We start from the raw sequence: 144,179 nt of genomic DNA, 5'->3' as shown, positions 1-144,179 counted from the left end.
GGCCACTTTATTAGGTACACCTGTCCAACTGCTCGTTAACACTTAATTTCTAAGCAGCCAATCACATGGCGGCAACTCAGTGCATTTAGGCATGTAGACATGGTCAAGACAATCTCCTGCAGTTCAAACCGAGCATCAGTATGGGGAAGAAAGGTGATTTGAGTGACTTTGAACGTGGCATGATTGTTGGTGCCAGAAGGGCTGGTCTGAGTATTTCAGAAACTGCTAATCTACTGGGATTTTCACGCACAACCATCTCTAGGGTTTACAGAGAATGGTCCGAAAAAGAAAAAACATCCAGTGAGCGGCAGTTCTGTGGGCGGAAATGCCTTGTTGATGCCAGAGGTCAGAGGAGAATGGCCAGACTGGTTCGAGCTGATAGAAGGGCAACAGTGACTGAAATAACCACTCGTTACAACCGAGGTATGCAGCAAAGCATTTGTGAAGCCACAACACGCACAACCTTGAGGCGGATGGGCTACAACAGCAGAAGACTCCACCGAGTACCACTCATCTCCACTACAAATAGGAAAAAGAGGCTACAATTTGCAAGAGCTCACCAAAATTGAACAGTTGAAGACTGGAAAAATGTTGCCTGGTCTGATGAGTCTCGATTTCTGTTGAGACATTCAGATGTTAGAGTCAGAATTTGGCGTAAACAGAATGAGAACATGGAACCATCATGCCTTGTTACCACTGTGCAGGCTGGTGGTGGTGGTGTAATGGTGTGGGGGATGTTTTCCTGGCACACTTTAGGCCCCTTAGTGCCAATTGGGCATCGTTTAAATGCCACGGCCTACCTGAGCATTGTTTCTGACCATGTCCATCCCTTTATGGCCACCATGTACCCATCCTCTGATGGCTACTTCCACCATGTCACAAAGCTCTAATCATTTCAAATTGGTTTCTTGAACATGACAATGAGTTCACTGTACTAAAATGGCCTCCACAGTCACCAGATCTCAACCCAATAGAGCATCTTTGGGATGTGGTGGAACGGGAGATTCGCATCATGGATGTGCAGCCGACAAATCTGCGGCAACTGTGTGATGCCATCATGTCAATATGGACCAAACTCCCTGAGGAATGCTTCCAGCACCCTGTTGAATCTATGCCACGAAGAATTGAGGCAGTTCTGAAGGCAAAAGGGGGTCCAACCCGTTACTAGCATGGGGTACCTAATAAAGTGGCCGGTGAGTGTATACACGCACACATACACAGTTTATGAATATATCAAACAGAGAAAATATAAAATTACATGCTCACGCACATTATCATCATCATCATCTTTTTGACTTAAGACTTGATAATTCCTGCTACATTTTGTCATTTAGTTGACTGTCCATTGTTTAACTTCCTCTTGATCGCTCTATATTCATGCTTAGATTCTCACACCTCCAGCTCAGCGTTGATATCTGTTCAGAGAGAGACAGAGGGAATGGAAGAATGGAAGGAGGAGGTGCAAAGAAGAGGAGGAGGTAAAAATAAATTGCATTCCCCTCCTAACAGGGAGCCTTCACTAATTATGCTGTTTGAGTCCTCACAGAAGCCAAGTCTTCTAAATAGACCTGTGCTCGCTGAACCCTGAGTCGGGGGGTTCCTGGCGGTGCCCAGCCGGGCTCGGCTGCCCTACTTCCTGTCGTTAATTATCTTTTGTTTGCCCTTGATAATCCGCGGCCCGCCGTGCCCGTAATGAAAGCTCTGAATCACCGCTAAGTGTAAAAAACAATGGCATTGTCATTACCACATCATCAGCGCATTATAAATAATGAATGAAACGTGCATTAGGCAGACAGAGGGAGAGTTTATGAAAATGACTTGTGAGAATAGATTAAATTACAACTATTATTACTTTTCCTTTTGATGTAGTGCATCAGAGTAATTACAAAATTTTATAAAAAGGGATTCCATTCTCCGCGAGCGATATAAAAATCAAATTTATGTTACGAGGGAATTGTGTCTTGAGTTGACAGTGCTTAATGTATTATTTTAAATAACATTTTCTTAAAAACATCCCTTTCACATTCAGAAGGACATCATTAGGACGAGAATAAAGCATTCATTTTCCACTTGGCCAAACGTGAATGCGATCCGTGTGCGTGGGCCGGTGTGTGTGTGTGTGTATACATGCGTGCTGACGAATAAAACCCTTCGTGTGATAAGCAGCCATTAAACGTCGGCCTGCTACATCCTCGTCCCTGATTTTGCTTTACGAGCCTCATAAATCTGTCGGCAAAACTTATCAAGTCACAACGATAGACTGCGTTGGACCATTAGTTTGCAGTAGCACCTTGTCCTTTTTGGTGGGAATTACACACGGATTGGCATCGGTTAAAGATTAGGGTTTCATAAATCTGATGCGCAGATGCCAAATGAAAAAAGTCAACTGTTTCCCGATCAACCGGGATTATTTGTTGGTAATAGAGATCAGTTTCCTAACGAGAACATCTCTATGTTTCGAATAGGTACGTACGCCTGTGTGCGGCGAATGAGATGACATGTACACCGACAATTCGTCATTTGTTCATGGAAGTTTTCAAACTGTGGAAATGATGTTATTACTGGCCGGCTGCATTGTGCGGGTGTAATGTGCTATTTGCCATGCCAGGCCTGGGTTTTGCAGATGGAAATTAAAGGGAGAAAATTGCTACTAACTACTCAATTACAGCGCTTGATGGTTATGCTGACCTCGGTTGGCAGCAATGGCAACACCGGGCCAATCATGTGGCCCAGATGGCATTAAATTAGAATAGGAAAAGAGAACGATTGCACATATTCATCGTGCAAAAGACATTTGAATTACCTCGGACGCTTCGGCTTGATATCGAACAATTAAGTGCAGTGATAGGATTTTATGGGACAGTTTAGAGGCAACGTGCATACAGGAATCACAGTGCAGTGGAGAGAATTGGCCTTAGATTTCAAATCTGTCATTTAAAGGGCTTCTTGTTATTCCCCAACAGGCCACTCTGGTGTTTACCGTTTATTTAATAGCTTTATTTGCAGTTTCTATGTACTTGAAGCACCTAGGCAAGATATATGAAATTATATGAAACCCGCAGCAGTCGTGACTCATACAAAGCAGATTACCCAGGAGATGGTCGCCAAACTTATTTTCACATAAATCAATTATAGATCTTGGCATTGAGTCTCTTTCTGGGGCTGACAGTTGTTTGTATTCCACCTTTAGTGTTGATTACATCATGATGTGTGTACATAGCATATATTATTTATATCGAAATTTTGCACGGAAGAATTTACAATTACCGAAGGCACTGGACTGATTAATTCCATTGAGTTTTGCTGTCGTGTTCCTGCCGTGTGAAAGCCATCATTTGAAGTCATTTTCTCTGAAGTCTCATCTCTTTAGGTTGATGAAGTGATTTGATATGATAAGTGTTATGATTTTGGAATTGTTCTTTACCTGTGTGCCTCTTCTTATCTCTCTAGTTTGTTCATATACACATAAAAGCATATCAGCGATCATGAACAATACTTTATCATTAAGATCAAATTTGGCACACATCACTTTAGAAAACTTATTGTGACACACCATCTTCATTGAAATCTTCTCTGACTCTACATGACCTCTAGCGTCTAGACACTGTTATCAACCCTCTATATCAACCTTGTTGGCATTACTCGTACAAAATTTCTTATGATTGATAGCTTGTGGAGTATACATCACATCTGTAATAAATCCTGACTGGTGTAACCTGGCTTAGTCAGACAATCTCTTTAAACCTGTACAATGCCGCTGGGTCATTACAGGCCTCTGGCCTCCCTGAAAAGCCTCGACTCTTTGTTTGTCCAGTGGTCTCACTGAGATGTTCTATGGATTGCATTCAGCTGTAATTCTAGGCAGACACTAAACCCGGCCGTAGTCAATAGCCCATAAGTCTCTTGTTTATCACCAGATCAATTGCTCCACTTCACAAGGGAAGGAGAAGACTAATTGTTTTAGGAATAATCTCTCTTTGTGCGTGCGGATATTGCATCGACTTGCAGAAATGGAAAACGATTTTCGCGCCTCATCCTAGATGAGAAGACGCACTTCTGTTTGTGCGCGCGAACGTGTTTATAAGTCATGAGAGCACCCGCGAGTTTTGTGAGTTTGATATGATTGCGGCAAACAAACACCCTTCATTTAGCCACACATCTTGCTTCATTTAGTACCACTTTTTGACTCAATCCTGCTCTTTCTTGACCTTGAATCTCCCCAAATGCCAGGTTTCGTTCCAACACATTAGTTTCTAAACTCTTGTTTTGGTGTAACCAGCAGTAGCTTCAGGATGTTTTCATTCATGCACTCTGTCTATCCTGTGAAAAAGAGCGGTGTGGCTGAACTTTAATGCACAGAGTGCTGTTCCCCTGGTCTGCGGGTGAAAGCCCTTCCTTTTGGGATCAATTACTTGGCATTGGGATCTTTAAAAAAAGAAACCTGCCTTATTAAAAGTCCACACGGCACCCTGAGATCCCATGTTTGGGGATCCTGGCCTCAGCACAGCTATTTATTAGCATATAATATTTAAAGGTCAGTGGCTGTTTTACATTGGTGCTCTACTAGACGGAGGTCAGTTAGGCCATGTGTGTTGTTTCATTGCAAGCATAAAATGCGTTTTTGCTCTTCGCTTTCAAAACATTTAGATTGCATGGCCGCCCTCTCAGGGGAAAATGCGTGAGGCACTGTTGGTTTTGCCTCGTGTAGCATTAGATGTACACTAATACTCTCGTATTGTAATGCATTTAGTTCATCATTGTGGCTAAGGGAGTCTTTTTTTTTTTTGAAGCACCGCACGGAGAATACCCACAACTCCTTGGGAAGTGGTCTCTATTGGCAAACGTGCACAAAGCGAAGGTACCGTGTTCGACATAGCCGCTGATCAAAGAGGCCGGAGGCTGGTAGAGATGGAACGGCTCTCCTCCATGGATAAAACTGTATTATAGTGTATTAAACAAAACCAGTGAAGGAGCAGAGGAATCCCGCCAGTGCTTTCAGAAGTGCTAAATGCTGGGTCCCAGTAGAGTCTATTAGACCCCCATCCTGCACTGGTACTGCATTGTAGAGAGCGAGTGAGAGAGAAAGAGATATCTCACTTTGTGTCTTCCTAGAACAATATTGAAGCTAGAAACTCAATATAGAAGGACTAAGGTGTTTTTTTTTTTGTCAGAGACTGCTGGTGGTAATGAAAGGTTTTAATAATAGGAATAATGTCAGCCTTACCATTGCCGTCTGATTTCAGAATTTTCTTTTTTCTCTTGTAGGATCAGTTGATTTAGCAATTAATTGTTTTACCACTTTTATTGCTTTTGTTTTGAAGTCCTCTTATTTAAATCATAGTTGCTTGCATGGTTTCATGCTGTAACATACAGTGTCCTCCAAAAATGTGGAAACATCCTAGGCGTAGAAGTGGGGTTTTATAAATGTTAATGCATTTCTAGGCGGTTTCTTTTTTGAAGACTAATGAATCAGCAAAACTTTATTGATTTCCAATAAAGATTATATTTTATTATTCTATGTTCTGAATTCTTTACATTTATGAGGAATAATACAAACAACGTAAACATTTTATTAAATAAAAAATAAAGGAAAAACCTTTCCTAAAAATTGAACGTTCAAGGGTTCTTTATGTAAATGGCAGTAGTGTTAACGTGCAAGTATGCATGCATGGGGCAGTCACAAACAAGAGTTAAGTCCTTATTTTCAAGATTTAAATGAAGTCTTCAATATACACAAAGTCATAAAAAGACACGATATGTCAAGTTCTGTACCGAATCAAATCACTGTACCAAACCAGTAGAATTATGCAACTTCCAACTTGCAATCATCCACTTTTGGTAAATGACATTAATGTTGTTTGTCTAACCAGCACGTACTAGCACACTTCGCACAGCAGTTAGTCAGGGCAGGTCAGTGTGTTTATGGTTATGATGTCAAATACCATATTTTGAACAGCCTGTTTTAGCAGTGTAGTGTTCAGAAATGCTTTAGATGGACTGAAAAGAGAGTTTTGTATTGTGAATGTTAGAGTATGTCTACTTTAGTACATCAAACTCTTAAAAGGCGTCGAAATCCTGTTTTCCGTGATATGCTCCCTTTAATAATCAGTGAATATCTTCACAATATGCTGCATTTATTTATAGACTTGCATTTTTTAAGTAGATCGCTCAGAATCAGAATAATTGGAGCTCTTGGTCAAGCAGTAAGAAAATGTACGGCACTGTGTTATTAGATCTGACAGCAGAGAGGCTTGATTAGATAGTTGCAGTGTAAGATAATCAAGAGTCAAATCACATACATTTTCATTTTTGGTGCTGTATGATCTCTCTTTCTCTCTCTCTCTCTCTCTCTGTTCTTGTTTCTGCGACATGTTCTCGCTCAGAAGCATGTAATTACGGCTTGCCCTGGCTGATAAACAGCTCCTAAGCCGCACTCCACCTCGTACAACAACACATGCAACATACTCCAGATCATACGTGTAATCATGTTGTTGAGTCTGATGGATGCAAGTGCAATTACAAGAGAGGCGGTCAGGTGGGCAAAATTAGAGCTGCCATGCTGCTGTTTGGTCATGGACACAGTAATGACTACTTAAAGCTGTTTCTGACTAGGGCTGTTTACTCGGAAAAAAAACCAAAATCGTCCGATTAGAGCATTCAGGGCCAATAAATGTATCCTGTTTTTCTCTCTCTCTTTCCAAGGCTCTTTTCTGTTCCTGTATACTGGATTAAGTGAGGATGTACAGTGCTATTTTAAACCCCCTTTCCCAGCGGAGCCGTGAATAACTGGTGTGATTAAACAAGGTGATAAGCTTCCGTTTTTCTTCCTGAATGTCATTCCAGGTTTGCTTTATCGACCTCGCTCTAATTGGCAAACCATTTCCTTGTCGAGTTCAAAAATAATGAATTGATTTGGGCCTCTTTTCTTTGTTAGTTATGTTCGGTTTACCAAGAGGTTTCTGTGTATCTGCTTATTCTCCTATTTAATGAGCACATTGCGTGTGTTTGTGTGCGCATATGGTGGCGGATGTAAACTTTAATTTATTGATGCTTCCACTGAAGATGAAAACTGAGATTCAGTTTCAGTTTTCCTCCCTTAAAGATCTTAAGTCTTCACGCAAAACACTAGGCCTAGATATAGTGTTTCAGGCTGTTTGTGCAATGTTTTATTTGGTTCTGTGTTGACTTGAGAGGAGAAAACACTAGCTTTATTGTTTTCCTTTTGATTTTGTTCCTTTGATTTAGGCACGGCAGGTGTATTTATATAGCACATTTTCTACACTATGGGAATTAAAAGTGAGTTTATATGGGCATAGAATAGAGGAGAAAAAAAAACATGTCAGTCCATTTTTAAACCAATAATTAAGTATATAAAAATGATACTAAGTGTATAAAAAGCACAATGAAATATGCTGCTATATAGATGAACAGTACCCAATAACCACCAAAAACTTTTTTTTTTTGTAAAATATGAGAATAAATCAAACTAATTTGTTGTGCTTTACTCTATTTATTTATTTATTTTTTAAGCTGCTCTGCTGGATTTGGAGTACATTCAGTAAAGGATTCTTCGAGTCATGTCTTTGTGAACAATTCATTGAAAGAACTGTCTCATAAAACTCATTTGTTCATGAATCAGAAAACACTTTCCAAAGAAAGTTGCACTGTATGTTATGACCACCAACAAACTTGTTAATTTATTTTAAAAACGTATCTTATTCCTAACGTGAACGCGGCACCAATCGCACAGTTTGCCCACCGTTTGAAAGCTCATGCACTAGCTTTCATGGCAACTGAACAAACCAAACATTGACATCAGACTGGACCAAAGCCTCTAGTATGAAAGCGCGCTCCGATAGACAGAGAGATTGTGACAGACCGGAAAAGAAAAAAAGGTTTCCAGGACAGGTATCTACTGCATGGCCAGGCGCTCAGCCACACCTGACTTTGATTAATTACAACCTCTCCATCCCCCTCATCCTAGTACCTGACAGGGAAAATCCAGCCCCGTACAAGCACAACAGACCAGGAAGCTCCGCCACTTCACTTCACACCGCACTCGTTTTCTCCCTCAGGATGTGCTTTTCAGAACACACTTGCTGAGAGATACAGGGCTGCGCTCTTCTGTCCGTGAGGATGTGGAGCTCTGCCCTAAACAGATCATGCTGCATTAATCAGAGCTGGAAAGTACACAGTTGCCTGGCGGCCCTTCCATCGGATTAGTCGTGCAAGGCTTTAAGCGTTCGCATCGCAGGCCTTTTATCAGCCATAAGCGTCTAATTTATGAAGCGCTCCAGCCTTTGCCTTCAGTCAGCGTGAAACCACTAAAAGTGAGAAAGGACAGACCACGAGCCGCATCGTTTTATTTAATGCAGATAATTTTGCGGCATTAACTCCCGAAGAGCTTTTTGCAGCCACTGTGTGGGAGAAAGCAGTGTTAATGCAAGAACTTAAAGTCTGTAATAGGGCTGGAATTAGCCCTTATTAGAGTTTCTGAATGAAGTTTCTGGACTTTTCGTTTGTTAAACCCATAGCATACCTCTTTGTCTTTGGGTTCCCGTCTAGACACATCCAGAGCAGATGATTTGCAGGGTTTTAGAAGCGCGTGGGTGAAATTAGCCAGACGTGAAAGCATATCGTTAATCAGAGGCGGCCACGTCACTTTTATATTCTTCTGCCGTAAGGTCGGAGACATTTGTTTAAGGAAGACGGTCAAGTGTTAGTGAAGGACATGTCTAAATTCACCCAGAGTGATGACTTCCTAATAAACTAATGCAGAACGAGAGGGAAAGGGGTTGAGGGACGCTCTTGGTGGGTGTTAATTAATAACGCGGCCCGTAGCATAAAGGTTAAGATTCAGTCCGATCCAAATATCAGGCGGATAAAAGCCACCATCTAGATTGTTGTTAATAAGATCTCAAACTACAGCAGAACTAAGTGCCCGGCCACCTTCCACTGAGCGATTTGTTCAAATATAAAATTGACCTTCAGCTAAGCTGCGGGCGCATTATTGTAATAGCTCGGCGAAAGAATGGCCACGCGGTGCTCGCATGCCTTGAATTTGTGACCGTTCCTTAAGACCGGCTGGGTTCCTGGGTGGGAATAAATGAAAAAGCACCACAGAAACAGGGCTTGCCGTTCCACTCTCTGGGTGTTTAACCAAGCACAATTTGCAGCTTCAATGAGACAAAGCTTGTGATCAATGCATAATAGCTCCTTATTAACCTCAATTACCACAATTAAGCCCGACTGCCACTGGGCTGCTTTGATGACTTAATTAATCTGATTCAGTGAAGAGGCCACAGTGTCCCCCCATAGTTCCAAGCCTTGACCGACCATGTGGCCCCTGTTAAAAGCACATCTGGTGGAACAAAACATCTCCTCAGTGGCAGACAAATGCCTCCACTCTGTGAATGAAAGGCAACCCTCTGCTCTGTGATGTTCATAATGAATGGTACAAGCCCCTTGGCACAGTGCCTTATTGGGTGGCTTGGATAGCTGCCCAGTTTGTTCGCGGCTAATTGCTTAATTGATGCATTGTTTTTAGCGGCGATATGAATTGCTCTCATTTCGACAACAAAAGGCATTACACGCCATTAGCGAGTCACGGCTCTCTACGTGTGCTTGTTTTAAAGATTTAAGGCGCCTTTTTTAGATTTTTCACATCAATGCGATTAGGAAACACCCTCTTGGAAGACGTCACGCTCTGTGAAGAACGCCTGCGGCAGGGTTGTGTAAAATTCGCAATGGAAGAATTGGCTCCTTTTCAATTCATGAGTTAGAATGTGAATTGAATTGGCCTCAAAACACAAGAAGTTGAACATCTATCTATCCATCAATCTGTCTGTCCGTCTATTTATCTGTCTGTTCATACAACCGTTCATGCAAGACTTTGACAACCCAACAAGTTTGTCTTAACAACTTTGCATTTTTAGTTCAAATATAACAAGCATTTCTATTGGAATTCTGCGGCTTGTTTGCAACCACAATTCAAAATTAAGAATTTGGAATTTCAAAAGGCATTTTCAACTCTATTCTAAATGGTGCACAACCATGGCCTGCAACTCCTTCTGGCAACAGCTCCTTCTATGATTATTTTGAGAGCCAAATATACATGAACTCCCCCTGCCCACGTGAACACAAAAACACTGTTAGTATTTACAGTCCCCTCTTCGCAGTTAAAGGAAATGAAATGGCATTTGACTTAGTGTTGGAGCTGTTTAATTAGCAGGCTAAGGGTTAATAAGTTCCTCCTCCGGCGCTGGAGTGTCTCCTCAGGAGAGTTGACACTTCTATAATGCATTCCCTTTCCTGCTAGAGTGTAGCACTTCCACCCCCTCCTCCGTCTCTACATATTCCCACTGATGTCTGGGATAAAGAGCTGTTTTTCCCCTCTCTCTCTGCTGCATGTTTGTCCCCAGACCCTCAGAGAGCATTCCGGAAAGCCGGCAGCCTCTGCGGAGCGTCTTCTGCTGCCAGGGGAGCTCGTGGAACTCGCAGGGATGAAGAGAGGGCCGGCCACATGGAGACACACTGTTACTTATTCATCAGTTCGCAGTTCTCTGAGGGAGGAAACAAGGCCTGTGTGCTGTAAACACACTGCCGCACAACACAAAGACTGAAATAACAAGAGCTCAGCCCTGCATCCGAACTGACAGAGATGGGTGCCAGGCGAGTTGTGGATTTTTGTGTATGTTTTGGAAGGGATGACTGAGTGGTGGCTCCCTTGATCATATAGTGCTTTGGGTGCACCTGACTGTTGTGGGAGGAGATGTTGATGCGCGTTGCATACACAACACCAAAGCCATCTCTCTTGTGACCGGACAAATGCCGGTTTTGAACAATTTAATACGAACTGATTGGGGCCAAATGCACAAGCATCCGCCGAGAACGTATGTAAGGGGCTCTGTTTTGGCGAGATTTGGGATTTCACGGGTATAAAAATAGCTTAGTTGCCGCCTATTATCTCAACAAGACAGCGCCATACGTGCCTTTCCCCCTGTGGTACGAGACACCGGCATTTACATCAGTCTTGCACGGCAGATAGGAAATTACCTGCTTTGTGATTTGCTTGTCTGCTGCGATTAAAGCATTATCATAATGTTACGGTGGGAGAATCGTACCTACGAGAGCGTCTGGCCTTCTCTCCACCCCCCTTTCTCTCCAAGCAGAGGGGTGCAGGCCCCCTCCGGAGAAGAACCGAGGGCCCACACAGACGCGTGTCGTGCCGGGCAGGTGGAGGATGCGGTCGGAGGCGTCCCCCAGGGGAGCTGGCGGGTGCAGATGCTTGACAAAGCCCCCGTGTAGGCATTCTGATTCAATCAGTGCTTTCTGCTGCAGCAGCACACAGTGGCTCATCCTACTGTTACCACTGCAGCTGCTGCGTGCGGAGAAAGTCCGTCATAAGACCGGAGTTGCAAAGAGTAATACATTAGGCGTTTATTTTTACTTATGTATTAAGTTCATGAAGTCCAACGTCAGTTAGGTTGCTCGTTTATGTCACAATTAAAGCCTTTGAGACTCTTTTTCATTTGTGATGGACACCACTGGACAGGTTCTAGATGCAAAAGTGCTCAAAGGTCATGTTTTGTTGTGAAATTCACTACAGTGTTCACTTTGAGTGATGGATCTCTGCCAGTGTGTCAATGTTAGGCCCTCAACAAGAGGTATCACATTCGTTTTTGTTGTTCTTGAGCCTCTAACAGCATGCAGGGAACCAACTGCAAAGCCATGCTATAAAGAATACACTGCTACTGTACGCATCTAGTGGGCAAAAAAGCAAGTTCTGGCATTGGAACCGAACCTTAAATTTTTGTAAGATGAAAGTCAAAAGCTCCTCTTTACGTTGTTCAGAGCAATGCGGTTTGGCAACTATTATATGGTTTGGCAACTATAATAAGGCAAAGTGTGGTATTTTAATGAAAATAGCACTGTAAAAAGCTTTAGAAACTGTATCAGTGTTGTATTTTCTTTCTCCCCTCATACATTTTTAGCATGTATCTACAATGTTTCTGACAAAATACCACAGTTAGAGTAAAATCTTCCTTTTTGTGTGAAGAGAGTCAATTATCTATGATGATAACCTATAATCTTGTTCATTTTCTATGGTTTAACAGTATCTGCAGTTACTATGGTATTTTGCCAGATACTGTGGTAAATATGTGTAACAGTAAACTGCTACAGGCCTTAGTTTGCAAGAGATAGATCCTTCTAAAGTCAGCGAGCTGAGAGCAGACTATCATCTGCTTTTGCCGTTTCGTGCTGTCGGAGCGGAGCGCATTGCATTTGAGTGTGTTTAGCAAGCCGTCACAATCAATTAGCTAACAAGATGTTACAGGTTACATTTAGTTGTGGATTCAGCGTTTAGAGCATCAGAGGGAAAATCTTATGAATAGTGAAATATTCATGATGTTTGTTTAAATGCTTAGCGCACAGCGTTAAACTGTTTATAAATTCTAATAGGCTGCTTTGGAGTCCTCGCACTCGAGTTTTCTAGCGTTTAGCAGTGATAGGCGGGGAGTCTATGAAACATAAGCAAAGGCCTGCCAAGCCTGTTATGTTGCACCTCTGAAGTGCAAATGAGCGTTTTTCTCCCCAACCAATGCTAGATTATGTTTTTATGAAACCGCAACATCAGCAGAAGCTTGTTTATTTCACTTCAGATTAGCATAGCGCTAAGAGTGAGCATGACAACATAAACAAACTGATGTTAGTGCTTTCTTACTGAATTTAGTTCGTTTTTTCTCATACATCTGATCTCCCGCTATTTTTTTCTCTCAAGAGTGCCCTGTTTTTTATTAGTCGATGAGATCTAAAGCTTCAGAGAACATTAAGTGTGTGCAAAAGTACAGGTAAGTCACAGAAACTGGCAGCTTTCATCTCGCTAAAGTTACCCTGATTGTTTATAGAAGCTCGTATTGACCACAAAATGAACATGAACGTGTTTTCGCACCAAAGAGGCCCCAAAAAGTGCGTGGGTGTGTTTTTCTGGGCTTGTTTGGGTTTTTGGGGGTTGTTATGTTTCACCAAAGAGTCGTCTTTTTCTTTCTCTCTGCAAAAGCCTCAGCGTGGTGTATTTCTGCCTCTGTCTTATTGAAATAGCTCGAATCAGACTTTGATTAAAGGACGGGGAGCTCGTCGTCTTTCTGCCTGGGTGGCTGAAGCTGCAGCCTGGGGAAATTTGATTTGGATCTAACTGATGTGACTAGATTAAGATCATAATTAGTGCCGTGCGGGATGGCGGTGATAGCGGCTCGGTCCGGCATGGGAAGAGAAGAGGATTAAAACATTTCCAGGATGGCAGTCGTGTGTGTGTGTGTGTGTGTGCGCGTGTGTTTGAGGGCGCTGTCAGCTGACAGGGTGGGCAGTCCATGTGTCAGTAAGACAAGAGTGTGACTGCTAAACATTTCACATCATGTCAGAATGAATACCCGGCACCACGTGTAATGGGCGGGTTAGATTTAGGAACCTGCGCTTGACGCAGGCCCTGGCTGATTAATAAAATGAAGTTCTGTTGGCCCAAACTGTCACCCGAGTGGAATATATATCATCCGGACGATTTTGCCTTGCTTGGAATTGCTTCCTCGTCAATGCGATGCGCAGAATGAGAGAGTGAAAAAAAAACATGAGTGCATTATTACGAAATTTGCGACGTTGGGATGCGGGTGATGTGGTAATATCCTGTGACAAAAGCTAATATGATGGGGGGTGATATTAGCCGGGGCCTTGTTAGGACAGGCAGTTTTTTTTTCCTGGGCTGTGTTTTAGGAGAAAATAACTCCCCTCCATGACATTTTTGACTGGAGCCCCCGGGGCACAAGGGGGAATCGGACAGGGTAATTACGCTAGGGTTTCTCCTTACTAAATTAACCTCTACTTGGAAATTTATCGGCCTGCTGTTTTTGAAAATTATTTAAACTTGCACTTTTTTTTTCTGATTCAAAGCTTTTGGTGTCAGACCTTTTTTTTTTCCAATAGAGGGCTGATTATACCAGAGAGGATGTTTTGAAAGGAGAGACGGCCTGGATAATTCATTCTGGACAGGATTTGGCCCATCCATGTTTTTAACTGCTCACCTGTGGAAATATACATAGAGCGGGGTAGCTATGACGACTGGGTTAAGTCAATACGCGTTCCCGGGTCATTGGAGGCACAGCCACTACTCTGCATTAGGATGATTCACTCTTTACGGGACGTCGTCCAAAAAGAGTATGTCTTTTACATTGCCATCTGGCAGCACTGTAAAGACATTACATCATGATCCAATACTAGCAATAAATGGAAAATTGCTTAATTTGGTATCTCATGTGAGATATGGTCATTACAAGAGGTCTCATTTCCTGTTGTTTGAAGTTCTCTTACGAGAGGTTCTCTCGTATTGCGTAAGCTAGCTTACGCTACGGGAAAGATTCATCTTTGCTGAGATATTGAAGCCAAAAAATTATTTCATAATTTGTATCCATTGAACAACGCAGTTCCTCTGCGGCAGACCTAGAGCAGGCTAGCTAGCAGCTCATTGGTTCGCTCAGAGAGAACTGCTTAAGCCTATGGGAGAGCGGGGCTGAACCCGCTTCCAATGAGAGGCGCCCGCGCGCTCATTGCGTCATGGCCCGCCAGAATGGGCGTGGCTATGGTGTATATAACAGTCTCTCCCAGGCTTATATGTTGATTCATTTCATCTTCAGCGAGCTACACGCTTCTGCTGTCCTGAGAGAAGCCGCCGTCGTGGGAAAAGGCACCTTCTAGCGAGCATCTGGGAGTCTGAGGAAGCCGGCCGTCTTCGCCACCTTCAGCCGCCCTGCAAGCTAGCGCCATCCGACGGATTCATATCCTTTACCAAAAAGCTTCTTGTATTGTGTGTGTGTATCTAAAAGAGCAGCGAGCGTCTTTTTTAAGATGCCTCGCACACCTGCGGCTCATGCCGCGTCCCTCTCAGCGCCAGAGCCCGCCTTCTTCTGCGCTCTCTGCCTGGGACTGGGACACGCAGAGCTTTCTCTCGCCAACGGCGGATGTTTCCTCTGCGATTGGGCTTCTGTTGTTGACCCTGCGGGCTCGACTCGAAGCGTTAAGCCGCCTCCCCCTCTCACCGCCTACGAGCGCTGAATGGGGGACGAGCCGCTTACAGCTGTGCCAACCGCGGCTAGCTTTCTTTACTTTACAAGAGAGCTAGCCCGGCCCCATGCATACGCGTCACCGGCAAGTGGGTTTATAGTGCGTTAAGTTCCGTCGAGGCCGAACTAGTCGCTGCTATCACACCCTCTTATCTGCTCGCGCTATTAAGCCTGTGTCTTCCCCCTAGCTCAGTGGTGGAACACAAAGCTTTTCGCGCCAGAGACCCGTGTTCGATTCCGGCTCTCGCAGATAATTTTTTATGCAGCTCTGAGCTCTCGGCTAGCTTTCTTACGTTACAGAAAGCGGCCGCGCTCTCCCGCCTGCATATGACGCCGCTACATAAAGCGTTTATAGTGTACCAGTTCCGCTGAGGCCGAACCTGTTTCTGCTATCACGCCCTCTTATCTGCTCGCGCTGTTATGTTTGTGTCTTTACCCCTGGCTCAGTGGTGGAACACAAAGCTTTTCGCGCCAGAGATCCGTGTTCGATTCCGGCTCTCGCAGATAATCTTTATGCAGCTCTGAGCTCGCGCCCAGCTCTCTTACGTGACAGAAAGCGGCCGCGCTCTCCCGCGCTCATGAGAAACGTTCTCATTTCCGAGCATAAAGATGGACAAATGGGTTATAGTGTGTTAGTTCCGCTGAGGCCGAACCTGTTACTGCTATCACGCCCTCTTATCTGCTCGCGGTACTGTGCTTGTGTCATTACCCCTGTGGCTCAGTGGTGTATCACAAAGCTTTTCGCGCCAGAGACCCGCGTTCGATTCCGGCTCTCGCAGATAATTTTTATGCCGTCACAAGTCCAGCCTCTGCAGGCTAAAAATAGTCTCGTGCCCGCTTGCAGCGCTCACGTTTCTAACACGCACTTGCACGCGACGCGCGTCACAAGTGCAGCCGATTTCAGGCTATATATATATCCCGCTGCAGGCCGCTCACGTGACCAGCCTCAGCTGAGAAAAGGACGGCTATTTCTCACCATGGCTGAACCACCATCAAGGTTTCGCCCTCTGTCAGTCCCCGTTCACACGGCTACTGCAGCAGTGTACACCGCCATCAACAAGCCGGTCTCTTTTCCCGCTTGCATGTGCACAAACGCCGTTTTCACCGCGTCCCAGAGAAATCAAAAAAAAAAAAAAAAAAAAAGTGCATAAAAGCCTCTTGTGTAGAAAATGTGCCCACAACACTGTGTTCACTCATACACAAAACACTGCAGGTGCACAAACACCGTTTTCACGGCGACCCAGAGATATCTCAAAAAGAGCATAAAAACCTATTGTGTAGAAAATGTGCCCACAACACTGTGTTCACTCATACACAAAGCACTGCATGTGCACAAACACCGTTTTCACGGCGTCCCAGAGATAGCTCAAAAAGAGCATAAAAGCCTCACGTGTAGAAAATGTGCCCACAACACTGTGTTCACTCATACAAAAAAGCTTTTCAGTTCCCGTGTGTCTCACAGAGCCCACTCTCATAAAGCGGTTCCAACCCGCTCGAGTTTCAGAGTGCATAAGCGCGCCCACGAGCCCGTGTGCGCGTCCCACCTCTGCTCTCTCTGTTACACGGCCCTTAAACTCCTCTCTGAGTGTAAGTCCCGCTGTCATAAACACTATGAGCGCGCCCGCGCGGCCCGCTGTGTGCAGCAACGGGGACCATGTAGCCATTCACCCCTTAGCGTTACGCTTCAAGCGTGGGAAGCTATTCCGGGAATTTCCCAGTGGGTGCTAAACACAATAAGGCTAGGCTATCGCTTACAGTTCCACCGCCGCCCTCCAGGTTTCCGAGCGCGGCTAGAAACTATTGTGAACCCAGAAGCAGTGACTCTGCTCCGTTCAGAGATAGCAAAACTATTGTGCAAAAGGGCTATAGAGAGAGTTCCTCTATCTATGAGCGAGTCGGGGTTTTACGGCCGTTATTTTCTGGTTCCCAAGAAAGACGGCGGCCTCAGACCGATTTTAGATCTCAGGTCTTTGAACAAAGTGCTCATGAAGAGACCGTTCAAGATGCTCACTACCAGGAAACTCCTCGCGCAGGTGCGCCAGGGGGACTGGTTCATCTCTCTAGACCTGAAAGACGCCTATTTTCAGATCCAGATAAATCCCCGTCACAGGCCATTCTTACGTTTCGCCTTCGAGGGTCATGTTTATCAATACGCCGTTCTCCCGTTCGGCTTATCTCTGGCGCCCCGCACATTTACGAAGTGCATGGATACGGCGCTCGCCCCCCTGCGGAGCCAGGGGCTGCGCATATTGAATTATCTGGACGACTGGCTGATTTTGGCCCATTCACGGACGGAGTTTCTGTCGCACCGCGCAGTTCTCCTCGACCATCTGAAAACGCTGGGCCTCTCTGTCAACTGGACAAAGAGCTCCCTTCAACCCAGTCAATCGATTTCCTTTCTAGGAATAGATTTGAACTCGGTCACGATGACGGCTCGCCTGTCTACACAGCGCGCGCGCAGTGTACAGCGACTGACCGCCTCGTTTCAGATGGGCACCCGCTCACCTCTGAAAACTTCAGCTGGGCCTTCTGCACATGCGTCCGCTTCAGCTTTGGTTAAACAGCCGTGTACCCCACCGCGCGTGGAACACGGGCCGCCAGCTGATCAGAGTTACGCAGACATGTCTCACGGCGCTGCAGCCATGGACAGTAGCAGAATGGTTTCGACAGGGCGTCACGATGGGGACCTTTCTCGCCGAAAAGTCATCTCGACAGATTCATCCAACACGGGTTGGGGTGCAGTCTGCGAGGGCTCACCGGCCTTCGGCCATTGGTCGACACAGGAAAGCCCCTTACACATAAACTGTCTGGAAATGCTTGCGGTCGAGAACGCGCTTTCGCGCTTCCTCCCGCTCATTCGGGGACACCACATCCTGATCCGTTCGGACAACATGGCTGTGGTCTCCTATCTCAACCGTCAGGGCGGTGTCAGGTCCAGGAATCTCTTCCTACTGACACACCGCATTTTAGTTTGGTCTCAGAGCCGCCTGCTCTCGCTCAGAGCGACGCATGTGCCGGGCCATCTGAACGACGGTCCAGACATACTGTCCAGGAACCTCATCTCCTCAGGAGAATGGTCCCTGAACACACAAACGGTCCAAATACTGTGGCGGCTATTCGGCAGAGCAGAGGTGGACCTCTTCGCGTCAGAAGAGAACGCTTACTGCCCAATATTTTTCTCAAGGAGCGAGGACGCGCTAGCCCAGGAATGGCCTCGCCGCCCGCTCTATGCATTCCCTCCGATCGCTCTGCTACCACAGGTAATTCAGAGGATCAGGGACACACGCCACTCGGTGCTCCTCATAGCCCCGCGTTGGGAGAGTCAGAATTGGGTTCCGGAGCTCACTCAGCTGTCACAGACAGCCCCGTGGCCCATCCCAGTCAGAGCAGATCTCCTCTCTCAGGCTCGCGGCACGATCTGGTATCCCCATCCACGGCGCTGGGCGCTACATGCATGGGTGATCAACGACTATTCGTCGATTTGCCAGAAGGAGTAAGAAACACTATCATAAAGGCTAGAGCACCTTCCACGAGAAGGCTCTATGCGTCTAAATGGTCTGTGTTCTCAAAATGGTGCACCGACAAACATCTGGACCCACGGTCATGCGAGGTGCCGTCTTTGCTTGTTTTCCTTCAAGAGATGCTGGACAAGGGCAGGTCCCCCTCCACTCTCAAGGTTTACGTGGCAGCCGTCGCGGCGTTCTCTGAACCCCGACGCGCTCAGTCCCTGGGCAAAGACGAGTTAGTCATCCGCTTCCTCAGGGGAGCTAAGAGGATGAACCCTCCGCGCCCCCCTTCGGTTCCTATCTGGGATCTTTCTATAGTTCTCGAAGCTATGAAAGCACCCCCGTTCGAACCGCTCGAGTCTGTGGACCTAAAATACCTCTCGCTCAAAACCGTTTTTCTGACGGCTCTGTCCTCAGTAAAACGCGTGGGGGATCTTCACGCGCTCTCATCCAGCGCCGCGTGTCTCGAGTTTGGACCGAATGATTCTGTTGTCATTCTCAAACCTAGACATGGCTATGTCCCGAAGGCGATTGGTACCCCGTTCAGGGCTCAGATTATTTCCCTATCGGCTCTGCCTTCATCCGATAGTGAGCGCGACGCCAATCTCCTCTGCCCGGTGCGGGCTCTGAGATTGTACATTACGCGCGCTGCCGCGTTCAGACGCGCTGAGCAGCTTTTCGTGTCGTTTGGGGGGCGCACCAAAGGTCTGGCCGCCTCTAAACAGACACTGTCTAGATGGATAGTAGACGCTATCGCCTCTGCTTACGCATCTAAATGCCTGCCCTGCCCTCTGGGCATCAGGGCGCACTCCACTAGAGGCATGGCCTCATCGTGGGCATGGTCCTGTAGAATTTCCATTCATGACATTTGTGTGGCCGCGGGATGGGCCTCCCCGTCCACTTTTGTCAGATTGTACAACTTGGAAGTTCCCGCCTTGCAGGCAAGATTACTAGCTGTCTAAACGACCAGCTCTCTAAGAAGCTGCATTACTGGAGTCCCTCTCACAACCGGTTCGCCCCTTGTGCTCTCCTTAAATGCTTATACACTTCATGTGCCCGCTCTGCCGGCCTCATACATGCTTATGTATACACTTCATGTGCCCGCTCTGCCGGCCTTATAATACATTCACTCCACGTTAAAATCCCCCGGTATCACCCTGGGATTCATGAGTGGATTCATAGCGCGCACGGCGTTGACCAGGTGTTCCCGTAGCGTAAGCTAGCTTACGCAATACGAGAGAACCTCTCGTAAGAGAACGAATCGGTTACCTAACGTAACCTCGGTTCTCTCTAGAAGAGGGAACGAGTATTGCGTTCCCGGCCGTGCTTGCGCTACTAGCGTTTCGCTTCACGCTGAAATAAATCAACATATAAGCCTGGGAGAGACTGTTATATACACCATAGCCACGCCCATTCTGGCGGGCCATGACGCAATGAGCGCGCGGGCGCCTCTCATTGGAAGCGGGTTCAGCCCCGCTCTCCCATAGGCTTAAGCAGTTCTCTCTGAGCGAACCAATGAGCTGCTAGCTAGCCTGCTCTAGGTCTGCCGCAGAGGAACTGCGTTGTTCAATGGATACAAATTATGAAATAATTTTTTGGCTTCAATATCTCAGCAAAGATGAATCTTTCCCGTAGCGTAAGCTAGCTTACGCAATACTCGTTCCCTCTTCTAGAGAGAACCGAGGTTACGTTAGGTAACCGATTCGTTATTTCCCATTGTCTCAGAAGGAAACAAGACCAGTTGTAATGACTGAATTTCACTTGACAAGAATTAGATTGGGATAAAATAGATTTTTTGTATGTATTTATTTGTTTATTTTTACCTATAGACACCTATTACAGAATTGACTAGTGAATAATTCTTATGCAACATGGAATGTTATTTTGAATAATTACTTTATTATTACCCATTTTTAGTCGCATTTTGGACTTGGCGAGTGTTACATTTGGCCAAAAACTCAAGCTGGCAACAGGCAATGTATGGTTTGATTTTATTCACTTATTTTCATTGTCTGACTGAAATTTTATGCAGTCGTCATTGTTTCGTAATTGTCCTCACTCAAGATGCCCCACTGTTGATGCTCCACCACTGGCAACATAAGGTCTGAGCGATTGCTTTTTATGGCACATTAAAAACAATCATGTGAAAATCCAATGTGGCAAATGCTAACACTTAAAAAAGATATTAAGACATCCTGAGCCATTAGTTCCCTGAACCCGAGCTCACTAAACTTCCCCGACAACCCTTTAAATATGGGTTAGATAAATGATACAATCTCTCAACCTCTTCCGCTCTCTCATCCTCGAGCATATTAAACTCCTCTACACCCAGAATAGGTGGACTAATGATGAGGTGTCCGTTCTGATGGTTCCGTTGCTGAAATATGTTGGCCGGTCCTTGAAGCGAGACGCTTTGAATAAACATCAATCTCAGGCTCTCTCTAAGTCGAAGACAATTGTCCAAACCATGCAGCCGGAGACGGCCGACAGGAAACTGACAAGTAGCCAAGAGAAGCCGGGGAAACGGTCAGCCGATCATGATTTACATGCTATCTGGCATTTTGGCCGGCTGACGGAGAAAACTATCACTCAGCTCTATTTGACTTTTTGCCTCTGACAGGCCCTGAAGTCATCCTTGTGTGTCTATATGTAAAGCGCTCCTTTTTCTTTCCACTTGTGTTCCTCCTTCTCAGGGCTGACCATCTCGACGTAGCGATGCCAATTTGGCGCGTTGGCCGTGACAAGGAGAGAGATGTAGCATGTTGTCTTTTTCCACCCGACAAGCTACGGGGGGTTGTTGTCTGCGCCCCTGATACCACCAACAGCCCTCCAACCCAAATCATAGGCACGTCAATGAACAAACCCTCACCTTCTGCAAAAAAGGTGCCCCACATTTGGCGCCAATTTGTTAATAACCTAAGAGTGCTTGCAGGCTCGTAATGGAGAGCTGATATTAAAACGGAAGCGTGTAGTACCACACTGACCTTTCAACGGGAGAATAACGGCTCCTCATAATCAGCTCTGTTGAGTAAGCAACCTAGAAGGCAAGGTTATAGTCTGGGAAAAATAAAAGGCTGTCCTGAATGCGATTTCACAAGTCAATAAACTTCCCGGGCGTGCGCGTGTGTGGCCGTGGCGGTTATGCTGATGTGCAGGTTTTTAAAGAGTCAGGACAGCGGGATCCCTCCAGACATTTGTAACGCATCAGATAGGAAAGCATCAATCTCTTCCTCCAAAGTGCCCTGAATTTAACACGGCCAGAGGCAACGCAGGAAAGGAGAGCAGTTAAATGTTCTTTATTTATCTCCCTCGGAATTCTCTCGGTAGGCTGGAGGGGTGAAATTGATATGGATGCGTTCCAGGGTTTTTTATTTTGCGTCGTGCTTTGCGGTGTCTTGTTTTGTAACCGCTTATTTATTTATTATCGGTTTTCCTTGCCGGCTTTGTTACCAGGTTTTGTGTCACTGTAAAATGAATTTTCACACATTCCCTTGAACACACACCCAATAACCGGAATGAGATTTCACGGAAATGTGGCACAATGACACTGTAAATGAAATGTTAATATGAAAATATAGTGTAGGTTCTGGTAGAAGAGGAAAAATCCTTGCCTGACAGTCCGTGTGTTTGAGAGAGAGAGAGAGAGAAAGTCAAGACTTTTCTGTTGGAGTGTAACAAGCTTTCCCAAACAGTGGCACTTGTTTTTTTCCCTCTGTCTCGCTGTGACTCCATTGGCAAGTGCATCTTCCTCTGCTTCTCTGCCTTCCTCCACGCACCGCAAACTTCTGCTGACACCAGCAGAGAAACATCTTCTTCCACCCCTTAACAATTTTAGCCACTGGTCCATCACTCTCGTCAAACCTAGTGTTTTGAATTTTTATCCCACTGCAGTTGATAGTTGACTGCTGCACGGGACTTCAGATTAAACAGCTCAGAATTCAAGAAAAATGATGGTTTCAGCTTATTTTACTCACACCTGGGACGAGTTGACTGATTGACTAGTTTTCCTTGAGCCGATGTGTTCCGTGTTATTTTCATTAATTAAAGAAATGTACTGGATTCTGTGCAAGCATTGAATAAATGTTAAAGTAGACACCATTTTCAAAATATATCCACAAGACTTGTGCAAAAACTCAGACTTTATATTTTTTTACTTTATCCCCCGGTTTTACAGGCAAGGCTAAAGCCTAGTCCCAAGACTAACATGCATGTTTGAGCTGTGTTACCTGAAAGCAACTTGCACCGAAATATCTTAAAACATGTGAGTGCCATTATTTTGTCTCAAGATGCACACCAGTAATGTTTTTTCTAAGGCACATTTATAAAAGCTAATTAAATATCCTAATTGAACTAAGGCCTAATCCTAAAGTAAGCCCTGTCTGTGAAACAGGCCTAGTGTACCTCAAAAAATGCTTTTTCTTTTTTACCTGAGGGATGAGTTATTTACTATGATGATCAACATTATGCTATAAATGCTTTCAGTAGAGCTTAACTTTGAACCTATTGAACTCGAAACATTCTTTTAAGGACATTTAAGAGAAAGTACCAACCAGTGAGAACAGCTTGCATGGCAAAATGACAGTGATTTTTGCATCACTCTTCGGTTTTCTCTTACTGTGCGTGTTTCTTTGTGCACACACAGAGGAAACAGACAAGGGATTATCAATCTTCATTTTGTAATTCATGAAGGCCTGCTTGTCAGGTATCCAGCAGTGACTGAAACAACTCATTCTAGCGTGCTGGGGTAGAAACCCGAGGGAACGACAGCCTCCTGTATCTCTCCTCCACCTTACCTCTGTCAGCTCGATGCTCACCGCGCGGGATTAACCCCTCTGTTCCTCGCACAGGTGCGTGGTTACCCGGGCGTCCACGCTCATTAAGACAGAGGGCAGACCGGCGCTGCCTCAACAAACGTGAAAACAAGTGCCGCTAGTGGTGATGGGTCCAGCTCTGCAGATCCACGTTCCCACGAGTCTCTCCACGGGCCTTTTCGCTAGCCTGGGACTCTCAAACACGATTAATTATTCAAGAGCTGACGCAAAATCACCCGAGGCACCATCAAAGAAACATTTAGCACTCCTTTTCTTGTCGGACACTTTTTATAAACAGTTTTTGGGGAATTTGGGTCTTTACATTTATAGAAGCCAATTTTCGACACATTTTCAAAAAGTCAACAATTATAAAAAGTCAACAATTATAAGATAGGCCCCGTTTACACCTGGTGTTAAGATGCGTTTTGGTCGATCGGATCGACTCTAAGGTGTAAACGGGGTCTAAAATGGTTTGAGCTTGTCCACTTTCAACCACCTCCAGAGGTAGTCGAAAAAGCATGTGGTCGAATGCGTTCGAACAGCCACAAAAGGCCGTCTTCTCTCCGCCTACTGACCTAATGCGTAAACATTATGGGAAGCGCGCTAGCCAGACGGGATTTGACCCAAGTTTGGTTTGAAGACGAAAAATTTACCAAGCACAATGTTCTCTCGCACACTCAAGGCATTCGGCGTCGCCTTGTGGCTGTCAATCATTGTTATGAGATAAAGATACAATTATGGCACTCTTTATTAATTCATTATTATGAGATCAAATGTCAAATTATGAGATCAAATTGTGACAATGGCGAAATTATGAGATAAAGTCAATTATGACATTACAATTTTTCATAATTATGACTTAGTATCTCATAATTTCAACTTTTATTGAATTTGAGTCTTTACATTTATGGAAGCCCATTTCCACCACATTTTCAAAAAGTCGACAATTATAAAAAGTCAAAATTATGACACAATAGGTTATAATTGAGATAATGTCAAATTATGAGATAAAAATTGTGCCAATGTTAAAATGATGAGATAGTCAATTTTGATAAATAATTGTGACTTAGTATCTTATAATGTGTCACTTTTTCTGAGAATTTTGGCAGAAGAAATGGATCAGGAAAAGTTTAAAAGTCAGTTTGACCAAGAGGAGCACCACAGCTCTGACATCAATTGTTATATTTTATATTTTACCAATGTATAAACACACTGGTCTTCATCCCCAGCCAGCAGTAGAGTTATAATAGTTTTAACTACAACGCCTTTAAAAGTTCAGTGAGGACCACTAATTTAATTTAAATGAACACGTTTGATTTCCGCCTTTTCGGAATGTGGGTGATCAGAAACCGTTTTAAACTAGTTTACATCATCAAAAGTTCACTTACTGTGGATTTCACCATCAAGGTGGAGAGCAAACTTAATTACCCAGCCAGCGAGGGTGTAGCCGGGGTCCGCTCTTAATAAATCTATCATTAATATTTCGAAGTGCATAAATCTGCAAATTTGAAAATCACTTTGATCGCATCTTGCTCTTACTCTCTCCATTTGCAGTTTTTCCGTGCTTCTTTTCCCCTCCTCTTTCCTCTTCTCTCAAACCATTAAAGATTGAAATGTACTTTTCGAGAAGCGGGCCCAAGAAAGCGCGGGTTCGCTTCATTTCAGAGAAGTTAGTTTGTGGCGACCTTTTTGACTGTGAATAATTCACTCTCTTAAGAAGCTCAGTGGGCCTCCTCTATTTGCTTTGATTGGGGAAAATGTGCTGATTTGCAAGCAATAGCCCCAGGCACCCACCCTAGAGCAGCCTTTTGGGTTGGGAGGCCTTAGTCCTGCCCCCCCACCTCCAATCCCCATCCCGATCAGCCGGTCTGCAGCCCAAAAGTCCGGCCCGAGAACGCTAACTACAGTTCTTTAAGGACTGGATTAGCATAGAGAAGTGAAACTCTGAGTACGTTTGCCTTCGAAACCCCCTCAGGAACGTGGCCTGATCTAGGAGCTGATCCTCTGAGAGATGGCCACTGACAGCTCATCCGCGCTGGCCAAGAACCTTCCATCACCTCAGGCTGCAATTTGTCGCTTGACCTGCCAGGGGCCTTGAGAAAATCCTCACCGGAGGAGAGAAGTGGGTTTCAGCTCCTGCCGGCTCTAAACCATGGAGCCAGTGTCATCCTCGCCTGTTTTTATCCTGGTATTTATGCATGTGGAAAACTTGACCGCCACAAGGCTTTGAAAGAACTTGCAGCGCGCCCATGAGTGTGTTTAGGTGCCGTGTTTGTGTTTCAATTTTAGACTGAGGGATCACCAAAGGATACAGACACTCTTTCATGCTCCATGTCTCTCTTCTTCTGTCCAGGGTTATTAATTGTAAACTAAAACCTAAAACTTTAAAACAAAGTGTGTTTTTGATTTATTTTTGTAAGATTTACATCTCAGACCATTTCCTAAATATTTGCCACAAAAAATCACTGCATCATGTTTTCTCTCGGCTAAAAGTTAACACTAAACTGTAACTATCAAAATCATGGCTGAATCAAACTCAAACTAAAAACGAACTATAACTTTGCTTCTGTTTGTCTTCTGCTTGACATCGATTTGCTGCAATTTATGGAGTGACATGAAACCGCCTCTAATTGCTCTTGAATTTGCTGCTGCATCACAGCGGCATGAATAAAATAGGAAAACATGCTTTTGAAGATACTCAGATACATTTTTTTTCTTTCCATAGAAGTCTCAGATCTTCGTCTGGCTCACAAACTGACCCCAAATAACCATCCACCCAAACCACCACAAGTAACTGGATGTGCAGCCAACGTCTTGTGCAGGGAACATCTCGTTTCTGACACTAGATTCAGCGGTCGTAGCAGAAAACTCTTTCGAGATGCATGAGAACAGATGTCTTGTGTTACTCAGAAGGTAAGAGCAAGGACAAATACACGCACAAGTTATCTCAGTCAAAGAGTCAGGCCTATTTAAATCTCACTGCTCGAATCTAAATACCACCTGTCCGTCTGTCTCGTGAACGTCAGCACTTTTCACATCAAAATTAATTTTCGGTTGGATGTGGCTCCTCCGCTCTGCTTTGTTTGCCTGGAGTCTTTGCATCTTCAGAAAGATGGGAACAGAAGGATAAAAGACACTTTTATAATCAACATTTTGTCCCTAAGCAGTCTTTTTCCTCTCAAACGAGTTTTCATTATTTATAAGTGCTCGGGAGGTGTAACTGGGCTGGGATTTCACGCAAAGGTTTGATAGGAGTTAGATGAAGCTCACAGAATTGATTTGAGAAGCATGGAAATTATTATCTGCTCCCCGCATTGCACCGTTAACACATTTCGCCTTGTATCCCATGAAAAAAGTTGAAATCTCAGCGTGTGGACGCGTGCGTTTAGCCGTGCCTTTGTGTGGAAGTGAGAACGCAAGTGTCCACTTAAACACTGTGTGACTTCAAAGATGAAATGAAGTGCTCAGAAAGTAGATTGTGAGAATTGAGATGAATTTCTTACTTAAAATATCAAAGAAATCGGAACTGGCTAATTTGGCTCTCGCGTGCATCTGTCCGAGTTTCATATCGAGTTACATCCAACATCTTACACAAAGCTTGAATTTTTTTTAAAAAGGGACAAATTCAGGCATAGTTTTTAAAAAGGAAACTCCAGCCAAACGCATACAAAGGCAAGCACACATTTTTCTTTCTCGATATTATGAATATTTCAGTACAAAGAAAAGCAAACTGATTCCAGAGCGAACAGTGAATCTAGTTTTAAAGAAACTTCTCCTTTCTCTCTCTCTCTCCCTCCGTTTTTCCCCCATCTCTATCAGTCCTATATTCTGCTGTCGTTTTCTTCCAAGAATGTTAATGGCAAAGAAAAAAAATGACAAGAATGACTTAGACATACATGTCAGGGAAAGAGGTCATCTCATGGCAGTGGGATGTTAATTCTCTTCTATTAATGAAAATTATCCTCTTCACTGTCTAGTCGCTTCAAAAGCAGGGACCCTCGGAAAAAAAACGTAAGGGGGAGAAATAAAGGGAGCGGGGCTAAAAGACTTCTTTTTTTTTTTTTTGAGGCCACCAGGGGCAGGGCAAAAGGAAGAGACTGACAATCGTCAGGTGATTAAGAGGACTTGGAGGCTAGGTAGACCTACAAAATGAATAACCGTGGACCCAAAACCACGCCATAAGGCTCAATGGTTTGTGATTTGCAAGTTGATAAGACAAGAAGATTAATAATGCTGCCTGATAATGGTTGCTGGCGACTCAGCTGGGGAGATGGTAATGATGTGATCCTGCTGTAGGAGCAGTTCAGCACGCCGCAGCGGTGAAGAGATGGCAAAAAAAACACTCATCCCAATTGGCCCTCAGGATATGGAGAGTTTGAAAAATGAGAATACAGTTATCATTTTAATTAGATATAAAGTTTTTTTTCTTCATATAATTTTGCTGAAATGAGGACTTCAAAGAATGCATTTTGCAGCGTTCAGCCCGCTGTAATTCCTGAGTGACAGTTTTGTTAATTTGTGAGGTATTTTTTTTCCTCCCCTGTTTGAATCAAACTTTTCCTTCAGGCGATTTGAAGGGGGCATTATAAATGAAAATCGTGTGTGTTTGTGTGTGGGAAGGATGGGAAGACTGAAATCTCAGCTGTAGACACATTCGATCTGATGAGTATCGTAAAACTTAAAGCAAGTCTTTTTGCTTGCTTAATAAGCAGGGATAGATATTGATGACTGCATCTATGCCTTTAGTGATTTAAATGTATCTTATTTTATTTTGATTATAACTTGTAACTTTATATGTATATTTGTGGTGAATTGCAAAATTGCCAGTTTTTGCTTTTACAATTAACTGTACAAATGCATATGCTCAAGTACACATGGGTTGACTTCCTTGACAAACCTTCCCAGAATTCTCTAGAAGGAAATTCTTTTAATGCACCTGAAAATTCATATCTAGATGCCTGCTGTGAGGTTTCTTTGACCTTTGACCTTTCAGTTTGTTCATCTTGGAGTGATCACGAACCTAGAATATTCCTAATATATTTGCATTTGACTGCAATTGCGTTGTTTTGTTGCGTCACATGACAGCAGTGGTGTCGGGTAACTCTGATGTGTCAATAAACCACTTAGTGTCTTCGAGCAAACAAATTAAATGTGAAAAGTCGTAATAAGTTTGTTCACAAGATCCCCGAGTGCCGACATGTGATATGGCACGTGTTGAAACTCCACGTTCGAATGTGTGAAACGAGGGTGAGAGTTTGTTTATGGTGTGTGTATGTGTGTGTTTTTTGGAATGAGCAGCGTGTGTGATTCCGCAGAAACTCACACCGAGCGTCACATATCGTCTTAGATAGTCTGATACCTCTCCCATTTGCAAAACAAAGGATGCGGCTTTTGCCAACAGTGCCGAGTTCATTTAAAACAATTCAAACAAATGAAATCTCGTTTTTCCTTTCTTTTTTCATGCCATGGCTGACACACAATCCCTCCATTTATATTTTAATTTGAGGCACTCTAGTTAATTATTGCAGCTGGGTTGTAATGACGAACTCCGCATTTGCATAGGTCACAATTAAATGAATGAATTTTCTGGAAATATTCTACCATTGAAGTGTCAACTTTGCTAGAGGTCACAGTAGCTACGAATGCTCCCCCTATGCCCCGTAATGAGTTAATAACTGCTATTAAACTCTAATTAAAAGGCCAGCGCTGGGTGAGTGAAACAGTTAATAGAGCAATATCTCAGATGTTTCTCTTAATGCATAGCCAAAGCAGAGATTGCCTATTCAAATTAAACCTAGCAGGGTTATTGTCTGCGAGGCCGGCCGCATTCTGACACTTTAATTACGACGGGGGAGGAAGTTGCATTTTTCACCACGACAGTTGCCTCGGTGTGACTTCGTATCGTCTGCGTCGCAGGAAGTGATACCTTACACGTGTGAAGTGGCCGTTTGCGAGCGCTTACTGATAGCCTATAATGCATAATGGAGCTCTCTCAGTGTGTATCTGTATATAGGGCCGCTGTGTTAACATACTGCGTCGGTCACGCTTGCCGCGATGGATATTTGTCCTGTGTTGGGATTGACATCTATTTAAGCGTGGTGGGCTGTCAGTTTGACACAAAGCGAATGAGGCATATTAGACGCACACACGCTCCTCCGGTTTACGGCTTTTAAGTGGCGCGCCGATGCACTGATAGCTACCAGTAAGCAACGATAAGTGCCGAGAGAAGTGACAATGTCAATAGTCATAATCTCGCCCGCCAGGAAATGATGAAACACACGTGCCGTATCTGCTAAACATGCCCCTCAATATCCACTAATAAAACGAAGGGGAACATTTCTTTGAAGAAGCAAGAAAAAAAAAGAAACAATCAATAAGCCATCGGATGATAAATATGAAATTGGAGTGTAGAGTGAATATATTTGCTCCCGTGTGGACGGCCGTCAGATCACTATGAAGAGGGCTAAGAAGCCTATTTGTATGTAAATGTGGGATTGATTATATTTATTTGTAGGCTCACGGTGGAGATGCGCTAGAGGGACAGATCATCTCGCGGCTCTACCTGCAGGGTCTCTGTATAAACCACCAGATACTGTGAGAACCAGTTAAATTAGCCCTTCATCGCCAGAGCTGTGGCTTTGTAGTTGGCACACGGTCCAGACATGTTGAGCTGTGGCACTCACCAGGGAGATGCAGGTTTGAATCTGGCATGCTTTGTGTCCTTATCCTGTTTTCTCTCTTCTGTGTACATAATGATAAAAAGAAAAATAACCCTTAATTTTGATAGGATAGTCGTTTAGGACTTTGTAAAGTTGACCTGTCCTGCAGTTTGACGTGCTTCATCTAAAACTATTTAAATGATAATTAGCTAATTAATTTTTTTTATAAATATTTTGCTTGTAGCTTTTATGACCTTGAGAATTAAGACTTTACGGGGAATTTTTGTATTTCTATTAAAAATCATTTTTCTCACTACAGAACCTTTTCAAATGAACTTTTGAAGGCAAAAATGTGAATAGAAATAGTGAAATCTTGTGAAATAAATAAATGGACAACAGTAACAGCTCAGTAACAGAAGTACACTTTTACTATAAATATATAAGCTATCCAGAGAATTATTATTATATTGCTACTTATATTAATAATTCACAAAAATATTACATTAAATGATAGTGTTAAGACGTATAATACTATAATAAAATGAAATGTTTAATATATGTTTTATTATGTAAATAATAATAAATTATTATTACATAAAATTATATATTAAATGTCATTTTTATTATAGTATTTGTATTGCATTTTATTATATAAACAGCATCGTTTCATTTCTCCTGCACAGAAATATGAATAATAAAATAATTTTCTATATCAGCAGTCTTGTGATCCATACGGGTCTGGTTGGACTCCTGACAGTAACCTCCTGACCTCACTCTAGTTTTCACCTCTCAGCGTCAGAGTAGCCCTGGGTAAGCTCACTATTCCAGCTCTCCAGAACATTCTAATTACCAGTCCACCCTCATTATGTTTGCCATGTCATTGTGTGCGGACGAACGAACGAACGAACAGAGGGAGGCGGGGAGGGGAGGAGGAGAGACAGACAGACAGAGAGAGAGAGAGAGACTGCAAGCGGTTTGGACCAATTTTGTAATTTCTAAATCACTTTTTTGGCAACCTTTGCATGTGCCTGGGTTAATACCATAAATTGAATATTGCTTTGGTTTTCCCCTAAATAGGCTATCATACCATTGCCGTGGCGCTTAGCGAAATCTATTATTGTAATTTGCATAGTCCTTTTTAGTGCAAAGATCCCACAAAGGCTAGAAGAACAAAGAGCTCATGAGGGAGAAAATAGGACAGGAATGATCCGGATCGTGCCTCAAACGTGACGTCAGCCCCCTAATGAAATCCTTTGACTGAGACCATAGCAAATGGTGAAATTCATATCTGACACTTAATGGTTTGCATAGAAATTAGAAAGCTCCCGTGCTTGATGTGCCTGATTAATTTACATCACTTCTGTTATGTCGGGAGCGCTGAAAATAATTTGCCGGGTGGGGATTTTATTTGTAATAATTGCAAAAATAATAATAATAATATAAAAAATAAAATCAAAAATGGATTTTTTAAAAGGAAAGCATTAAATAAAATGGCTAATTGCCAGGAAAAAAAGCAGCAAGCACATTGCATGTGTGCCTTTTGGGAGAGCTGGCCACTTGATTTCCTATGAAAATTAATCGGCTATCAAACAATCTTCGTCTGCCGAGGATGATTATAAAGCCAGGAGAGAGAGAGAGAGAGAGAGAGAGAATGCCCTTTGTGTAGGTGAAATGTGTCGGAGACTGTCATCGTAATATACCTCAGTGAAATGAAGGTTAATTCTGATGTACAGCCTGCATGGCAGTCATTATCAGCGAATCATGAAAATAAATTAAGCCACTGAAATAGATACGTCCTCCTCGCGCACACAGCAGGGATCCTGTGAGCGATGGACGGATGAACTTTACAGATTATTATTGGAAAATACTGCCGAATTCAATTAATGTACCTAAAAGACACCTTTATAGAGGGCAGCCATAATTTAAATGACAGCGGGTGTAATTTTGCTTGTTATAAGTCAAATTTGCAGAGTTTCATGTTCCACATATTTCATTTTTCCCACGTTTTCCTCCAGCTTTTTGTTCTTCCCCCTCCATTACGACACATTCCTCGAAAAGTGTGATCTCTTTTCCCGTACGTTTTCGTGATTCCGTCTTAACGGAGACATCTACAGCATTTACAAAATAAAACCCTCTGAATTTATGCCTCAGTCTGTCCGGGGCGCTCCGTAATCCCTCACGGCAGCATCTCTCCCCTCCCGGCCCCGTTCCAAATGAACTCGTGCGTGTACGTCGCCTGTATGCAGATCGCCTGCCTTCTCGCCTCTCATCGAGGGCCTAAGGATAGGGCTAAACGTTTGACCTCTGACCTCGCGACAACGGGAGGGAGAGAACAGGAAGCTTCGGTGTTAATCCACGCAGGCATCTGACAAGCGGCGGGTAGACTGGGAGTCCATATCAGCCTGACCCCGACGCACAGCACCTTTATCTGTTAATCTACAGCTCTCTTTAACAGCTTGCTGAATTAACACCCAGGCAGGGCAAGAGGGCTGCCGATTAACACACATCAGCCCCTCTGCGCCGAGCACAAAGGAAACGCTACCTCGTCTTCCTGCTTGTGTATGTAAGACGTTGTACCACCCGCCCTCCTCCCTCTGTCTTTCTTGGTGCTCGGGAAGTTAAGGAAAGTTGCGTTAATGTCCTTTGAATGTGATGATGGCAGAATGTTAAAATAGGTTTGTGTGACAAACTGCTGCGTGTGTTAATCGGGAGTGTAATTCTTATCTTTTTAGGTTGTGTATTATTTTTTAAGATTACAGTATGTTAAATGTGCTTAAATGTAGATGATGATTAATGAAATATATTTTAAATAAGAGTTTTTCCTTCAGGATTTTAGGTCAAGCGACGACCCAACACTGTATTAGAATTATTTACCATAAAAATGTCAACAAAAATATACATTAAAATGTATTAATATTACTGTACATCAGACTTGCAGCCCAATTTGTTTTCACAACCCACTAGTTAACAACCACTAATATTTAGCATGATATTTATAAATTGAAATTTTTTTTAAATTATATATAAAACATAATTTAACATGCAAAACATTTTAATTTATTTACTTATTTTATATTTTAAGAAAAAAAAAGAACCATCACTATGATTTTTATTTTCAAATCTGTTTCCCTTTTAAAAAAAAAGATTTTTGTCAAAGTAGATAATGGTGTGACCTTTGTTCTCTCTGAATTTTATATTTATATATCATATTTTCATTTCCTAATGAAATATATTTTCAGCATCCGTATGGATATTGAACTCATCTTTGGGTTGTGGAATTGGACGTGGATGATCACTCATTGCAGCAGATAGTAAAATCAATGTGTGTGTGTGTGTGTGTGGCAATGATATCTTTAGCACAGCAACTGTGTTCGGGAGAGACGCTGCAAGAATAAAATGTGAGGGAGTGGGGCCACCTTTTGACGACATGAACGTACAGACAGCTGTGTTTCCCCCGCACACACACATCCCGTCTCTTTCTCACACACACACTCAGACTGGGCCCTTAGACAAAGCGTGGACGGCTAATTCCAATGAGAGCCAAATCAATCAGCTTTTTTTAATCACAGCACTACTTTTATAGTCTGGCAGTAATGATGAAATCCTACATAGGGGGATCCCCTAAGATACACACACACACACACTGTCGATTTCAGTACTCCAGACACTTACTGTGATGATTTTCATTTTTCAATTACATTATCTAGTCAGCCAATCAATCGTGGGGCTTATCAATAATTAATGCTTCAATGACTATTAAAACTCCTAAATAAAACTGCAACATGGCCCCTGACAACATTTAATGATTTTAGCTCTGTGACATATTGCTGGGGCAAAATAATCTCCATATTTATTTTGAAATTGATCATTTCAGTGATTCATTATATCTGGAATGAGACAAACTGCATATCTTTATTTAAATGATGAATACAATACAAATGATTATTATCCCTCGCCGCGCACATGCAACACACAAACAGCCGTGTTATCCAGTCTAGGCTGTTGAATTGAACAGATTGAGCTTCTAGTAATAGAAAATGTTATTTTTTTGGCCACAGGCTCAGCTTCACTCAGAGGGGTGTTAACGTGTGCGGTTATGGGTCGGTTTCGCTCTGCCACTCTCGCCTGTTGCTGCGGCCTCTCGTGGCGCGTGGATTTGTCCATGATCCAGCTCAACAGCCAAAAACAACTGTTTATAAACAGCTTTAGAGCCCACAGGCCTTGAACCAATTCAGCCTCATAGCAGATGCAGCTTTGATCCGACTAATCGGAGGGCTGAACTCTCTCTCTCGCCGTGTGTGTGTGATGTCTGTTTTTAGGGAAAATTACGGGTTAATTTGTAGCTACAGGAAAAACTTTAAATGAGAGATTTGCTATATTGTTTTGTAGCACACAAAGGAGATCACTTTAAAATCAGAATGAAGTGGCATTCTGATCCCATGTAACTTTTATATTAGATAACACTTTATTGTGATGGTCCACTTTAGACATTTTACTAACTATAAGTAACTTTGCACTACATGTTAACTAACTCTCATTAGAGTATTAGTCTGCTTAATATCTGCTAGCGAACAATCAAAATAAAGTGTAACCTTGTATTTATATGATATCGGATAGTCAGTGAGGAAAAAAATATTTCATTTTATCCATACATTTATGTATTTATTGGCTAATACTTTTATCAAGCTGAAGCATGCATTTTATCAGTTCATGGATTCCCAGAATTAAACCCGTGTCCTTGGTGTTGCTAGCGCTTGTTTGAGCTACAGGAATGCCATCACGAATTGCTAGGATAACAAAAAGGCTACATTCTGTAGCAGACGTTTGCTAAAACCATATCTAAATAGCAATTTGCCTCTCAGTTAACATTATCCAGTAGCCTGCATGTGTTAAGTTAGAACGTCAATACATTTTGGCACAGCTTTTCTTTTCTTTGGAATAATGTGCACTGATGAATTGATCACAAAAAGACCAGGAACGTGTTTCAAGTCAATTTTGACTTTTAAAATGCAAAACTCTCTTAAATTCATAATATAAAAGTCTGACAGTTGCATATGTTGGATGTGTGTGTCATCTGCAAGGAGGGAGGGAGTAAAAAGCGAGGCGAGGCAAGAACATCTGTCAGCACTCAGGCCGGTGTGATGAGGAGTAGTGCTGGTATGCAGCCGCCCAACGCAGAAATCAGCAGGGCCGGTGAACTTGGCACAGCTTTGTTGTTTATTTGGCCTGACCCAGCGTTCGCCGCGAGGCTGAGGCAGCCGCTCGCTGAAAGAAGCTTTTGTCCTGCAGCAAGAAATCTGTTACAAATATTTACCGTGAGGGGGAATGCAAAGGCCTGGCCCTCGGCCAGCCAGACTGCGGCTATAAAATTCACTGCACATTCTTGAATTAGTCGTCCCTTCAAACTGGGCAAAATGTATACCCTCCCTTTATTAATGAGATCACGTTGTCAAAGATTATTGGCCATTTATGCTGTCAATGTATGGATTTCATGATCACACTCAAGCGAGTGCTGTGCTGTAATTTAATATCTTTGAACGGAAATACATATGTGCATTTCTGAAGTCTAGACACGACTAAAATGTGAATGTTTCCTGGGAAATGTTTAATATTTCAAGCCATCTGATTTTTTTTTGCCATATTTAATGTAAAATTATTGATATTTTTTAATCGATGCTTTTTTGCACCTCCTATATATATATATATATATGTATGTATGTATGTATGTATGTGTATATATGTGTGTGTGTATATATATATGTGTGTGTGTGTATGTGTATATATATATATATATATATATATATATGTGTGTGTGTATGTATGTATACACACACACGTATTCAAAATAGATATTTAACATATTAAATGATGGATTTTTTTACCCTCATGATTTTTTTTTCCATCCATATTCAATGTATAAATAATGCATTTTTAGTTTTTACTTTGTTGTTGTTGTTTTGCTCAGCTATATTTTATGCGTTAAATTATTTTTTTCTTTCGTTTTTTGTACATCGATATTCAGTGCAACAAATTATGGCTTTTTTAACCTTTTTTGGACATCAAAATTCAGTGTATGGATAATTTTTCCCTTTATTATTTTTTAGAGGAAGAATCAGAACAAATCCTTCTTTTTATTCTTTTTCTTTTTCTCAGGCTCACACTTGGGTCAATGGTAACAAATGCCATTTCAAACACTGCATAATATCACACAGGGAATGTATGTATTTCTGAGGTAAAAAAAAAAGAAAAAAATCCATAGCGGTCTTGAATACATCTGCCTTAACCTGCGAGCTCGTCTTTTACCCTTGTAGCCGGACCTTGCCAGCAGCTTTCTCCAGCACATTGACATGCAACAAAGCTAATGGTTCCCAATACGGGAGGGTCTAATCTCGACTAACTGACAAGATTTAAATCGAGGAGACATGTTCTTCTGATTAGCTTCCACACCCACAATTATCCAACTGGGGTGTCAAGCAAGGTTTAACATCTCCACTGATTCTTCTCTCTGGAGAGATCCGGCAGGAAACGCAATCGCTTTTAATAACTGCAGCCACCTCCAGCAACACCATCCAGCGACTGCAGCGTTCCCAGCCATTCAAACTCCCTTCAAAATTAACCTTTCCAGCAAAAATATAATTTCGTGCAAAATGAACCACCGAGTCCTTTTTCTCGCCCCTCTCTTTCTCTTTCTATCGCCAGTCGCCCCCCTCCTTCGAATAATTTATTCAAATTGCCCAACTCAGAACAGTGGAGCAATCTGCTGCCCCTGAGAGGACCTGTGAATTCAGATTTTATTCGGGGAAAAAGAAAAAAATAAGTTTATATACCTGGCCGTCTCCTGACAAATAAGGGACTCATTTGAAACGGCCCCTCGGTTGCGTGCGAATGAGCCTCATTTGAATATTCCATGCCAAATATTATTTGATTGCAGGGCGTGTCCCGCTATTTCCACGAACACGAAGCCCCCATCGGGCAGCATATGTCACCGCCGACTTTGAAACCGAGATTGACCCCGTTTGGCGCAGGTGCGGCGCCCGTCACCCGACGTCACGGACAGCTCGGTTCATTCCGCCCCTCCGACGCTCTCGCCGCATCACTTCGGTTTTCATCTCCACTCAATCACTTGCCCGTTTCCTGCACTAACGAACTGTTTTTCTAATGCTGATGAAACCGGGACACAAAGCAATGCGATTAATAATTTACTGTTTAGTTTTACTAATTGATCTGTTTGGGGAGTGAGGATAAAAGTGAAGCTGCATCCTCAGATCACAATGCTTTCATATGGCATTTATACACAAGCCACAGCAGGTTCCCATAAGATGAATAATGAACTAAACAAGATCAAATAATTATCACCAGGGACTTGAAGAGCACGGTGTAGACAACAAAGTTGGCAAATAGCTATGGTTCAGTCCGAAGGAAGTGTAAATTTAGTTTTGTTTTTTTTGCTCTTCATAGTAACATTAAAGTGCGTTCTCTTTGTCTCGTGGTATTATACTAGTCTTGGGTTTACTGAAACATTGTCAAAACCATAATTAAAGGGTTTATATTCAGACATACGAGATGAGCTATTTTTGAAACTGTGAATGCCTGTGAATAAATTAGGCAGATTACTGCACTTTGAGTCAAAGCAAATGCGAGCCATGTTTAAGACTCAATAAATTATCCACAATCTATCGCCCGATCGTTAGTCCGCACATGTAGTTTAGGTTTCCCCAATAAGCAGGATTGTACTCGCCTGTATCTTATGAATATTTGCACGTGCGTGCTTCCACCATTATGAGCTCAAGTTTGTGTCGCGAGTCTGACATCCGTCTCCACAATAGCTTAATATTGTGTCCCAAGGTCAAACGTTAAGCCGTCGTCAGGCTGATCAGAACGGCCCCGCCATCCCGAGGTGCTGTTGTTATTAGCAGCCAACTCGGAGACATTCAATGTGCTAATTTCAGAGGAAGGGGAGGGCGGCACGGAGATATGAGCGCCTTAGTAGCATCGCTGTACAGAGTAGGATTAATATGGAATGGGATACATTTCCCTGGTCTTAAAAAATCTGGATGAGGGAAATTATGTAGCAGATATTCATCTCAGCTCGCTCACAAATGAAAAACTCCAGCTGCATTTCTCCAGATGCGTTCGCTGTGTTTTAAAACATTAATACCTTGATAGATTTAGCCTACTTTGTATTCATTAACTAGTTTACAATCCATAATTGTGTCTGTAATAAGCCCAGGCGGAGCGGCTCGCGTACGAGTGAGAAGTGAATCAAATGTTCCCTACCTAATATTCCAATTCCCTCTTGTATTTCGAAAATATGTATAAATTTGTGTCAGTGTGACTGAATTTTGCGGGTTTTTTCATGTTTACGATCTGTTCATTGGATCGCGACGTCTAATCACTCGTGTCGTTTATTTGCGACAGCTTTCTACGCTGTCTCTTTATCTGCCACAGCGAATGAATGGGCTAAGACGACATGTGTTCACTCCTCCAAATATAGCTTTAGCATACAGTTTGTGCGATATGTAACCACTACGGTGGGCTGTCATAGTTGTACCCGCATCTACATATGAAACCAGACAGATCTATTTCCAAAGGTGAAACTGAGGCTTAAACAAACCCTGATGTCAATCACAGGGGCGATTCTTATTTTAGCAAAGTCAAGCACATCTGAATATGCATTATTTATGATGGAAATAAGCTTCTTAGGCAGTTTAACCCAAGCGTGCTGGCAGATATTAGCAGGAGACATACTTTTCATCATAGCTCGGTGTTTGAAGTCTAAATAACGCACGTGTGATTAGACCCAAGGTAACTGCCGCCCGTCCCGGGAAACTCTTTTCTGAGCTGGAACAAAGAATTCTGTGTGTGTCAGGAATTTTGGGAGTTTTGTTCGGCAACAAACTCTCTTTTTCATGCGCTATTTCCTCTGTTGTTCGGTTGCACACACTAGCTCATTCTCTCTGTTTTCTTTCATATTGCATTACCTACTGACAGTGTGGTTGATATATGGCGAGTTTGTGGAGAAAGCAAAGGGTTGTTGACCCATGTTGTTTTAATGAACAGTTCTTCGTGAAAGGCACTCTCTGTGGCCCTGTCCTGTGTGTGTGTGTGTGTGTGTGTGTGTGTGTGTGTGTGTGTGTGTGTGTGTGTGTGTGTACGATTTCTCTCTTGCCTCTTTGCCAAGATTTATTTCATTCATAATAGATTTGCGGAAACTCTGGCTTGTGTCTTCATCTGACAGTTTTAGAGCCTTTCTTGTTCCTATATCTGTAATATAGCAGAAATGCTCTTTAGTTTTTCCACTTGAGATTGCTGGATTTCATCCAGCTCTATAGAGACAGAAGATGCATGACACAAATTCGAAAATATCTGTTCCAAAACAAGTATTTACCTTGGGTTGTTTTGCTTTATGTGACCCTTTTACCTTTTAAATTTAAACACAAGGAATTGATAGTAAGGAAAGTTAATGGATGCATCTCATTAATATATCCATGGGCGGCTCTAATTTCAGTGGATTTCTGTCGGTGGAGCGCTCAGGCCATACCTTTATTGATGTGTCTGCAGACATGGGCCCATGGGTTTACAGTTTGTGTCAAGTTTAGGCTTACAACCAGGTTTAGGTGCTTCTACATCAGTGTTATTAACCTATCATTTCCCTCTGATTTTAGGGATAAGTTATGGGTAGGGTTAAGTTTAGGGGTATGGATAGGGTTAGGACTACATTTTCGGACAGGAATGCTGTTCGCTGTCCGGTTAGGGTTGTGTGTGTGTGTGACAATTCACAATGCATGAAAACTGCTAAAGACAAGGCAACATTCATCTTAAGCCCTGGAATATCAGTAATGATTGTGGTAAAGAAACAGTAAATGAGGGACAAGTACAAACGCCGCAGCCGCATCAGGTGGGAGGCCCCTGCCGCTACGGCTCTGGCCCTAGTGTTAGCGCTTCCTTTTAGATCTGCTTATTTGGATGCACTTGATGACACAATGGATGTGCATTACTCGCCCTCCAGCCTTCCGGCAGCTGTAATTTCATAGCAGTTACCACATGCATCCTACTTGACATACAATTCACTCTCTCTGGGAAGGGAGCCAAATAATGGGATTTAGCCCGGGCTGCTAGCGCGTTCGTGCCACCGCTCCTCTAATTAGCCTATCCAGACATGCACCCCTTTGCACTGTCAGCCACACATCAGCCCGTGACGTACCACTCCACCACTGAGAGGTCAAATCTGTTTTTCAGAGCAAATGGAATAATGGACTCATACGGGCCCCCTCTCTCCTTTGCCCTGAGCACTCTTAACCACACGCCGAGCAGTACAGATAATGCTTTAGATGGTAGTGATGCACTGGAGCATGAAAATGTTTACTGGAACAGGGAAGTGAATTGTGGGTAAATAGAGCAAATGATGGCCCTTCGTCAAATTATCTGTGCTATAGGTATGTTGAGACTTGTTGTACAATCCTCTGATTGCTACAGGGGTCTATAACCTGCTAATACCACCTATGGTGGGGAATTGAGAAGCGATCTTATTCAGAATAATTGATTTTCTTTTCTTTTTTTTGACTTATATTGTGCATATAGGTTAGTGGCCATGTTGTTTTAATTAGTTTTTTTTATTATCAGTATCTATCAATGCTTTAATGTTGTCCAAATTCTGACCCTACCATCTGAATGTCGCAGCAGAAATTGAGACTCATCAGACCAGGCAACGTTTTTCCAATCTTCTATTGTCCAGTTTGGGTGAGCTGTGTGAACTTTAGCCTCAGTTTTCTGTTCTCAGCTGACAGGAGTGACACCGGTGTGTTTCATCTGCTGCTGTAGCTCTTCTGCTTCAATGTTCGACGTGTTGTGCGTTCAGAGATGCTCTTCTGCAGACCTCGGTTGTAACAAGTGGTTATTTGAGTTACTGTTGCCTTTCTATCAGCTCGAACCATTCTGGTCATTCTCCTCTGACCTCTGGCATCAACAAGGCATTTTCGCTCACAGAACTGCCGCTCACTGGATATTCTCTCTTTTTCGGACCGTTCTCTGTAAACTTAAGTGACTATAAAAGAGATGTTTGTGTGTGAAATACTCAGACCAGTCTGCAGGTCTTCTTGGCCATGTCTAAATAGGTTGCTTCCGTGTGATTGGCTGATTAAATATTTGCGTTAAAGGATAATTCCGGTATTTAACACTTTGAGTCTATTTTCTAGTTTGTTTTGGATGAACTAGAGTGGTGGACTTAGAAATGTTGACGATGGGTCCTGTCTCGACTTTTTGACTATTTTAGAATTGCCTCTGAGCGCTTCAGAGTGTCTATGGGCATGCTCAAACATGTCCTTAAAACAACCCTTAACGTTGGTTTTCAAAACTGTGCAACTCACCGAGTGGTTAGTGGTGTTCGTTGATGATTAAAAACAAATATATCGGCGCAATGTATGCTTTCAATCCGTGTTATTTGCTATAGTGGAACTATTTTTTCAGATACCTCACAACCGCGTATAAACTTCCGCTCGATATTTGAGTCTGAAGCGTTAGCACACTCCCGGCCACTTGATGGCGACAACCACTTTGCCGCAGTTGCTCAGCTCACGCTAGCCTTCTGAGAGACGGAGAACCGAGCGAAAAGACCACAACCAAATGTAAACAGACCCCTTTCCGTTTCCGGTAGCGCAGTAATATCAACGAGCACTGAGACCTCCAGCAGACATCAATACGATTTTAAAAAATGGCAAATAAAACACGACAGAAACTGTATTTCGCTACGCTACTTGTTTTGGAACATCAACGAACACCACTAACCACTCGGTGAGTTGCACAGTTTTGAAAACGAACGTTGAGGGTTGTTTTAAGGACATGTTTGAGCATGCCCATAGACATCCACTCTGAAGCGCTCAGAGGCTATTCTAAAATAGTCAAAAAGTCGAAACAGGACCCATCGTCAAAATTTCTAAGTCCACCACTCTAGTTCATGCAAAACAAACTAGAAAATAGACTCAAAGTGTTAAATACCGGAATTATCCTTTAACAACAGTTGAACGGGTGGACCAAATAAAGTGGCTGGTTAGTGTATATTCTGTTTTTTAATGAATCTGTAATACCAAATCCACAAACTAAAAACCACTCATAAAATATATTAGAATGTATTTGCAGACAATAAAACGAACTGTTGAACTAGGTCTGTGTGAATGAGCGCTGCCGCACGGCTGATCATGTGTGGTTTGTCTGGACATTGTGCAGGACTTTAATTGTTACAAACAGAAGCTTCCATCATAATAGCCCCCGCCACCGTCTGTAGTCGAGCTGTCAAAAACACACTGGAACAATTTCATCTGCTTCTGAGAGGGAGGCTCGCACACGGTCTAATCAGCCGGCAGAGTATTATTGACTTGTTTATTTAATGGTGATGTTGCACGGGGCCTTTGTTCCCTTTTTCTCTGAGACCGTCACGCCGCATCCAAGAAAAAGATAGGGTCAAACAATTAACGAAATTAATGAGTTTATTCAGTGTGCAACCATACACAGGGAGAGATGAAAACGGATACCTCAGCAGAAACACAAGACGCACTTTCTTTGTATTTGTGTTGGGAACGCACAGCTCATTAAGACTGTGAGTTATTGAGAGTTATCTGTTTAATTGTGGAATGTATTAAAAAATGTAACGCCTTAACAATGAGTGCAAGGTTCACTGATCAATAGTGGAAAATGGATCCTTTGTGGTATTATTACAGGTAATTGTATTTCTCTGCCTGCTTGCATCAATAAACAAATAAAAAATAAACCGAATTTGAATAGCATGCTGCTGTATATTAAGCTTTGAAGAGATACTGTTGGCCAAGTTTAGAACAGCATAACAAACTCTTTCTGCAGTAAATATAATCTGTTCTGTCACTGTATTCAATTGCACTTATATACTTAAACAGAAAGATGTGCACTGTAGCTCAAAAAACCCTCTTTAGCTTGATAACTGAAATTGACTACCAAAAGACATTTACATTTATGCATTTGGCAGACAGTTTTATCCAGAGTGACTTGCATTGCATCCAGGATAAACATTTGTTTCAGTTCATGCATTCCCTGGGAATCAAACCCATAACCTTGGCGTTGCTAATATCATTCTCTACTGTATGAGCTACAGGAATACAGAAAAAACTCCCCCCCCCCCGTTTTTTTTAAAATACCAGTATTATTTGCTGAGGTCATGTGACAACAGCATATTATGCGTTGTTTAAAGAGCTATGCTGTCTACTTTTGTTTTTTAAAAATAGTATGCGGTGAAATCTGTGTAGTATTCAGTAATGGTAAGCCAATAATCATTTTCTAACCAGTCTGCCTCCGGCTTGTTTTGTCGAATTTTTCAAAGCAATGGTCCCCAAACACTTTAAATGCATTTAAATACAGGATTCTCCCCCCTGTGGGCCTTCTGTAAAAGTCTGTCCATTTCATGTCGGACTCTAGATTGTCAGCTCTATAATGAGGAGCTGTTTTTAGTCTTTGAGCCTGGTTGCTTTGGGCTTCGTTAGTTTTCCCTGCGTCATGAGAAGTGAGACTCACACGTTCACAGAAAGCAGGGCGGACACTATCTCAGAGTTGACACCCAGAGATTGCGACAGTGTATTTGTGTGCGCTGCCACCACAGGGTGACACCTCGGCCGTCTCTGATCAACGTATAATTACCTCAGCACAGGAAGTGGCGGGTGTTGGCAAGGGGGTTTTGGTCGTGATGGATGTTGACCCCTCCCGGGAAGGATGGCTCCTGTTGTGTCACCCTGGGGGTAGGACAGGAAACAAGAGCTCTTTAGAGGATACCACCGCCATTAGGTCACGGCAGGGGTCCTCTTCATTGCACACGCAAACACACACACATATAAGAAAGAACAAGTGTCATCGAAGAAGAATGACCTCGCCTTTTCTGTCCACAACACTATAGTTCAGTTCATGAGAGTCGTATAGCCCATAAACTCCCCTAATATCTTCCCCCATCTCGCCCGCCCTCTTCCGTCAGGAGCGTGCAATAAATATCATGTCAGACCAAACGGCGATGCTCCTTCATGGAACACTGGCTGTTTATTAGCGGCAGGCTAACTTTAAGAGAAATGCTAACATCATTTATTAATGGGCCGCATCTTGGGTCTGATGAGGCATTTCGGCGGCGCGGGGCCAGGCGTAATGGCGCCCGGTAAACGGGCGCAGTAATTGTACGTCCAAATCGTACAGTGGGGCCTTCTGAGGCCTGACAGTGACAGAGCAATTATGGCGAGCCAAGCGGGCCGTGTCAAATTAGCGGCCCTGAAGATACTCTCATCTCTCCCACCCAGGAAGTGATCGTGACTGATGGGTGAGACATACAGTAGATGCAGCACTAACTCTCTGATTTGTCAATAGCAGGTTTTCGAGAACTGGGTGTCAGGACTCTATTGAGATGTTGAAGGTGGGGGTCCGGTGACCCGAGCAGGGAGTCTTTCACAGGGAAGGTCATCAGTCAATGTTCCTGTCAGGCGGAGATCACACGGATGCCTGCAGCCCTCCGCAGTAATTACACTTGACTGGGGATGAGGAGATGTCTTCTTCTGTGGGCCTACAATGACTGCATAATTTATAATCAACTGCAATCAGGCAAGTCAGACGAGGAGGCTTTTGTTTTTTGGGTTGTCTGCTTAGTTCGCTGCAGGGATAATCTTTATGACGTGACGGAGTAAGCTAGTGCGGAGACAGTTCGCTTATGCATGAATAAATACGTACACAGCTATCTTAGAAGTTGAGTGAAATTTTAATAAAGATGAATTATGAGTTCTTGAGAGAATGTTTTATGTTAAATGTAAGATTCTTCCGTTGGAGTCCTGCACTAAACTCACACCACTGGTTGGGTCAGTTTTGCAGTGTCGGTTTTGAAAGCACCCCAGTGTTTACAGTCTAATTACAGCTGTCTTTGCATATTACTCAAGGAAGAAGCTTTTTAACATAATTCATCTTTTAAGGAAATATGTTTTCTTTTAATTTATGTAATTGTTGTATTGCTGTGTGTGTGTGTGTGTGTGTGTCAATCTCATTTCTACCATTAATGTCACTTTCAGATCATCACTCTCAGATTATGTTTAATTATGAATGCTTTTCAGTCATAAATGTTAATGCATATTTGGATGGAGTTTTATGTCAAAGAAGTGACATCCTCTATCTCACTTAGTGTTTGCACTTGCATCCTGGTGAAAGGATGGAAGAGATCAAAAAAGAGAAAGAAAGAAAGAAAGAAAGAAAGAAAGAAAGAAAGAAAGAAAGAAAGAAAGAAAGAAAGAAAGAAAGAAAGAAAGAAAGAGAAAGAAAGAAAGAAAAAGAAAGAAAGAAAAAAATGATAAAAGCAAACATTAAATAAAAAGAAAGCAAGAAAAAAACAAAAAGGTAAGGAAGGGAAGGAAATAAAGAATGTGAAAAGAGAAAGAAAGAATAAGGAAACATTTAAAAGAATGAAAGAACAGAATGAGAAAAGAAAGAAATAGCAAGAGAGAGTGAGAATAAATGAGAAAAGAATGGAAATAAAGAAAAAGAAGAAAATAAAGAGGATACAAGAACAGGAAAAAGAAAGAAACAGTAAATAAAAGGTGATAAAAAGAATGAATGAGGAAAAGGGTAAAATGTCAAAAAAGAATGAAAAAGGAGAGAAAGAAAAATAAGAATGAATGTAATAATAATTCATTATAATTCATTACATTTATATAGCTCTTTTCTGGGTACTCAAAGCGCTTTACATGGAAGGGGGAATCTCCTCAACCACCACCAATGTGCAGCTCCACCTGGATGATGCGACGGCAGCCATATTGCGCCAGAACGCCCAGCACACACCAGCATGTAGGGAAAGGATTAATGAGGGGAAAAGAGAAAAACAAGAAAGAAAGCAGAAAGAATAAAATGAAGAAAGGGAAGTTAGTCAGTATGATCTACACGTACAGTACTAAGGAGGTTTGAATCCTATTGTACATGAACCAGACGTGTTGCTTTCATTCAATTATAATACATGCGACAAGTTCTGCAGTGATTCTACAAGTGTGAATGTTTTAGGCCATTTTCAATTGTTCATGTTCAAAGATTTAAGTGAAACTTCCAAAAAATAAAGAAATCCATCAGCTTATTTTTGCACTAGACTACGATTTTAGAGAGGAGAGCTGATGATATATTTATACAACCTAGATGTAGGCCCAGTGTTACGCTCTCAAATATTCCTCATCTTTTGGGGAGGATTTCACAGACGGCGTCGATGTTGCAGACTTCCGTTCTACATAGTGTTTCCTTTGTAACAGAAATCCATATGACAAATTCATCATCCATATTTCATCCCTCTTTTCTGTTTTTTCTTATATTGCGTTTGTATGCATTCATTCACACGTTTTAAAGGTGCTTGTGGTTTGTCTGTTGGGTAATGAACCGATAAATGTTTTAGCTTCGTGTTAGTTTATGCACATTTGATATCAGGACACAGTCTTGTTGATTTCTCAGTTTGTCAAGCACTCCTGGCATTGCACGTTTGAAGTCTTTCTGGTTATTCCCATAAAACAAGATGAGTAGGCCGAATCAACGAGGCGTGGTGTTTAATTATTCACTCTGTCCTCCACGCAACCCTGATGAAAGTGTTGTTCGTTATTCACATTCACTATCTGCAGGGCGCTTCTGTTTTATACGTCAGAGTTTTTTTCATGGCTCTTTTTACCCAAAGAGCCATGAAAGTCGTAATCTCGTGGCCCACTTTTGATGTGAACTGTCTGTCTTGAAATGACAGTTTTTTTTCCTTTGCGCCTTCCTTTTCAGTGCACCCCGCTAGCCATGAGGAAAAAACAAGGAACGAGCGGGAAGATCCTTAAAAACTGAAACGCAGAGTTCCGAATGTGCTCTCTGCAGCCAAGACCCCTCGGATCGCGAGATTGACGGAGCTGAATGATGGCGCAGTCTGGTGTAGGACCACGGCTCCTTTAATAAGAAGTAGAAGAGGTCCACTTCCTTGTTTGTCTGCTGAGTTTTGGATGTGCCAAATAAGACTTCCTCTTCTCCTGAGGCACCGAGGCTTGACAGGAACATTTTTTTTTCCTGTGCTCTCTTTCTCCACCCATCCCAGAGTTCCACTTCGAATTTCTGGAATGCTCTCGTCTTTCTCTCTTGCTCCTGACAGGTGCACTGCGGCCAATGGGATTTGTTTCTGTGGCCGGCAGGTTGTCAAGAGAGACAGCCAATAAGCAATCAAAGTGGCATGAGTTGCTGAAACAAAGAACCAGGTTTTTTTTTTTTTTTTTTTCCTTTTTTATGGCGGCACGGTTTGGCGAGTCTTGCATGTATAATTAAGTGAGAGGAAAAAGGAAAGGCCACTTAATCTTCCCCCTAATGGCGATTCCTTCCATCACTGGCTTCCTCTGGGGGGCATACCCCAAAGACCGCTCCCCGGGTCACCAGTGTCCCCCAATTGTCATTGGTGAATCTTTTTTATCAGGCTGAGAGGTGTTTGCTTGCGATGTGGCATTATTCCATTCATCATTGCTTTGTTCCTTTAAAAATTTGTAGGGCAGCGGAAGGGTCCGTCACTGGGGCGATTTATCATCTGAAGGAAAAGAAGAAAGATGTGCGGGGGCCCTAGTTGCATATTTCACATGAGATGTGCACACACACACACACACACTTCTAGTGCTGAAGCCTGTCCTTTCACAGTTTTTATTTGTTTTACCACTTTAGTGGCTGCAGCAGAAGCAGTTTTGAGGGAGCCGCTGGTTGTAATTGTGTTGTTGCGAGGGATCCAAATGTATTCATCTTTCATAATTAACTACCCACTCACTGTCTGCACCTTAGACATTAACGGCACGCACCATTTACTGTAGATTATTCCGACTATACTACCTTTGTCACGTACAGCTCATTACGAGAGGCTCTAAATAGCCAGTGCTTTAATATCTTGCTAAGTTGTAAATACTTAATTTTCAGTCTCTCTTGCATTTGCACGTCATTAGTTCTCCGTTCCCAATATGCAAATCTGCTTATCTCAATATTGAGATCAAAAGATACCAGCAGATATTATTAAAGGCAAATGATGAACTAGAGGTGCTTAGAGTCGCTCCACCCTTGAGTGACCAAACTAGTTGTTATTAGTTTCAAGTGTCGTCCGCATGAGTTCCATCCTCTGCGCAAGTGTCCCTGCGTATGCAGGACAAGGAGTTGCACCGGAGCCTGTGATTTACCCCAAATGGGCCGCACTGCTGCGCTCTATAATATAGACTATTATGTGGTCTCACCACTGACACTAATGGGATGTTACAGCGATTTAAAATGATTTAATGGCTCCCAGGTTGGGACCCTAATGGCCCTCTTTATACTGCAATGCCTATTATGAATGTGAATGACAGTGTTGTGAAGTGCCTCTGTTTTTTCCCCACATCTGCTCAAACAGTGTGACAGGTGCCGCTTTACCGGCCGAGTGGAGGGATCAAGGGAAAAGAGGGGAAAGGCACGTGTTGACTGCTCAGTCCTTTATTTGATTGGTTTCTTCACTTACTGTCAATCCTTTCTGTCTTTCTGAAACAAAAACTACTTGGGGTTATGGTTACTGGCGTTATTTAGTCTGGTGAGAAAGACAGGACATTAACTGTCCGGATTTGTCAAGTACAGGCTTCCTTCCCTCAAAATTTTCAGTACACAGTCCTGCTTATGGATACTACTGTATACTGTCATAAAAAAGTGTGAAAATTGTACCTTTACCCTAGGCAATACCATTACAGTTACACCTTTGTACCTTATCTACCTCTTAAAGGTTCATATTAGTATCTCAAGGGTACTTTAATGTACTAAAATGCACCCTTTAGGGGCACATAAACTATTAAGGTGTACTTTTAAGGGCGCTGTCTCAGTGACCAGCTTACGGTAACATTTTTGCACATTTTGTCTGACAGTGTATCTTCATGATGGTGGTGTGGTATAGTGGTTGAAATCCAGGCCAGAAAACTGAAGGTTAACCTGATCTCCTCAAGGAGGCCTGGGCGTAATCTCCAGACCTTTCTACATTTTCTGCACTGAAATTTCAGCAGATTACCAAATTAGCCAAAATATTTATTTATCAAACATGTACAAACCTTGTGTGCAGCCGGAAGTATGCAGATCCTGTGTGGGCTTGGCTGTGACCCCTCACCATTGTCCTCTTGAGAAAGGCACTTAACCTCGGATTGCTCTAGGGGGTTTGTCCCTCTAATAGGTTCATGGAACCATTCTGTGTGAGGTCTGTGAAAGACCGGTTGCACCAGATATGCATTTAGGTTTTATCTCGTTGAGGTCGAAGTTTCAAACTGATGTTTCATGAAGCTGTCAACAGTAATGACTTCTATTTCCAATGAAATGCGATGCATTAATAATCATGGACAACTTGGCTTACAGTGTCCTTTATAGATGGCAAAGCAAGAACTAGAGGGTGTCTGTGGCGAGCGGGACGAGGCCGAGGGCCGTGAGAGATACGAGACCGGTGCGTCTCACAGGTGTCGCTCATCAGCAATCACACCACCGGCCTCGCGCCGATCTCTCACGGCCCTCGGCCTCGTCCTGCTCGCCACAGTGTCATTAAAGCAAACACTAGCATAGTAGCATTTTGATAAGGCTATGCTGCAGTAGCTAGCTTTTGAGCAGAATTTGACCTATTCAACATGCGAAGCCCCTCCAACACAAACTCCTCACAGTCATCATGGATAGTTCACCGTCTGGGTAAAGCCTATTGATCGGAGCGGTCAGAGGCGGCCGTGGGGTTAAGCTAATTGTGTCACAGTCCCAAACATCTTATATGAACTTTCCTCCCTAAAGTATCTGTCCTGACCTCATTAGCATTAAACAACCACAAGCAGTTTAGCAACAATACCCTGGGCCGCTTATTCCCTCCTGAAAGGTGAAAGCTTGTGTTCAATCAGAGGGTGATGCTGAAGGGTGAGAGGGTTAAAGGAAATTGAAGGCTCGAGGACGATGGCATCGCTGGACACAAGCTGCCACTCATCTTTTCTAGTTTTCCAGCTCCTCTGGTGAAAACCGCACTGTCCACAGGCATTTTAAGAGCTGGGGAATGAGAGAAAGCCGCTGGATTGACATCCCTAGCAGTCATTACATGCTGGGTTGAATTCTAGATTACTCCAAAGTGGCTCAGGGTCAAGCGGTAACGTGTTCGCTTTTGGCACGCGATGACTTTAATACCGGGCGTCGTATCAGACAATTACTGCAAATCCCAGCACTGCTCTAACCAAAAAAAAAAACAGCTTCAAAACTTCAACCGTTCGAACCAGACAACAAGCAGCTCCATTTTGAGACAATAGCGCACACCCTGCTGTCCAAAAAGGCCACTGTGAGAAAGCACATCCCTGTTTGAACCCTTGAACTGCTATCCTTTTTCTTCTGGGTGAGTGATTCGACCTTTAGGTGCTTTTGGTGACAATTACAGAGAGCGAAAAATTGAATTATTAGCTTTTTCTTTGCCTGCCGGTGGCTGTGTAGGCGTAGCTGTAAAACGCGGTAATTATTTAGCTAAATTGGCATATTATAATTTTTTCCCCCTCCTTTTGGAAAATGAGTAATAATGAGATGACATGCTGGTTGTTGAGAGAGGTTTGAATGAAGGCAAGTGATTTAAATAGCTGGTGTAAGCTCGGCTTGATGTTGACTGTCAATAGGAACAATAGACGCACTTTCCAAGAGGTCACTGGGAGACAGTTGGAGTGAAGAGAGGCCATAGTCCTCCATTTTACCTCTCTTTGGCTTTCCTAGGTTCAGACAAGGTGATTTTCTTGATGGTGTGCACCCCTCTGGCCTTCTCTCTCCACTTCCTCTCCTTTTTCCCAGCGTGCCTGATTGTAAGCATGTTCCCGCAGTGGCTGTAATTATTTCCCCCTTGGTATTCGCCCGAGATGAGCGTTTTGCTTAGTGGCTTGTATCCGGCCCTGACAAGCCTCGTTTTGATTATGGTATCCAATGATTTGGCAAACTCTAAAACCTGTGTCGCTAATTAGGTAGCGTTTGAGTGGAATAGATGACTGCGAGGTCGTCTCAAGGTCATTCCTGCCTCTCCAAAGCCTGGCAATAAATTTGAAGTTTGAACGGAAGGGGAGCAACGGGGCCAGTGAATATGAAGATGAAAGTCCCTGGACGATTCGCTTTTGTGCTCACTGGGTTGTGAGCGCTGTCATGTGCACTCACACGTCGGCATTAACCTTTTCTTGCCTTGCCCCTCTCATCCCTACAAAACATATTCCTCCCCCCTTGTCTCCTGTCCTGTCCTGTTTGTTTTTCCCAGATGTATGTTTCGGCGAGTACGTTCGTGCATTTATTGCGCACTCTCATTCCTTCGCACTTATTCCAGTCAGCTCTTGAAGATGTCCTGGGACCAAAATCCTTAATGAAGGCCTGATCAGAGACCCTCTCTATGTCTCTCTGTCCTGGCACCTGGAAAGCCTGTCTAGCGTGAAATAAGATGTACCAACTGTGGCTCTTTTGTTTCCCATTTTGAAGAGTTAGCCCAGTCCATATCATTAGCACAGTCCCTCACGGCAGTAAGCACAGAAAGTTAGACACAAAGGGGCTCTGTGTCGTAAGGTTGGAACATCGCTACTCAATTTAGAGTGACATACCAGAAACAATATATTCTTCTAGAATTGACTGACAAATTATTTTAGTGGTCCTTAAAGGACACTTCTGAGTAGTGTTACACATTACCCATAATTTATAGTCAGAATTGCTTGAATTGTGTTTTGTTTTATTTTTTTTACTTTTCAAAAGAGTATTTTTTGAAAAACAACTACATTGAAAGAGGAGCATTTTTGCATTCAGACTACTACCTAAAGACTTGTGATGGTGGTGACTTTTGCTAATTTTATGTTTGGAACATTTGGTCCCATTCACGAAGCATGCGTACGCACAAATTTGTGTGTGATATGTGCGTACGAATGTCTTACCTGTGTTGAATTTCTTGAACATTTCTTTTTCTTGTCATCCCAAATTCCAATTCAACTTCTTTTGACTTGCAGATACTTCGATTAAAATTCACACCCAAGAATTGACAGGGAGCCTGTTCTTTAATTCTGCAGTTTTTAACAACCCTGGTGTCCAGTTTTAGTTTGGTTGTTGTGCCGTTTAACTGATAATGTTCTTTTATGCTCGTAAATAATTATTTCTCTGCAGAGCTGATGTTTCTTATAGGCAACGACAATGTTGCATATGCATATGTCTTGTCTTTGCGAGTCTGTCTGCAACTGCAGCCGCGGGGAGTGAGTTACCTGTTATTCTGAGGGATTCTTCGTGCAGGGAGGCCAGAGACACATTTATCTGTTTTTCAGATGGTGTTAAATCACACAGACGCAGAAAAATGGAAGGTCACATCCTCTTGCGATGGGAGGCCTGAGACTCACCCCAGTCCAAATATTGACATGGGTATGCTAAACTCAAGGCAATAAAAATCATCAATGACTAGCTTTAACCGCCAGTGTTATTCCAACGCCGTGTGTCCTTGAATTACCGCACAACACAGAGCCATTCTTTAGTTTTTAGTAACTCCGGTGTTCATTTGGGTTGGATGGTTTTCCCGGCCCGTCTTGTAGCACGTCGTCTGTGTGCATCTCTGGACACTTAGTGTAATACGAGCACCAAATCTTGCAATATCAATAAAAACAGTAAGGTAATGTGGTAAAGGGGTCTGCGTTAAATCAGAAGGGGCTCCTACCTCATTCAAGGTCGGATGAAGAATGAGCTATCGCTTGCGTGAGCCGTTGGTCAAACGGCTCTACGCCAGCCCTCTGTGTTTTTAAATATGCAGTGAGGATTGGAGACCTTCCAGCGCTCTCTGTGTAACCCTCTTTATGCAACACGGGGTGAAATCTGCATTCTGTGTTGTGCTGAGAGGCCTTAAATGATCACCTGGGACAGTTTTTGACCTCATCCGTGACCTCTGAGGGAGAATGCCGGAGACAAGGGTTTTACTCCTGCCAATGAATCCGAAGGTGCGTTGCACACACTCGGGCACAATGAAGGACACCCGTGTCAGACAGGATTCTAATGGGCTCACACCTGCCCACTGTAACTCTAAGGGAAGCCATTCTCGTGTGGGAAAACAGGGACTTGTGTTTTCTGTCTGTTATTATCATTCTGGAAATGAATATCATGATTTTTTTATGACTCATTATCTTCCTGGCCCAGGAAGAGGGCTGATATTGATTGCAATGCAGAATTCATAAAGAGTCAGACTCCGGCTTTTGTTCCTCCACTGTTTCCCTAGTCATGAAGTGTCCGGTCGGTCTTCCAAAGGAGAGCACGGTGCAATTGTTTTTTCTTCTGTTGTATCTGTTGTGTCAAGTGCTGTGGAAAGAATAGATCTTCCCCCTTTCAAACTAGTACCTCCTAAGGAATTCATTTATCTTGGTAAGGCCTTGTGTGCAAAGTGACATGGAAACTGAGACGCTTTTGTGGCGGGAGGATTAATGGGACAAACAGAGCAATAAAAACGTCCAGCACTCAGAATCCCACTCAAACGCTGAACACCTTACGTTCAAAACGTCCTGTGTTTAGCATAGAATGTGGTTCAGTTAAGGTGGAAACATTAATTTAGCAGTTTTGCTGGGACGTATATTATAATATATTCAAATATGATGTATATAACATGTAGTAGAAGGAAATCCAAGGCACTCTTCTTAGGAATTAATAAAAAGCCTTTATTTGACTGGCTATTTCATAATAGAAAATTTAAAAGACATGGGAAAAAAACAACCCACGCGTAGCGGCACAAACAGCCTTCTTCAGGGTTATGGAAGAGCACCTTCATACACTTTTTGGAACTCCTTGAGCACCCTGGACACTTTTTCTCCTTTTCCCATAATGTATATAATATTAAAATATGTAAAACAAAATTATAAATTGCTAATTTTAGTGAAAGAAAACTAACAAAAATATATATTTCATATTGTTAATACACAAATTCAACTTTAGACAGTGTACACGAACATATCCAAACTTGGCAAACTTAATCATATTCAAATTGTTTCTTGAAGGTTTCCTTAAAAATGATGCCTGAAAATCATGATATACTTTTAGATTTTTTTTAATTATCAGTAGCTTCTTACAAATACTTCAAAGAAGTAAAATGTATTAATGACAATCACAAAAAACTATTTGTGTACATAATATGCTTAATTAGTCAAACTGTTTTATGTTTACGATTGCCGAGCAGCATTGAAATTTAGCATATTAATGTAGAATTCTGTTTATGTGCAGTTCTGCGTATACGTACTGTCTTTATTACTGTCTTCAGGCATGACTCATCCGGTCCAGATTTTAAAGTAGAACCAATCCAATTTATAAAAAAAAATCAAAATAATTCACACCAAAGTTATGCAATGACCTTAAATGAAGCCCTACACATTTATGAAGGGGAAGATTGTGCTTCGAGCAGATGTAGTTACTGGTCGCCATTTAGCAGAATCTTTATATTTAAAGTGACTTACAGTGCACTAATTGCATGGACCGTCCCAGCGGGTCGACCTGAGGTTAAGTGCCCTGCTCAGGGGCACAACGGTGATACAGCAAAGATTATGATCTCAGTAACTCTCCTTTCTACTTCAGGCTGAACTTGCAATCCATGTTAGCGGCGTAGATCTTTAACCAATAGGCTAACGCCACCCCAGAACAATAAACAAGACAATTAACAATTTACCACATGGAGAACAGCTCATATTTATTCATTAAAGACTGGATTATCTCAGCGGTAGCCCAATAAACGTTGCACGCAGCGTTCGGCATCAGGGTAAACTGTGCATCGAACCTTTGTTTGAAAGCAAGCAGGGCTTATAATTTTTCTACTGAGGTGACATATCCAAATAAAAGAACCAAAGCATGAAGAGTGACATTTTCTTTTTCCCTTTTTTTTTTTTTTTTTAAGATCTCATGACAAATGGTAACCTGACACTACAGAATTACCGAAGTGTGTCTGAGAACTAATGAGAAAAATTTCCCAAGGGAATCTTTATCTATTGCTCCTTGGAGTGCACCTTGGGGACCTGCTCACCCGCTACTCTGTCTGTCACTCCACCCCCTAACACACACACACACACGCACACACGCACGCACGCCACAACTCGCACTTGACACCCTGCTTCCTTTACACTGTCGGGGAGTGAAGCCATTTCACTTTGCACCTTGCAATTAAAATCGGAGAGAGAGAGCGAGGAAGAGAGAGATACTCTTACTGTTGTACGAAGCGCACATACTTGCCACGTTCCCCACCCCTGAAATATGTGGCATACACATGTACGCAGAACGTGTCAAGATTGTGGAGTTGAGAGCAATGACAGGTATGGAATTAATTAACAAAAGAAATCACACAATTCCCCTTTAGCAGGAGCATTTTCTATCAGCTTTTTACATTACGCCTGTATGATTGCACAAGGTATTGCTGTGCTATTTACAGATGTCTCTTACAGTTTTAGCTCCCGCTTTGTTAAAGTATAGGTGTTGCTGAAATTGCTTTGTGTTTCTCTCTCAAGTGCACCTTTAAAAACTGTACTGTGGTGGTACTGTAGTACAGTGATGTTGTCTAATTGAAATACTCTCTTTTGGAGTAAAAAAAAAAAAGCATGTGAAATAACCATCTAGTCCCACCATCATTTTAATTCATGTGATGTTGATTCCCCTCATGTCACACAGTTTGAAAACCTAATAGTGTCCAAATGCGTAAATATGTTTTGTCTTAATTAAAAAAATAAACAAAATCCTTTTTTTCTTCTTTTTTTTTTGTCCCCATGAGGAAAACCATGCTAAGTGATGTTTTTTGAAAATGTGAAAATGGAAAGTTTTCTGTGATGGATAGTTTAGGGGTAGGGTTAGTGTAAAGGGAGAGAATATACAGTTTGTTCAGTATAAAAATCATTATTTCTATGGAAAGTCCCTATAAAACATGAAAAAACAACTTGTGTGTGTTAATTGCCTTGTCATTTAGAACCTAAATAGTCAGACTTTCTTATTTCATGAAGTGACATTCATGCATTTTAAAATGTGGCTTAAGTGTCCTTAAACAGTTCCTTTTGGTTTCCAATTAATTAATACAATTTTAATAGAGGAATCAAACAGGATGCAGAATTGAGGGGGAAATGAATGCGAGGAAGCAGAATTAAAATCACTGGAAATTTAAAGAAATTAATGTATTTTTAACTTTAAAAAAAGCTAGCCAAGACAAACTTTTAATGTTGGCTCAACAAAGTCTTGAAACTTTTGAAAAAACAAAGAAATAGATAGACAGACAGACCGATAGATAGATAGATATGTAGATAGATATAGTGCGTGTGTGTGTGTGAGTGAGCATTTCTAATCTGTGGCGTTACTATACTGACCTCTACAGGAAGTGTATTTGTCTGTGTGTGTGTGTGTGTGTGTGTCGTGATGTGACCCTCTTACATTTTCTGGTAAATAAAGCGAGGTCTCAGGCTGCAGAGGCGTGTGTAATAGCTTCTTGTGGTGTCTCACAGTAATGTTTGAACACAGCACCACAAACAGACCCGGACAGAGGAAGCTGTAGTATAAAACATTAGAATGGCTGAGAACAAACATACACACATGGCCAATGCCACTACACGCCGGTCAAAAGTCACAGCCATGTAAACAAGACGCTTTGATGAGTTTTTCCATAACCGTTCAATTTTTCATTGAGCAACAAATTGGAATTTCATGTGTTATATATGTGGCCTCTTCCAGATATGATATTAAATATGAATTATGAGCATCTCAAGCACCAAAAAAAAAAAAAAAATGAAAGCATGATTCTCTTTGTGCCAAGCCATGTTGGTATGTGTGAAGACATTTGATAGCTATTGTAGAATGTACAAAGTAGAAATGTAGAAAGCGCTATGTGTCACACTAGGGCCTTTGAGTTCTTGAAATACCATCATACTGTTCATATCTACTACCTGCATATCAGTTTCTCAGAGTTTAGATTGTTTAGATTTTATTTTCTGCCATACCTACATGAACTAATAAATTAACTTGGCAAAAAAAAAAAAAAAAAACATTAATACTTACCACCAAACACTGTAGCCTAATCTTAGTGTACTTAGAATCAGTTCCACAATGATATTTTGTTATTACACCGCTCTATTTCTGTAATTTTATACAGTCCTGGACAGTCATTCTTTCTGTTGGATACAACAATACACTGGTAGGTGGCGACAAGTGACTTTCTTTGTGTAAGTCATTAAATCATTCACAAAATCACTGATTCATTCAGGAATGAAACGAGTGGTTGTCTATAGCTGCGTCACGATTCAGAGGCTGCAACTATGACAGAGTGCCAGTAACTTTTCTACTGGACTTTTTTGAAAGTTATGATAGTAAACGATCTGAAAACAAAACCGGGTTCACAACCTGTCTACATAAGTTCACCGTTGTCCATTTTTGTACACAATAACAATTATGAACTATCTATTCAATCACGTGTCAACAAGTTTTTGTTGTTAACTTTTGTATCGTTAGATATTTGAGTAAGTTGAAACCTAATACTTGCATATAAAAGTGTAATCTGCTGTTTTCTCTTCAATTTCTCCAAAGAATCAAAGAAGGGCTAGGCTAGGCTACGAAGGATCCACGTTCTATCCTTTGTGACCCAGGGAAAGGATTCGAAGGAGCCTTCGTATTGGGACAGCCTTTGTCACACCGCTGTGATGCGTTCGGCCTTCGAAGGATGCAGCCTTTCAGCTTGTGTGAGTGAGTCACTGAATCATTCACTCATCAGATTAGTTAAAAAATAAAATAAAAAAAATTCAGGAACAATCAAATGTTAGTCTGTGAATCGTTCGCTCAACCGATTTGTTCAGTGTTGCTCAGAGACGAACAACAATGGATCTGTTTTAAGTAATTTCTTGTCTAAAACATGATTTGCTCAATATTAACTGCTTGATTATTGAACTGTTGTTACACTCACAATCGTGTTATTGCTACGAATATCAGCATGTATATAATTACCTGCAGCCTATCTGTTTTATTTTTGGTATTTAAGTAGCTGTGCAATAAGAGGGGTAATGAACAGTAATAAAACTGTGCCTGGGTCCTGATCTCCCTGTCAGGTTTTTATGTATGTATGTTTTTGTTTATGTATTCTTACCTATAGTGTATCTATCCATTGAAAATGAAAATCTTAAATGAGATATTTTTAAAAATCTTTTAATAATCTCAATTGTTTTTCCTTTTCCATACAGAAATGACATCGGATGGGAATGAAATGTACAGTTTTGCTTGAATCTCTCGCTTCTCAGATGTTTCTCCTGATGAAATCTCCATCGCAGAGTTTTAGAAGAGAATGTGCTCATATTTCTAAAGTCTGCAACCAAAGGTCAGTGATTTCAATATGAATATTTTCCATCAGATTTGTTCAAAGCCAATTTATAGTTTTATGCTTTTCCAGCCCATCATTTGGGCTGGAAATATCTGAAGTTGACATTTGAATGAAGATTTCTATGAAAGTGTAACCTCTAAACAATACCATTTTCCTGTGGGTAAAGAAGAACAGTTCAAATACAAAACTCATAATGTTTAACATTAGTGGTTAACATTCCACTGGAAAAAAAAAATTGTCTTCATCAAAAAGTTTTTTTGCCCATCACCTGTGAACCCCTTTTCATGATCTTATTTTTAATGGATATACTTCGGTATCACCTTGAATTTTTGTCATTGAATATAATGTTTCACTTGGGAAAGTCAGATTACAGAAGTAAAATTTTATATGTTTATGTAATTTTTTGTTTTTTTCAACAATACTTGAACTCGGTCCACTCCTTATATTTCACATTTAATTATGCGTCTCTGCGCACCCTACTACGGGTCTGGGATACACTTGTTTAGCTTCAAACACCTGCAATCAATACGAATGTCATCAAAAATGTATGAGAACACTATTTCCTGTTTATGGATATATTTATTTATTTTAATCCTGATCATAAGCAACTCTATCTCTCATTCTCTCACCCTTTCGCACCTCAGGGGTTTTATAGATTGAGGACAGCGATCTTTGAGATGATTGACAGCTGATTTGTTCAGTGATGATGACGTGCACGTGTCCAAGGAAAACAGACATGATGGAAAATTTGAACAGGGGCCGGTTCTAATTTCAGCTCGGAGTAATTATGATAAATGACGAGCGGGGGGCAATCAGGGGGCCATGCACTTCTCCTAGTCACCTTCAAAACGCGTGTTTGCTCAACAGAGGATCCCAATTAACCCATCGACTGACAGGAGGACGACAATATTACAGCTGCCGCCGCCTCCTGTTGTTATGGTAAACCTTTGATTCATTTGCTTTGATTTTATTTCCAAACTTATGAAGTGTTGCACGGATTTCCGACTCCGAGCCCCTCTGTTGACAACAATGCAATTTCAATCATTTTCAACGAGGTGATTGTGTCGAGCTACGGCTGTCTCAACTTAATTTCAATTACGTCTTTGAAGAGAGTGGTATGTTGTATCCTCTGGACCCAATTAAAGCTGTTTTTAACCTGTGAAAAAGACTTCACGAATAACCCAAAACCCAGATCTTCACACACAGGGCTATAAAAAATGCATCCGCTGGTACTCGCGGGTGTATCCGGCGTCAAATTTGATTTTGGATTCGATTTGGGTGGTTTTCCGCGGTGTTTGCAGTTCCCCCATGGTCAGTCACTTCAGTTCTTCATTGAATTGGATTTAGATTTTACACAAAACCTTAAAAGAGTCTTGATTTAGTGACTGTCCCACCCCATTGTTCAGGAAGTTAACATGTAGATTGGTGATTACTTCTCCAGTTCACTTCTGGATCTTCCATCCCACCATCCGCCCCTCTCTCTGTTCTCCGTGAGCGGTAGGGTCGGCAAACCGAAGTCTCGCTCCACCTCCTGTGGCCTGTGTTGTGTGTGTGTCTCATTAGCTCTCTGCACATCTGCCAAAACGCGCACGTCTGTAGGCCTCTCCTGCGCATCAGCTGCGTTTACCATGGCTTTGAACACCTGGCCCTGCATGTTTTATTGATTGCTTTGTTGGTTAATGCTGGATTCCCCTACAATGTCCAGAGATGGGCTTATGTATTAGGAATGCGGCATGCAATAGGTCAGGCAGGATGAAAGGAGATCCGAGATGGGGCTTTTTTTATGTTACCCTGAAGAACTGGAGGCTGGATCCTTCATCAGATAACTACATTTATGAGCTGTTTTCACGGCTGTCTGCGTTGGTATCAAGTTTTATTATCAGACATTTGTTGTACTTTTTGTAGTCAACCACAAAGTATTACTCACCTCTACTGGGTGTAGTCTAACAAAATATAATTTTGTCATTTATTTTCCATTGTTTTGTCCTTATATTGTCAGAAAAAAATAGCATTGAAATAAGGTTAGATTGTACCACTAGATAAGGTTGCGGTATCCCTAAAGGTGCTCTGGATTGTGTCGCCACATGACAAATAATGTGGCATTGCGGATATCATGCGGTTTCATGTGTCGATGCCGGTTTAGCATTAGCGAAGTACCCAAAATCCTCCTTTACAGGATTAGTTCACTCAAGAATGACAATTGTCATAATTGAATCACCCTTATGGTGTCCAAAACACATTTTACATTGTTTCATCTGTGGGACTCACAATGAGAAGTTTAGCAGCAAGTTCATGCTGCTCTTTTCCATATAATGAAAACATATTGTGACCAGGAGCTGCTCTACAAATGACCAAAAACCACCATAAGAAATGTATGATTTGTTCTCCATATTTCAGGTCTTCTAAAGCAGTGGTTCCCAACCTTTTTGACTCCAAGGCCCCATTTGTAAACAATAATATTTGAAGGACCCGTGATCTTTCCAGTTGCTCATTATTTACTTGATTATTAAAAGACTTTTATAAAAAAAAAAGTCTGATTTTAAATAATTTTAAGTCAAATGGTCTAAACCCTATGATGTGTGGGACAGGATTATATGCAAGTAAATATTTACAGAAAATATTCGGTATATAGCCATATATGACACATGATGATGCATTGTGCAATGTTTGTTTAATATGCATAAGTGTGGATGAGATTTTTAGAGAGCAAGTTAAATTACAGCCTCTTCTTCACATAGGCTTCAGACGAAGAAAATTGCACACAAGGTTTGTGGACTACTTTTAATGTGCATTTTTGGAAATGTAATGCCTATTAGATGGAAAAGGGCGGCATCAACGTTATGCTAAACATTTCCTTTTGTGTTCCAATCAAGATAAGAAAGTCATGTGGGTTTGCAACAACATGATTTTTGGTTTCTTAAGTGTTTTCTGAGTACTTGCTTGTCCTTTGTGACTCAGTATTAGTTGTGCGCTTGCATTAGCTTTCAACAGTTATGGTTCCACATGACATATAGAAACAACTTAAAGTCCCTCGAATGCTGTTAATTACATCACTGATTCGCCCAAGAGAAAGCAAGACAGCACACTGGCCAAAAACAGTCAGAAAATGTCACATTAATTAGAGGAAGAAGGAGAGCGGGAAAGAATGTATCACTGTGAAGTCATTAATTACATGCTTAGTTTAACCTCTTGACTCGGTTTCTATTTGTTCTAGAGGGGGTAAGACAGAAACATGCAGATGTGTCAGGACCTGCATTAACGCTCCATATTTTAGAGCCTCCGCATGCTGCAAACAGTCATCAGATGAAGGGACGCGGCGCCTTGTTGTCAGACAGTCGCTCCACGCAGACTTTTTGTTAGCGCGTGCATCGGCTCATCTCCCTGTGGAACGGCTGTTTTGTTCATTCTCGAAATGCGTTGACTTGCATTTCTCATTGTTTCCCAGCTCTCACCACGACTTTTGTTTGCTTAAATGCTTGTAATTGTTATCACAATGTTTAAGAAAGGGATCAGCACATAGCAGATGGTCGTCGTGACTTTTGGCACTTATACATGTTGGAATATAACAATGGCTACTATTTATGTGAATGAAAAGGCTTGCAGCGGCGCCCGCACGTCAGATTTGAGGCCGTTCTGCTGATACGAGCATTACTTTTCAGTCCGAGATGAATAATCTCCCCTCATGTAGACTAAACACTAAATTAAAAAGCTCTTTTTGATCTATCTCTTTTGCTGTAATAAGACGATGGTGGAAGTGCGCACCGGTGACTTTGAGAGATAAAACGTGGCGGCGGTAGCCAAGGCTTGGGATAAGGAGAAATACATTTTGCGCATATGTAACGGGGCTTGATTAACAGCCTTCCCAAGCAAAAAGCTAATTATTTTATTGAGTCAGGAGACGGAATCTCACCCGGGGGATTTGGCATTAGCTTTGGAATAGAGAAGAACTGTGTCTTTTACCCCGCCTCTCGGACGACCAGCAGTCTGACAGAGGGATGAGCCCCAGGTATGGGTGGTCTCAGCACATGTGTATCAATAAGGAGCTTACCGGAAGAACTGCAAAAAGGAAGGGAGTACAATACTGGAGCAATTTGATTCTAAGCCCCTTAGGTCAATCCGTTGAACCCTTTTTTTCCCCCACAAGGGCTTTTTTTTTATCAGGACTCTTCCCATTTTTTTATAACTCAAGTTCTGAGTTGGCGAGAATAATGTTTGCTGTCTTTCAGCTAGTCCTTGATTCATCTATAGCACGGTTTTCAGGAATGCAGCAACGTTTTCTCTCTGGACTGTGCTAAAAAAAAAGAGAAGTACCATACATTTACGTGCCCGAACAATCCATATCTGAAGTGGTGGCACTCCGACAACAAATCGCCCTCTGCGCGGGTCGGCGTCTCCAAATGCTAAGGTTAGAATTTAATTGTGACGCAAGGGGGAGAACGTGGCGGTTATGGACAAAATAGCAATGTACATGTCACAGGACGTGTTGCGAATAGTTCACTTAATACCACTGTATACACAGCGGACAGAGAGCGGCCACCTTTGCTCCCCGCTCTGCAAATCCCTGAATAAGAATGTGACATAAATTCTGCACATATAAAATTAGTAAATGCCACTGTAGCCATAGTTAAATATCACACAATTCCCCAAGGAGGCCCCTTGCAAGATACCTTGCCCTATTTTGCAATAAAAAAGAAGGGGGGGGGGGGGGGGGGGGAGGGGGTTGTAGGGGGGGTTGTAGGCAAAGAAAAGACGACGGCGAAGAAGAAGTGGTGTTGGCTACAGCTGTGCATAGTTACAATGCAGAGAGAGAGAAGGGTTACGGTCCAGGCTTAGCCAGAGTGGCTTTTGCATTTAGCAAGACCTCCCCTCCTGCCGACTCATATTGAAACTATCAAATAAAACGCAGCATCGAGAAGGCTTTCTCATATGGCTCATTAGGGGTTAAGTGCGGCCTAATCTTTTCTCTAATAAAGTTACTTTGAAGTGAGGAAAGTGGGCGGTACGGGGGCCGTTGAACATTTTGTAAATGAGCTCAGCTAAAAGCCTTGAGTGTGTGTGTGTGTGACTTCTCAATGCAATCTGTCACTTTGAACACGTTTAGAAATGTACTCTCCTGCGAAGTCTCAGATGTGTCTCTGTCCTCTCCGGTTAGGGTTTCCTCACATTCGCTTTGCATGATGGGAGATTTTCCTTTTCTGTTCCGCCGCCTGTTGCTGCGCTGGCGCGGTGCCATGTGCGCAGGGGGAAGCCCCTCATTAATTTAGCCACAGATTGCTGTTAGCTCCTCGCGCTCTGGTGAGAGGTGTTTACAACAGTTTAGCGGCAAACTGTCACAGACTGAAGCCTTAATGTAGTACAGAGTCACACTGCCTGGACGGGGCTTGTTTGTTTTTTTGCGTATGTTGGCATTTTCCGTTAATAGGCAACGTTGGGCCGTCGCCAGCAGCTCTGGCAGAACGCAACAGGTTCTCTGCGAATGCCTGCAGGGTGCCAAGTGCTGTATCTAACACGTTGCAATATGGTTGTGATTCCAATGTAAATGTATTCTACTACAGTGAGTGTGTGCGTGCGTGCATGCGAGCAAGCAAGCATGTGTGTGGGTCGGTGGGTGTATATGTGTGTGTGTGCACACTCCACGGTGTGTTTTCTATCCATCCCACATTTTTTTAATCCTCCCACTCCAATAGGACTGGAGGGGGGTGAGATTCTTTTCTTCGAACAGATCATGTTAAATTACCCAAAGCCATTTAGCATCCAGCACAGAAATGGCCTTTTTAACATATGGAACTCTTTATTTAATGTTTTCCTTGTTGATATACAGAATCTATAACAAATGTTAATGATTCGCAGCTGCTGAAGGGATGTCAGATGTTTGGTCGAGGCTGGAATGATGAAGAGGTGCCTCGTTCTTGCAATAATGCACATTTACTGCTGATTGGACACTTGGGTCAATTGACTCAATACTCACAGGGACAATAAAAGATAAATTGAGAACGATTTTCAAGATGTGCAGCCACATACTATAAATGTCAATCAGTATGCACTTTTTTTCTCTTTTTTTAACTGTATTTACTATTTAATTTTGCATGCAAACTTTCTTGAACTTGCATGCATACTTTTGTGGATTTTTATCTCAAATATATACTTTTCCCATATGAAGTTGACTCTATAAAAAAAGTGAGAGAGCCTGGACAAGTGTGACTGAAATGAGACACGAGAGTACATATGCAGGGATACTATTTGACCTTCTTTGCATTTATGTATGTATAACCTGGAGAAATGTATGTTTCTTATTCACCACCTCTGTGATTGCCATGTTCGCCCCAACTCCGGACCATCACAGGCCTAGTTAACACACCATGCCGTGTTTCAGCCTGTCATCAAATTGACTTGATGTAGCATAGCATGGCAGCGAGAATGTTGATTTTCTGAAACCCCAGGCCTTGATTATACCTAGCCGACTGTGACCAAAGCAAATCATAACAATAATCGCACATTCGCCGGCCTCCAGGGGGGCCCATATATGAATGTGCTGTCAGTAATGTAATAACGGATGTATGGAACTCTGTTTCCAACAGCAGATCTGCTGTGATCGTTATGGACAGATGACTCAATCCCCACGGTAGTACCAGTTCTCTGGGTAAGTTAACATCTTGGAAAATGAGGACAGACAGTTCTGACTTTTGAAACTTTTATAAATTAGTTTTAATGGAATATTTCTATACTAATGTTAATATTTTAAATATCCATTCACTGTGTTGTGCCCAATTGTAAGTGCATTACTGTACACGTTTTTCGAGTCTTGTCGAGTATTGAATCTGGAATATTTCCTTAAGAGAGTTATTTTAAAGTCTATCAGAAGACTAGGAACAAAGGAAGGAACCACAAGGTGAATTTAACTTGGAATTATCCTTCAAGCATTTATGAAATACTGTTTTCAACTCATTTTACCTGTGTAATGTAATGGATTTCTAAATATAACAGGATATTCGATGAGAAAAATGCACAATAAGACTAGTAGAGTGTGTTAAGGAAGTAAAATAGGTTCACTTTTGAATTCATGTTGACTTTAAAGCCTGTCAGAAGACTAGTGCAAAGCTTTACAAACAGCCACATACTTGAATCTAGCCAAGCTGTTGTTGTAACAGCAAACAAGTCGTGCTAGAAGGAAAATACCCAATTCATTACTGCATATCTCTCTTCTGACATAACATGACACAGAAACAGGGCAAAGAGCCTCCCTTAGTCTGAAGTGTTTGTGTTATTTGATTTGAATGACAGTCTTTGGCGCTATAATGAGAGCTTATTGGTTTAAGGTTTTGGCCCTTTGGAAACCCAGCAGATACCGGCTTGGCTTTTAGGGGGAGGTGGATCTTTTTGCTAGATTTGGCCTCTGTCCTTTGTAAAGCTGTGTTGTAGTTTTTTTTGCGCCCTTTAGCAAAATGGCTTTATTGCATTTTTGAGCAACCAGCATAAAGCTCAAGGCTGTCAGCGACTATCCCGCTATTACCTGAACGTGTTTGTTTGACAGCCTCTATCGATAAAGATAATCTTTGATCAAACAGTGCGCATTGAACTACACGCAACTCCAAACCGATGCCTAGATAAACAACGAGCTCAATCACTGCGCTGTCAGACGAGTGTCCTCCGCTAGCTTAACCATCCGGGCCTGTTTTCCTGACAGCTCCAGAAGAGCTTTTTTCCTCTTCTAAAGCATCGTGGAATGATCCATTCTGACAGCGCTGGAGAATAGCATGTTTGGAGTCCACAATGGGCTTGTCACGTCTTTATGTATTCAGATATTTACTTTGTGTTCATCTCATTCGGGCCCGTGGCACTGAATTCTTTCATATCGAGATAAATGTCAGAACACAATGTTATTTTTTTTCCCCAGCTTGTTGTGCTAAATAAATATTTAGGCTCGGATGTCACTACTGCGTAGTTTTTTTCTCGCCTTTATGCATATCTGTTTATCACCCTGCTGAGATAAGAAGCGACCGGGGAGATCGTTTGAATAATACAACAAATTAGCAAACACAACAAGTGCTTTCTATCCTTTGGCAAGCGGTGGCAAATTAAATATCTATTATTTACAGTTACATCTTGTTGCCAGAAGAGAAACAGTTTGTTTACTAAACATGCAGATGCCGAGATGAAAGCGTCGCAGTTGCATAATTCATGCACCACATGTTTGCGCGTGTAAGTCAGGCATCCTAAACTCTTCTCCATGCATAAAAAATACACCACTGTAACCCAGCAAAGCTCCCAGTATTGTTATCATTTATTCAGTCACAGTGGCATTAATATTGCACATGCGCCTCTGCCCTCCCGGTCTGTTTTTCCGAGCTACCGGGGCGCCGTTCGGGAAACCCGTCGTGGCAGCGGCGAGGCCGACCTGGGTTCTGCTCTCCACCGAAAACGAATCCTTATTATAATGACACCTAGATTAGCCCAGGTGAGACAGCCCACCGCCCTTCGGGGCATCTCGGCACGCCGTTTAATCCAAATGCCAATTTGGCGTGGGTTTGTTTGGCGCGAGGGAGGGTTGCATGGAGAGGGGAAGGCGCTCCTCCCAGCTTGGTGCGTCTCTAATTGGAGTGCAGGGAGCGGGTGGAACTGCCTGGCGTCAGTCAGTGTTTAGGATGCCCGGGGGCAGCGCTCTCCTGTGGGTATCAAAGTGCTCTAATTAAATGCAGGGTTCATAACGTGGCCCTCTGCATTACGGGCCGCAAGAAAGCGAGAGCGGCCGGCTGCCTCCTTGCCTTTGACTAGCCTCTGCTAATTACCTATTGTCCAATTGACTTCCCATTCCACTTCATACTAAACAATGAAACCTCGATCTCGTCAGGCCGACCCCCATCTTGCTGTTTTTATTTTTTCCTCTTATTATTCTTCTTCTTTTTCCTCACCTTGTCTTAGCCTGGCCGGCCTAATTAATCTTATGGAGATCTCCCTCCGTCAGGTTCCTGTGCGCCTGGCCTCCTGTTTATAATTTGATTTGGAATGATAAAAGTATGTGTGGCTATAAAAGACGAGTGTCATTTTCCCGAGTGCTGGGACGTGCCGGGGCTATCAATCTTCCCAACGTGCCCGGCAAACTGATTTCCCAGAAAATTAACTTCAATTAATATCACAAATCCCCTCGGCGTGGCCGCGGAGGCAGGCGTCGCTTTGAAGGAGAACCTTCAAAGATGTCTCACAATGGTGTTTCGCTCGCATCCTCACATGCCCTTTTGTTTCCCATAGCATAGGAAATATTTGCTGCATCTACACAAATATTCCCACATCAACATGAAAAATTGATTACGCTTGCAGAGCAGAATGCTAAACGGCATTCAGGACGTTTTTTTTTTTTTTTCAAGCAACTAACAACTTTGTACTTTAAATGGAGAGTGCTGGGGTTTATTAATTTTCTGGTCAAAATGGGATTTTTTTGGTGTAGCCCTTCAGTGTAGGAATTTAGACTGGCAACGAGCCCTCGTCCTTCATTTCTATCCAAAACATCTTTTACATTTTTTTGTTAAAGCATGCATTTCATTAAATCATGCATTTCCTGGGAATTGAACCCATGACCTTGGTGTTGCTAGCGCATGCTGCCACTGTTTGAGCAACAGGAACACTAAAGCATGCTGAAGCTGTGTTTGTGTGCATCTCAAACCAGCCTAAGCTGGTTTTAGTTGGGCTTTGCTGGTCTGCTGGCTGCTTTTAAATGGGTTTGGGTGCTTATCAGCTGGTCAGGCAGAGACCAGCTTAAATTAGCTTAGACTATCTTAAACTCGTTGAGACCTTCAAACTCTCTTAGGCTGGTTTAAAGCAGTTTAAAAAAATATATATATATATTAAATGAGAAAAAATGTAAGGTAGAATTGTTTTGTTTTTTACCCATTTGCAACTGACTGGATTGGGGAAAGTGGTCTCAACATGTGATCTTTTTGGGGGGAAATCGATCTAATTTTTATTTTTTACCATTGGAATAACATGTAGCAATGATTCATTTACTGGGAACGTGTATTATGGAGGGCCATTTTTTATGCCACGTTAACTATGATTGAGTCTCACAAATCAAATTCCACTTGTTAGGACTGTTTATGTGTGGTTTTGTAGTGTTGTATCTGCCGTCTCCCAGCGCTAGCTGTGTAGCATCTGTGGGTCGCGCGGCTGTTTAGCAGCCATTCCTCTTCTTCTGACTGCACTCAAGAAATCACACTACTAAAGCAGTTGGTGTCAACAACCAGAAAAACCACAGGCTACAGCGAGGAGACACAAATACAAATAAAATCTGTATGCTGTGGCGGGCGTTTGAAGGGTCCATTAGAGGGGCCGTTGGAGGCAGTGATGGAGGGAGATGAGTGTCAGACCCCCCGCTGCACTGCGCTGGAGTCCTGCCAGCTGTTTACTGCATCCTGGAGCCGCTGCTTGTTACTGTCTGACACAGTCAAGATCAAATATCTTTCTCTATCTCAGCTTAGAGTAGAGCCTTTCCTCCCAACAAAGCGGCTTCTGCTGACTCACAGGACCTGTGAACGGCCCGAGTGGGACAAAATAGCACAGGCATTATTCTTTAAATATGTTTTTGTTTTGTTTTTTGCACTCAAATCTTTCTTGAAAACCCTATGAAATTGGACTTGTGTCTGTTAGTCCATGACTAATGCTCGATATCTGAAAGAATCTCTTTCTCGGACCTTTACCTTGACCGTTCCCTGCTGGTGGAATGATCTGCCCAACTCAGCCAGAGCTGCTGAGTCCGTAGCCTTTTTCAAGAAACAGCTGAAGATGTTTTTCTTTTTCCTTCTTTTTCCTTTTTTTTTTTAATAGTAATAATTATATGTCCTGCGTTAGACTAAACTGGGAAGGGTCATAGCACTTACATATTGTTGTCCTATTGTTAGTTTAACTGCTTCTATTGTTCTCATTTGTAAGTTGCTTTGGATAAAAGCGTCTGCTAAATGATTAAATGTAAAATGTATTTGAAGGCATCTGAGAGGTTGCAAGAATATATATGAATAATTATGCAAAAGAAAATAAGTAGGAAAATAATAACTTATGAGAAAATATGAAATATTGGTTTTATATTGTCATCGTGCTGTAGGCAAAAGAAAACATATATTGAAGAAATCTACTTTAGAATTTAACTCATTTTTAATCTTTTTCAGTTAACAATAAATATATTTTTTTTTTACAATAAAATGTTCTTGCTATTAATGTCACCTTCAAATCAAAACTGACATTTATTGGGGTTTTTTTAATGGAATATTCCCCTATTTATTATGAATAATTTTTTTATTAACTCTTTCCCCGCCAGCGTTTTTTAAAAAAGTTGCCAGCCACCGCCAGCGTTTTTGACTATTTTCACAAAAATGTCATGGCCCCTAGAATATATTGTTGTATGAATATCTGAACCTGCATTCTATCAAAAGAAATAATTTTTCTATTCTAATGACAACCTATCACTCACATGAAATCGACCAATAGAAAACCACAACCATCCAATCAATACCTGATGGACAAAAATCAACCCCACCCTACATTTTTTCTTGTTTGAGAAGCCGTTTCACTTGGATTTAAATTCAAATTATTGTACTCTCGATTAGATCTAATACAAATAACTAAATTTTCTGTTGTTGGCACTGAATTAGCACTAAGCCTAACAAATGTATTTAAAATATGATTGTAACAGGTTTGTTATTCATTCTCTATATTAAGATGAAACTGCCTCAGAATCAACTCAACAGAGTAAAAGTGAAGGTCTTGCAACTGAGCCAGAGACAGAAAAAGTTCAGAATGAGAAAGAAAGGCAATACAATGAGACAGAGAGGGAAGAGACAGACGCAGAACAGGAAGAAATGGAGTGAGGCAGCCACAGCCATGTACACAAGGGAGAAAAAGCTTTTGAGTTTTTGCTTCAGTTACAAAATCCATCAGATCCTGCTCATGTAAAGAAATACAATATAACGTACAATGTGGCCTTCACAAAATTTTCAAATTCAGTAGGACTCTGTCGTCCAATTTTGCCGTTCCCAAAAAATGAACGACTCTCTGATCTTCTGCTTCTGGCCATTGAAAAAGACATCCCAATCGTAAAAGATGAGGTTATTAAGATCTTTCAGGACATGGTACCAAATAGAAAGGTTTTGCTGTAAAAGTAAAAGGTAAATACCAAAATGTAAAACGGTAAATAGTTTCTGTTATTATCACCAATGTGTAATTGTGAATCATTAAAAATTAGGTTATCAAGATCTTTCAGGGCATGGTACCAAATAAAAAAAGTGTTGCTGTAAATGGAACAGGTAAATATAAAAATGTAAAACAGCAAAGAGTTTCTGTTATTATCAGCAATGTGTAATTGTGATGTTCTATCAAAACATCTACAATAAAGTCTAAAATGTATTTGAATTTTGAGCGTGTGTGGTCTTCTCTTTTAATTGTATATTTTGTAATAACTGGATCATTTGTGTTAACAAGCAACCACCCCCTTAGTACCCCTTTTTTTGGTTTAGGCCACTGCCCCTCAAAATGTCTGTGCATGGCCCTGCCGACTTTATACTGATCACTGCCATTAGAGTAATTAATTCTCTTAATTATTTTTTTTATTTGTATTTTTAAATCCAATTATTCAATGTTCTCCATGTCATCATTCAGTTCATTTCATTTAGTTTTATTTCATACTTTATTTTTTTTATAAAAGTACTTGTCTCATCCCAATGTCCTGTTTCAACAGGAAATGTGTCATCACAGGAAAGTAACTGTGCTTGTCAAGCTATTTTATAGGGTTTTTAAAGAGACATAAAATGCTGCATCCTCACTTCTCTGGTCTTCTTAGGTTTCCCGATAGCCTGGTTAAAACCAGACCATTCTCAGTTGTAACTGAGTTATGGTCTGGCAAAGCGTCATAGACAAATCATTTCCAGAGGGGCGTCACCAACGGACGTCGCGGATAGACCTAAAACCAATCAGAGCGATGGAGAAGATGACGTATGCAGAGCGGTGGAGAAACATCTCCGAGTGTTGTTCTTTGCTCGGTTTTTAACAAAAAGGAAACGTTCAAATCGCTTAAAACAGACGCGATAGCTGATTCGGATGAGTGATGTTCGACGGCGGCATCCATCTTTGTAATGTAGGCCACAAAATCTGCTTCAAAATCCCAGCGCTGTCGTCATCATGTAAAGCCCGCCCCAACGTTTCTGATTGGTGCCTCGATTTCGACGGATTGGAAATGGGCTTGAACGAGCTCTTTGCCAGACTAACTTTCAGAGCAAATCTAAATTTGCCGGAAGTTGTCTGGGTTTTCCCAGGCTAGTTTCCCGATGAATTTAAAACTCTTTTATGCCATATTTTCCCAGCAGCTACTGTTAAAAAGGCCTTTACGTTGAGCCTGGGTTTGCTCCACAGGCGTTTACACCATCTTACCTTCCATTAATAACGCAAGATGACAGTTTCATATAGTCTGACAACAAAATAATGCCTTTATTGAGATGTCTTGAGATGCGTCAGAACCTATCGCACACCTGCTGCTCAGTCAAGAGGAATTCTGAGCGTGTGTGTGTGTGTGTGTGTGTGTGTGTGTGTGAATGAGTGTGAGAGTGAGTGGGCTCCATGTAAAGCCAATGTTTCCTGCCTCTCTACCCTGCCTGAGGCACTGCCTCCATTGGGATGGTTTATATGCAATAGTAGGCTTCTGCTTATTGATCAGTGCTAATGTCTCAATGATCTCACACTCATGAGTCAGTTCTCTCTCTCAGTCGGGGGAAACTGCAACCCCAGCTGCTGCCTTCATGTTTCAGACTGATTTACAACTGCTCATTAATTAGCCACCATTCTAATGAAGAGACCAATCTTGTCTGCTCCTGTCTAGCCTGCTGAAAATAACCGCTTAGTCCCGCCCCAAAGTGGTTTGCTGGTTTTAGCTAGCCACCAAGCTTTTTTTGTGTGCTTTTTTTAACAGGGTGTGCTGAGCGACTGAGTCCGAAATGAGAGACCGATCTCTTGAATGAACGATTCAGTGACAAATAAATTTTTTAACATTCATTTGTCGCCAATGTTGACGATGCATAACAACAGAACGTAGGCGCCAAAACTGTTGTGGATCCACTTACCGCTTATTTGCATACAAGTTTCTGCAGATCATTTTTGCATATAGATTAGCATGATTTTGTTCAGTGCAGTTGGTGGAGAGTGTGCAATCCCGTACGGACGCCTTGCCGCTGACAAAAGAGTTTTTTAATATACGTCAGCATGGCATCAGAGAAAGTTAGTTCGCTCTCTGACGCGTCTAACCGGCATGCATCTCGCGGTGATCACCGGCGATTGGGTCTGTGCAGATTTAGCTCGTCTCAAATGAGACTGTTGTCTGTTTTTATGACTTTGTAGAATGACTAATCTCATTCCGGAAAGCTTTTGACTGGACAAAAATCTTTGTAGTGCAGGATGTCATCAATGTTTTTGATCCATTTCCCAGGAGATAGTGTACATTTTGAGTGTGTGCTAAAGATAAGTGTAGTCAAGTTTTAGGAGTATTTGTGCATATAGATTTGCATCAAAGCTAACGGACTAAAACCCACAAAACTCAAACTTAGATTTTATGGTGTTTTTCAACGCAGTGCCACATCATTCCCTGCTCTTTATTACCCAAACGTCTTTTCAAACCCAAAGCTTCACTGGTTCATGTGCGTTTGTGCATCATTCTGTCTTATTTAAAGATGAGGTCGTAATTCATCTGAGCTTGTAAAGTCTCCAGCCTCTGTGTTTGTGCTGGAGTTATTCTCTCAGTCCCTTTTGTTTCCACGTGCCTTTAAATCTCCCCTGGAGTGGACCTAAACTGGAAACAGTAAATTAAAGAACAATGCTGAGGTACTGACCCTTTAGATCTCTCTCTTTATCTTTCGCTCTCTTTCTGTCAGCTGGTGTGTTTGATTATGGAGAAAGCGAGCAGACTCTCCCTCGTTTGTTTTCATTAGGGTGATTGCCTCAACGTCTGAGCGACCTTCAGCTTTCCTCTCATTCCAAAAGAAATCTACACACACACACACACACACTGTCTGTCTGTGACTAATGGCATGTGTGTACAGATTCAGTGTTAGGGTCAGCACTGGAGCATGATGGGTTTGGTGTAATGAGGGAGGGTTTGACTGACACGGTCGCAGAGTTTCTTTTCTTATTTTCACTTCTGACTCTCTTAAGCTGGACCCCTTTATCTGGGGCTTTGCCATTAGATGCCGCAGTGTTTCTGGGGTGTTTTAAAAGGTTGTGGTGATTTCAGTTTGCGTGAATGATTTTGGAAGTATGCTTGGTTGGCTGTGACAATATCTTGTTTCTGATTGGCTGACGCTTTTTTTTGGTTGTTGTTCCATGCTGCTGTGTCCTGCAGCTCAGTTATGATGCAATGCAATCTGAAAAGCTGTAGTTGAGATAAAATCCCATGTGTAACACCCACACAGTTATGAAGGACTCTCAGAGTCTCCAATTAAATTACACTTTAATGTCTGTACCCAGGACGGGAGCTATATGCGAGTATTAATGTAATTATTACACGGTGTTCTGAAATACTTGATTCTGATTGGTCAATCACAACCTTCTGCTTCAAACTTCTGCAGTTAATTTTATTTATTTATTTGTGCTCGTATACGTGTTTTCAAATCGATGTAGCACCAAAGCAGGTTATGTTCTTCTTTTCTTATATTGTTTCTCAGGTGTGCTGCTGAAGATGATTAATATTAATTAGTGGCAGTAGAAAGCAGGATGCTGTGGGTGGTGGTGTGTTGTGTGATTGAAGGCCTTTGTTCTGCGGAGAGGCCCATGAACTCTCCTGAGTCGGACACCCACGCAATACAAAGAGAGAGAGAGAGAGAGAGAGAGAGAGAGAGAGAGAGAGAGAGAAAGCTGTTATTTTCTATCTACTGTGTTCCTTGACAAAGGTGGTGAAGTATATCATAGTTTTATTGGATAAACCTCATAAAAAACGTCACATTTCAACCCCAAAATCATGAGAAAATAAGACTATAACTTTCATAAAGAAAAATTGATTGTTTTCATGATAATTTGATAACTCATGATAACTGTAAGGTGTCCAGACTTTTTTTTATGCAAGTCATCATGGGGGTGGGGGAACGGATTCTGACAGCTGTACACACACACACACACACACACATTACAAATGTAATTGTTTTTTAACAAAAACTAAAGCTTAGTTAATGCCAGAATTAAAAATATCTTAATGATCCTCAAAAATAGGCTTTTAGCTATTTCTATTTCTTTCTTTTGATTTTGGGATGAACTATGCTTTGCATCACTGTTAATGGAGTGCTGCTTTTTGACGGTTTTGAACCTACACGCAAATTTAAATAAACACATACTGTAAGATCACATAATACACAATTGCTGCCAGTGGTTGACAAGTTACAGTGAGCAGTTAGACAAATTATATTGTGTCGGTGTAACTGGTATCCAGACAACAGACTTTCACGCTTTCCCTTGTGTTTCTGTGTGCCATGGAAACAAAATTGCGGCTAAGTGTGGTTGCGTGTTAACTTTACTGCTGTTTTTAGCACGTTTTGCAACACTAAAGCAAGCGCACACAGCTATGTCCATTGTGAACGCCTTTTATTAACCAGGAAATATTTGGTACTATAATTTAAGACGCTTAATTAGACAGCCGAGAGAGGTAGTGAATTAGTCGTGGGACTGAATTCGAAGACACAGGCGTTCATTGTGCACGTTGCGCAAGCCCTAGGCTGCAACTTGATGAGTTTATAACTGTCAGCAAAATTGAAATTATTATCAGGTTACGTCAGTTAGCAACATTTCTCTTGGCCATACCGAGAGTGTAATTAACTTTTAGACCTCTCCGTTCGAGCCAAGTTTCTCAAAGCAGGTGTGCCAATTGAAACAAGCGCAGAGCCACCTTTTCTCGCCTTCGTGTCTGTCTCACTCTTTTCTGCTCTCTCCAGCTTTGTGTTCATGTTGAAGAACACCCGCTCTGGAGGCCCTTGTTACCGATATGAGCGCCTTTCACTTTTCAGCCATCAACGCAAAAGCCTTTCCTTGCTTTGTAACAATTTAGCGTTCCCAGGAGACCTCCTTGTGTTTCGAGCAAGCTTCAGTCACGCTGGCACTCTGGAATCGCTTAACGCAGCAAATTTCTCATCACCAAAGAACTGTGCTGAACTGAGAGGAAATAAAATCCAGGGCATGTTTTCAGCAAATCCATCCTGACACACTCATCTGGTAGTATATTCAAAAAGCAATTGTGTTATTGACTCACAATTGTTATTTTATTCTTTGGCAGTAAAAGACTGACAGTCCTCACACAATGGGTGTTCTGAGGTAGTTTTCTGTTACTGATGAACAAAATTTAGCACATTATAAAGCACCATTTGGGCTACAGTCTTCGGTGATACATCAGCTTGTTGAGAAGAAGTGTGCTGTTCCTTTTCATTTGCAAACAAACACATAATACTCTGTTTGGTGAAAATTCATACAGATTGATATTAAAGGGATATCTGGAGACCAGGATATCAGAGAGACTTCTGAGGTGGAGACGTCTTTTCACTTGGGCCGGTTCATAACCATTCAGATCATCCTAGCAATGCCCTATGTAACCATTCAAAGCTCTTGTAACTAAATTTAATTTATTTTTCATTTATAGGGTTAACGTTATATACAGGTATCACAAAAATGATCCAAAAATAATGATTTTTGTTTTCTTTAAAATGTACATTACCATTTAAAAGTTTCGTGTCAGTAAGATACTTTTACTTATTAAAGAAATAAATTCTTTCAGCAAGTGTGCATTAAATTGCTGAATAATATGACCATATATTCATCAAAGAATTACAATTTGCACATAAATATTAAGCAGCACAACTGTTTGTACACTGATAAAACTAAGAAATGTTTTTGGAGCAGCAAATCAACATATTACACCATGTCTACACGGGACGTGACAGTCATGTCGCGGCGCAACAGCTTGAGGTTGTCAATGCTGGATGCTACAAAGCGACCGTTGGAAATCCATTGTGGTAGATTGTTCCCCTTTTTTACAGAGCCGCATCCAGTGTAGACAGCATCACTGATTATAATGGGTTCTATTTACTTTTGGCGTGTCGCTCGTATCTGGTGTACACGGTGTTAGAATGATTTCTGAAAGATCATGTGACACTGAAGACTGCTGGAGTAACAATGCTGAAAATTCAGCTTTGCCATCACAGAAATAAATTACATTTTAAAATGTATATAAAAAAATTATTGTAATAATATTACTGTCTTTACTGTATTTAGGATCAGATAAAGGCAGCTTTACTTTTGAACAGTAGTAATCATATAATGAGATCGTTTAATAACTCAATAGTCAATAGACCATTGTCAGGTTAGACGGCATATTGAATTTAACACGAGTGAAAACGAGCCTGTGAGGGATAGACTTACAGTCTTTACTTTGGCACTCACTATATAAAGGTCCTAGATAATGTATTTTTCACAACTTTTAAAACTGTTTCTTGGGAGTTTTTTCGACTAAACGTATCTACCCTGACTAAGCTCTAAATAATGAAATGCAACGGTTTGTTTCTAAAGTGTTTCAGACAGTCAGCTGAAGTGTACTGTAGTTGAGTGAGTGGAAAGCGGCCCCTTTAGTGCAGGTGTGCATCTTTCCGTTCACATTCCAGGGGCCCTCCATCACTAATGAAGGATGATGCCTGGATCTCTGTTTATTTACTAGATTCCAAACCAGATCGGGCCAATTTAAAGGTTCACTCCCCCCCTCTCTCTCTCTCTCTCTCTCATCCATTGATACATGGTTAATGGTTGTCAGATGTGGCAGTGTTAGTGGGGCTTGAGATGTATTTGTTTGCTCTGGCTGAATTCCTCAGACTAAACTGGTATCTGTCCTCTCCAGTTGGTTTATATCAAAACATGAGTGACTGTGGCGGCTCCACCTGGTAAAACAAGATGGGAGCCGGACTGACAGGAGTTTAACATCTTTCTTAACATACGAGCAGTTTACTGAGCGAAGCCACCTGACCGACGCTTGTTATTTTAGTGCTAAATCCTGCAATGTGGATGGGAGATAAGGAACGTGTGAAAATAACATTTCTGTGTTTGTCTGCAAGAGCAGGCCAGACTGAATTATGGGACACGAACACTACATGCCACACTCTATATTTAGTTTAGCGGGTTGTTACGGGAGAAGGAACATATTGGCTTGATTTGAAGTAAAACACTTTTCTGATTAAACCGTTTGGTCTGAGAGGTCCAGTTTCCAAACACTGTTGGGCATTAGATCAAAAAAGTGTTGGGTTTACATCTTCTGAAGCTGTTTAAGGTATCTCAGTTATGGCGTGCTGTCTGTGGCAGACCTCAAGTTTCAGGTCATCGGCAGTCTACTTGAATTAGCTGTTTTCTGTGTGCTCCTTGCTTGATTGTAATGAGTTCAGCGAAAACATATCTGTTTTGGGATGGGATGTAGTTTACGTTTCTCGGTTGCGGATCCACAGGTGTCTCGTGTCAGCCCAGCTCAAGTTCACCCCTGCTGGCCTGGAGAGGCACTGCGGCCTCATTTTCCTCCACTGGTCGGTCGATCTCCAAATTAAATTGATTAGCGGGTCAAGGGGCTGTTCTCCGGAGAACCTCTGGGATTTCTTCATATCCTGTTTGCCTGAGGTTTTTTGGCTAAGAAAGTAACAGGAAATTGGCGAAGAATTCAAAAATCTTTAAAACAGAAACAATACTATTATATTGGAATAGGGCCATAAAAGATATAGAATTTGAGTTGCAGCTATCAGGGCTTTGTTCAGAGAAAGCGGCCTTAAAAAGTATTTTGACACTCAAAGTGCCCCTATCACGGTTTGCTTTTTCGGATATTGCCTTTCATGTAGTCTGTAACTGTTTGTGAATGTAAAAGATCCAGTTTCCAAACACCGTTGGGCATTAGATCAAAAGTAGTCCAAAAAAAGTGCTGGGTTTACATCTTCTGAAGCTGTTTAAGGCATCTCAGTTTTGGAGTCTGTGGAAAACCACAAGTTTCTTTTGCCGTTATGAAGTTTTTATGCACAGGTCATCGGCTGTCTAGTTGAATTGAGTTTCTGCTATCTGTGCGATAGATCAATATCTTTCATGTAGTTTGTAACTGTTTGTGAATGTAAAAGGTCTGACAAGTTTTAAAGATCAAAGTGCATAAATGGATAAATGGAGTTATTGTCTCCCAAAAGAAAGAAGCGATTCTGAACTGCCTGGAACCAGTTGTCAGTAATTGCCGTCTTTCTAACTGCACACACCTACGTAGGTTTGTCACAAACTTGCCTAATGCCAGCCATTGGTCTTCATTGGCCGCCTACGAGCAGCGTCTACTTTCCCCCGCCCTCAAACACTGTAGTTATAGCTAAGACTGGAGGAGTTTTGTTCGTGTTGTCGATGTGTCGAGAAGACGCATTTTTCTTTGCATGCACTTCCAAAGGATTAGGACTCTGACTTTACTGTTTGTATCACTGTGTATCAAGCGCTGAGGAAGCCTCCAGGTCTAAAATTCCGATATGGTAACAGGCGTTTAGTTTCTGACACGTGCTTTAAGTGGTAGACCAATCACAACAGACTGGGCCGTCTGACCAATCAGAGCAGAGTAGACCAATCACAACAGCCTGGGCCATCTGACCAATCAGAGCAGAGTAGACCAATCACAACAGCCTTGGCCGTCTGACCAATCAGAGCAGAGTAGACCAATCACAACAGACTGGGCCGTCTGACCAATCAGAGCAGAGTAGACCAATCACAACAGACTGGGCCGTCTGACCAATCAGAGCAGAGTAGACCAATCACAACAGCCTGGGCCATCTGACCAATCAGAGCAGAGTAGACCAATCACAACAGCCTTGGCCGTCTGACCAATCAGAGCAGAGTAGACCAATCACAACAGACTGGGCCGTCTGACCAATCAGAGCAGAGTAGACCAATCACAACAGCCTGGGACATCTGACCAATCAGAGCAGAGCAGGCTCTTAGAAATGCAGGGTTTAAGGTTACTGAATCCTTGATCGACCCGTTTCAGACTCTGAGAAAAGAGCTGACATTGCAATGTATATTATGAGAAAATTAAAGTGTTTTTGATGCATGTAAACCTATTGTAGGAGACCTCCAAAATTAAATTAGGTAGCTTTAAAATAGCATAATAGGGGCACTTTAAAAATGTTTGACAAATAAAGTGTCCAAATACTTGTCTGAATTTTGAACGGTATGTTTTTATTTGATAATTTAATACCTGAAAAAAATCTCTTTTTTGTCTAATGTGTGCCATATTTCTGTAAAATTACTCTGGGTTTGATATTTTGTAAAATAATTAAATGATATTCAGACATTTTTAGGTGTGCCTTACGTCTTCGAATAGTTATTTGAGCCGCAGTATGTGCTGCATATTAAATCAATTTTAAATGCTTCTCCTCAAGTTACAGATCAGAATGAAATGAAGACGTGCCAATCTGCTTGGATTTCTCTATTCACCATAGTCATCTCATTCATTCTTGTAAGGCTGTTTTTTTTTAATAACAATCCTATCTGACTATGATCAATTCAGAGTGTTCCTCTGGTCTGGAGTTCAGATATCCATCATTCAGTTGTTTTACACTGCCAGGACTGATCCAGGTTACAGTGCCAAGTGAGGGAAGGAGATTGAGAGCCTCATTTATACAAACTCAAATACAGAACAGCCATTTAAAGATGAGCTATTGTCAGAAAGTTTTAAGTAAAAATACAAGCTTGCCACAGAGGAACCATTGTTGGTTCCCCAAAGAACATTCCAGTGAACAGTGCTTTAAAGAACTTTTAATAATCTAAAGAACCTTTTGTGGAATGTAAAGGTTCCATGCATTTTAAAGGTTCTTCATGGAACCATAGATGCCAATAAAGAACCTTTATTTTTAAGAGTGATGTTATTCTCTTAAATAAGATATGAGGTGGTACCACGGTACAGTGAAAGCAATACAATAATACTGAATTATGTACTATGGTATTTGGGTAGATTTTCGAGAAGTTGGCAGTGGAACATGCGAGACTCCTTCCAAAGGCATATTAAACATAGCATTTTGCTAATTATTTTATAATTATTATTCATGCGACTTTATAACCTCGAATTAATCTAGAAACTACATGGAATATTTGTACTTTTTACAAATTCATTCGTCACACAGCAGGACCATTTAAAATGGACCATTTAGTAAAGGCAAAAAGATTAGGGAAATTTAAAATAAATGAAGTTACTGCACTCATATACATTCATGTCATTTAATAACTCAAATCTCGAAGTTCATAAACAAGATTGACCAATTAAAGTACAAACATCCGAAAATTATGACATTGCCATAATACATGTTAAAAAAAACATGGTATTTTTACTGCGTATTGTATTTTAACTGAATTAATTTACTTTTATAGTGGAAGCTACAGAAGAGTTTGAGAAATCAGTAGAAAAACAATTTTTTTCCTGACATAATGCATGCGTTTTTATATGTGTTTGACGTTTCCGAGCTCTTCCGCTGTACAGGAAGCTGGTGGTGTGCAGATGTCCATCATCACGTCCCGTTCGTGCCGAGGTGTGTGTGGAGTCTCACAGGATCTCTCTTCATGGAGCTTTGCAGGGGAACGGGTGGAAAGGGTCAGGGCGAGAGGTGAGGCCACGCTGGAGTGTGTTTATTTGTGTCAGGTGTATGGGGGACAAACAGGCCTTTGTTGTGTGGTGAAAGGGGTCACGCTGTTTTTAAGAGCTCACTGTTATCACCCACACTGAAGGCTGAAGGAGGAATTACGACTCGCTCTCTCACACAATCTTTTTTCTCTCTTTTCTTTCTCTCCGGTGAGCAGTCTGCCATTTTTGGAGTGGTATGTAGATAATAGACGTTGACATATTACGTGAATCTTTTTAGTAGTGCTTTTTGTTTCATATTTTGACTACCTGTTTTTTTGTTTTATATACAATATGCGGTCCCACTTTATATTAACTGTCTTTAACTACTATGTACTAACATTTAAATGAATCATTTTATACAATACACTTATTGTGTAAACACCTGCATAATTGCAGCTGTAATTAATTTCTGTAATTACACTGTTGAAACTTCCCTTAAACCAAACCTGCCTCTGACCTCACCCGTATCCCAACTCAATCGCAGTAAAAGGGTTTTGGATAACACTTTATTTGGTTGTACAGACCAAAAAAAAATTATTCAATTTAACCTGACTAGTTTCTTTGGCATATGCATTTAACTTCTACATGTTATGGTTTCTATTTGTATAAATTTACATTAACTGGACAATCTTGTGACTCTCAGTTGTAAAGGAGGGTTGAATTATAAGAAACTGTTACGGGGAAAAATAGCACCAAAACAAAAGCAGTGCTGCTCATAGGTTTGTGGACGTTGAGCAAGGCATTCTGGGTAGGTGTGCATGGTACTTGACAAAAATAGTTATTTTAGTTAGTTTGAGGCATTCAAATTGTGGTATATGCCCATAGAGAAACACACAAGTATATTCGGGTGCAAATAAATAGAGGCACTAATAAATCTAAATGTTTTCAATGGTTTTCCCTCCTGCGCTCACACTCCGTCAATCCCTACACGTTCAGCATCCTTCAGTGGAGATCATTATTTACTAAACAGGCTTCCTAATAAGTGTGGAGTGATTACTGAGAGGGAAAAAAAGAGAAAAACCTCCACTAGAGGAATATCCATCATAATTGATGTGTTGCAAAGCAGATTACACACATTAGCGCACACAGTTTTGAATATGACAGCTCCAACTGAACATGACAAATTCCATAATGTGGAAAAAAAGGAAGGTATTTGACTCTCAGGGTATTAGGATGCTCGGCATGCAACAACGCAGCATTTGCATGTGAGTGTAACGGTAACCAACCCCCCACCTCTGTTCCTTCGGCCGTAATTATCTCTCATTTGTTCTTTATTTCAGTGGGATCCTGCGCGCTGCGTTTGCTGGACGGCTCCTGCGCTCGCCTCGCCTCGTGACGCGTCTCTCGTTGAGCTGGGCTAATCCTCAACACACACCGTATTAGATGTGTTTGAGCCGCTGCTGTTATTTACTGGAACAGATACACAGAGACGCTTTAAAGCCATTTATAAACGATTTACTAAAGCAGTTCTACACTAAATGTATATTTAAAATATGGGAAATAAAATTACATATCTTATAGTATTTTACTTATAATAATGGATTTTAAAATAGACCGATTTTTAATGGCCTCTATATCTTTTTATTATTATCATTATTATTACTACTACTACTACTATGATCTATATAGATTTGGAGATTGTTTTTCAATATGAATATGGCCTGCAGACATTATTATCATTATACTACTGCTTCTAATTCAATTTGTATATGTACATAGATTTGGAGAATGTCTACATTTAGTGTTTGTTTTTACATTTTGTATATTAATTTTTATAGAGAGAGAGTAATGGCCTGTCAACATTATTATTATTATTTGCAAAAAATACAAGTTTTTTTTATTATACATATACTGTATATTCATTTGGCATGAGAATACATTTTTTTTGGTCATAATTACAGTTCTTATCCTACTTTTCTCAGGCTAAAATGTGAGGGTGTTTATGATTGAAAACGCTGCTCAGAAGTGTCATTACTTCCACACAAATTCTCCACCCCACACATGATTGATAATCACCTTCCAGCTCAACAGAAGGAAAGAAATAATATCCCACCTTCTGATTGTAACACCTACAATATTTTAGTCCTCTTTACCAAATACAAGCTTGAATTGATTTTATCATGCATTATGTGACTCTGCTAATAGCACATCACAAGTCAAGTCGAGTAAATCTGTCGTTCCGAAAGACAAAAAGTAAAGCAATACTCTCTCCCTCCACGCTTGAACACAATTAAACACTTGTGTTCAGATTTCTCTCTGGATCCACATGTGGTTTCTCCCACACAGTCTCTCATGTTTTCTTCAACACGTGTAAATTCTAATAAGGCTGTTTAATTTCTGTCACACTCCTGGGTGTTATTGAAGTCCTTGGCAGATATTTTACTGAACGTACACTGTCACAGATTTATATAAATTGTAAAAGTATGTTTGCTGACTAAGAGGCAAATGGAAAATGTGTTCTCTGCGCCCTTTATGCTATTTATACTGATAAGAATTAAATGATTTTTTTTTTTTTCATATGCTCTCAAGTAGTTCCATCAAATTCCTCCTGGGATATAATCAGTCATTTTCATTTGACAAAGAGTCAAATGACCGTGTTCTTATTTGTAATTATTTGGAGCTTTTAGTGATAGCTTATGGCGCTGGTTTTATCGGTGTAAATGGAAACGATCAGTGAGGTTGTGTGTGTGGCTGCACCAGCTCGAGTTGTTTTGAAATGTTCTGTGTTTTTAGGGAGGATGTGTGTGGTGAATTCTGCTCCAACACTGACCTCTAGTGGCCGGAGTTTCCTGAATCCTCCTGTCCTGACACACACTCACACCATGACCCGTTTGATAAAGACACTTCTGCTTTAATTAGGATGAAACAATTATAGCTGAATGGAATTAAAGTGACCTATACTGTGAACAATTAAAACATATGATTACATTATCATTTTTAAAGTTATAATCATTTACTGCTCAAGAAAACAAAACAACTCCTTTACCCGTGACCACACCTCTGCAGAAATACAGATAAAAGAAATAGATTGATAATAAAACAAGTCACTTGTTACATTCATTGCAGGGATTTATATGCAATGGAAAATGAAAATAATAATAATAATAGCTATATTATAGTAATATAAGTTATTACTATTATCATTATATAATGTAATATATAATAGTAATAATATACAACATTATAAATAATAATAATATTATTATTGTTCAATATTAATATTATCTTATATATTTTTTATAGTCAACTATTTTTTCACTATTTTTGTCAATAATAATACACAAGATATATTATAACAAATAATAACAGTTATTCTTATTATATATATATATTATAAATAGTAATATTAATGATAACAACATTATATCATTTTATATTATTATATTCAATATTATATTATTTTTGTATTAAAGTTCACTATTTTGTGTCAATAATAATGATATGCAAGAAAGATACATAACAATTATTATTAATAGTATATTCAATAGTAATCTTATATTTGTATATTTTATTATTGTATTATTAATGTTTTCACTATTTTGCGAGAACAAGCAAACATTCAGATACGAATGGATTAATCTTTTTTGGGAGAAATAAAAAAAAGTACATTTTTATAATTGAGTGCTTAAACTGGAAACTGGTATCCCAACCTGCCTGCCATCCGAAGTGAAGCACATGACCCACCTTAACTCATAAATATGTAGTCCCGACTCCCTTTTGACCCTGCACCTGTTAGTCTGCTCTTCCTCATTCCTTCTCATCCTCTTCATCCTCATGTCCCTCCTGTCCCGTGCAGCTGTAGGCCCCGTATCACATCTTTAGTATACGGTCAAACGGCCAGTGTCTACTCCACAGGCTGTAATAGGCATAATAGGGTCAAGCCTCTGCATTTAATAAACAATTATCCATTAATAATTAATAAGTCTCCATCTAAAGGGCGTGGCGACGGCCCGCTGCAGGCCTGGAGATGAATAATGCACAAAGTCCTGGTCAAACGGGCCGACCCGCACAGCGCCAATTATCCCGGCATGATAACGAGCCTCCGAAACCCAACACTGCTGGTCTGAGCACACACACGCACACACACCTCAGAGTGATGGTGGCAGTGTTTCTAGGATTAATATCTCCCTCCTGCTTATGTTATTTTCTTGATTTCCCTGCAGTGTTTTATGAAGGAGAGGCTTCTGTTGCGCGGCCCGGGCCTTCAGACCTGTCGCTCTCATTTTGAATTACAAATCAATGACAGGTGCCGTCCGCCGCCCTGCCAAGGTCACTCAGATTATCAGAGGTTACGAGGAGAGACTGATGGACCGCCGGAAGATTAGCATAGTCCAGAGCTGGGTCTCGAATTAAAGAGCCCCCGTGGACCCTTTCAGAATTCCCAGAAATCCCAGCTCGACCTCCCCAAACACACTCTTACTGTTTATAATGGAATGAACGCTTTGCGCTTTGCACTTTGCACTGGTCAATTATAGATATTAAGCATAAAGAAAATATACAGGGCTCCCACAGGGCTCTTACACGGGGCGGTGTAAGATGTTGGGTTAGTCTATTAAATGTGGGACTGTCTATAAAATTGCTGCATATTAATAATCATCTTTTTTTTAACGGTTTACTAGTGACCAATAAATCAACCCATTAATTGGCTAATTTCTGATATTTTAAGTTGTTTAGTATACATTCAGCCAATTGTGTCATTTTACGAAATCTCCAGGCAATTTCAGTTTTTTTTTTTATTATTAATGAATTGATTTGTTTTATTATTATTATTAATTAGGTTCTTTGTGAATTTTGAGTAAATAGTTTATTTTGTTAAAAAAATATAATTTTTTGGCAATTTTATATACTCAATTTGTTGGATTTTTTTTTTTTTTTTGTGTATATATATATATATATATATATATAATTAAATAGTGATTATTTGATACATTCAATATATAAAACACATAGTTGTATATATAATATTTATACTTTAGAGTTGGATAGTTGATAGGTAGATATCTGGAAATCAGGGCAGTGAAAAGCCAATATAATGCTGTTTCTACATCAGACATTGGCAACTCAATATCAGTGGATGGCTATATTTATGGCAGTGCAAAAACGATTCACTGTGGTATACTTGCAAAATGAACATGCGTCAATCAGAGTTTCGCACGTATGCTAGTAAATGTAGGTAAACCTGTGAATTAATATGCACTCATGTATATGCATTAGAAAACCAGAGCAGCAAGTTTTTCCTCCGCCTGTGATTTCATTTCCAGAATGAAGGTTTGGCAGGAGGCAAATTAGCATTTAAGAAATGTCTTTGCTAGATGACTGTTCTCCCAGCACCTCTCCCAAATCTCTCTCTCTCTCTCTCTCTCTCTCTCTCTCTCTCTCTCTCTCTCTCTCTCTCTCTCTCTCTCTCTCTCTCTCTCTCTCTCTCTCTCTCTCTCTCTCTCTCTCTCTCTCTCTCTCTCTCTCTCTCTAAATGGTCTTGTCCATTAATGTCTGTCTGGAACTCTGTCAGTTCACTTTGTCCTAATGACACTCTCGTCTCCACATCCGCACCGGTCGTCTCCACATCCTGCCCTGATCCGAGTGATTTAAAACACACTCGACCGTACCCCATCTTTATTGTGGAATAAAGCACACACGGGCCTGAGATACCTTTGCTCTCCCCGTCTGCATCTGCGGCACATCTGGAAGTGTGCGTCTAAATAATTGGAAGTCAATTTGTTTGAAGTTATGTTTTGGCATCTGGTTCAATTCATTCGATCTCTGGAAATCACATTCAGGGGTTTTATAGCGCCGCCCCGCTGGAGGCTTTTCATCTCTTTGTGCTCCGTCGTTAATTCGGCTCTCCGGCCAGTGATGTGGGAGTTTGGGAAATACTGCTGGGTGTGGTCCCATAAACACAAAATGGAGGCTCTGCCCCAGAGGATTATGGGAAGGCTGGTCAGTGGGGTTCACCTGGGGACGTTACCGTCACCACAGCTCTCATGTGCAGTCTAACCCTGGGTAGTGCTAGTTAGCCTGATTGATCACAATCAAACTTATTAAAGTCACCATGAAATCAACATTGACAATTCTTATGAATATTGCTGTATTTATTATAAATGATTTATTTGTGCACATCATATTTTTTTTTAAACAATGTGCCCTCATAATCTTTAATCATAGTAACTTCCTCTCCCTGATGATGTGTTCACTGGCGAGAGGGCGGAGCAACCTGTCACTCACATCAGATCGACTAATAGCAAACCACAACCATCCAATCAATTCCCCGCAAACTCAAGCCCCGCCCTACATGTTTTCCTGTTTGATAAGCCGTTTCACTCTGATATACGTCACAGTAGGGAAGAAAAGACTGCCGTAACTTCCGTTTCATGCCGACTTTGGTTCTAATGAATTCTCTTTACATGTAAGAGTGTAACATGAACAGTGGAATATAAAGCGTTACCTTTTGATCGGTCAATGTTTGCATAAATTGTTTATTTAAATGATAAAAGTTATTCTTTTTTAAAAATAAATAAAGTTAATCACTTTATTTAATTTGTTGCAGTCCCAAGTAGTTGATCTAATTTATACCATTATTTATGAAATTATTATTTAATCATGTTAATAATGTTTTTTATGTTTATTTTTTAATGCTATAATGTTTTTACGTGCACTTTTTAAATATGGATTTTGTGTATTTTTACACATTGACCTCTCCACCAGGTGAGTGTGAGATGCTTTTTTTCTTTCTTTATTCCTTTCTCAGATTATATGGAGGTTTATCTCTATTATTCCTGCACAAATAAATAACATCTGATGCTTGTACACATCTAAGAAGCAAAGCCACTTATATTTTCCCCCTAAAAATCTCCCAATGACTTGCATCTTCTTTTTTTCCAAGATTTATATAAATCAACATCAGACGGCGGAACAATCCGGAGGTCGCTGTGAAACATGATTTACTGACTATAGATTCTCAGCTCTCATTGTGTGGCACATGTGAGGATCTCAGTCTATTACCACCATCTGCTGGTGACACACAGGACAGCGGGAACTAATTCAGCTGAAAACAGGTAACAACAACCCTCCATTTTCTGCGATTCTACATTAAAGTCATATATTAATTGTAATTTTTCTAAGAAATGAAAATATATTGACCTATGGCTGTGAATGATTGAAATACTATGTAGAATATCTATCTAAGTTTCTGCTGCATAATACATTGTGTGTGTGTGTGCGCGCGTTTTAAATAATGTATGATATATTATTAGTGGTGAGATCTGAACAGACCCCTAAACCTCAGGATGAAATGGTTCTGTTTGCATGTAAATCACCATTTAACATGTGACAAAACTCCATAGAGTTGCTCTGAGGAAGGGACCAGAGTTACTGTATAACTACAGACCACAGTATCACAGAGACTTGAAGGTGGACTCTGATCTGGACCAGTTAGAAAGCACTAGTACTAGCGATACACAAAAGCCCTAGCATTATAGTGGCACGTTTTGCATGCTCAAGTTTCGCTCCGATTGTCTTCAGAATGTAAAAATCTAGTTTCTTTCTCATCTGACTTCAACAATTGTAGATCTCTCCTTCTCTAGTCTTGCATATGTGCGATAGTATGATTGCTTTTTTGCATTGAACATAATATTTGTTCCTTTTTCAATTCTTTATCCATATTGAAATAAATCAAAGGACTGTGTTTGCGGAGGAAAACTGGTTTGGAAGTGGCTGAGAAAAAGGAAATTGCGCCATGAGGCCTCGTCCATGTTTGTAATTTAATGAAAATCCATATTTACTTTGGGTAATTGCTCTGGCCAATTAAGCGTAAACATCACTCAGCACTTTGTAGTTGGAGCATCAGTGCTTGATAATGATGTGGCAGTTCAATTTTATTTTCCGTCTGCGGCGGAGATGCAAGTCGAAGCTTTTTCGATTTCATTACAGAGAAACATATAAGCTAATAACATTCTCAAACATTAATTTAGCCAGGCTTTGATGAACGCGGGCTATCTGCTGAAATGCATTGACGTGTTTTTGTGCTAGTGTTTGTTGTATTATTAATGTGTTATTTCATTTTCGATTTTGGTTAAATAATATCTGCTAATGAAATGCGTCTTTAGAAGGCTGCCTATTCTGGGCAAGTCCAAAATAAAACTTTAAATCAACTCGACTCAGAAGAGGCTCAGAGCAGCTGTGAGATTCGTCTTACATGTTGTTGCTAACTATTTATGATCGTTAGTGTTTGTATATGCAGCAGAACTCAACTCGTTTGGGATTTCTCTCATGACTGTTCTGTGGTAAACTTCTTCTGCGGATGGTTTTTGTGTTAGTAGTTGTTCAGAAGACCGCTGGCACATAATAATTAGTGTTTATTTGAGTGTCAGTAGTGTCCTGCGGGTGAGGGTCATCTTCATCAGTGGTCAATCGAACTGTCAGCCTCCCAGTGGGAGCCGGGTGTCATCATCTCTCCTCAGTCTTGGGCCGGATTCACAAAAAAAATTTTTATGTAAGGTAAATAGAAGTGCAGTTCATAGAGAAAAAATATTTTTTTAAGAACGTCTTAATTGTCAGGCGTCAATAACTTTTTGAATGTAAAGTTTGTAAAATGTGTTAATACATTAACTGTTAGAAGAATTTATTTGATAGATTATAAAAGTATATAGTACTAATAGGTATTGGAATGCTTAATATTTGATTTTTTAAAAATCATTAAAAGTTTTAGCATTGTAGATTTAAGATTCATTTATGGAAGCACGTTTCCACCATGGAATAAAAAAATAAAAAGGTCAATTCAAATTCGAGTTCATATCTTGCCATTCAGACTTTTTTCCCACGCAGAATTGCAATTCTGAGGGGGAAAAAAACTGACTTTTATGAAAAAAATAATAATAATTTTGACAATTACGACTTTTTCCCTCACAATTCTGATGGAAAAAATTGTAATTGCGAGATATAAACTTTATTTCTCAGATTTGTGGCTTTATATTTCGTGGCTATATATATTTTATTCCATGGTGGAAACAAGCTTCCATGCAAATTGGAGATTCATGATGAACATACTTTTCAAGAATTTAAACTTAAATGTAAAGTTTTAACATTCTACAAAATATTCTAAACTGCCATTTTATTATTATTTGATAATAGGGACAGTTCTCTCTCTCTCTCTCTCTCTCTCTCTCTCTCTCACACACACACATAATAATTTATTATACACATGTCATAATTTACTCATCTTCTTTTGTTCCACAGAAGAAAGAAAGTCAGACAGGTTTGGAACAACATGAAGGTATGTCCTTGTGTTGTTTTTATTGGTCACCAACACAGTTTGGTTGCCAACATTCTTCAAACTATCTTCTTTAGCGAATATGCAAGAAATGTGAGACAGTGTGTTGAGTTTATCAAAAAGGGGTTTATTGTGTTTTCCCACACCCCTAGAGTTATATATAAAAAGTAAAAGAATGTTAGAATAAGAAATGTTTTTTAAGAATACAGGGATTAAAACATAAATACTTGAACAGTATGTTTCTGGAAAAATACATTATGTAGTACGATACAGAAAGATGTGTTAGGGTTTTCCTGCCTAGCATAATTACATCTGCATCGCTTCTGGTCTCAGCGGTAATAAAGTTAGCTTGCTTTGGATAAGGCACAAAAAGATTTCTCTCTTTAGTCTGGTCCATCTCAACAATGCCATTAAGTGTCAGACATATACATTTGGTAATCCAGTGATCACTTGTAACCAGTGTTATTGCTGTACAGACAGTCCTTTATCTGCACAGTATGTCAATGTCAGTAGATCAGTCAATCTCCCTTTTTTGATGTGTCTGACTCAACATTGGGTAAGATGTTGGGATGAGTTCCCGTCGTCTTTGTAATCCAATGGAAACGGGAGGTCAGTTACACAGTGTTGCAGGTCGGCGTCGGGACGGTCAGAGATCGTCTGCTTCCTCTGAGCTGAAGCTGCTCCTGCGACTGCTCCCTTTAGACGCCGCGGGCGATCCGGCGGAGAGGAGTGGGTCGGTCCCGAAGGGCGAGAGGGGGTCGTCCATCAGGATCTCGTCCAGCCGATGCTCTTCTTTCAAGGTGCTGCAGAAGAAGTCAGTGAAGTGGGAGAGAGGATCTGAGAAGGTGGTGGAGCCGTCGGTCTGTTCTCCGCCGTTCCCCACGACCATGGCCGCCGGTAAGGGTGTCCGCTGGGTGTAGTCCGGGCTGCTCATGTCCTCCTGAGGGTAGAGGGGGGGCTGTCCTGGCTGCGGGGGGGTCGGGTGCTGCTTCAGGAGATGGGATGAAAGTTCAACTGCTCCCATTGGAGCAGCCATACTGGGCAGACCGTGAGCACGAGCCTGGATTTCCAACTCCTGTCAAAGATACACACAGGAAGGTGGGTTGAGATAAACTGTCCACTTTGCATTCAGGCCGTCCGGGTCAAGTCGGACAGAAATAGATGGCACTCTAATTTGGTCTCTTTCCTTCTTCTTTTTTGCTCTAGGCCCTTATGAACCATAAACACATGAAGGGGTGCATTCAACTTCAAAAACTCATCCATCACAGAGATCAATTCTGAGGTAACGTTACAACAGGACAGCTTAACGGTGTGTGGCGCACAATCATTAACTTGCCCAGACCTTTGGCCTTGAGCTGACACCATTACACAGTTTTTGGTGAAAATATTCTTAAATTGGTCATGTTTATTCATTTGAGTACATTTTACTGAAAAGCAAAATAAACCAAATAATTGACATTTTATACATATTTAAATATCTGATTAATGTTATATGTATAGAATGAGTTTGGGTGATTGGATCATTTAAAACATTATTATTGGATATTACATTAATGTTCTGTATTTTTCTTTGAAAAACATTAATATCAGGCATTTTTTGGGTGTTATGTTTTTTTTAATACTTTTAATTTTGTATTTTTATTATGGAGTAATAGTATTTAACAACACGTATGCACTATATAATTAGCGTTAGGTTTAGGGTTAGTTGCTTGAATTTACTGTAGTCAAAACAGTAAATTATGCATAATTACATGCAAGATGTGTAACATGGACACTGTAAAAAAAAGTGTGACCTCATATTCTTTATTTGTTTACTCATCTTCTTATAAATTAAAATCATTTAAATATAATGATGTGCACGTTTATTACTCCCTTTTGTTATTGTTGATTAAATAATAAAAAAATAAAAATAATGAAAAGATTTGTTCACTCATTTGGTCGATGAGATTAACACTAATTACTAACCTAATACTCCTGCAAGTGTCTACACTAAGCGCTATGGTTTCATATTTCCATTACTCCCACACATCATCTGTAGCGGAGACAGTCTAAATGAGCTATTGCATTGCCTCTCAGCGTGGGTATCTTCAGACACTCAATTGAGGTATTATTAGCATTAGCTTTTGGAAAGGAAGCCTCGGGGTAATTACTTTGAGGGCTAATTGCGATGTCTTCACATGTGTGAAGAAGACTCGCGCCTGGTCCGTGAATATGTCAATACTGTTGGAAACTAATGCATAAATTCAGACAAGGAGCCCAGCTCTTCAAAGTTATTAGCCCTCATAATCTAATTCCGGGGCACATTCCTCTCCTGACGAAGCTGTAGCCGCTATTATTAATCAGATAATCAGCTCAGCTCACCGTGTTTCGAAGCGGGGCCGGAAAGGCGGTTACAAACATGGATAGGAGCAGGTCGCTCAGATGTCAGGCACACGGGGAGGTGTGTTTGAACCTTTGTTTTCAGGCTAAGCTGGTAAAGATGGTCATCAGCGTAAGTGACCAGTTTAGTGTGGACACTATCATGCTGGTTTTAGCTGCTTGTCCATCAATGTTGGGGAGTAACGAACTAAAAGTACTGATACCTACTAGGTTTTTAGTAGAGTGACTTTTTTTTGCTTCCAGTTTCAAGCTAATTTTCCAACGAGAAACAAAACAAAATGCAATATTGCTCAATTTTACTGCATTTTATCATGTCTGTAGATCTGACAAGGAGAGAGTTATTCAGGTTATTCATTGTCAAACAAACAACTCACCAAATCATTTTTGCCCCTTGGTCTGTTATGTACAGTAGGTAATTCTGCTGTTTCTGTTGTAACTCTTTTTGACTTAATTATGAATTATTGTTTTTCCCCATTTTTTTTTAAATAAAATTACGGTTAATTTAATGCTATCAGCCCAATTTAGATGTTATTTCGGATAAATGCTCCAAGTGTAGAATTAAATTGTTTCATCTGATAGTTTATAAAGATGTCATTGTCTTAGCTTGGAATGTAAGCTGATCTTTTGTCATCATTTCATGTTTTACATCACTCGCTTAAAAAAAAAAAAAAAAAAAATCTTGCCTTTCGCTCCTACAACCATCGCTTTCTACCGTCTCTCATGTCTACATCTCATTCTCTGGCCATATTCCCCTCGTTCACTTGTTCTTTTTGTGTCTTTACCTGGATTCGTAGCTGGAGTCTTCTGTTGGCCTGTTCTAGTTTCTTCTGTCGGCTCTCGAGATCACGGGCGTGCTGCTGCTCTTTCTGCAGCCACTTAATGTATTCCACCGAGGCCTTGAGGATCGTCCCTTTGTTCCAGCGCATATCACTGGCAGAGAAACGTAAAAGATAACCTTTCTCAACACCGCCTTTGCATCAGCAGAACTTTCATACACAGAGAAAAGCCTCACAAGGGTCTCCTTTTTTTCCCCAGGACCAAGAAACTGTGATTTACATGGCCAATTATTCATTCTCGGACATTACCTTGCCTTTGAATGGGAATTTTAATGGAATAGTTAAGTACGTCTGCAGAAAGACCATTCTGTGGCCCCTTGTACGGTAAAATTAATCCCTGAGCAAAAATAGGTGTCGGAAGAGGCAGAAAAAAAATTGGACTTTGGAAGCCGAACTAAAGTGCAGTCATTCCCGATACCATTACTTTTTAAAAGGAGGAAAGTGTCGTGAAATTGTCTCTTTCTTTGGAATAAGATGTTGGCCTGATCGGAGCTAATAATCTCCTTTATCTTGTGTTAATGGCAAGGTGACAGCACTAGACTTCCATTTAAATTCGATAAAAAGTTCAATTAAGCCGGGGCAATGGGCTCCCTGTCTGCACCGTACTTCATCTCTGGGTTCAGTTGTGCTTAAACTTTAGTTCAAATGGTCTATACTTTGCCTTGAACCTCATTTTCATCATTCAGATGGTGGTCTGTTCGCGCTGTAGGTATTTCCTTGAGAAATGAGCCCTGTACTGTCATTTTGTCTCTCCTTCAGGGTCATTTTGCCCTGTCTTTAAGAGTCTATCTCTGATGTGAAGACTTTGAGTTCGGCTGTGAATCCAGTAAGACTTGTACTTACGGGTCATTTGATTTCGGTATCAGCGTTCCCAGCTCTTTGATCCTGTAGTTGATGTTGTATCGCCGTCGTCTTTCAACTGGCAATTATGAGAACAAAGTAAGTCATGCAGCAATATTAATATTAAATAGAAATAATTAATCGAATTACAATATTGAATGGCTTATTATTGAATAGAAATAATTACATTAAATATTTAACCATCATATTTTGTTGAAAGTGACTTGAACTGTCTTTTTAGACCCTAAATTACATTTAAGTAATTAATAAATAAAATAACATTTTGAAATTAGCCTCATTATCCCAAAAATCTGAAAGAATATTGGTAACAGTCTGCAATACGTTTCCATTCATTAACATTAGTTAACTGCATTAGTTAACATAACAATGGAAAGTATGCTAAATGTTAATTTCAGCATTTACTAATACATTATTAAAATTAAAAGTATCTGTTAATATAAATGGTCACACTTTAGATTAGGGTCCAATTCCTTCTATTAACTATGACTTTTGCCTCAATAAACTCCTAATTACCGCTTATTAATAGTTCGTAAGGCATTTAAGTTTAGGTATTGGGTGGATTAAGGGATGTAGAATATGGTAATGCAGAATAAGGCATTAATACGCGCTTTATAAGTACTAATAAACAGCTAATATCCTAGTAATATGCATGCTAATAATTTGACTGTTATATGGAATACAGCCACTTTGCTTCAGTTCTGGAGTCAATTTGAGTCCCATAAAAAGCACACCACAAAAAGAAAAGCCATTTTTTGAGCATTTTTGTTAACAACAGATTCCCGGAGGAATTTTCCGGGCCTCTGGGTCTCTAAACAGAACACGAGGGTTAAATAAGCAAGTGCAAATGCCCTCTTACTTAGATTGTGGTTGTCTTTTTTCTGTCTTTCTTTGGCCGTGACTCTGGTGTCGTGTTCTGTAAGAGAAGAAGAAAGGATGGGAGGGTTATTGCAGAAACTAATAAGTGTATATCCAAAGGTAAGTTGAACATCATGCTGATGCAAAAAAAAGAAAAAAATCCATTAGATTAATAACATCATTAGTTTTAACAACTTCCTAGCCAGTCCTCAAGATTCCTGCCTAGTCCCAAAACAACAGCCATCTCATGCAGCCTTTTTGTGTCTGAATAAGTGTCATTCTCACCAGACTAGTCAACACCAGATCTCTGTCTTAATGTAGAAAAGCTGTGTATCTTCTTTTAATCCTTCCGGACCTTCCGATTAATCTGCTGCTGACATCCCGGAGCGGGTGAAGAGGAGGGAGGCCTAATGCTTCTGCATTCATATTCACATTCTTCCAAATTATATAATTGGGAGCAGTGATTGGATTTCTCAATTCATTTCTGCTGATTCAATAAGGTCATTTGAGCCGTGCGTAACCAAACAAGAGCGCCGTGCAGCACGCTTATGTGAAAAAGATAGTAATGCACTTATTTTCCTGCCGGAGTGAAGAGTTCTCCAGGCATCCTTTCTATTTCCTGAATCAATTAGCTTTACTTGATGCATGACATTCATAAGAAAAAAGGCACCCACAAAGGAGGAATTGTGCCATGTCTATCATGCTAAGAATACATGCTACCATATCCCGCTCACTGAAGCATTGATAATGAAGAATGAGAGCAACACAATGGCGAGCTAAACACGGAGCACGCGGACTCTTAGAATAAGACAGCTGGATAATAACATGAAACATACAGTTGTGTTTGGCTTTCACAGCCTGGGCCTTCTGGAATAACACATGTGGAATGAGCCCGTCTGGGTTTGCTTTGCTAGGTCTATTTACAGTATGCCCTTGATTTATTTGTATTTTTTTCTGAATTTCCAGAAGGAAAGATTATGTTGTGTTGTTTTGTTTTTAATAGCTCGGTTGAATAGGACTTTTCTTCCCTACATGCACGTATAAAATACATTATATTTATGTGTATGCATCTGACATACTTTTATCCAAAGCAACTTACAGTGGATTCAGGATATCTATATTTTTTAGCATATTTTTATATTGACTAATTATATTTCGTCATATTATACTGCAATTAGAGTGATGGATTGTAGACTTTTTACACTAATTTTGAGGATTAAAACGTGTTGATGAGAGGCAGATGAAAGCATAATCAAATGAACTAAATATTTTTTATTTTCATATTGACTTTAATTATATTTGATTATATTATACTACAATAAAAGTGTTCCCAAGAAACACACAAAAATAATATTTACTATTATTATTATTTTTTGTGTGTTTATTGGGAACACTTATCACAGTATAATATAATGAAATATAGCAGAAGTCAATTTAAAAAATATATAATTTAGAAAATAATGAAGTATGCCAAATGCATAAACGTTAATGTAATTTTGAGACGGCTAATTTATCATTCATAATTCAAGTATGGAGCTAGTTGTGACAAGGTCACAAGTTTAAGTATTTAAATATTTCTTTGTTTATAGGTCCATTCATTCATTTTATTTTTGTGTTCTTAGGTCACAAGTTAAGTCCCAAGAAACACACAAAAAAAATGTTTTGTCCCAACACATTTTTTGTGTTCTTCGGTCACAAAATAAGTCCCAAGAAACACAAAAAACCTTATTCTTTATATATTTATTTGTGTTTTCTTACACTCTTAGAAGAAAAGGTTCTATATGGACAGGTGACAGGTGTTTCATATATAAAACCTTTTCGGGATTCCTATTATGGCATCATTTTAAGCATTCAGCTTTAATTAATTAATTTTCTTTTAATTAATTTGACATTTTAAGAATTAAACAGCTCGAAAACACTTCATCGCTAGAAACAAATCGTGAAAGTATTATGCAATCATTTAAGACATTTGCGTTCTTTAAAATGAAGTCAAGAACCCGCCTAGAGCTCTATATAGAACCCCACTGAAACTTTTTTTTTTCTAAGAGTGTCGGGACTTACACTCATGACCTTGTCATGGCTATTGCAATGCTCTACCAGATGAGAAACAGAAAATGAACCGTTTCAAAACTGCAGTCGCATCTTTGCGGTTTTTAATCTGAAACGAAACTGCTCCTGTAAGTGTTTCTTTCTGAAATGCCTTTGCCAACAGCAACAGCACAGGTCCTGCTCGGACAGGCGTCTGTGCCCTTCTGTGCTCCGTACCGGTGACTTCCATTTTAACTGAGAGCTTTGTGGGCAATGAGGGTGAGCGGCAGTCTTACCTTGTTCACCGCCGTACATCTCCAGCATGCTGTTGTTCAGTGACACCTTCAGAGGAAAGAGAGAGCAAGTCTAGATTCACACAGGGACATTAAATGTTCATCTATCTATGTGATCTTTTATCCAGTCTATTTTGCGTAATATGTTTGGTGTTACATGCATGATTTATGACACTGACATTCTCTATGTTAAGAGTAAACAGGCCTAGATGAAGTTTTCCTGCTTTTTTACACTTATTTTGAGGATCAATATTACAGCCAGATGATGCATACAGATTACAGATTATTACAGCCAGATGATGCATAATCAAATGAACTCAAATATATAAAATGAGGATGTTATGAATGACGGATGATCAAATTCTGAATTTCTGCAGAGCTAAGTCAGTCTATGAGTCTTAAATGAGCAGATAAACTCAGCAAAACTCCAGGAGACAAAAGAGAGCGCTGTAGAGCTTTTTTTTTATTTTTTATTCTCGGTTTCTATTATTCTGGAGGAGTTTTGCTATGGCATAATCGGTCAGCACCATTTACATCTACATGTACGTTTTTCGCCATCTACCATTCCAGCTAGAGCAGTGAAAAGCCCACTTCTGTCAGCGTTTAGGTGAAATGTAAATGTAGTCCAGGATTAAAGAGGAGGTCAGAGTGTTACAGGAAGACAGAAGTGGCAGGCGCTATAGTGTTTCCTCCGCTCGTACGCGCTCTCCATTATCTCAGTAGGGGAAAGAGTGCGCTTATCAACATGAAAGATTGCCACAGCCCCTTGACTGTTGGCGTCGTAATCGCTTCAATCCATTCCCATCATGTTAGCAGATATGTTGACACGGGGAAGCGGCTTGATGCGTCGTGCTGTATGACTAATTAGAACGAATTGATCCGTTTAAGCATGGTATCATTTCTGAACAAGTCCACTGGGAGAGAAGATATTAGCTCAATCTGATGCTTGACTGCTTACTCAAATACAAAACTCTCGCTTGCTCATTCTCTCTCTCTCTCTCTCTGCACACTCTGCCTTATTCGTTCCCATCATGCTCTTAGTATCACATACCTCTCTAGTGAGTTCAGGTGTTGTGGTCATCACAACTCAAGCGATGCATTGTCCATCTACGGACGTCAGTATGACAGTAGCAATTTTATGCTGGTCTCACACATAGTTGGGCCACTTGTGTGCCCAGATGCTTACCTAAGGGTTTTCATTGGCTCTAGCTGAATTGCAATGCCTTCGCAGAATGCGCTTTTGGCATTTAGCAGAGTTGAGGTATTTTTCTAGCTTGCTCCCTCTTTCTGTTTTGGAGAAGTGATCACTCATTAACATAGTCTGGCTCTTCTAAGGCATACCTCTCTGCATGCCGACAACATTAACAGACTAATCTGTATTGTTCCACTGTTTAAAGCCTGAGATTTAAGTCTGTTCCCCCTTTTTTTCACTGCAGAGACTGAACTTTGACTCTCAGCTGGACCTCACGCAAAGACAAACCCCTTTTCACAAGCACACCAAAGACTGGCACGTGTTTGTGTTATTAATGTGTTTAATTCATTTTTAAACCTACAAATGTAGCTTATATTTCAGATTCAGACCTGTTTTATTCCTCTATGCACAGGCAGAAGCACTTTGTCATTTTCATTTCATTACACGGTAACACTTTACTTAAGGTCTTTATATAATGCATCAAATAGCTATTTCTACTTTTTTATAATTATAGTTTTTATTTATTTACTACTTGCTGGTATTATAGTTATAGTTAATACTTTGTTTAATTTTAAAATATTTCTAAAACATTTATAATTATATAAAATAGTATTTGATCTAATTATTGATCATTATTTTGTTCATTATTGATATTCTGCAAATATTCTGGTTATGGTTAAACTATTTTGTTTTCAATTAAATTGATTATAAGGCAATAAGTCTGCATTGTAATGCATAATATATTAATTTACTTTCAAGTATGATTTTTACTAGATATTTTGACTGTTAGTTATTTTGACATACTGCACAAGCCATTTATTAACTTGAGTATAATTTCCCAGTACTTTTTACACCTCTATACACCGGTCATTATTAATTGCATGGTACGTAACAGTTCGACAAAGTGAGGAGATTAACTTGGTATATACTTACATTATTTTGCATTATGATTCCCGGCTCCATACAATCCAAACCCCCATCTTTGAACCCGGTTTCAAGACTAATAAGATCATCAATAACTTCATCCATTGGAAACTAAAAGAAAACGGTGATTATAGCGCATTCTTCCATCAACAGAGGTTGAATATGTCAATCTGAGATGTTTGTTTGCTTGTTTTGAGTTTAATTTTCACTGTCGTCAATGCAGAGTAAAAGTGAGAGACGTGTGAATAAACTGGGCCACTAATCCAATAACAGATGATTCATCATCTCTGAAAGACGACTGTGAGGATAAAGCAGCTCTTATCCTTTCATTGTCAACGTGATCAGAGCTGAATGTTTAAAGTTATTGATGAGTACAAACACTCAGAGAGATGAGATCACAAGAAGTACTCACCTCGCTGTCGTGATTGTTGGCCAGCGTGAGCAAGGTGACGGGGCTTCCTGGCGTGCTGCTGTCGCTCATGGGTGGCATGTGTCCGTTGCGCATGACGGGCACCGTGCCCAGGGCCTGGCCCGGGTGAGGATGGGCGACCGGGTGGGCCTGGCTAGCAAGTTTGCTGCCCAAAGTTAGGTATTGTTTGACCTGCTGGGCCTGGGTCTGGTGGAGGTGGTACTTGGAGTTCTCCAGATGACTTTGGACCTTCAAAAAGAAGAGAAAAATTAGCTTTTTGTTTAGCTTAGTAAGTCTCATTTGTCCACAAATGATGTCATTGTACTTCTATCTCTTTCATTTAACTTGTTTTCCAACATTAAGCATCTGCACAACCAAAACCACCTAACCGTATTCAAGATATCCCAAAAAACGTGCACTTATTTCCTTCAATTAAGCCTATATTAAGCCCAACATCGCATTTTAACCATGTCTCAATCTCAGTTACCTGCTTAAAACGTCCCCAAAAGTGACTTAATCACTGCAAATCCACAGCAAAAAAACCAAACCACAATTCTGAAAGGGATAGTTCACATAAAAATGTAAATGCTGTCATCACCCTTACATTGTCATGTTTGACTTGTTTCTTCTGTGGAAGACCCCACTGAGTTTCATCATATGGACAAAAACATTTTTTTCAGTTGTTCCACAGAAGAAAGAAACTTTCATTTCTGGGTGAACTACCCTTTAACCAAGCACCAAAACGGCCCTTATCTTGCGCAAAACAAGTCAAAGCAGAACATAGCAAGTCCTTACGTTGGAAACTCGAGCTCCGTCTCTCATCTTGTAGAAACTACAGTCAGTTAAATGTGGCATTCTCAATCCCTGTACTTCCACACGGAGGAACGCTAAGGTAGGATCCCAGGCTGCGGAGAGGAAACCAAGTGACTGTCCCCTCTTGTTCCTGTCCGGGCTTTATAACCAAGCAGGAGGAACTCCGTGACCTAATTGGTTTTAAGACCAGGCCTTTCCTTTCTATCGCAGGTCGTAGTAGTCACCTCAAGTGGAGAGATTACTGATCTGACAGGTTTGATCACTGCAGGGTCGAGGTCTTTTGCCTATATGGCTAATTCGGTGGGACCGCCCAGTTTTGTTTGCGTGAAGCAGCCAATCCCAGACTTCCCCCTTCTACCACTTCTGCTTCAGGGGGTCCGAGACAATTACTGCTTGTTGTGTGTGGTTTCCAAATGACCCAGAGGCCCATCTCTGGACCAGACCCACTAGACAACATTGTCTTATCTGTTTTCAAAAACTAACTGTCTTGAACCCAGCGACTCCACTAATTTTAGTCTATAACATATCGTAAGGCTAAATATAGGAGGGAGTCATTCATTCGGGGTGACGGAGGCGACCCCTAGCAGTCATTATTATGTTGTCTACGCTCACAAAAGCACAACTGTTGAGTTACTTTTATGGCGGTCAAAGTATTTTCGGAAAAATGCAAAACTGAACTTTTACTGACCGTTGACTAAAGATACTCAATTGTGTGAGCGAAAGTTATGTTTAATTTGATCAAAACATCTGTTTGCGATAACAAAAGAGGCATTTAATACTCAAGCTAGTTGAGTCAGAAACATTTTTTGGAAGTTATTGCCCTTCAATGGAAATCTTAAATGGAAAATATTATCCCATACGCACTGAAATGGTTATTTAAGCCCTTGAAGGATGAATCCGAGGACCAAATCGGATCTTCTATGCCCCTCTGACTGCATATTCAACAGTTCACCAGAGGTCTGTCTCTGTTTATCAGCCATTGCAAAGCTCTTTTCATTACACACACTAGATTTGGCTTCAAAAAGACCTAAGAGTGTAACTTCTCTCTTATCCCAGGCAAAGGTGAAAGAAGCCATTGTGTGTGTCTGAGAGCTCATCTCTGCAGTGGGGAAGGGAAGGGTTATAGTTGTGTTAGAGGGCCATGTCCTTGACTTACATCTCCCCTTTCTGTTGTGAATGCAGGATACACGACTATTAACTAATCAAAGCCTGTAATGTGTTTGAAGCTGTAGTGATTTCGTTCACAAATAAAGTGTTGACAATGGAAGCCCTATATGTGAAGATGTATTAGATGGCATATTTAAAACAACATTACACATTCATTAACTAAACATTCAGCATGCAGATTATGAGCTGATCTTACACTAAATTATCAATGATACAGTTGAGATTTGCATGCTTCATAAAGTTCATAAACTTATTTTTTTTTTTTACAATTTTGATGTATATCATAAAAGTTTATATTGTCTACAATAGTAATGTGTACTCCTTTAAATAACTTATATTTAAATAACTAATATATATATATATATATATATCACACACTCACAAACTTTAAGCTAGCAGAATAGCAGTTTATATCAACATATTAGTTTAATTAATAATTGTATATATATATTGTAAATTATATTTATTTGTTATAGTAGAATTAAAAAAATAATGACAGTATGGAAGAACAGAAACACTGACACATTAATGTAATATAACATATAATAACAAAAACATTTCCTTTACCTTGATTTGGTCTTTAAGTGTGCATCTTGCCTAGAAAACCTGTAAGTGTGTCTGGAATGACGAGGTATAATCTACTGTGCTAGCGTTGATGTTGCTTAATTTTGTTTCAGCATTAGTCAAGTTCTGGTTTCACTTCAGAAAAATCTGTGTTTTGAAACACTGGGGAGGGGGGCAATTTTTACCGGCTTTAGAAATCATGGACAAAACCTTTCATGGCCAAAAGGTCATTATTATTATATTGAATTGGAATGGGTAAAGAAGTTCAATCACTTTAATATAAATCTATAGGATATGCCTTTATTTTGACAGATGTGAGTCAGAGATACTCTTTTGTTTTGTTTCTGAAGACATCAGTTGTGCTATGCTGAATATTCCTCTTAAGAATCAATGCTGTTAGACCACAAAAGTTTCTGAGGGGAAGAGAAAGTAAAACTTCTTACACACACACACACACACAACACACCAAAAGAACGGAATCACATTCACATCAGGTGTTGTTCCTTCTCTTGAATTTGACAGCATGTTCTTGATATTTCTTTGCACAGCAGCAATACACATATTTAAACAATTTAGCCACACTCAAAAATGCAAAATGTCAAAAGGCAAAAATGAAAACTTCAAACTAAGCATCATTTATTGTATAGAAATATAGGTTTCGAATATGAAAATATATTTGTGTATTATTTTTACTATTAAAATATTAAATGCTATACATGCTTATAATATTTAATATTTGACATTTAGTCATTTTTGAGGGTGACTTAAGTGTCCAAATACTTTTGGGGAACAATGTGTGCTTTACAGCCACTTAGTGTGTGTGTGTGTGTGTTTGTTTGTTTTAATCCTACTTCCGTCATTCAACTATCTTCAGAAGTATTACAGATATTAATTTTTTTTGCTGGAGCCATAAATCTGTTTGATTGTATCATCTCTGTCCATTTAACCAAGGGTCCAGCCCAAATAGATATTCAATGTATATTTATGCATTTGACAAACACTTTTATTCTAAGTGACTTATGGTGCATCCAAGGTATACATTTTTTTCATCGTGTTTTCCCTGGGAATCGAACCCATAACCTCGAGTGCCATAGTGTACTCTACCAGCTGAGCAACAAGAAGCAATCTCTTCAAAACAGCACTTTTATAGACTCAGAGTAACTGAAGCTCAATCTAAACTCAGTTTTCCATTAAACAATTCCAAGCAACCATTAAAGAACATTGCACTCAAAGACTCACAAACAGCATTTGAGCTCAAACTCTCATGCAGCTCTCATCCCTATTTCTCTCGCTTGTGCAGCTACATACCGGCAGCAGTTGGATCTCAGTGAGAGAGATGACTTGAACCACACAGCAGCGGCTCATGGTCCACAAGAAGGCCCTCGCAGTAGGTCAGACTCAGCAGGTGTCACGCAAACAACATGCACAAGCCGCCTGCAGTCTTTGCCCTTAAACCGCAAGCCAAGAGGAGCTGCAATCTCTGTCCAGTGTAAATGCAACAAGGCTAGGAAAGCAGAAGGATAACTGAGCATATGTGTGTGTGTGTGTGGCTTTCCTGAGCTGTGTGTGCAGAAACACAGGCCTGGAGAGGAAGGCATGACACATCAGCTTTCTCAGCTTCCTCTGTACGGGATCTAGTGGTCACCCAAAGGCCTGACAGAGGCAGAATTTCAGGTGCTAGAGACTCGGAGCGTTATTTTGTTCTTGGTCCTTCCTGTCTGACCCTCTTTACAGCCTTACTCAGCACATTCCCCTGATAGGTCATCTCTTTAACACACACACACAACGTACATAAAAATTAATCAAACGAAATGCTACTGCAGACACACATGCTGGTGTAGTGCACACACATTCACTTTGAGAACCAACAAGTACACTCTAGGCCAAAAAGTGCATAGTGCTGCTTACTGAGGCCTCAGATTGAAATTACTACATTGTTTTGACTGTTTTCCATTCAATTTTGTCTTCCAGGGCAGTTTTTATATTGCACTATGGAGATTTTTTCCCCCACAGTCTACAGTGTTGTTTGTGTTTCTCAGTAGAAACTGTACAAGTCTGATTTACTGCTAGTTTGAACCACCAAGTCAAACAGATGAGGAATTTATGGAAGTCTGTTTCCACCTCAGAGTAAAAAAAAAAAAAAAAATGTAATTGTAAGATCATGTCTAAAATGAGAAATAAAGTCAGTTGTGATTGTGAGAGATGAAGTCACAAATTTGCAATTGGGAGACGTAAATTTTGCAATTTCGAGAAATTCACAGGTGAGAGATATAAATTTGCAGTTGTGAGATATGGAATCGTGATATAAAGTCACAATTATGAAAAATGAAGTCGCAATTGTGAGATCTCAAGTGATATTGTTAAATATAAAATCGCAATTTAGCAATATAAAGTCGCATTTACTAGGAATAGTCGCTTTTTTCAGTGCTGCATAATATAAACTAAGCAAGAAAATTGAGGTCATTATAAAACTAGTATCTCAAGTGATGATTTATGGCATTGGAACAGTGAGAAGATGCTTTGGAAATGGTTGAAATCATTGCAGAGCTCTAAAGTAGACAGGATGTGTGTATCAGCATCCTTTTGTTGCCTTGTTTCCTGTTTTAAAGGAAATGCAAAGGAAAGTTTCTAGTAATTGACTACAGTGCCATTGAACCTGTGTGTGTGCCTGGTATTCCCTATGTTATGGGGACCTCAATTTGACCTCATGGGGAAATTTTTGGGCCCCATGAGGAAAACTCCCCATAAAACATGGAAACCTGTGTGTGTGTTTTCTAGAGTTTCTGTATGTGTTTGTATATTTACCTCTAACCGAAAATCCTGGTTGGCCATTTCTCCATGTTTTCCTCTGGGCCCGGTCTGAATTCTCACCTTTGTTAGTCCCACATACAGTATGTATAAAACATGAGCTACTTCCTGTAAGAGTTGAGCCGCTTCTGAGACAAGACTTCAAAGTCCAGCTCACACATCTGAGAGCTGTTTTATCCAAGTAGAAAAGGAATGCATAATAACCAGAAGACTTTAATGATTCATATATAAATTAAATATTACACTCATTTTAACTGTATGATAGGAGTGCCAAACTGTCCTCCCTGAGCTCAGTGCTTCAACCCATTTTATCAACAAGAAATATGGTATGTGAAAATAGTACAACATTTATATACGACATTTACCTGGATTCTCTTTCATTGTCTGATTAAGTGACCCCAAAAATGTAAGTGTTTTATTTTATTCTATTTCATTTCAAATGTACCTGTGCGATTCTTCTTTATTATTATTATTTAAAATCAATACCAAATTGTTTGTTATTTTGTTACCTATGGAAGCTAGTTTCTGCCACGGAATAGAAAAATAAAAAAGGTAACTGAGAATATTTGTTTCTCTGAATTGGGTGTTTATATCTTACAGTTCTGGAAAAAAAAGTCAGAATTGCAAGATAATATAAGAGTTTATATCTTGCAATTCTGACTTTTTTCCTCACAATTCCAAGTTTATAAATTCACAATTCACACTTTTTCATGCAATTACAAGCTTATACCTTGGAATTCTGAGTTTATATCTAAATTGCAAGAACCGCATGAAAAAAGTCAGAATTGTGAAATATAAACTTGCAATTCTGACTTTTTTCTCACAATTCCAAGTTTATATCTTATAATAAACTCAAGATATAAACTTGGAATTGTGAGAAAAAAAATCTGAATTTTTAACTTTTCATGGCAAACGTAACGTGTCTTAAGTATGCGGGGCCTTGTAAAGATGCTTACAATAGTTTTCATTTTTATATTCAAAACTGCCTATTGACCATACAGTAAAAACTATTTGGACTGGTAAGTCTTGCTTAAAAATGTTTGAATGCCATTGCATTTGGTAACTCTGAAAGCTTGTCAATTCTGAGTTTTAGATATAAATTCAGATTTGCAAGATATAAACTTGGAATTGTGAGATATAAACTCTATTCCGTGGAAGAAACAAGCTTTCATAGTTAACAAATGTTAATCGTCTGCAATGTTACATAAACAGCTTCATAGGTTGCTAATAGGTTTGTGCGTTTAAAGAGTGGGCTGAATAGAAACTTGGTTTGCCCAGAAAAGATGTGATTACGTCTAATGCGATTTTCGATGTAAATCAATTAGCCTCCACTCCATCAGGGCCGACAAGGCAAGCCGTTCACAGGCACACCTGAGAGGAATTCACTCAACCCCGTCCCATTCAGACCCACAGTTCCTGTGCGGACAGATTTAATTGCAGAGCCAAAACAAACAGCAACTGTAAAACACAAAGTGGTTGTAGTGAATCTGATCAATAAACTGCTTTCATTGGGAAATTCATCCACAATAGTTGGAGGGGCAAACAACTTTTCAGAAGCATCTAACCGTTTCCCGTGATCTTCTAACTTGGCACCCCGCTTTGCACTGATCCCCTTAAAATCACAAAATGACCAAACCGCATCACATGACTTCCCTCCACACACCAGACTCACAAAAAGGACCCAGCACTCTCAGAGCAAGGGCTTATGGGTAAGCTGTGGTTTTGAAAGGCCTTCTTTATCTGGGTTTGGGCTAATCACTGGTTTGAATCACCTACAAGGATTTCTTTTTGGCAGCGCAGTTTTGTGTTGTAACGACAGATCGTAAGTTAATTTCATGGTTTGTCTTAGTGAGGTGAGCTGGGGTAAAGAACATTTGAGGATATTTCTGTTGTACACAAACGTAGCAAACATAAAAAAGAAGTTACAGAAGCACAAATGTACACTACTGTTCAAAAGATTGGAGTCAGTAAGATTAAGGAAATTCGTAATTTAAAAAAGAAAAATCAAAAAGTCACAGTAAAGACTTTTATAATGTTACAAAAGATTTGGCTAACACTTTTTTTGAAGGTGACACTCTAGTAATAACTAACCCTAAACGTAACTCTATATTAAGTACATGTAGTTACTTGTAAGCACCATACGTCACCTTAAAATCAAGAGTAACCAAGATTTCTATTTCAAATAAATGCTGTACTTTTGAACTTTGTTCATCAAAGAATCCTAGAATTTTTTTTTTTTTGTGGTTTCCAAAAAAATATCAAGCAGCACAAATGTTTTCAACATTGATTGATAATAAAAAATGTTTTTAAAAATCTTACTGACCCCAAACCTTTGGACAGTTGTGTAGTGCAGTTCTGAAGAAAATGTATCACAGTCACAATGCGTTTTGAGACCGTTTCTATGTGTTTGCTATGGTCTTCTGGATAGTTGCTAGGTGGTTTCTTACTGACCCAAGTTAAAAGAGCCCATTCTCAAATCTATCGGGTCCCTTTTTCAATTTAAGCCTACGAGATATTTTCTCACCTGTTTCAAGTTTGATTGCTTTGAAAAGCACACCTTTACCCAACAAACTGACTAGATATCATTCATGGTTGAGGGATGAGTTACATGCTAAAGTTTAGGCTTATGGGTTTGTTCAAATCACTCAGTATGAGCAATAGTAATAACAAGCACCACTGTCTATATTAATGTATAGTCATATAACATGGCTGAAAACTGTATTACAGACTCCTTAATTTTAGACTATACTGTTTTATTTTGAGTACTCAAGCCCTCATGTCATTGTCTCAGCTTTCTGTTGTAAAATAGCTGAACACAATCAATCCACTTTACTTCAAATGTCATGAAAGATTGAAACAGGGAATTCAATTTGGCCTTTAAACACAGACTCTAGTCTTATCTGATTGGAAGAATGTACTTTAAGCATCTAAACTCTTTATTTATGAGTGCAAGTTTAAAGGAGTATCAAAAGTTGAACGGGTTGTCGCTCCAAATATCTGCACAATTGCTGCCTTTATCCTGAAAATTTGAGTTTATAATGTGAGTGAGAGTATGGCCTATGGTCCAGAGTAAAATATATTTAACTTTACAACCTTTTTTTTTCTTCCAAGTGCACATAAAGTGCATTTGTGAGCTAAATTTGCAAAACTCGGTTCAAAAGCTTTAGCTTGAGATATATTCATTATGGACTAAATCTAATTGTGTAAAATGAAATAATGCAATAGCTGTTTAATGAAGACTAAGCAGAAAATTAGATCAACTTTGACCTTACCCGAACTAATAATACGCAGTTTGAAGGATGACAAAGAAACGTTTGTGTCCACGTTCTCTTCAAGTCAGTGTAATTTATGTGTGTGAGTGTGGAGAATCTACACAGCGTCCATGTGCATTTGTGGACATACACAGAGGCACAAGTGTGTCTGATTGTGCGGTAACATGCGTGACACGTTAAAGCAGTCATGGTCGTCTCAAATACAGTGTAAAAGCCTTCAGTCATTACACTGACACAGAGAGACACACAAATCTTATACTCGCACACACAAAGATTGTTTATATCCAAATGTTTTAGCATTCATGTTTGATTTCAGTGTCATTTCTCAAGAGACATCATTGAACTTTTCTCAAACTTTGTTATATTGAGTGAAATGCATGTTATCACACAAAACAAAGGTTTATTCACAAGCCCTATAAATATCAGCTCATCAACAGTGCTATAAAAGAGGGGGTGAACTTTTCATATTTCAGACCTCTTCTCTATTACGACTTAATCTAATGAATTGTAATATCCAGACATTTCTTTTAAGATGAATACACTGATTTTGTGATTTAAATTGGATCATTGTAATTTCCTTCCACAGAACGAACTCTCCACACTCTCCCGGCCCAAATTGATTAATCAGCACAGCCTGAGTTGAATTTGATCGTGGAGTAGAAGAACAGACGCTAGTACAAAGTGACCAGTGTGGCGGCCTCTCATGTTCAGGATTGAATGAAAGGCCTTGTCCGTCTGGCTGAAACAGAGGCTGATCTTCTGGACGGACCCTTCTACTCTCACCTCTGATTTGTGGCATATCAGATGAGGTATTTTTGGGGCATGTTGGGAAATTGATTACGTACAACATGTCTGACAACGCAAGGAGGAGGTTTATTACTACATACACAACAGGTGCATAATGTGGCCACTTCAAAATGCCATTGCATTAGATAACAAAACATCAAACCAAGTGGCATCTGTAAATAAATATTGGTATGTCTTTACTCAGAATAACCAACTTGTCTTTGTTTAATTTAGCAATCAAAAACACTAGTTTTGATATTTTGTTTTCTAAAGCAATGAAATTCATACACATTTATGTGGAAGTCAATTTCTGCTTCAACAGTAAAAAAAAAAGTGACTTTTTCTAGTGATTACGTTTCTAGTGAATACTTTGTATGTCACATTATGACTTAAAGTGCCCCTATTATGCTTTTTCGAAAATTACCATCAGGCATTGTGAAATATAGCTGTTTGTTAGTGTAAAAGGTCTGCAAAGTTTTAAAGATCAAAGTGCACAACAAATAAAATAATCGATTCTGAACTGCCCAAAATGAGTCGTCAGCAATTCCAGTCTCACTTCCTGTTATACATACCTATACGTAACAATCTAACACATTTGCATAATGGCAGTTTATGATCTTCATTGGCCGCCCACAAACAACGTTTACTTTGACCTGCCCTCAAACACTGTAGTTGTAGCTGAGACTGGAAGAGTTTGGTTCGTGTGGAGAAGATGCTGTTTTCTGTGCTGCAAACCAATCACAATAGACTGGACCATCTGACCAATCAGAGCAGAGTAGGCTCTTGGAAAGGAGGAGTTTAGAGATTGAATCTTTGAACTAACCATTTTCAGACTTTGAGAAATTAGGTGATGCTGCAATGTATATTATAAGACAATTGTTATGTTTTTTGACCATTGGTGCATGTAAACCTATTGTAGGAGACCTAGACAATATACCATTAAAGGGTCACTTCACCCATTTCAACATTAATCTTTATTGAAAGTGGGTCATATATGTAGTCGAAATGTAAAAGAATTTTTGAATTTGGTGCCCTCTCGACCGAGAAAAGACAGAAAATAACTTTTTGGCGCATTTGTATGTAAGACAACAACTCCCACAATTCACCACATTGCACAGCTCCGCAAGCCACTCCCACTAATCCAGAACAGCGCAAACATCAGAGAAAAGAAACCACTCTTCCGTCTACAAGGCTAGCTGCCAAAAGAGTTTGAAATTCATTTCACACAAAATGTCTAGTTGGTTGGCTGTGGCGAGCAGGACGAGGGCGAGGGACGTAAGAGGACGGCGCGAGGCCGGTGGCGCGAGTGATAATGAACGACACCTGTGAGACGCAGCGGTCTCATATCTCTCACGGAGGAGCGGAGGCATAAAAGGAACAGGCCTGATTTTATGTTATGTTTTGTTTCTGTTGTGTGGCCAGCTGGCTTATACTTTTGTTTTGTATTTGTTTATTTTACTATTAAAATGTTTAAATGTTCGCCGGTTTCCGCCTCCTCCTTCCCACAACAACGAACCCGTTACATTGGCAAACTCATTAGCGAATTACTCCTCATTTGTATTTCTTTCTATATGGTGAATTATTGCATGATACCTGGATGTTCCAGTCAGAACATATGCGGTGCGAAACTAGGATGGTTCACATCACAACACAAACGTCCGTGTGCTCGTCTGATTCAGAGATTTCGTCCAGGAGAAATTGCCATTGTTGAAATTCTCTGCAGCAGACGGACTCTATCTGTGTCCGTAGCGCACAGCGAGAGCACAGGCACCAACAGTCCGCCCAGCTCGAGCCAGTCCGGGCTCCTCGTCCGCCTCCTGTTCCTCCCATCAGCCTCAGCTGCTCTTCACTATATTGCGGCTCGTAAAGATAGCCACGAACATCGGATTCGAGCAGCAGAATTTCAAAATCCTCTTCTTCCATTTCATGTTTAGTTTCTTCCGTCATTGTCATAACTTCCTATCTCCACAGCGCTTTTTAGCTTAGCTTATAAACAAGATGACTGATATTAATTTCAGTATCTATAAGTGAAGTCCCACCCACTGATCTGTGATAGCTCTCTGTAAGCGCATTAGGTCCAACCCCCTATGGGCGGGTTTGAAAGGGTGGGAACTAGTGCTGTAGTCTTTACAGAAATCCCCCCCTCTTACACTTCCTCCTACAATGACGTAAAATGACGATTTTTGCGTCATTGTAGGAGGAAGTGAAAAAGGTAAATAGTGGATTTCTCTCGCCACAGGGGAAAATGAGAGAGTGTTGCACGACCATTCAATAGTATGACTGGGTTTCTAACAATGGAAAGCTTAATGCAAATGGGTGAAGTGTCCCTTTAAAACAGCAAAATATAATTTATGACTCAATTTGAATTCTCTTTTACATAATTGTGGCTTTGTCACAATTGCAACTTAATAGCAACAAAAATGATTTAAACTAATAAATTGCATTAATTATATTTAAAAAAGTGAATTTATTTCTTATATAATTGTGACTATTTGTTATGATTATGACTTTGTAGCTCTCAATTTGAACTATTTCTTATTATACCTTTATATCTTACCATTGCTTGCGATTTTATATTTCATAATTACGACTTTCATATAAATATTTCATATTTAATAGGAATATTTGTAATTTACTACTCTGTTAGGTATATTCAAAATATTTAATTGAATATTGAAGACGGGGACATACTCATCATAACAAAAACAACAAAAGAAATCATTTTAAAACAATCAAATAATATAGCAACTGATTTATAACTATTCCTGTTTTCCATTTCATAATTACTGGATAAGAATTTCACTCACCAAGAACAATGTCTAATGTCTAAAATCAGTTTTGTATCTCAAAATGTTGTTACTAAGTAGAATGTCTAAAGCGGACCAGCAAAATAATGTAACCAACTTTCGACCTTAAAAATGGATTAGTAAATGCTGAGATGAATGTTAACTAAGATTAAAAAAAATGCTGTAGAAGTATTGTTCATTGTTAGTTTGTGATAACTAATGTTAACAAATGTAACCTTTTTGTTAAGTGCTACCAATATATTAAGTGTTTAATTACTTTTTTTGGGCAAAAGTACATATTTCATCAGTTTTCAACCAATAACATTCATATATAATAAGAGTACTGATATCAATCATGATTTATAAATGCTGAGTCATTTGAGCTGAAGAACAGTTCCTTCCTAATTTATTTCTCCTTTTTGAAGTAGTCAGCCAGAATTTTTACATCCCCAGAAGTCTTTTAAATTCCTATAAACCAGTGTAATGGCTGTCAAATGGTGAAAATGAACCTTTCGCACCACGCCACCACATTGACGAACAACAACACACTCCGTTGAACGGAATCCCACATTCTTGTGGAGCTTTCACAGTTTTTTTCTCATCTCGTTTCCCTCTCAGCTGAGTACGTGGGTGACGTTAACGTGAGACGATGCTTCTCTTTTCATCACTGCAGGGTGCTGCTCAAACCAAAAGTCTGACTTTAAGACCTATTAGGTAATTAAGTGCCTGATATGGCACACCCAGGTATGGGAAAACCACCAAAGTCAATCCTCCAGTGGTCCGAACCGTGCTGGGGGTACGAGCTGCTTCAGAGAGGGGAGTGGGGTGGAGGGCATCCGTCTGAGGATGTTAGGTTTGTGATGAACTGTTTTAAGGAATTTTACCTCATCACGTGCTGGTAACTTGAACATTGAGATGGCGGCAATTGAGTGTGTGTGAGCAGAGCTAATTGCATGTGATACGCAAGGACAGATCGCGACATTCTGTGCCACAACAACGCAATGAAAGCACCACTGTAAACGCACATGCTTTTGTTTACACACAAACACGCATTTTAACAAGGGATCTACAGCATGCAAGCTAAAAATAAGTATTCTCTGCTAAAAAATTTTCTCATCTGTAGATGTTGACGGAACCTTTTCATTCATTTAAGATTAGTTAAATGATAAAGAGATGGTGTTCTTTTTTGGACATTTATATCATTTATATTTTATAGATGCATGATTGGAAGTGTTGCATGTCGTTATAAGAGAATGAATAGAAATTCATTTGTTATTGAAGCATTTGTTTATTTGGCCAATATATAAAATTCCATTACCTAAGTAGCCAAATTTGCATTTTTTTCTAAATGTTTTATAAAAATGAAATTCATTTCCATATCTAAACTGTGATCTTATGGCTGGTTTCCAGTCTAAGATGCTTTAGAAGACTGCTAGCTGAAAATATGAAGCGTAAAATGACCCATTATTATAACACACACGCAACACCAATGATACAATTATGTGAATTAAATTAGCCAGATTGAATTTACTTTGACAAATGTAGCATAACATTGACACATTATATGTTTTTCATTATACACCTAGTTTGTATATGCGGTTTTTCACTACAGATTAATTCGATGCAATAGGACAGACTTTAAAGCATTTAAAGTTGTTCCTTGAAGTTTGCATATATTTGCACTTCCTCCAAAATAATACACTTTATATGGCAGGACAAACCAGCATATAAGCACTACAGATGAACTATTTCATGATCTAGTACACAAAAACATGAAATGCTCGACTGACTTACCTGACCGTACCAGTTATATTCCAGCATTTTGATTTTATGGGTGGTATCGCTCTCAAAAGCCAAACTGTCGCTCTCTATGGCACAACAATATCATGCATTTACTTGTGTAGACTCATCTACGGGTTCCACTAAGCCCTCGACACACACCCCAAGCCCGTTTAGCACTCCTAAGCTTACGACCTGTTGATAATGAACCTGAACCCATTATTTTGAGTCAATGAATTGAAAGAAATGGGGCAAGGAATGAAAGCCACAGGGCCAATTACTGATGCTCTTTGATGTATTATTCTCCCTCACTCACTCAAATGGATCTGCACATTTTGTCTTCATCCTCTGTTTTTCATTAATTATTTTGCTTGGGGTCAAAGTTCGACTGGCTAATTGTGCAGACGGTTCAGCTTTGAGAATGGCAGTGATTCTCCAAAAGCTGACACTCTCTCTAGCTGTGCTCAGCCACCTTGCATTATGCCAATTAATCCAATTCTTTGATTTTTTTTTTTGATTTTCCTTTCTTTCTTTCTTGTTCAGCCTCTCTTTCTGTCCCTTCTTTTGTAATTCATCATCTTAAAATCTTAAAAGAGTTGGGGGGTCTTGGACTGGTTGGGAGATTGTTAGGTCAACTAGAGTAACTAATAGTTCAGTGTTGGCGACACATGGAGAGCTTTATTTTACAAACTGTATTCCAACCCATAACCTACTGAGACTGTGTGCATGTGTGTGCATGTGTGTTCGTGTGTGTGTGTGTGTGTGTGTGTGTGTGCGCGCGCGCAGAATGTATGCATGTATGATTTATGTATGTATGTGTATTTTTTTTAATCTTTTTTCCAGCACTATGAAACAGAAAATATTACTAAATATGCATGGCAAAAATTGGGGGCGACATTGTAATAACTACAGTATTAATTTGCCAACATTTAATATTTCTTATTTTGTAGGATCTATATATTGTTAATTTACTTGTCTATTATATTCACAATATTATATTGAATATTGAAGACACTGATACTCTGCTCTGACAATCTCACAGAATTTTTTTAGATGTTTTTTACAAAAAAAATCTTTTAAACAATCAAATAAGATGCATAAAAAGTAATATAACGTACTCGATTACTAACGTAACCTCGGTTCTCTCTAGAGAGGGAACGAGTACTGCGTAATATCTTACGCTACGGGGAAAACCTCTTTTCCACGAGATATTGAAGCCAAAAAATTATCCTTAATTTTGTATTAATGTAAAACGCTGTGCAGCAGCATGCAGACATAGGCAAGGCGGCTTGCGCGCCTATTGGCTGCCCTGCGGCAACAGCAGCAGCCTATCGAGAGAGGCGCTGCGTGACACCACATCCAATGGGGGCAATTCGCATCCCATTTCATCACGTCCCGCCAGAAAAGGCGTGGTCTCGCCCTATAAATCTAGCTCGATTAGGCTGGTACAACTGGTTTTCATCGCCGAAGCGAACCAGAGCTGTGTATGCACGGCAAGATACGCAGTACTCGTTCCCTCTCTAGAGAGAATCGAGGTTACGTTAGTAACCGAGTACTTTCTCTTACGAGAGTACTCTCGTACTGCGTAATATCTTACGCTATGGGGAACACTATGCAAAACGCCGTGCGTACTGGGATCCAACACCAAAGTCCCAAGGGCAGTAGCCCGGGGCTCATATAGTGCATAATCACCATAGACTCACAGAGAGTCGGAGAAGAGAGGCTGCAAGCATCATTCCCCATGAAATAGCATCCCACAGGAGCTAGTTATGTTACAGTGTTCCGCGCAGACAGGGTGAACGTATTCAGCCTGAGCTGGGCAATAGAAAGGGTTATTCAACACCCCTGGGCTGTTCTATCGCTCGGTGAGCGATGCACAGGCAAAACTCAGTATCTGGGCCGACACAGCGGGGCAGATAGCACTGAATTCTATATCGACAGGAGCTTGGCTTGTAAAGCGGGAACCTCCAGGTTATAAAACCTTATAAATGTAGACTGCGAGGCCCAGCCCGCGGCCGTACAGATATCTTGCAAGGTAACCCCACTATACCACGCCCACGATGAGGCCACGCCTCTTGTGGAGTGCGCTCTGACACCTAAAGGACACTGCAGGCCCTTAGAAGTGTAAGCCAGTGCTATGGCGTCGACTATCCATCTGGATAAGCTCTGTTTTGATGCAGCCAGTCCCTTGGAGCGTCCGCCAAACAAAACGAGGAGCTGCTCGGTCTGTCTGAAGACAGACGAGCGGGACACATAAGCTCTCAGTGCCCTGACAGGGCAAAGGAGACTCGCATCCACCTCCTCAGCATGAACCAGGAGGGCGCACAGGGAAATGACCTGGGCCCTGAACGGTGTGTTGAGGGATTTGGGCACGTACATGTGCCTTGGTTTGAGTATGACTCTTGAGTCATTAGGCCCAAACTTCATACATGACGCGCTTACTGAAAGCGCTTGTAAGTCCCCTATGCGCTTCACTGAAGCGAGAGCCAAAAGAAACACCGTTTTGAAAGACAGATGCTTCATGTCTGACAAATGGATTGGCTCGAACGGGGCCCCTTTCATGGCTTCCAGAACCGTAGAAAGGTCCCACACCGGGACTGAAGGAGGTCTAGGAGGGTTCAGCCTCCGAGGTCCCTTGAGGAATCGCACGACCAGGTCTTTTTTCCCCAGTGACTGGCCAGACACAGGTTTTGCAAACGCTGTTATGGCCGCCACGTACACTTTGAGCGTGGATGGGGTCCTGCCCTTATCCAGCAGCTCTTGAAGGAAGGAAAGTACTTCCGTGACCCCGCAGTCTACGGGTGAAAAGCCCTGAGCTTGACACCAGGTAGAGAACACAGACCATTTCGCGGAGTAAAGCCGTCTAGTGGACGGGGCTCTCGCCTGTGTGATCGTGTTTAACACACCCTCCGGGAGGTTAGCGGGTACCCGTTGATGGCCCATGCATGTAGGGACCATAGCTGCGGACAAGGATGCCAAATCGAGCCCTTGGCCTGAGAGAGGAGGTCTCTTCTCAACAGTATTGGCCACGGGGCAGTGCTGGTCAGCCACATCAGGACTGGGAACCAAGCCTGGTTCGGCCAGAGCGGAGCCACAAGCAGCACTGGGTATCTGCTTTCCCTGATTCGTTCCAGCACTTGAGGCAGGAGCGAGACGGGAGGAAAAGCATAGAGGGGACAGCGGGGCCAAACGTGGGCCAGCGCGTCCTCGCTCTTGGAGAAATATTTCGGGCAGTGAGCGTTCTCGTGGGACGCGAACAGGTCCACCTGCGCTTTGCCGAATGTCTCCCACAGCAGTTGGATCGTCTGCGGGTGCAGCGACCATTCCCCTGCTGGGACATTGTTTCTGGACAGTCTGTCTGGTCCCAGATTCAGGTGACCAGGCACATCCGCCGCTCTCAGTGAAAGCAGGTTGTGCTGAGCCCAGACCAGGAGGCGTTCCTTTAGTCTGTAAAGGTTTCGGGACTTGATGCCGCCCTGGTGATTTATGTATGCCACCACTGACATGTTGTCCGAACGGACCAAGATGTGGTGACCCTTTATCTGGGGACAGAAGCGCCGTAGCGCATTGTCGACTGCCATCATTTCCAGACAGTTTACAGTATATGTAGGAGTTTTTCCCGTTCTGACCACTGGCCAAAGAACGGTCTGCCCTCGAGCAGTGCTCCCCATCCCGAGGTGGAGGCGTCCGTGGACACCACCTTCACACTCGAGGGAGTCCCCGGACTCACACCTGACTGATACCAGTCGGTTACTTTCCATGGTTCCAGAGCTGAAACGCATTCCAGATCGACCCGGAGGCGAAACCGGCCAGCGGTCCATGCCCGGGGAGGAACTCGCACTTTCAGCCACAGCTGCAGTGGGCGCATGCGAAGCAGACCCAGCTGGAGCACTGAAGCTGCTGAGGCCATGAGGCCCAGCATTTTCTGAAACCTTTTGAGCCGGACTATCGAGCCACGGCGGAAGGATTTCACGGCGCGCTGAATGTCCAGCTCGCGCTCTGACGACAGGCGCGCTGTCATGGATAGCAAGTCCAGCACTGTTCCCAGAAAAGAGATTTTCTGGCTGGGAGACAGCGAACTTTTCGCCCAATTGACCGTGAGACCCAGATTCTCGAGATGCTCGAGTAATGTGGTCCTGTGTTCTATGAGCTCTGATTGTGATCGAGCTAGAATCAGCCAATCGTCCATGTAGTTCAAAATTCGCATGCCCTGGAGTCTCAGAGGTGCGAGAGCCGCGTCCATGCACTTCGTAAATGTACGGGGTGCCAAGGACAGGCCGAACGGCAGGACTTTGTATTGGTATGCCTGGCCCTCGAAGGCGAATCTCAAGAATCGCCTGTGACGCGACGCTATTTGTATTTGAAAATATGCGTCTTTCAGATCTATTGACATAAACCAGTCGTCCTGGCGAACTTGCGCAAGGATTTTACTGGTTGTAATTAGTGCTGCCGTGATTAGTCGCAAATTAGTCGACACCAATTTTTTTAGTCGACGTGTCATTTTACTATTGACCGCATATTTATTTTTGGTCTCCCATATCAAACGGCTCACTGTAATTCACCTCCACACACCAGTCTGTGCGCTGTGCGCGCCCTGCTCTGCCATCCTCTTCCTTCCCCCTCCCCCGCCTTCACTGCTTTGATATGAAAAATTGCGGATGCGGAGGCAGGTGACGGTGCTTTCACACTGGGCTGGGCTCGTTTGCTGCGGTCCGAGCTCGAGCGCGTTTGTTCCCGGCGCCCCCGCAGTGTTGGTCTGGTTTCACACTCAACTTAAAGGTATTGTAGGTAGAAATTTTATAAAAAAACTTTTTTCCAAATTTGTTTAAACTTTCTATATATATATCAATGCATAATTAAAATGTAAGTACTCTGATAAAAAGAGTATAAAAATCGAGTGACTCTAGACCGTTTAATCTGCACTAAACACAGCTCATTATTTCCTTCCGGGACGAAACAAAGGATTGGCTTAGGCGACTGTCACTCTCTCGCAACCATGGCAACCACCCTTTTGCCACACAGGACCTGCCCACTTGCGCGTACCCGTTTGATTTGAGGAATTCAAGAGGCACGGAACCTAGGAATAGCAAAACAATGGCAGAGAAAGACCAATCAAAATTCACATATGCAGTTCGCGAAGGCAAACCAGCCAAAAAAAGGAAGACAGTAACGTTACTAGAAAAGGTAATGAACAAAAAGTCTTTGGATAAACAACGAGCTGACGATGCGGTAGGCTACTTGTCTCTGGAGAGTGATTATCAGATAGTCCTCATCAGAGTCAACAATGCTTTCATCATGGAAACTCTTACATGCAGAACACCATATACGTTATGAATCTTACACGAAATTCATCTTCATCACAGTGTTAATGATGGCAATGGAAAAACGTGTATCATGCAACCTGTTTTTAGCTTTGCCTTATAGATAACTAGCTCGTTAGCGAATCAATAAATATATTGTAACGTGTTCAAAATGCTGTTCTGTTACAAATAAGGATGCAATTAATGTTAATGTTTTACTTTATTCGTTTTATGTGATTCGATTGATTCGTTGTCAAGTTGAATATGGAAAGAGGCTCCACCCCTTGTGAGAGTGATGAGAAGAGCGCCTCGCTGGTTCAAGTGCGGTTCTCTTATAAGTCGGGTGTGTATGGCGTGGGCTGTGGCCGACAACAGCCTCTAATAAACACCCTTTGTTATCAAAACCGTCTCGTCCTTGCCTGAGAACGTTACAATATATTTTAAACTTTACCGATATCAATATGCTAGCTTGATAGTGAGTACAAAAATACATCTTATTTGTTTATCTTCATAATGATAAAGTTAGAATTTTTTTTATTACATGTGATTCTGACATGATGTCACTACATGCACTGCGCTCCTTCCTCTCCGCTCGTCTCAGGTAAATAATGCGTCTTCAGCTCAGCGGTCGGAGTCGCGAGTTCATGTGTTTTTGGGGCGTGACTTTGGAAGGAGCCCAGAAGGGAGGGGGTGGAGTGAATGGAAATAATGAGCTGTCTTTAAAACAGTCGTGAGAGGTCTACAGACATTAGATTTTTATACTCTTTTTATCAGAGTACTTACATTTTAATTATGCATTGATATATATAGAAAGTTTAAACAAATTTGGAAAAAAAGTTTTTTATAAAATTTCTACCTACAATACCTTTAATTCTACCAAACCCTGGTGTGTTTGCGTGCATCTTACACCATCGCAAACGTGCACGGCGCATATATATATATATATATATATATATTTTTTTTTGTGCTTATGCACAGCCGAGTGAACAACACAGGTGCGTGTGTCGCATAAGGTGGCCTTCTGCTGCTTGCAAACGGACTCTTTTGAGGAGACTCTTTTCCAAATTTGGTGCCCTGATTCCACACGCGCGCGAATAGGCTACACTGCAGACTCGCTCTCGCTCGTATCCAAGGTAAATCATCAACACTATCATCCCTTACATGTGTTTTACTTAACTAAATACATAATCAGCTAAAACGCGCACCCGAGTCCGTGTTGCTTTCACATTCACGCGAACCGCGGCATGGGCCCGGCATGCACGCAAGTGTAAACGTGAGCTGCATAGCTGCGTGCCTACCTGCTTTCAGCGCGATTCATTATAAGGTAGAGCTAATAGGCTAGTCCAGACTCTTTCAATTAAATTCCAATTTATTTGTATAGCGCTTTTCACAATACATATTGTTTCAAAGCAGCTTTACCTAAAACGCATGCATTGCATCTACTTTAGCCTACAATTCAAAGTGATGTTTTCAGTTATGCATTTCAGAAATGTACATATAAAAATGTACATTAAGCTAATGTATTAATTTAAGGCAGAACAAAGAGCTAATTTAAGTAATGAATACATGCATGTTTGTTAATAGAGGATTAGATTAGGACTCTGACTAATATGGTATGGCCTAATGGAAATGCAAATACTTATGCTTAGATTGTTAATACATAATGTTTTTCAACAGGTGACATTTTATATTTTGGCCCTTCAGTTTTGTTTTCAAAATAAAATGGACACAACGAAATGACAAACAATGTTTTTATTTTATTTTTATTAGTCGTTTAGATTAGTCGACTAATCGAAAAATTTGTCGAAAGATTAGTCGTTAGAAAATTAGTCGTTAGTGGCAGCACTAGTTGTAATCATTCTGAACTGGCGCTTCGCGAGCGCTCTGTTCAGCTGTCGCAGATCTAGAATGGGTCTGAGACCCCCGTCTTTTTTCGGTACCAGAAAATACCTGCTGTAACCTGCCCTTTGCTCTGAGCGTGAGATAAAGGTTCTATAGCCCCTTTGCTCAATAGTTTCGCTATCTCGGCTCGAAGTAGATGAGATACTTCGTCTTTTACCGTCGTTTCGACTCGCGCCGCGCAACGGCGGGGCCGACGAGCGAACTGTAGCGAATAGCCTCTTATTATAGTCTTCAGCACCCATTCTGATACCCCGGGAAGCTTTGCCCACACATCTGCATGAATAGCTAGAGGTAGAATGAAATCTGGGCTCTGGCCGCGGCATAACGGCAGCCCGGCCGCGCTCAGCTTCTCTCTGACATGTTGTGGAGAGAATGTGAGCGGGACGAGCCCCGTAGGGTTCGGCATGTCTGTGAGGGAATGTGGGCGCGGGATAGCGGGCACACTCACTGCACTGATAACACTGTCGGCTCGCGCCGACTGAGAATGTGTTGGTTTTGTTTTTACAGAAACCGTGGGACATGCTTTGTGTAGTGTTTGTGGGCACTGTGTTGTGGGCACGTACACTACATTTATTGCACAATCGACATGAGTCGATTTTATTTGTGCTAGCCCTGTATTGTGGCGGGCTGTGTCTGTGTGTGGGAATAGGCACTGAGACGTGGGCATTCTTACAACACTTATAACACCATCGGCCGTGGCCGGAATTCCAGAAAATACACTCTTTTGGGATTTATCTGGGTCGCCGTAAAATTGGCGTTTGTGTGCAGGCAAGCGGGCTGTGGTACCGGCTTGTTTACTGCAAAATACATTGGAACAGTCACATTGTTTGGAATTGAACGAGCGAGAAGTTTCGGTAGAGTCTGGCCGCGGCGAGACTTAAACACCGTGGGCCTTAGCTGACTGTATGTGTGTTGGTTTCTTTTACAGAAAACGTGGCACATGCAGTGTGTAGTGTTTGTGGGCACTGGGTTGTGGGCACATTCACTATATTTAATGCACAATTGACATGAGTCGAACTCATTTGTGCGAGCCCTGCACTGTGGCGGGCTGTGTCTGTGTGTAAAAAAGAACACTGGGCTGTGGCATTTTTAATACACTCATAACACCATCGGCTGTGGCCAGAATACCAGAAAATACACTGCTTATATGATTTTTCTGGGTTGCCATGGAAGCGGCATTTGTGTGCAGGCAAGCGGGCCATGGTACCGGCTTGTTTACTGCAAAATACACTGGAACAGTCGCATTTTCTCGGAACTGAACGAGTGAAAAGTTTGGGTGTAAGTCTGGCTCCGGCGAGACAAAATTTTTATCTGCTGCGAGCGCTGGGATCGAACACGGGTCTCCCGTGCATGGCTTTGGGTTTCGCCACTGAGCCACAGGGGGAAACAACAACAGCTTAAAATAGCCCGAGCAGATAAAGAGCGTCATCACAGTTTTGTGTGTGTCGGCGTTCGTTTGCAGGAGTGCGTGTTATACAACAGGCTCATTGCTGCAATATTTGACATTTCAGCCGCTCAACTAAGAGGAGCTGAGAAAAGTTTGATAAATGGAGATTGGTCCGGCCTCGGCGGGACTAAAACACACTCTTTCCTTATTTCGCCGGTGACGCACGCCCACGGGGGGCGTCGAGCAGATAAGAGAGCGTCATCACAGTTCTGTGTGTGTCGGCGTTTGTTTGCAGGCGTGCGTGTTATACAACAGGCTCACTGCTGCAATATTGACATTTTCAGCCGCTCAAACTAAGAGGAGCTGAGAAATGTTTGAGAAATGGAGATTGGTCCGGCCTCAGCGGGACTAAAACACACTCTTTCCTCATTTCGCCGGTGACGCACGCCCACGGGGGGGCGGGGGCGGGGTAGCTTTCTTATAACGTAAAGAAAGCCAGCCGCGGTTTTGATGCTGGCCCGTTTCCCTGACGACTCCCCATCCTCACTGTCCGACGCCAGGATAGAGCAGCTGGTCTTCTCTACAGATGCAGCTATCTCGTCGTCATAATGGCGGAGACGGCGGCCGTTGTCCGTCAGTGAGCGACTCGACTGAAGCTGGTGAAACTGGCGGGCGAACCGGCGAGCTTTCACGGGCTGGGGAAGGCTCGGGGACCCGCTGAGTACGGCGCGGCACTACAGCGGGCGGGAGTGCAGACTCGGAGAAAAAATGCCAGGCGAGTCCTCAGAGTCACCATGGCAATAGCTCGCTCAGCGAGCGCGAGAGCTGCATGATCCTTACCCAGGCGGGAAACGCAGATGAATGCCGGTCCCCGTCGCTGAGTGCGGCTCGGCACGAGCCACAGGAACGAAGCATCTTTAAAAAGACGCTGCTCTTTTAGATAAAGAGAGAGAGAGTGTGAGTCGCGACGGTGAACACACACTCTCGGCAGAGTAAAAGGATATTGACGCCGGAAAGCGTAGCAGGTACGGCGACTGAAGGCGGCGAGGTGAAGGCCAGCGGCTTCAGGTTCAAGGCTCGTCCCGCAGAAGGCTTGTGTCGACGGCGCGGCTTCTCACTCTGGATCCAGCGATGCATGCAGCTTCGCTGAAGAGATGAAAATCAGTTGTACCAGCCTAATCGAGCTATATTTATAGGGCGAGAACACGCCTTTTCTGGCAGGACGTGACGAAATGGGCGCGAATTGCCCCCATTGGATGAGGTGTCACGCAGCGCCTCTCTCGATAGGCTGCTGCTGTTGCCGCAGGGCAGCCAATAGCCGCCCAAGCCGCCTTGCCTATGTCTCCATGTTGCTGCACAGCGTTTTACATTAATACAAAATTAAGGATAATTTTTTGGCTTCAATATCTCGTGGAAAAGAGGTTTTCCCCGTAGCGTAAGATATTACGCAGTACGAGAGTACTCTCGTAAGAGAACTACCGTTTCCTAACTTTTCCAGTTTTCCATTCATAAATACTGGATAATGATTACACTCAAGAACAATAAAAAAAAAAAAAAAAAAACGTTTTAAAGCTGTACAGAAGTAGAACATGTTTATTTATTCATTTAAATATCCACGATATCTCCAGGGAAATTTACAAGAATCACAAAAATGAATTTCTTAGCACCGGTAGGATTAGATATTCTCACACCTTTCCTCATAAAGGGCACAGGAATAATTTGATCATAAGTATTTACTTTAGTAAAAGTGTTCTTTATGTGGAAAAGTTATATTTTTAAAATCAGTTTTGCGGTCCAAACATTCAAATCGCAGGCCAATAACAATAAACGGCTTTTCACACTATGTTTGACCCTGGATTAGCGTGCTTTTTAACTCTGGGTTAAGGCCACTTTTAACCAGCATCTAAGCCATGTTTCACAATTGTCATTTTGAAAGGTTCTTAGCAAGGGAAGTAAATGGAGGGGTTGACCAGGAAATGCAGTGCAAAATGGAACAAGATAAACTAGGATTACGTTAGCTCAGGGATAAAACGTCCCCACGAGAAAGCACAATAAAAGAGCTGCATATTCATTAATAAAATAGTTCATTCTGACTCATGTGGTAGGGTGCTTATAAGGCCCTTACTTACAGGCTGCCTCCACATTTCGGTTCTCACTGTCTTTTAGCTTAGCCCTGCAACTATTTCACAGTGTGAGCCAGTTGATCACGTATATTAGAAGGTATTCTCACTTATTATTGCTGTAAAAGTCGTCTTTCATCACCTCCAGGATAGTTCCCGCTTAGTGTTTTAGTTTACGTGTATGGCATCTTTCATACCGATCAGTACATCCTATTTTCTATCATCTTATGACCTTTTCAAATTAGATGTAAGCAAACGGATTTATTTACTAAAATAAAAAGCCTGTTGGGGACTAAACCTGTGGGGAAACCCACTCATTGACACCACAGAGGATTTAAGAAACAAAAGAAATATTATTCTAGAGATTAACTTTCCATAATGGGATGGATCGAGTAATCAGAATGAGATTAGGAAATGCTAATGACGTTTTCCCTCTGATCTTGATTGACATTTATCTGAATTCCTACAGGAAGCATTGGCTCCCCTTAATGGCTAATACTTGCCACTTTCCTGCTTTTATTTTTATTTTATTTTTATTTCATTTCAGTTTAGTCTAGTCCCTCACAAGGGACTCGTGCACCCTGACTGGAGAGGAACTTCTGTGTCCTTTTCAGTTATTTTGTCCAAAAGTTGCCAGCGACTAATCAGTGATTCTGAGATGTCGGCCTGAGGGTTTTGCGAGGGCCCCTGGTGATACACCACATTAAGGGCCATAGTGGCCCTGTTTGATACATGTTTCCCCATCAAACGCAGAAATGGACTCACACTAATCAGAGGCCAGAGGTCAGTTGGGACAGACAGATCATATCTTTGTAGACAAGAAGAGTCTAGTTCTCCTGCCTTTTACCGTTTAATCAATACGATCAAAGCAATTCTACGTAGTGGAAAATCACATGCAAGATCTATCACTTAACAACAGACAACTGTGACAATGTTTTATCACCTTTCATAAATGAATCATCAGGTTCAGGTTTGTCCTTTCATAACATTATAAGAGTTAATAATTATAATATCTACTCTTTATTGTTATTAAACTCATATTGTTATTACAATAATTATACAAAACATTTTATTATTTTTATTAAAGCAATAGTACGATTTGTTAAACTGATATAGCCTTTTTTTTCACGCACTCAAGTGCACAAAATGTCTTTTTTCTCCTGTAAAACTAATATATATATATATTTTTAAAGTTTTTAAACAATCTTGTATGTGTCTGAAAAATAGAAATTGCTCCACAGAAGCCTGTTTCTAAAATCAGTGTGAGATTTGTCTCACTGTGAATGCCAGAATATCATACAGTAATCTGAACCAAAATAATTATTAAAAAGCTATTTTATACATCATATTTGTACTTTCTAATTTAAATAATCTTCATTACGGTTTTATTTCTGTAGCACAGTACAGTAGAGCTTGAAATGTGATCTGAATGTTTTTGTCAGATTCACTCATTAAGAAATGTTCTTCTCACTTTCGTGCTCAAGCAGATGAGAGCAGCAGTGTGGATGTACAGATTCTGGAGTTTTAGTATACTGTCAGATTGTATTAAAAAGAAAAAAAGTAAAACCTTTACTGCTTGTAATAATCCCTGTACACCTAAATAGACCCCGTCCTTCCTTCCGTCCCGTCTAGCCCTCTGGCCAGGACTTCTTGTATTAAAAAGTAAAACCTTTACTGCTTGTAATAATCCCTGTACACCTAAATAGACCCCGTCCCTCCTTGCGTCCCGTCTAGCCCTCTGGCCAGATCAGGCCTCACAGGTGCCCTTGGGCACAACGCTCTGCCCCGCTCAAGGCTAAAAGCCCACACTAGCATATACTCCATGCATTGAACCTTTTTCCTTTGAATCCTATTAGTGGCTGAACATGGTTTAACTGAAAAAGACTGCCGACTTCACTCAATTAGGCCTAATAGGATTACAGGGCTGGTATGGGCCGGGCGGTTTAAATAAGACAGGAATTTTGGCAGACACCTGCAACATGTACTGCATTAATCTTATAAAGGAGAGTATGCTTGCTTGTTAATGGGGATTGCACATGCCACGACTTCAGCTGCCATCTTTGTTGAGGCAAGAATCAAGCTTGTGATGAAAGCCAAGGACTGTTCACTTGTTTCAGGCCTATTCAGCACATTTGGTATTCGGCCATTTTATGTGCGCCAAAGCACGTGTGTATCATCAGAACATCATGCAATTAATAAGCTTGAAATTGATTTTATATGATTATGTATTCTATTATTTTCTATAATATAATATGAACAGATTCTTTTGACCTTTTGAATTCCTTTTTCCAGACAGATAAACAGGTTCCCATCCCACATTGTTTTTTTTTTTTACACACAATGTATTGAACTTAAAAGGCCGCTGGTTGAATCCTATTACCAGGGAACAACCCTGACGGATCAAAGAGACACGGAAGGACCAAGCAACATCGCCAAACAGCAGGGCTGTAAAAGTCCCTGGAAATGCTGTACTTGATCAAGAAGTACTTCTGATCAGACTCGGTTGTTTTATAGACAGGGAGAACAGTGACGAGTCCTGGAAAAACCCCATCTTATGTTGCAATTGATGACAGGCCGTTTGTCATAATCCGAGCTGCTAATACGGTTTCCTCTCACTGCTGATTCACAATCATTGGGTGCAAGTAAATTCTGATGTTCATGTTCTCCATCCTTCCTTCCTCATTTGCTTTTATTCCATTTTTCTATCCTTCCACCCATCTTTCATTCTTTTTAGCCATCTCTTTTTTTGTCCTGGACGATTGAGTTGACAAAAATGCCACCGTTTCTCTAGATCCGCGCTCCACCCACCCTGCTTTAGCAATGCTTGTTCATTGAAAATAGAATTCATACTGTGAGTGCGTATCAGTTATATTATCATGTAAAACTATCATGCAAAAATGCAAATATATAAATATACAATTGCCAAGGTAGCTACTTTTTTGTAGTGTAAACATGTACTTAAAATGGCACATGCACATTGAATAAGTTGACGCAACACAGCTAAATGCTTTTATACACATTGCTAAACCTGCTGCAATAAAATTTAGGTCCGTTTAAACTGAAGTTGGGACAGATCTTTTCTTGCATATACGCTCAGTGCAGGGTGGAGGGGTCCACTCGAGCACGATGTTCTCGGCAGCAGCCATCTCAGTGTCCGGCCTATGAATGTACATCCGAGCGAAATGACCAGTATATTTTATTTCAGGGGGCGTTTACAACAAAAAGGTTACAATAATATCATTCATTCAGAATAATGAATTATTTTTTGTTTCATGCCAACTTTAAACCATTTATGATAATTCCACAATCAAAGACAACAGTTTAAGCCATTTACAGGGCCATACATGTTCAGTATCATCAGAGTAAGATTGTGTATGTAACGCTTTCACAATTCTGTTAGCATTCAAGACTGTATTTAGCATATCTGCTCCGTCAAGAGCATTTTAATTGTGCAGTCCAATGTATGGACTGTTATGCACACCCGCGCCAGTGTACGCTACAACTGTCTATCCCTATAAAACGTCTCGACCTGCCCTCCCTCCTGCCAGTCCAGTGGGCCGCAGGATGTCAGACTGAGTTTGGGTCTGAGCCAGACGGGGTGGGTGGTCTCCTCGCAGTTTGCTTTGGTCTTATTAGTCAGCCGGGATCCCCCCCATCTCCGTCTCCCATAATACGTCTTCCCATAACCCCTTGGCTCTACCCGAACTGCCTCATAGGCGGGGAGGCGAGTAGATACACAGTTATAGATCTGTGTCTTCTTGAGTGAAAGTGTGTGTGTATGTCTGCCGTAGCCTCAAGGGACAGCACGCTTCTAAGAGATCAGCCTCTTTCCTCCAAACACAGGTAGTGCTGCAGTGTTTGAAATACACAGACGCACACACACTTTAACACATGAAAGGCCTCTTGTGGACCAGAGCAAACACAAGGCAGCTTTGATGTGCTCCAGCCTCTTCTATTCCCTTTCGCACACCCTAAAACTGACTGTCTGAAAATCTGATTTCTATCTTTCTCCTTCTGACAGGTATTAAAAGTGCAGATGAAGTGAATGTTTTTCTTCTGTCTGGCCAATTTAAGCAGATCATAACTCATTTGAAAGACAAATGATCACAAAGCACAAATGAGATGTGTATTTTTACTATTATTGTTATTAGATTTCCCCATATATATATATAAATAATACATCTGGCTTCATTTTTTAATTAAAGCGACGATTATTGGGTTCCAAGGACAAAAGGCTTGTGTAGACAATACAGTTAAACAATGGCCATGTCTTTTTTCAAATATAATATGAGTTTTTAAGTGTCATATATACATATATACATGTGTGTGGTTCAGGTCTATACCCTTCAGGTTAAGGTATACATAACACATATCAATATGTCTATGGAAAGTCCCCATCAAATTTTTATTTAAAAATGTATATGTAAATATTCTATTTTATTATGTGTGTGTGTGTGTATATATATATATATATATATATATATATATATGTGTGTGTGTGTATATGTATACATATATATACACACACACACACACACGTTGTATAGATTGATTGATAAATAGATAACATTTACTAAAACTGTGCCTAGATTTGATAATGTTAGAGATTTCAATATTAAATCTTAGAGTTAAATCTTTCTCTGTATTTTGCTCTCTTATACAGCATATATTTATATTTAGCCATTTATATTGCTCTCCTAAGCTATTTAAAAGCACCTCTGAGCAATAATTTTTAAGAAAATGCCTAAGAATGAAAAAGAATGAATGATATATAGAAACTCACAGCCCAGTTCAGGAACTTTTACTTTTTACAGTCAAAATAAACACTTGTCGAATGTGACTATTGTGATTAGTGTTCTGTCAGCACATAGTGTGGAATTACGCTCCGAAACAAAACCGCCCGCAAATCCACAGCATTGGAATTCCAGACAAATGAGTCCTGGGACACAAAGGCTGTTTGGGTGGTTTCTGGCTCAAATGTGCGGACATAGGCATGCGTCTATAATCACATTATGGGGTTAAGTATCAATGTGGCAGAAACGAGAAAAAGGCCTCTGATTTTGTACAATGCAATTCACACACATTAATTAATACTAAAACAATTTTTTTTCTAGAATTTTTTCATAAAGACTTTAAACTGCAATTTTCTTTTGTTTTACTTTCTGAAGCACACTGAATGTGACCCTGTCATTGTCCATTTCTTTGAAATATATTCATATACATACTTAAACCTAAAATTAATCAGTCTTATTTTAATCAAATAAAATGAAATTATAAATCTAATGAAAATACTAGTAGAATAATTTACTAATAGTGACATTCACAGACATGCTGACTGACTAACACTTTCTTTCTCTCTCTTTTTCAGATCATGTGCGAGTTTTTGCCCCCCTCCACACCAAGGGGTCATTTTAATTTGTGTTATGATGCATGTAACCAAATTAATACCAGCTCTAATGATACTGCCAGCACTCTTGTGAGTGTGCTAATGACTACCAGTCGCTAAAATAAAGAGTGACTTAGTCAACACAAAGTCAGACTTGATCTTATAAATGTTGTGAATGCATTTAACTCAGTTCCACTTAATGAATAATATCAGTTAAGATACATTTTCCATGAAGACATACTTGTCACCGCAAAAAGTAAAACACGCTGCATTGCATTCGATTTCATTCAACAGGGTTCCTGCACACTTTTGAAAGTCAAATTTAAGGCTTTTTAAGACCTTTTTAAGACCTGAAGAAATCAAAATTAATACCGTACATTAGGGCTGTGCAGTATTGACAAAAATATATATTGATATTTTCAACATTTTGTTGATAATAATTAGATGTTATTTTACTGATTTTTTGTGCTGGTGCCATGGCTGGTTTAGGTCTGTTGTTGACAGCTGACTCACGAAGATATTCATATTTTTCATATTCTATGCAGTGGTCAGTTCACAGCAGTGACAGAAATTAATATTTTAATTAAGGGGCAATATTTGCCACCTTAAATTGATTCTTTCAGGGGCATTTTCACCTATATATGGACATTTTTTCTAAACTTATTTAGAGTTATGCATCACCTTTAATGGCAAATACTATCATTCAAATTAAATTATACAGTAATTATACAATAATACTTAATTATATAATAATCATACAGTACCACTGTTACAGTCAAATTAAATCATTCAATCAAAATCCATCTTTGCAGTACAGAGGTGACAGAAGCGGCATCAGAAGTGGCATTAATTTATTTACACTCCATTTACAACTGCATAAATAAAGCTATGAGATATATATTTTTAAATCAATATTCAATATTTAAATATGAAATGATTTCTAATTTTAACATTTTATTTAAAGGGTACTTTAAATATGAAACCGCAGCGGCAAATCACTGTCTTAATAAGTGAGTTGAGGGAGTCATTCATTCAACCGATTCGTTCAAACGGCTGATTCATTCGGGAAAGAAGCAAGTGATTCGTTCAAAACGCGGATTTCAGTCAAGAAATAATCGCTGTCGGTTGCATTGAGACTCTGCTACGGTTTCATTTTGAAATTATAGTCGGCGAAATAAAGGGAAAACAAACTATATTGACAATGTTGTGTCTAAAAAGTAACTCAATTTTAACTTATTGTTAATTGTACTGTTGTATAACATAAATATCACAATTGGAATTGTGCACGGGAAAACGGCACTCTTTCTGATGTGATATTCTAATTTAAGAACATAATATGATATAAATATAAGACAAAAACTAACTTGGGGACATAACAGTTACACTGCACACATCACGCAGTGAAGGCACGAGAGACAAATGCGATGTCAGCTCGCAGTGCCTCGTACATTGTTAAAACAATGATTACAATATAATTAAAGACAATACACATCGCACACCATACGCATATAAAGAATGAACTTACAACTGAACTGACATTTACGACCTTTCTTCTCCTTCTCTCCTCTCGCGTGCAGGAGACAGTTATGCTGCCGCGACTCGCGAGTGACGCGAAATGTCACGTGAACTAGCAAATCCACAAATTATAATTAGATGGTTTTAATTTGGAAAGCTTTTAGATATGTCTAAGTCAAAGTGTCATCTAAAATTTAAGACCTTTCATAAGTAAAAATAAGACTTTATAAGACTTTTTATGGCCTTAAATTTTAAAAATCTAATTTAAGACTTTTTAAGACTTTTTAAGGATCCGCGGGAACCCTGTTCAATGCAATGTAATATTGTGTTTTTCACAGTTAAATGCTATGAATCAAAAACTAAACGCGTCAGAGATTTTGCATACCTTCCATTGTGTCCAAGGACAGGTTGAAGGCTGATTGCTGTGGTAGGGGCCCGGGTTCGGGTTGGTGTGGTAGGAGTAGGGACAGGTGGAGAACGAGGGCCCCGGGGCCCACTGGTTCTGCTGGCTTGCTACATTAGTTGCAGGGGCCACTTGAATACCAGAGAATGACTGGAACATTGCTGGATTCCTAATGCTGCACGCTGAAAACACAACACGAGAGATGAGAGAGCTGTGAAATGTGGTATCTCACTGCATCTACACAGTTTGTTTACTTTTATGTAGTGTATCATTTTAGAATTTAACATGTATAATTCATATTCTGTTTTGATTTGCATCTTGAATAAATCTGTCTGACGTGTGAAGTCAGAATCAGTAAAAGCCTTCAAATTAATTTACTAAGCCGGTTGAGTGTACTGTACTGTCCCTAGGGTCAATTTGAAATCTTATTTGAGGGATGTTTTCTTTCAGCCTGTGATCCGATGTTGCAATGCGTCTTTGTTTAGACTCATGTCAATGTTACAGGAGGTGACTGAAACGGAGCTGAAATAATAAGGGGCAGCATGCCGCATATATAGTCTCAGTTCAGCTGTCACACACAATCAGTGCTAAAATCAAAAAAGGCTAATTGCCTGTTTCAGTGTTTTCCCATCAGAAAGTAACATGAAAATACTTTAAAAATGTTTTAGTTGCAGTGTGACAGTCCTTTTTGTGATGATTTTTTTGGTTGTATTTAAGGTTTTATATGAATAATTAACATTATCATACTGTTAAGTGTTCTATCTATCTGTTGTCTGCCTATCTATACATATCAATCTGTCTATCTATCTGTCTACTCGTCTGTCTGTCCACTCGTCTGTCTGTCTGTCTGTCTTATGTCTACTCATCTTGTCTGTCTGTTTGTCATGTCTGTCTTATGTCCACTCGTCTGTCTGTCTACTTATGTCTACTCGTCTGTCGGTCTATCCACTCATCTATCTCTGTCTGTCTATATATCAGTCTGTCTGTCCACTCATCCATCCATCCATCCATCCATCTATCGATATATCGATAATTGATTTATGTCTGTCTATCTACTTGTCTATCCATCAATGTATCTATCTGTCTGTCCACTCGTCTGTCTTTCTACTTATGTCTACTCATCTTGTCTATCTATCTACGTATCCATCTATCTATTTATCTATCATCTATCTATCTATCTGTCTGTCCACTCATCCATCCATCCATATATCGATATATTGATTTATGTCTGTCTATCTACTTGTCTATCCATCTATGTATCTATCTGTCTGTCCACTCGTCTGTCTTTCTACTTATGTCTACTCATCTTGTCTATCTATCTACGTATCCATCTATCTATCACCTATCTATCTATCTATCTATCTATCTATCTATCTATCTATCTATCTATCTATCTATCTATCTATCTATCTATCTATCTGTCTGTCCACTCATCCATCCATCTGTCTGTCTGTCCACTCATCCATCCATCCATCCATCCATCCATCCATCGATATATTGATTTATGTCTGTCTATCTACTTGTCTATCCATCTATGTATCTATCTGTCTGTCCACTCGTCTGTCTTTCTACTTATGTCTACTCATCTTGTCTATCTATCTACGTATCCATCTATCTATCACCTATCTATCTATCTATCTATCTATCTATCTATCTATCTATCTATCTATCTATCTATCTATCTATCTATCTGTCTGTCCACTCATCCATCCATCTGTCTGTCTGTCCACTCATCCATCCATCCATCCATCCATCCATCCATCCATCGATATATTGATTTATGTCTGTCTATCTACTTGTCTATCCATCTATGTATCTATGTATCTATCTATCTATCTATCTATGTGTCTATCTATCTAACTACGTATCTACGTATCTATCATCTATCTATCTATCTATCTATCTGTCTATATATCAGTCTGTCTGTCCACTCATCCATCCATCTATCGATATATTGATTTATGTCTGTCTATCTACTTGTCTATCCATCTATGTATCTATCCGTCTGTCCACTCGTCTGTCTTTCTACTTATGTCTACTCATCTTGTCTATCTATCTACGTATCCATCTATCTATCTATCTATGTCCACTCATCCATCCATCCATCTATATCTCTGTCCATCTACTCGTTTGTCTATCCGTCTACTCATATATCTATAGGACAGTCTGTCTTACTCTATCTATCTGTCTCTCACTCTGATGTAGCTACACTACAAAAGCTACAGCTGTTCCTTATCCATGTTTGACCACACTGCATATGCAAGGAATGTTTCTTCCTTATTGTATGACTTCTACATCTTTTAATTTCAGATATCTGATATGTTACAATATGTAGGCATGGTGTAGAGTTCTACAGCATGAGGATCTGATTCTATCAGAGAGAGATCAGTGAGACAGTGACGCCTCACACAATCAGAGGGGCCACGCTGAGAGCCAGACAGCACTGTGAAAGGAAAGAGCTCCATAATGGAGGAGCAGGAGGTTGAGCACAACGTAATTGGCAAGTCTTCCTCCTTTTTTGCCCACACCTCTCTACTTCCATGCATGGTGCAAGTGATTTTAAATTGCCTTCTTTCTCTATATTCGCTCATTATTTCTCTCTTCCTGTCAGCATTGCAGAACAGTAGAATATGCGATCCCAGACACCAGTCAGATTCAGAGATGGACTGAAATGCTGCTAAAAAATGTTTCTGTCCATCTGTCAGCATTCCAGGGACAGAGCTGCTTTTAGCTTCCTTTACTTGAGACAATCGTCCCTGTCTGCACTTCACTTGGGTCTGTGTCCACACTGGGCCACTATTTGTGTGTGAGCCTCTCCATTATGAGGAGAGTAAGTATTTCTCCCAAACAACAGGAGTATTTTATAGAGCTAATGCTATAATGAGGCAAGGTAATGATACCAAACCAGGGCTTTTTGTTTCAGGCTTCCAACTCTGTAGCAATGGCACTATTTGACACATTCAGAGGTCAGAAATCCCAAGCCATTTTCCATTTACTACAATTTACCGAACAGTAAAACACTATATTTGGCGTTCATCGAGATGCAAGGGGCATGCTGGCAAACGGGCTGTTGTGCAAAACTGCAACCTGCTGCATTTGGCATTCTTATCATATCATTATGTTGATTTAAAAAATTTTTGTAAATAATTAATTGGTGTTGCTTACCAAAGTAATTATTTAGCAAATTCTTCTCATTGCTCATTCTGCTTGAACTTCTCATACAAAATGATCTTTTTGGAGTTAGGATTAAGGTCTTGTAGACAAAACAAAATAAATGGAAAATGCATTAAAGTACTCCTTGAGACCTTAATTTGACTTGAGCACGTAAGCAACCACCCAGCAACAGCAAAAAAAAAAAAACATTCAGGACATATCATGATGTCATATCATGCATACAAGTTTTGCATAAGCAAATGCCTCAAAAAAAAAAAAACCTCTAGTTTTTGATGATGAACTAGCACTTTTCCCTGTTAGTGTCATTGATTTGCTAAGGGGTCATTTTTTGATGTCACCAGGGTGAAGATGAGGTCAATGAGACACTGGTGAGCTTTAACTAGTGATTTACAGTGTATAGTAAAACCCTTCAGGCTTATGGGTCACTGGCTAGCTGGTTGTGTAGGTGGAGACAATAAAGTATAGGCTATACTTCGATATTGTAGCCTCAGGTGAAATGCATATCAGCAGGAGTATAAATCCTGCCCTGCTCTCATTAAAAGTCTAGAGGAAGTATTTCAATGTGTATATGTGAATATATGTTATATAAAATGTGTGTGAGAGATTTTAGAGGATGTGTCTCAGTCTGATGAGCTCTCCTTTCCCCCTGAGCTTCATTAAAAAGCTTTCCCTCAGAAACGGCCCTGTGTGGCGCTTTGCCCCTTCACCAGCTCTGGGCTGAGAGACAAAACACTTGTTTCCACTCTCTCTCTCTCTCTCTCTCTCTCTCTCTCTCTCTCATGTCGTCTCTCAGGTCCTCAAAAGGCTTTGTTACAGGCTTTTCAAGTTGAAGCACCTATTTATTTGCTCTTTTCAAGGCTAATTCTTGGTTTTCTGCTCTCGCTGGCTCTCCTCGGATGCCGAGCGGCACTGCGGTGCTTCTGCCTGTGCTCAGGCCCTGAGTCACTGAGTCTGGATAATGGACAGACTTAAGCCGGGTTCACACTGTACGATTTTGACCACGATTTGGCCGTTTGAGACAAATTTTTTAAAAGCCTAAAAGATTCCTCTGATCCTAGGCTAAAATCTGTAGTCTTTGATTACTAGTTTGACAGCCGATTAATGACCATTGCGATCAAATGTTAATTCTGCCAGTGTCCGAAGTCCTACAGTGTGGCTTGTCCTAAAACAACCATTAAATCAAAAAACGACTAGGAGTGCAGAACCTGATGCCGCATTTAGTGCAGCAACAACATTAACGCTAGAGATTGTTTTTCGTTGCTAGCCACCATTTCAATCCCGCATTAAATGCAGCTCACCGTCATCGAACGCGTCATGGACTGATGATGTAAAACTCGCGTGCATCTGTTTTTAACATGTCTTGACTTCATGCCGTACAGTCTGACATTAATGACTACTGAGATCCTACAGTGTGAAATGGCTTACAGGGAGCATGATTTCACCAAGTACAACATCTTTGTTGATCCTAGAACAATATTTCAATCAACGAATCAGATTTGAGGGACAAATTGACAGTTTATGTCAAGTTTTGGCTTCACCTATAATTTCCTGCTGATTTTAGGGATAACTTATGGGTAGGGTTAGATTTAGGTTTTCGGACAGGAATGTTGTTCCGCTATGAACGAAATATGTTGAGTATACAGTAAATTTCATCACATGTCTTAATATATTGGATAAAATATTAAACTCAGTTTTCTATGATGGAACACATATTATATAGTTTTCATTCATCAAAGGTGGTTTTTTTGTTTTTGCCAACTAGAATTTCTAACATTTTAAACTATTTTTTGAAGGAAATATTCCCGTTTTTATTTAATTTTTTTACCTTATTTATTTTGTATTTTGTCCTTTCTCTAATCAAAATGATTTTTTTATATATATAGTTTTACTTTTTAATATATTTATAATGGGGGAATCGAGGTTTGACTGTTTAGTGTGGTCCAATAGGCAACATATAAATTGCAAATACTTTTTTCAATATAGGTTGCACTTTATTTTACAGTACGTGCACTTTCAATGTACTTACACTGTACTTACCCACAAAAGTACTGAGTAGCGTAAGGCAACTACATGAGTTAAGGTTTAGGGGTAGGTACAGGGTTAGTTATTATCCAAGTGCATAGCATATTCATGCGAAACAGGGCTGTAAAATAAAGTGCTACCACAATATATATATTACAAACATCATATTATAGTAAATGATATGGAACCTTATTTTATATCATTTTATTGCATTGCATTAGCATGGCATGCAAGTTCCTACAGTGCTTCCTCTGGTTTCTTTCTATAGGCTTTTCTAAGGAGTTCACTTACAAGGCTTAGATTTAGAAGGCCACAGTGAGTTTATTTGTTTTGGAGATTTCTGTCATGTTTGGTGTAATCTGGCAGCTGTAATAGAGCCTGTCTGGACAGAGAGACTGTTCACTCTCAATCTCAGTCGTCTATCTCAGTTGTAATCCTGTTAGGAATACCCACTGAGCTGGCATGATAAGTCACTGTTTGCATTCCCCACACCTGATGACCCCAGAGAAGGGTTATGCACTTTTTACTCACACTCGGGTTTGCTATATCAGTGAGGACATCTCATAGAGGCAATGGTTTTTGTATGTGATGTCACTTTTTTGTGGGTGGGACCCCAAGATTTATGGAATAGTGATGTGCGTGCCATTAAAGAGGACCCGTCATGCGCTTTTACAATTTCAAATTTTTTAGTGTGTAATGTTGCTGTTTGAGCAGGAAAAAGGTCTGCAAAGTTACAAAGCACAAAGTCCATACCAAAGGGAGTTTTATCAGTTGCACACTGTTTCTGAACTCCCTGAAACGCTTGTCTTCTAGTCTTGAGTTTTCTTCCAGGAACGTGTCGTATACGTCACAAAATTCCTCATTTAAATAATCCCAAGACACATGCAAAATAAAGCGGCGAGGCCTGGTTGAGTTAGTTAGTAGTGTGTTGAAACTGACGATTATGGTAAGGTGCGGGACATTTCTCTAACACACTCTAAGTGGTTGACCAATCACAACACACTTGTCCAGCCGACCAATCAGAGCACATTGTACTTTTCGTAAGGAGGGGCTTCACGGAGACAGGAACTAAACAGAGCGTTACTGACAGACTGGGACGAGAGCAGCTGCAACAATGTCACATGTGAAAAATAATGTTTTTTTTTTTACATTTAAACATGAAATCCTATTCTAGTAGACCCTAAAAACAAAATCAAGATTTTTTAAAAGGGCATAATATCTTAAAGTCAATTACATTACCTACATTTTCTTGTTCACCACATTTGGGGCCGTTATGAATGTTGTCACACACAGTTCAGATGCAGAACATTTTAGCAGCTTTTCCCAAATAGACCAGACAGGGAAATAGAGGCTTGTTTTTGTGTCTGTCTAGCCAGCGCTCCACTTGAGTCGGTCTCTTCTCAGACATGGAGCCTCAGTCAAACCCAAGAGCCACAGGCCGGGAAGAGCAAACATTCAATGTCATCTCTGATTGGCCAAGGTTGAGCAGCGCCTCACCTTCCCATGAACCCCTCCGCTGTCACTGATTGGACGAGGTGAGCCGAGCCTCACTTGTGTCTGAACCCTGCCTTGTGCGAGACGCCGGTTGTGTGATGTGAGAGCTGCTCTGCGGGCCTCGTAGACGCTGTTGGGAGACGGACTCAGGGTGGGTGGTCTCGGTCATGAGGGCTCTCCAACCATCGCTTGCAGTGGAGAGCTCCTTCATCACCACGCCGTCATGATAGCACTACTCATAAGAGCACCACAACCACCACTCCTCAACATGGCAATTCAGACTTCCTCCCTGTCATTAAGCAATATGAAGTCTGGAATGTGAATTCCAAGATATTCGATTCCTGCCCTTTATGAACTTATCTGGGTTGGGGGAAGTTATTAGACTTGAATGTTGTAGTAGAGGAACTACACAGCTTTAACTGCAGTTCCTTGGATGCTCACAAGAGGTCACTGTGTAGACGGCACAGAACTCTGCCTTGACGACTTGAGTTTGCATAACTTGAAGTTTTTCTTTTGCTTATACAGTAAAACTCAATCTATTGGGCAGACATCTTCAACATTATGCAATTTTCTAAAAGGACTAAATTTCTTTAACAGTTTTTTTTCATAATTTATTTAACAATATCACAGTAGGATGTCAAGATCATATTATTTTAAATAATAAATCAATAAAATGTGAAGATGATGATGATAGTGTGTGTGAGAGAGTGTGTATATATATATAGTGTATTATAATTAGTTTATTTATTTCATATAATCTAAAAGAAATTTATCGGTTAAACATTTCAATTCATTGCAGAGGGATGTTATGATCATGTATATTGAATAAATCATTAATTTATAATATAGCCTACTATACAAGATATGTAATAAAATGATACATAAATATATAGACAGATATATATATACACACACAATTTGACGTTTATATCTATCTATATATATTGTATGTTTTGTATATTTGACCGCTTTGTAGGCCTACGTCATTTGAAGTAAAAGTTTAAATTAAATCTAAAAGTCTGATTTTGTTTATATAATTTGAGGTTTGTAGAAAAAAATTGTTTTAGTTTTAATAATGTAAATAATAAGGAAATTTAATAAATGTAAAAATGTTTTTTAAAAAATTGGAAAAAAGTGTCAACATGCAGAAACTATCACTGTTATAACTTGCACTGCTGTTAACATTGATGTCATGAGAGCTTGGTTTTCATTTGCATACTTCAGATGCATGTCATCCTGCATCCGTCCACACCTCTCTTCTAATGTCTCAATAGGACCATGATCTTGTGACCTTTCAGAGGCGAGTGGGCGATCGTCAGATATTGAGCATTGCCGCCGTGTGAATCAGAGGTGAACACGACACGCTGGTCTTCAGCACACTGCCCTACTTCCTCTGACACCAAACACACACGACACTGTCTCTCTCTTGCACACATCCCGCTGTAAAATGCACACATCCCTCATCAGCTCTGTGACATTTTTTGAAGTTGTTTTGAAAGCGGTCATATCATACTTTCTTTTTTATATCATTTTATCCCCCATTTTTTCCCCTTAAGGTCCACTTATGTTTTTAGTCAATTTAGTGTTTGTTATAATTTAGTTTGCCATTTTCTGACCCTTGATGCAAGTACATTCTACAAATGTGAATTATGTAACTGTACCGGAAATCTTATTAACAAACTTTGGTCAACCTTTAATTGGTGTCCTCCAGAAGGACATGCAGACATTAGGAGCTTGTTTTGTTTTTTTAAGATTTGAGGATATTTTGAGTTCTGAATGTGTGGTTTCATAGTACATCAAACTCTTTAACTCCTCAAAAGATCAAAACAAATGAAATTTCTCATGGATTGACCACTTTAAAGATTTAATTTCTCCTTTTATGCCGTTTATGCTTAGAATTCATGCTAACTGTTGGATGCATTTGTGATATTTATTAGAATTATAATTAGTTTAATTATTATAATTATTTAATATAATCTAAAAGTAAAATTTACTTACCAGTAAATATCATTTGTGTACCTTGTTTTGTCAATAAAATAACGTTTTATTATTATTTATTGTGGGTAAAATAATCTGTTAAATGACATCATAGGAAGCTATTTATTTGCAAAATATAAATCTGAATGTCGACATGACTAAATCTATCTGTGAACTTGGGTGAAAACTCTCTTTTAATATAAAAAATAATAGTAAACTAAATGTGACAAATCATGTACATTGTCAAAGATGTTTTGAAGGAAACCCGTATGGGACGTGGATGGATTTTAGGGTTCAGCTGGACATAAAGCTACTGGAAATATGGTGTTCAGTTCTGTCCATCTCCCTGTCTGAAAAAGTTTTCCTCATTTCTTTCCCCACACCTTGTCTCTGCTGATTTTATTTTTTCTTCTTTCTATGACTTATCCATTATCTCATTGTCATTGAAATGTTATATATCTTTCCCTCTCTATTTTCACCTTCAGTGTCTCAGATCACCTCTGCATGCCACCTGATCAACACCTGCGCATCTCCCGCTCTCAATTTCTCACTCATTCTCTCTCCATATAAATGCCATTAATCTTTTGATGGGCTCTTGCTCATCTTTCTCTGATGTTTCCTTTTGTGTTCTTTTCTTTCTGGCCATTTCAAGTAAGACTCTGCCTCACGTCTGTGGTCTCATGAGAGATTCTCATATGCTGTTGTTTCAGATGCTCAGCATTAATATACCCATCGAGTGCCCAGCACTTCTGCTTTATGTCACATCTCCTCTGTCATGCAACATTATGTAATGTGTGGTGTGGGGTACAACAGGGCTCAAAATGGGAACATTAGCCAAAGTTTATGAAGATGTTTTATTATCTGTATTATTATTTATAATTTTACAAATATAATTTCTTTATTTTTTTATATATATTTTTTAAATTATATTCTGCTGTAGGCTGTAATAGGGCTTAACTTTTGTTGTGGTGTAAAGATATATTATTATTATTATTTTATAATTATTTCTTTATTAATATTTTATTATTTTATTCTGGTGTTTTATTAATTTTATTATTTTTATTTATTTTTTATTTATTATTATTATATTCTGCTGCAGGATAGAGAACAACAGATTTGTCTGTTCTTCTACAATATCTTGTTTCAGAAACAAATAAGTGCAGGGTATAACAGGGCTGAATTAATTTCTGGTATGAAAATATACTGTATGAATATACACAATCATTTTTATTTTATTATTTAATTCTGGTGTAGGGTACAATAGGGGCTATACAAATGTAATTTTTTGGGGGTCCCAAATGTTTATTATTATTTATTAATTAAATTAATTATTAATATTTTACTTACTTTCGTTGTATTAAATATTGGAGCAACATCATTTATGTAAAAATAAATTATAAAAGACGTTTGTTTGGATTACAAAATATGTATATTTAAAAAATAAAAGCATCAAGGGGGTCTTTGACCCCACAGCACCCTGAACAAAACTGAAAACCATCAGTCTTTTATCTTTAAATAAATATTAGGATTCGCAATAGCATAAATGTGCAATATTTAAAATCATTAAATGTTTGATTAGATCGTCTCAAGCTCAAATGATGGCAATTTCACAGTGCATAATGAAAAAGGTGTGTTTACGTCTGGATGTGTTTAGCCCATTGCCCTCTAATGTGTTAGTATTTGTTATTCACTCACTGTTACAGGGACAATGGTCTTGAACAAAACCATTTTAAAAGGCAAATATAAATCAGTGTGCTTTTTTGCAGAGTCATACCCCGTGTCGTGATTGTGACAGTCTCTCATGTGCTCGATTCAAACGCCCCCCGCCCCCGTATAAGTGGCACCCTTTAAAGTGAGTGCAAAAGAAACCACATCCTCCACAAACAAGAAATGGGTGCAAAAATCCCATGATAGATGGAATTTCCTGTATCTAAAACAATATATGTGAGTCCCGAATAGAGGAAGTTTAATTGAAGAATGGTGAAGGCTGCCGCTTCTTCATTTTTGTTTTTTTTATAGTTTTCCTTTTTTGCCATGTCACTTTCTTCCTGTAGACACTAAATTCTGTAAACAGAATGTGAGTCCTGGAAATGCATTACTCAAGAGCAGATGCACCAGATATATGAAAGCAAAACCCCTCCCAAAAGATCTCTGTTTTACATTAATACATTTGGCTGACCCTTCTATCCAAATCAACTCTCAGCACATTATTAACATTATATTAGTTCATGCATTCCCCGTTTCTAGCGCCAGTTGAGCTACAAGAACAAAAGCATATGCCTAATGCATAAAAGTAGTTCCTTTCTGAGTGCTTAATGTAAGAAAATATATAAGTTATGGCAACATGCTTTTATATTAACTGATATTAAAAAGACTTGTACAGCCAATTTGATTATACCAAAAAAATTTGATGCAACAACTGAACTTAAGTTATTAATTTGAAATAGATGGATTTTTTTACAGAGTACTATAAACTGCTTTTAGTAAACACTATTTATACTCAGAGAGAGACTGAGACATTTTGCTTTATGAATTAACATTAGAATTGTAGTGAACATCTTCACAATGTATTCAAGCATAAAATGCAGAGGTTTAGCAATACTAACTGAAATATTTGGAAATATTTACACTTTAGATGTTGTTGCTAAGCAGGTTTTTTTTAGATTTGTCTGTTGTTCTAAGATGACTATTGTTTCAGAAACAAATAAGTGAATTAATACGTGTATTATCCAGATCTGCAAGTTTATATTTTAATGATCACTTTCTTAAGACCACTAAATTACAGTGATGCTCAGGATAGCTCTGAAGAAATGATATTTGTAAAGGTCACTACATGTAATATGCTCAAGCATCCCTGGTTACTGGACACAAACTTCTGTGTAATATTTCTTTATCAGAAGAAGCCGACTATTAATAGTTCCTGTGTGTGTGTGGCAGATTAAGTTCAATGAAAAATATAAATTACCTGTGATTGTCGGCTGCAGGCGTTTTCTTCTTCTATGAAGTCAGCGGTTGCTCTCCTGTTATTACAGTTTGCCAGCAAAGATCAGCCGGACTTGGTCCGATATAAATCTTTATCTATTTCCTCTTTTTCTTCGTCCATGGAACCGGGTGCAAATGGGAAGTCTCTATTTTATACATCTTGAACCTAGAAAGTGAGATGTTATTCATTTTTATGTATAATAACCACCCCCACCCCCTTGTTTTGTTTCAAGATGCACACCAGTAATGTTTTTTTTCTAAGGCACGTTTATAAAACTACTTAAATTTCCTAATTAAACTAAGGCCAAATCCTGGCTCTAAGCCCTGTCTGTGAAACCAGGCCTTTATGTATAATAATACGTTTTTCTTATTGTTGTGTGCAATGTAGAAGTTGTTGTGCAGTGTTGAATGT

At 40.5% G+C, this 144,179-nt stretch overlaps 1 protein-coding gene across 5 annotated transcripts; it reads right to left on the bottom strand.

Moving 5' to 3' along the window:
• Nucleotides 1-90,459: 90,459 nt before the first annotated feature.
• On the bottom strand, nt 90,460-143,843 carry tfec (transcription factor EC). Of its 5 annotated transcripts, XM_056245246.1 has the most exons (9): nt 143,751-143,842; nt 132,101-132,300; nt 100,134-100,379; nt 99,731-99,832; nt 97,609-97,654; nt 95,286-95,342; nt 94,412-94,487; nt 93,515-93,662; nt 90,460-91,428 (listed from the first exon to the last, which is right to left on the bottom strand). In XM_056245246.1, the coding sequence occupies exons 2-9, from the start codon at nt 132,275-132,277 to the stop codon at nt 91,000-91,002; spliced, it is 1,281 nt and encodes a 426-aa protein (XP_056101221.1). In that variant the 5' UTR covers nt 132,278-132,300; nt 143,751-143,842; the 3' UTR covers nt 90,460-90,999. The 5 variants fall into 5 exon arrangements, with proteins under 5 accessions (XP_056101221.1, XP_056101222.1, XP_056101224.1 ...); XM_056245247.1 differs by lacking the exon at nt 99,731-99,832 and having other exon boundaries at nt 143,751-143,843; XM_056245249.1 differs by lacking the exons at nt 132,101-132,300; nt 143,751-143,842 and adding an exon at nt 103,983-104,180.
• Between the last annotated feature and the right edge of the window lie 336 nt (nt 143,844-144,179).

This window comes from Rhinichthys klamathensis, unplaced genomic scaffold (assembly GCF_029890125.1).
Source record: "Rhinichthys klamathensis goyatoka isolate OS25496 unplaced genomic scaffold, OSU_Roscu_1.1 h1tg000029l_1, whole genome shotgun sequence".
NCBI lineage: Eukaryota > Metazoa > Chordata > Actinopteri > Cypriniformes > Leuciscidae > Rhinichthys > Rhinichthys klamathensis.
Note: the sequence above shows the minus strand (reverse complement) of the source record. Positions and strands in the feature narration are given on the sequence as shown.

What these genes read in the sequence shown, in the direction of transcription:
- tfec (XM_056245246.1), bottom strand. Translation starts at nt 132,277, where the DNA reads ATGTTCCAGTCATTCTCTGGTATTCAAGTGGCCCCTGCAACTAATGTA. An exon ending in GTCCTTGGACACAATGGAAG is followed by an intron (nt 100,380 to 132,100) that starts GTATGCAAAATC and finishes TTCTTTTTGAAG; the next exon opens with GTCCAAAGTCATCTGGAGAA. An exon ending in GAATCATAATGCAAAATAAT is followed by an intron (nt 97,655 to 99,730) that starts GTAAGTATATAC and finishes TTTCCTCTGAAG; the next exon opens with GTGTCACTGAACAACAGCAT.